This window comes from Mytilus galloprovincialis, chromosome 5 (genome assembly GCF_965363235.1).
Source record: "Mytilus galloprovincialis chromosome 5, xbMytGall1.hap1.1, whole genome shotgun sequence".
In the NCBI taxonomy this organism is placed as follows: Eukaryota; Metazoa; Mollusca; class Bivalvia; order Mytilida; family Mytilidae; genus Mytilus; species Mytilus galloprovincialis.
Genome location: NC_134842.1, coordinates 32223983 through 32368161, shown reverse-complemented (window position 1 = coordinate 32368161; position 144179 = coordinate 32223983). Strand labels below are relative to the sequence as shown.

General features: G+C 31.9%; 3 protein-coding genes and 1 long non-coding RNA gene across 4 annotated transcripts; 3 read left to right on the top strand and 1 right to left on the bottom strand.

The window, feature by feature from the left end:
• The first annotated feature begins 34958 nt into the window (after positions 1 to 34958).
• LOC143075624 (uncharacterized) lies at positions 34959 to 61139 on the top strand. Its single transcript, XM_076251112.1, has 12 exons — positions 34959 to 35118; positions 36749 to 36861; positions 41097 to 42199; positions 43304 to 43403; positions 43547 to 43665; positions 45872 to 46058; positions 47935 to 48071; positions 49562 to 49700; positions 50304 to 50468; positions 56448 to 56579; positions 58839 to 58894; positions 60922 to 61139. Exons 3-12 carry the CDS (start codon positions 41869 to 41871, stop codon positions 61044 to 61046), a joined length of 1491 nt encoding a protein of 496 aa, XP_076107227.1. The 5' UTR covers positions 34959 to 35118; positions 36749 to 36861; positions 41097 to 41868; the 3' UTR covers positions 61047 to 61139.
• On the top strand, positions 61105 to 74745 carry LOC143075625 (uncharacterized). The gene is made up of 9 exons (XM_076251113.1): positions 61105 to 61138; positions 62992 to 63114; positions 64193 to 64369; positions 65190 to 65317; positions 66576 to 66725; positions 68453 to 68632; positions 69416 to 69583; positions 71332 to 71408; positions 74433 to 74745. The coding sequence occupies exons 1-9, from the start codon at positions 61130 to 61132 to the stop codon at positions 74696 to 74698; spliced, it is 1278 nt and encodes a 425-aa protein (XP_076107228.1). The 5' UTR covers positions 61105 to 61129; the 3' UTR covers positions 74699 to 74745.
• Positions 74746 to 79240: 4495 nt separating this feature from the next.
• On the bottom strand, positions 79241 to 80071 carry LOC143077052 (toll-like receptor 4). The gene has a single exon (XM_076252938.1). The coding sequence runs from the start codon at positions 80069 to 80071 to the stop codon at positions 79241 to 79243; it is 831 nt and encodes a 276-aa protein (XP_076109053.1).
• Positions 80072 to 94333: 14262 nt separating this feature from the next.
• LOC143074444 (uncharacterized) lies at positions 94334 to 97007 on the top strand. The gene is made up of 2 exons (XR_012977862.1): positions 94334 to 94429; positions 96809 to 97007. It is a non-coding gene; the product is annotated as an uncharacterized LOC143074444 (long non-coding RNA).
• Positions 97008 to 144179: the final 47172 nt, after the last annotated feature.

Genomic DNA, 144179 nt, shown 5'->3' with positions numbered 1-144179 from the left:
CATTTTTAGAAATTCTGAGGCATCTGTAAGGGTATTCAAACCTAATCCAAGACTAGCATCTCGTGCAATGAGAGTAATCAATTTTGGAAATTGAGACAGAAGATGTTCACTTAAAACTTTGCAAATAAATCCTGAAATATCTAAATACTCTAGATTTTCAATGCCAAAAATCGTACCATCACAGTCCCTGAATGTAATGTTAGCCAACTTTAAAGTTTTTAAATTTGACCCGTTGATAATAGTTGTATGAGCTATTCCTTTCATAATGTGTTCTTTTACGTTAGAATGTAAGTCTAATTCTTCTAAAGTTTTTGGAAGGCAAAACGACTCATATACGTCATTTCCAGTCGATCGTTTAATATGTGTTTTTCTCACTACCGTAAGCGGAATTCTAGCTATTTTCAAATGCTTAAACATACATAATGCATACAAATAGTTACTCTTGCTGTTAAACATTAAATTATTGGATAAATCTAATTCTTCTAAGCAATTCTCCTTATATCCGTACACTTCCAAAGGCTTAAAGTGTATGCCAAGTATACTATCATCCACCAAATTTAACTTTTGTAGACATATGTCTTGATGTACTGCAAAATGATTATGGCCAAATACAAACCCGTTTCGATGTGGATTTTGAGTAATGCTTATTTCTGTCATATTTTTACCTTTGAAAACCTTGAAAGAATTAAAAATACTGCTTATGGCGTCGTATGCAGCTTCCCTATGCAAAATCATTATCCTTAGCGTTTTTAACGATGGAAAAGAAATGAACGTATCAGGTGCGAGAGAACTCACCACGTAAAGTGATAAAATTTCTATTTTCAGACACTTTAGGTTTTGGAATAAATTGTCTGAAAATATTTGTCCAAATGGTGCAAAAATTCCGAGGTCCTGTAACTTTAACAAATTACAAAGACTTTTGTCTATTTGGTGTCGTCTATCTAGATCAATTTGTAACTTGACCAATGATCTTACTTTTGATATTTCGGATTGGAAATATGGATAATTATCGTAGAAGTAATTCGTAGATGTATCTAGTTTCTGAAGAGAGACCAAACCTTGAAAAATATTTTCAGGAAGGGACTTTGAAGTTAACCTGTTAGATCCAAGATTGAGATCGGTAAGTTCGACAAGTCCCTCGAATGCTCCCATTTCAATCGCTGTCAGTAGATTTTCAGATAGATCTACGCGTTTTATTTTTCTAGTTTTTTGGAAAGACCACACAGGAACTACGCGTAAAAAGTTTCCTTGAAGATAGATATCTATTGTTGAATTTTGCAGGAAAATTGGCATTAATGTTAAATTTTTCCGTGAACAATCTATAAGCTTGACAATCTGGTCATTAAGTTTGCTGTGTGTGACCTTTATTGACCCTGTAGAAGTAAAAAAAGGAAATAGCATATAATTCATTTTATTATTTCCAGGCAAATATGTAGACAAAGTTGACCCTAGATAGGTATGGCTATTATTTTAGATCCTTTTTGTTCATAGCTCTTTATATGTTGCGGTTCTTAAAAATCTTTTGCTTTAAAATATTTTGCTTTGAGCCTTCCTGACTAAGAAAATATACGGGAAAGCGTTTCGGACGCATGTAGTTTATAAATTGTTGTTTTCATATTTTAAATAAGCAGATAATTTGTTTGATTCGGTATTTTCTAAAAGTTGAAGAAAATGATATTTGATATCGTGAATATAAAAAAGAAGATATAGTATGGTTGTCCATGAGACAACTCTCCACAAGAGACGAAATGACACAGAGATTAACAACTATAGGTCACCGTATGATCTTCAACAAGGAGCAAACGCCATATCTTATAGTCTGCAAAGTCTTTTCGTGAAATATGATTATGCATGATTCTGTTACTGCACATTGTAATGATGAATTAACTCATGTATTAACACCTCCGTTTGTCATTACATTTAGAGAGTGAGATTGAATATCCGTTTATCCTTTTTGGCTGTAAAAGCTAAGGAGATAACGGATTTTATACCGACAGTCATATCATACAGGATTTATGTTTTAACATCATCATTGTTACAAATATTCAATACATGTATATATATGTTACACAAAAGTTATTTTTAATTGATTTCTTCTAAGGGAAATAAATACCTCATGGACTTTTAATCAGCGCAGATTTCTTTTAAATGATATTGTCATGCTCTAAAGCGTAACATAAGGAAATGTAGATCTGATGGATGTTACCTATAGGTTATGACAAAGGCGAATCGATGGCAAATACGTATATTGGACATCTAAAGTTATCAATAAAGCCTGTCAACAGAGATGTTGTGAAATCGAACCTTGTTCGTTGCTGGTGCAATGGACTCCTTCTTAAATGACAATGACTGCTACTTAATCTGCGATTGATTATTTAAGGTCCCGAGACGTCATAATAGCTTACTAACCTTAACATTCAGTCTTTTATTGGTTTCTACAAATAAGTCATTATTTTGAATCTGTAAATACCAAATTTACAGTCGAAAAGTATCATTAAAATGTTTGTTTTCCTTCTAATGGTACCGGTCACTTTTTATGTTAACGTTTTTTTAAAATAACTCTAGCTGAAATATTATTAAAATTTGACGAGCTTAAACATACTTGAAATTATACCACTGTTCATAAATTGATAAGAATATAAAGAATGCTCACATGTTAGCAGTATACATTGACATATTGTCAGGAAGGCGTTATATACTGTCATCTCCTTTAAGATACTTTATAATCTTCAGTCAACTTTTTCACATCTTGTTATGAAATGAAAGCAGGTGAGCACTCATGCCTTGTACATCTCGTTATGACATGCATAACACAAGGGAGAACTAAAATAAGTACAACGTTTAATAGGATAATGAAAAAAAATAAATTATAATGCTATAACGTTTTGTAAAGGAATTAATATCTTAAATAAATATCGTGCAGTGTCATTCAGTTAAGTTTTATAAAGAGGAAGTTTTGTTCTATTACATTAATTTGCTGAATCATCACTTTCAATGTTTGAAAATACAACTATTTACAGATATATGAAGATGAAAAACAATGTTTCAAATACATACAATATTTCATTCAATCTGAACGATAGTTATAGATAATCGTTGGTCATCTCAACGAGATTGATTTTCTCGCTTTTTCTGGTACGGAGAAAATGAGAACAAAACAACAGAGTTGAGATGACTAATGAAACACTGTTAATTGCTATTTTTCCAATGACGACGTTTTCATTAACATTGACAACGGCTTGTCCGTTCTTAGTTTCTAGCGATAATTGTTCATGTCACTCTACTGTGCTTAAAAAGCAAGTTATTAGTTAGATAAATGGAATAATTTGTAAAATAGCGTTAGTACATTATATGAAATTATAATGTCACAAAAAACACACAATTCGTTTCACATGCACCATTATGGTGTCTAACTAGCTTATAACATAATGAAAGTATAATGCAACTACTATGTTGATGAATGTCTTAATAAGCTTTTGCTTTGACCTTTGTTGAAGGTCGCACGTCGACCCACAGTTGTTAATTTATGTTTCATTTGATCTCTTATCATGCTTATGGAGAGTTGTCTCATTGACAACCATATCACTTTTTTTTATACGTATTACTTTGAAGAAGCCGTCTGGTGTTTGGTAGGGTTCATCTTACTTTCTAACCTTTTTGTGGTTTGTTTATATGTTAAGTACTACTCAATAAATAATGTTCGATGAATGAGACGGTTTGGCTTGATAAAAGATAGACTGACAAGTATTTCTAGAGATGATATACATGCATTAAATGTCGCCTTTAATAAAAAAAAAATAAAAACTAAAAATGACCGTATACTTTATAAGAGGTTTAGTGGGAAACATCTGTCTCGATTTAGTTAAACAAAAACAGAACGTGTTACCCGAAATAAAAATAAAAGGATAACAATTGGAAAACTAATAATGTACATATGTATTTGGATTCAATCATGAGATAGGAAATAGACACAAGTAAAGAAGAAATAAATTGTACATGATATGCTTAATTCTTAATGTATGGGATTTATTATTTTTTTATTTAATTGTTTCCGGTATTGATGTAACCATAGTGATATGTATCGTTTTAACCCTTTCAAGAATCTGGAGGTTGTGGATGCTTTATCCTCTTTGCATGACACATATGTCGTTGTTCCAGCAGATAAAGCCTCCAATAATATTGTCTTTATATGTATAAAACATTATTTGCAATGTCTCACTACAGAGCTTGGAATTGATAAAACTACTGGTAATCCTACATATTCTTTAACATCATTTACCAAGGACGAAATTTTACAAAATCATAAATCTGTCCTTCTTTCTTTTGGTATCAACATCAAAGAAAACGAAGAAAACTTGACTGCATTATACTGGATACCTAAATTACACAAAACTCCATATAAAGAACGATACATAGCTGGGTCTTCAAAATGTTCGAGTAAACATCTTTCTAAAGTATTGACTACTATTCTTTCTACAGTTAAAGATGGGCTTCAAAAATACTGCGAGGAGATATATTCTACCAGTGGTGTTAACCAGATGTGGATTCTCAAAAATTCGAAAGATCTACTGCTTAACCTTCGATCACAATCTTTGCAATTTTGCAGCAACATAAAAACTTTTGATTTTTCTACGCTATATACTACTATTCCCCATGCTCAGTTGAAAGATCGACTTCACCATCTCATAAAACAGAGCTTTTTCTATAAAAATGAGAATCGTAGATACAAATTTCTTGTTTTCGGTTACAATAATTCATATTTTGTGAAGAATCACACTGAATCTTCCAGAAAATATACTGAAGATGATATTATCAAAATGCTGGACTTTTTGATCGACAATATATTTGTTGAGTTTTGAGGATTTATATTTCAACAGACAGTCGGTATTCCAATTGGTACTAATTGTGCACCCCTGCTGGCTGATTTGTTTTTGTACTCGTATGAAGCAGAATTCATTCAGAACCTTCTAAAAGACAAAAAGAAAAAGCACCTTGCGAAATTCTTTAATCTTACTTTCCGATATATTGATGATGTTCTATCATTGAATAACCCATATTTCAGCCAATACCTACATCTCATATATCCCAGTGAACTTGAAATTAAGGATACTACTGATACTAGAAGGACTGCTTCATACCTTGGTCTTTTCCTCAATATTGACGTAGATGGACGACTTCACACGAAAATCTATGATAAACGGGACGATTTCAACTTCCCAATTATCAATTTCCCATTTCTCAGCAGTAACATACCCTCTGCCCCTTCGTATGGTGTTTACATATCACAATTGATACGTTATTCTCGTGCTTGTTCACACTATACGGACTTCATATACAGGAGTGTGCTCCTAACGCAGAAACTGCTCCAACATAGTTATGAGGAGGACAGATTAAAATTGACGCTCCGTAAATTTTATGGACACCATCACGAATTGGTAGGGCCATACGATGTGTCTTTGACCAAACTAGCTAAGGACATTTTTACCACATGGTAGATTGTGGTTTGTCATTATTTCGTCTAATCTTTTAATTACCAAACGTGACTTATTCTCGATTGTGACTGTTTTGCTGAGTGTGAATTCGCATTACTATAAGATGGGCTCCTGACGATGGACATGGCCATGGTCAATTAGTTAATTCTAATTGGTCTAAATAGATGTTCGAAACACCTTATGATCTATGGAGTTGGGGTGCTGGGATAGGCTTTGACAACGATTTATTGAAATAATATAGTTCAAAATTTAGAAGTTCGGAAAGTGTCAAAAAAATTAAAGACCACCTTTATATAAAATTGTCTATATTTTCAGTAAGAGCTGGTGAAAGTTTCTATGGTTTCATTATATTTTTCCCTGAAGTAGTACACTACACTGTAACAATTATATTGAGAATTCCATTTATTGTCTAAAGGAAATAGTACGATGTTCAACACGGATTCTCTGTTCACACCAAACAGCAAGCTATAAAGGGCCCCACAACTGACCAGTGTAAAACCATTTAAACGGGAAAACCGTTTACAGTCTAGGTTCCTGACAAAGGACAGGTGCAATCAAATGTGCAAACAAAACATTTTAATAGGTGCCAGCCTTCAACTTTACCTGAAACAATAGTGAAACATATAACATATAGTTAGATGCATATAGTTTCCTAATTACATGTAACATAATTGACAAATATTCATCAGGTAATTTTATGAGTATTTGTACAATGTGCTCAATATGAAAAGGCTACTATAGTATATTTTTATAGTAATACATCTGAGATAACGTTTTTTCAATATAAGATATAGGAACACCCAATTGTAGTAGACAGATATGCATGACAGAGAACACCAATAAAATCGTCACATGTAGCGGTTAAATACCGAAATACGTCATTTTAAAAAAATAATGGTAAACTTATATTGTCCTTTTTAAAAATGAGAGTAAATGGGGACAATTTAGCTTAGAAATAGTTAACATAAAGATGAACATAAATATTGGACTGGAAAAAAATCCAATCATCCCATAATAGAAATAAGAAGTTATGGTATGAGTGCAAATGAGACGAATCTCCATCTAAGTCACAATGTGTAAAAAGCAAACAATTGTAAGTCAAAGTACGGTCTTTCATCGGAGCATTGGCTCACACCAAACAGCAAGCTATAAAGGACACAAAATGACTACTGCGAAAGAAATCAAACTACGGTATAATCTATACGAAAAAAAACGAGAAACTGATCAACCACATCAACAAACAACAACCACTGAACAACAGATTCCTAACTAAGTTTTTTATTTATTTGTGTGATATTTGTATGTTGATTTATTCTTTTTTGTATACAGGTTATTCAAAGACAACGCACATTAAGATGAATGATAAGGTTATCAACCTTATAGATTTTTCGTGCAAAAATTTAACAACAATGCCTGATGTTCTCCACAATTCTACAACAGATCTATATCTTCATGGAAATTATCTACATGTAATTCCCGCTTGGTCTTTCCGGAAATCACGAATATTAAAAAACATAGATTTGTCTGCTAATAGGATTCGGTTTATTGAAAAGGGAGCCTTTGATGGACTTGTTGAACTTTCCATTCTCAATCTTGGAAGTAACTTGTTAACTTCACATTCTCTTTATGAGAATATTTTTCAAGGGTTAACTTCTCTTCACGATCTAGTTATACATAATAACTATTTTTACGATAATTACACATTTTTTCAATCCGTAATATCTCGAGTAAAATCATTGGTCAAGTTACACATTGATCTGAGTAGACCATACCAAATAGAAAAATGTCTTTGTAATCTATCAAACCTACAGTTCATTGAAATTTTTGAATTGCATGGAGTGGCATATTCAGACAATGTATTTCAAAACCTAAAATGTCTTAATATAGAAACATTATGGATTGATGCTGTGCTTTCACTTGCACCAAACACGTTCATATCCTTTCCGAATTTGAAAACGCTACGGATAGCGATAAACACTGCTCGTACTACGTTCGACGTAATAAGCAGCACATTTAATTCTTTGAAGATTTTCAAGGGTAGAAATATGACAGAACTAAGCATCATCGGAAATCCTCATAGAAACGGATTTTTTTTGGGTCATTATCACTTTGCAGTTCTTGAAAAAATATGTCTACGAAAGTTGAATTTGGTCGGTGATAGTATACTTGGTCTAAAGTTCAATCCTTTTTTAAGATACGGACATCAGGAGAATTGTTTAGAAGAATTAAATATGTCCGATAATTTACTGTTCAATAGTGAAGATAGCTATGTATTTGCATTTTGTACGTTTAAGCATTTAAAAATAATCAGAATTCCACATGGGGTTGTTAAAGACAATAGAGTAAAACGATCCATCAAAAAAAATATGTCTTTCTCGTTTTGCCTTCCAAAAACATTAGAACAATTGGACCTCCATTCGAACGTTAAAACATATAATAAGAGGAGAATTTCAAATATAACTATTATCAACGGTTCAAATTTAAAAGTTTTGAATATGGCTAACGTTACATTCCGCGATTGTAATGGTATGATTAATGGGATTGAAAATTTGGAGTATTTTGATATGTCAGGATTCAACTGCAAAGTTTTGGGTGTTAATCTTCTGTCACATTTTCCTAAACTGATCACTCTCATTGCACAAGATGCCAATCTGGAAATCGGTTTGAATACCCTTCACAATGCTTCAGAATTTCTAAAGATGAATTTAGATCTACAACACCTTAACCTGAGGAAAAATAACTTTAAATCTCTACCAGATGACTTTTTTTGTCATCCTTTCAGACATAAGCTTTCTCTCATATTGGACAGAAACAACTTACAATCCCTTCCGAACTTTCCGTCGAAACCAAATACATTTAAACTTATCAGTCTGAAATACAACAGATTTTCGTGTTTAAGCGAAGACGATATGGCTAAACTTAACATTATTAAACCTTCCAGTGTATTTCTTCGTGGAAATCCGATTGAATGCTCTTGTAACACACTACGATTTCTTAAATGGGCGCAACATTCAGGTCTTATAAGTGATGTTGATGAAATAGAATGCGTCCTCCAAACTGGGACTCTTGCAACGTTGTCCCAATTCTTGCAAAATCTAAAGAAATTTGAAATCAGTTGCCAAACGAAATTATGGGTAACACTGGCAAGTTGCATTACTTCTGTCACCATTTTAGCTTTAGTGTTTGGAATAATATACTATCGTTACCGATTTGCATTTGAATATTTCTTTCTGAGAATTAAGATGAAACTTAGACATTACCAGCCTCTTTTGGAAGATTTTAACCATGACGCGTTTATCTCATACAGTCATAAAGACATATCATGGGTTAAAACTCTCTACGACAATTTACAGTCAAAAGGCATCAGTCTCTGTCTATATCACAAGGATTTCAAAGTTGGAATGCCTATTGCTGAGTGCATCATGGAGGCCATCAATTCAAGCAGAAAGGTCGTATTTGTTATAACTGAGGATTTTCTGGAAAGTAGCTGGGGAACGTATGAAATAGAAATGACAAGAATGCATGCCTTCAGAGAGGGTCGTGAATCAATGGTTGTTGTTATACTGAGGGATGACTTTGAAAAAGACAAACTTCCGCAAGCATTGAAGGAAATTTGGTTGAAGGTGGTCTGTATTGTGTGGCCATCTGATCCCGACGCTCCGTATAACTCTGAGGAAAAGTTCTACGAAAAACTATGTATAACATTGGCAGACGGTCGTAAGCGTATAAATGATGATAATAATTCCAATGAAATAGTTTAATAAACTAGTGAAAAATTAATGAGACAATACAGTAAAATCATAATACATACATTATAGACGTTTTATAGTATCGTGCTAAAACATGTGATCATTAAATGTTCTAACTATGATATATCTTTAGAGAAATCGACTTTTTTTTCGTGGTCACAATAAGTTATTTGATCACGAAGGAAAATAGAAATAATTGTATTACATTCATATAAAAATCAGAATAGGTAAGGGATTTGCATACTGATAAAGAGAGTTACTAAGGTAACTTTCAAATTTTTAAATCCGTAAGTGAAACAGGACTGACCACATAATGGCAAAAAAGCAAAGGGAACAAAAAGATGATCAATAAAACAAAACACTTCATAAAAGATTTTAGAACCTTTTAACAATAAAAACGTATTTCCTAAAATGTATTTGTGCAAGCATAGAACCAATGCTTTGACGATAGTTCTATCCGACTAGTCTTGAAATTGTGGTTAAATGAACTGTTAGTTAAACCAAAAGTCGTCTTTTTAATCACATGCAGTAGTATGAAACTGTCTCTATTCATTAAATGCTTTTAGACTACATATTTAAATGATTAGATTGAATGATTGACTTGCAAGTCATTAATTTATCAGCTGTGTTTGCAAGCTTATTTGGATACAATTGAGACAAACTGAAAGCTACAAACGAAAAATTATTTCATAAATTCGTTTTTGAAAACTTAAAAAAAATCTTTTATGAAGCTACAATGCGTTGCCTTTTTAATAGGGAAAGGTAATATGAAAGATAGTTCAATATCAATGAGATGTCAGAGATATCTTTGCATAAAACTTGGCATATTCGATTCTATAGTACTTGAAGCTTTCTGACATTATGATTTGGAGAATCAATAAACTTTTAGTTACATGTCACAACATTTTTTTTCTAAAACCAACGATCAAAAAGATCAAAATGACACACAGAGAAAAGATCTTTGGGTATTCGAATTTACTTAAGTATCATACAAATAAAATGCTTTTGATTATGAAAACGATGAAGTACTAACGATAGTAACAACCTATTAAGGGGATAACTTCCTGGTTCATAATTTCACTGAATGTAACAAACAAGTAATTGTAGTGTATATTTGTATACGGTTCTGTACAAAACTTAAAATGACTTAACACACTTACTCCCAACTTTATATAAAATTACGTCTCTAATGGCATTTGTACATTTAATTATGGTTACATATAATTACCAAACATGATCAGCGAAAATGAAAAAAAAAAAAACGAATAATAAAGAATTAAAGTTAAAACATATCCTATCTACAATGTATTTTTTCTGCAATTATAAATCGTCCGATTCTTCTGTTAAACCCCAAAACTCTCGATTTTCCAAATGTTGTCCGTGTATGTTTTTGCTTGTTTCACCTATTTATATTGTGTCAATGATTCAATATAAGTTACATGTATGCCACTATATATTTTTTTCTAACTTCCGCATACGTTCAGCCCTTGTATGCTATTCAGTAAAGGTGAAAAATAATACATGTATGTTATTTTTTAAATTGTTGTAAGTCTGTCTTTTACCGATAAATATGTATTATGATACAAAAAAAGATACAGTACAATGAACACCAACTAACATCCTGATCCCTTTGCGTTATACAAATATTCAAACAAAGACAAACAACTTAACATTAACGGAATAATTCCCAAGTGTAATCAGTAAGTAAGACAGCAACAGTGTACATAAGGAACAATAAATTGTTCGATAGTGGTTGTCTGTGATATTATTTACGAATACATGGACGTTTTTCTTTATATTATGCATTTTTGCTATTTATGTGTATAGTATGTGTTGTTTAATTATGCAATATACAATTCATTTCAAAGATTAGTGTCTTTTTTTATAGAAAATTTGCATTATTTACGAATCTGGATACGTAAACAGATCGATGTATACGTATCTGGCAGATTTGTATAAAATGATATGTTAGCCCCGACCTATATCATTGTATATTAAAACTAAAAAGTCTTAATCGTGACCAAGTAGACTTAGTTTATCATTTCCTCATATACATGTTATAAGATACGTCGTTACGGATACGCCAGTAAATATGTGAATAATGCAAATGCTTTCATAGACCATTTGCATCATTCATGTATCTTGATACGTGCACGGATCGAAGTATACGTATCGGACAGATTTGTGAAAGATACTGATTTAGTCCCGACCTCAATTAACACTAAGTTAAATTTAAACTAAATAAAAATACGAGTACGCTAGCAAATACGTGAAAATTGCAAATGCTCTAGTGATATATAGTTGCTATACTATTTTTTGTAGTTAGTTTGTAACATTGTGTGAATCATTTCTTATGTTAAAAAGTATAACAATAAGTCTCTTGTCTTAGCCTTCAGCCATATGATTTCATTTGTGTTCTTGACTGGGTTAGTTACTTTGTGTACTTTGTAGCATCGTCTTGTAGTTTTCCCCCTAAAATACAGTGTGTAGGTGCTATCTCTTGTCAGTGAAGCTCGAAGAAACAATAATTCATATGAAGTACGCAGAGCACTGTAAACAGAACATTGCAAAACGTTTTGCCAAAATAAAACTGTAAATGTAATCCATTGATCATGTTTGTAAGATTCCTCCGTTATAGTAAGAGGATTTATATGCAACACATTATCATTCCAATAAAGAGACAAGTTTTTAACTGGTTGTTCACGCCAATTTCAGCACAGTTGAATATTTAAGCTTTAATTTTAAAAAACACCTGTAATTGAATGTAAGCTTTGCACCATAGATAAATATGGTTTGTTTCCTCAGACAATACGTACCAATACTGAAAGGTTGTAGAAACAGAATATTCGATATCATTGCATTTGTCACATATCAACTCAATTTAGAATTTTTGAAACGACAAACTGTCTTTAAATTTTTATGAGTAATTTTTTGAAACCAAAGTCAAAACTATACTTTTGATAACCTCCGCTTATATATTTAACATTAAGCAGTCTAAGCGGTGTACTGCAAATGTTTGAAAGTATTCATTAATGAAAACTATACTTTTCTTATCCAGGAATAAGTCAGATTACCAGGAATATGTCTTGCTATAGTTACCATAGATTGGTAAAATCTAAAGCAGATAGAAAAAAAAACATCATACCGAAAACGTAGATACTATCTAATTTAATACAGCATGTATAATTTGTAAATTTATTGGGGAGAATAATTGATAATTTAAAGCAATAATGTCATCAATATAACATGTATAGAAGGTGTTATTTAACAGAAATATTATTTTCAAATTGTCAATGAAACTATCTCACCAATTAATTCATAGATGTTGTCATGGTAGCATAATGAACAGATTTTAACGCAGCTGTTTAATGTTTTTGTTTATTTGTTTGTTATTTCTTTTCTTTTATAGTCTTTTTGCCATGTTATTGGTAGTGCCATTGTCTCTTCGACTATATAAGTTTTACCCTTGGTGCCTTCCGTCTTCTTTTAATAATCGATCTGATATCAATTTCAATAAAAAGTAAACACAAAATCCTGCATTCCGAAGAAAATTCAAAACGTAACGTCAATAATCAAATGGCAAAATCAAAAGCTGAAACACATCAACCGAATGCATGGATATAAACTGTCATATTACTGGTACAGGTATTTTAAGATGGAAGAAATGGTAGATGGAAACATATAATCAGAAAATTCTGTTTTTCATTCCATCATGATATGAATACAATTCGAGTTAAGCTTGCCATCAGTAAAGATGTAAGTTTAGTACGGTGTCCATCTGTGAAGCGGTACTGAAACAGCATGGTTTACGTGCTTCATTTCAACCTAAAACTTGAACCGCAGCACACATGGCTAAACCCTCCATACCATCACTTTCAGAAAACAATTAGCGACAGGTAAATATTGTATTACATCCCGTGTATTATGAATGGCATGTCAGCAGAATTCTTGCACTACCTTGTATGTTCATGTAAGGATAAATCTTATTCATATTAAAACCTTACATGTACGGGGCGTTGCTCCTGTCATGGGGCTGCATTATGCAGACATTTCCTAACATGTTCCATGACAGACGAAGCAGAAGAAATGTCTAGTTGAATTCTGCTGTGTGGATCTTTTCGATTGGACAGATATTTGCTAGTTTATGGTTTTAATAAAAAGCATGCATGAGCTTTTACCAAATACGTGTTCATGATAGCAGGCTTCAAGTAAAAACATTATTTATTATGTATTACTGAGGTTGAATGTCACTAGGCAAAGTAACTATTGTAACTTAAACAGAATATGGATTGATCCTCTACGAAAGAAGTTATTTGTAAAATAAATCGACGATTTAATTTGTTTTTAAATTTTCGAAATAATTACTTGTTAATTGATCTGAAAATATGTCTGTCTCTGATATTCAAAATAAATTGCTGCATATATCATTACTAAATTTGGAAAATATAGAAGAAAAAAAAACCCACATGAAAATAGTATTTGATCTTTAACCTGACTTTATGCACAACTGATACCATATTTATTTTGGTGATATTGATATTTCAAAAGCTCATATTTTGAGGAATCCAATGATATATAATATATATAGCAATACAGTATGTTTGAGGGTCTAAAGAAATATTGTTACTGGTCATCACACTAATTGCTTCTTACACTTGTCTTAATAATTGAAAAACATAACTATAACCAAACACATAATATTACACACCATTAGGTTTATTATTTGTTTATTGAATATTTTACTCGTTTTTTAAGCAACATCCGTAATCAAACAGATATGTCAGAACAGGGTGTAAATGTGAAAATATTCATTTGAGCCTGATATTCTGTGTAATTATCGAATGTAACCATTGATTAGCATGTAATGCAAACCAATGTAAACAATAAATTATTTATAAGTCAGAAACATCGGTGCACACCTGGAACTCAATCTAAAAATGATATGAATAAGAACAAGAACAACTTTCATCTTACCTCCTATAGATTTATAGAGATATTATTGGTTAAAGGACTACGCGTGGTGACTATGTATATTTGATATAGGGTGTCAAAAAAATATTGGGCTAGTAACCATACATAGTTAGTTACCATATGGGGTTAGTAAGGAGTTACTTCCCTTTCAAAACAAAAAAAGGTGGAACATCCTTTTATAAAAACAACACGGTGTTGAGGAAAAATCTGAAAGAATTTGACAGACGAAGAAATTGATGATGAAGATGAAATAAATGCATAAAACATAATTTGAAAAGCTAACAAGTTGTTATGTTGGCATTTATTATAAGGAGTTACTTCCCTTTCAAAACAAAACAAGAACTCTGGAAGGTTTCAACCGACGAAGAAATTGATACATGTAGTTAACAAATTTACATAAATTCATAAAACAAATTTAAAGCTAAAAAGTTGTTATTGTGGGCAATTGTTTTCTTTATAGACAAATGGAAGTAGGATCTTAACAATAAGTTTTGAAGACTTAATCACTTTGATAGGCCACTAGTAAAAATACAACATGCGAAGATAGTCTGTAAGATAAATTCGTTACACGGTGTGCTAGTGACCTAATACGCTTCGCTCTCACACCATATTGAATTTACTAACCCATATATATCGTATTAGGTCACTAACATACCATGTACTTAATAATATAAGCATGCATTATATTAAGTAATTCGTGTATCTAAATACAACTGTAGAACTGGCTTTAGTGTTTTCTCGATTATTAGATAAAGGCTCCAAAATTATATTACGGTCTTATTAAGAAAAGAAAAGTAAATATAAATGAAGATAACAACTATTTTTATGTTTCCTTCACTTTGCTTATCCGAACTTAACACTTTTCTGGTTACCTCAAAATAAAACAACTGAAGACAAGTGTTGTAAATGTGTGTTTTGGTTATTTCCAAGTAAAGGAATATTGTTATTATTGTATTAAGAGAGTTTATATAAGTTGTCAGAAGTTATTTCTAGTATTTAGTATATTGAATGAGTAATTAACGTACGTTTTACTTTATGTTATTAGCTGTATCGATAACGTCATATATGGCGCAACTTTGTCATGTATTGTTCAGAACGTTACCGTTGGGTCAATATTTTAAGCGTGAACCCAAAAGTGTTCATTTATGAGTTCTTAACTGGAAGAATTTATATGTCTAGATTTGTTTATTTATAAGGTTGTATTATTATAAGCATTTTGAGTCGAGGACTCCTATATTTTATGTAAGCGTTTTACGTTGTTTTTCTTCCTGCTTAGAATATTTACTTCCGGTAATTTGAAATAAATACCAGTGCAATGTCACGTTCGTCAGTCTTTGCTGTGTTTACTTTTGGCTTGCAGCAAGGCTCATCCCGGGGGTTCCTAGAGGTAAGAAGCAGCGCATTAGCTGTATGCCTCGCATTTTATATTACAAGTAAGGGTTATAATTAAGAGGTAAGAAGCAGCGCAGATAGCTGTATGCCTTGCATATTTATTTATATTGTCAAGTTAATCCCGGTTGGTCCGTACGAAAATACAAGTAAAAGACTATTATTTTAGTATCTTCGCCCCGTATATGTTTATTATATATTATTGTTGGAATATTGTACTTGTATGGATATATATCGGCTGTTAAGGTTCATCATAACAAATGGACAAATATGGACGTATTTTCACCTCAAAAACTACTCTGTGTACACACTTACCGGTGCTGTTTGGAAAGTTTTAATGCCTAGCATCCACTAGATTTATAAAAGTTAAATGCATTTTGTGTTTAAAAAAGATAAAATCTTTCTTGTTTTTTGATGGGCATTTTTGTTCCTTTCTGCAGAAGGTGCAAAAATAAACAAACACCTGAATTACTTTGATACTGTCCACTCACAGCTGACTCAGATAAACTCTTTAACTCACCTATAGTTGTGAAGATACCTATTGTCCATGTCAATTAAGGACAATCAAAACAATACAAACCGGTTTTTTACCTGAGGGTGCATCTCATAGTTGTACCACAACTTAGTTAATTTTCACACCTTCTGCATGAAGGAAAAAAAATGCCCATCAAAATCCATAAGAGATTTTATCTTTCTGAAACTCAAAATGCATTTAACTTTATTATATCTAGTGGATGCCAGGCATTAAAACTTTTCCATGTGCACAGGTAAGTCTGTACTCAGAGTAATTTTTGGCATGTAAATACAGCCATATTTGTCCGTTTGTTATGATGAACCTTAATAAAAGTATCATTTTTACTATTGACTAGTTATTCACGCTACCAATGATGAGAGAGAACAGACAACAGATTTGACGACCGTATTTATTTATTACCCCGTGCATTCTACTAGTTTTATGAGATATTCGTATTTGCTGGCTTTATAACTATATCAAAACATAGCAAGAAGCAGAAATTACGACAATGGTGGCAGCGGTTTAGTTCTCACGTTTCAAGGAATTTGGCACGTCTATTTTTAGAAATATTACTGTGTATGGAACACAGTAAGTGACATATATTGTGTATGGAGTGCATTTAGCTCTATACATTATACTGTGATAAGTGGCTTATTTTGGAAAATACAGAAGTGCATTTAGCTTCTGATTTTTTTTTAAATATTTTTTAAGGAGGTGCAATTTAGCTTCCTATAAGGAAAAAAATATATGAAGGAGGTGCATTTAGCTTCCTAGAGAAAAAATATATAAAGGAGGTGCATTTAGCTTCCAAATAGTTATTTATTAGGGGAATAGAGGTGCAGTTAGCTTCTATTGGCATATTACTGTTTGTTTTAAACATGGATCTTAGGAATAGAAAAATCCCAGCTCCAAATTTTGGAAGGGGGGAAAGTATGGAGAATATGATTATTTCACAGAGCGGAACTGATCAGCCCTGTTATTTGATAGATTTGGGTATAGAAGATGATGTTAATTTATCTACCTACAGCCCCATAGTAAGCCCGATAAACTCATCTGTGCAGAATACTAGGACGATTGAGGAAAGTAAGACAAATTTGAATGATAACAATATTATTGCTATTCTAACGGACATTCAGAGACAATTAAAAAATCAAAATGATAGATTTTCTGAGCTCAAGACGAAAGTTTCTGAGATGAGCACGCAAGTATCAGAGATGAGCACGCAAGTTAAGCTAAATCAGGAAAATATAGCTCAATTAGCAAGGGGTAACCATGTGGCTGAAAACAACACCAATACGCAGAATTTCAGTCAAAATAGCATGACCAAAACTGAACAAAATAACCAGGTATCAGTGACCCAACAATTAGCAGCTGGTCCAAGTACTGACAACATTTATACACCACGTCCAGTTAGTAAAAATTATGTAAGAGAAAGTAGTAGTATTCAGCAACTACAAAGGGAAGAACCAAAACCTAGAAGTCCATTCTTTGATGGTAAAGGGGATTTCAAGGCCTTCTGGACACAGTTTAGTTTACTGAGTAATAGGTTTAGATGGTCCAATGACAGACAAATAGAGGAATTAATTCTAAATTGTCTGAGAGATGAAGCCCTAGTATATGTAAATGAGCTTCCTATGTCATTCCATAAAGATATCAAATGTATTCATAAGGCTATGTCACAGAGATTTGGGGACCATATATTACCAGAGACTTATAGGACCAATTTGCAATTTATCAAACAGGACCACAAAGAAAGCATACAAGAATATGCATCTCGTGTGGAGAGACAAGTAAGCAAGGCATACCCTGAAGTAAATGATTTAAGTTTGCTAGATCGTTTCAAAACGGAACACTTTATTAAAGGTCTACCAGACCAATCAGTAGCATATGAGGTCCTCATACAGAAGCCAGCAACATTGCAGGATGCAATAAATATAGTCACATGGCACGAGTGTTGTCGAAAAAATGTAAATAAAAACTTTAATGTCAGACAAGTAAATACCGATGCAAACTGTATAACACAAGAGAAAACAGAAGACTTAGAGGTATGGAGGACGGAGAATCCAACCCAATATGTCACTTATGCAGAATTTAAAATGGGCATAGACAATTTGAAAAAGGAGTTCAAAATGGATGTTGAAGACATAAAGCAGGATTTAAATGAGATAAAAGATCTATTTAAAACTGAGAAGCAAGAAAGAGAAAATGTTGGTCCGTTGAATAGACATAATGTTAGGAAGAAAGACCAATTTAATGCCAACAACAGTAACAGAGTAGATACATGTTACTCATGCCACCAAGAGGGACATTACAGCAGAGATTGTCCTTTCTCGAGAGGAAAAAGAGGGAAACCAGAAAATATGAATACTTTCGGAGGAAACCCGCAGTTTGGATTTACAAGTCAGGATTATCAGAAATAGTTAGGACTATATATCAGATAAGCCTACACTGGCCAAATATCAGAGTATTTTTGTGTAGATTGGGATTTTTTATAATGTAGTTATGAAACTTGTGTGATTTTTTTTGTTATTGATAAAATGTAAAAAGAGATTTATTGTTTTTTGAGAAGAGTATACAGTATTATAGATTTTTGAAAGTATATCGTGGTATTGAAATTGTTTTGAGATTTTTTGGAAACAGGTGATTTTTTATCAGAATCTGGAATTTGATGGTCCTATTGAATTGGCGTTGTTGTTTTTATGCAATAAAGATTGTTTAATACTATTTTGGTGGGAAGCTGCTTTCGGTGGGTGTATATTGGCAGTAGTCTAGATTGCAATATACATTTAGGTTACACCATGGGAATGCTGAGCTATAGTCTACACCATTTTAGATATTTCTCGGGGAATACTGATGACCATTTTTTTTTTATTTGTTGTACCTTGTACTAATTTTTATACTTTTGTTTGTATGGTGCATCAGTATCGAAGATAGTGTATATATTTATACGCGGGATACCCTTGTGGTATAGAACTTAATAGGACATCTGTCGGCTTATGGTTAGCCGGGTGTTTAAAAGAAGTTGAGCTTCATGATTTTTATAATTCCAGTGTATGATAGAATGGAGAATCTTGGATTGAATTTTAAATGAAGTATATTAGTGCTGTAACTGGATGAATAAAAATAGAACTTTGTTTTTTTCAAGATATTTTATTGTTATATTAGTATAAGAGAAGATATTTATACATTGAAGGATTTTTTTTAGTTTAAATGTATATTTTGCCTTTTAAGAATAAAAAGGCGCATTAGTTCGTTATCGCAGATATTGTTTTTGTTAGGACATTAACAGGCGCAGTAGTTTGTTGATGTATGTTTAAGTTTAAAGATAGCTTAAATATTTGTTTGTTTTTGACAAATTGGAGATGAGTAAAAATTGTTTTATTTGTATGATAGAGTAATATGTACATAGAAATATTGTGAAAAGAATTTTTAGACGTATTGTCAGAATTGCCAAGCCCATATTTCGAGGACGAAATGTATTCTGGGGGAGGGGCAGTGTTGTAAATGTGTGTTTTGGTTATTTCCAAGTAAAGGAATATTGTTATTATTGTATTAAGAGAGTTTATATAAGTTGTCAGAAGTTATTTCTAGTATTTAGTATATTGAATGAGTAATTAACGTACGTTTTACTTTATGTTATTAGCTGTATCGATAACGTCATATATGGCGCAACTTTGTCATGTATTGTTCAGAACGTTACCGTTGGGTCAATATTTTAAGCGTGAACCCAAAAGTGTTCATTTATGAGTTCTTAACTGGAAGAATTTATATGTCTAGATTTGTTTATTTATAAGGTTGTATTATTATAAGCATTTTGAGTCGAGGACTCCTATATTTTATGTAAGCGTTTTACGTTGTTTTTCTTCCTGCTTAGAATATTTACTTCCGGTAATTTGAAATAAATACCAGTGCAATGTCACGTTCGTCAGTCTTTGCTGTGTTTACTTTTGGCTTGCAGCAAGGCTCATCCCGGGGGTTCCTAGAGGTAAGAAGCAGCGCATTAGCTGTATGCCTCGCATTTTATATTACAAGTAAGGGTTATAATTTAGAGGTAAGAAGCAGCGCAGATAGCTGTATGCCTTGCATATTTATTTATATTGTCAAGTTAATCCCGGTTGGTCCGTACGAAAATACAAGTAAAAGACTATTATTTTAGTATCTTCGCCCCGTATATGTTTATTATATATTATTGTTGGAATATTGTACTTGTATGGATATATATCGGCTGTTAATAAAAGTATCATTTTTACTATTGACTAGTTATTCACGCTACCAATGATGAGAGAGAACAGACAACAGATTTGACGACCGTATTTATTTATTACCCCGTGCATTCTACTAGTTTTATGAGATATTCGTATTTGCTGGCTTTATAACTATATCAAAACATAGCAAGAAGCAGAAATTACGACAACAAGTATGAATTATGGACGCAGCGAAGCAGTTCGACAAAACAAAGGAAAAAAACATAAAGCTGTATTGTGACCATTTTCATCTCATTACTAACGACTATCAATTCAAATGTTTTGAAAGTGATGATCTTTGATCAATGTTTTCTTTTATGAATAGTTTTTAGTAAAAATTGTAGTTCAACGACCGTGCCATTTTAGTGATCTTTCCAGGGGGTGATTATGTGCAGACTCTAAAACCCCGCCGCTTCTTTAACTGTGACAATCAAATTGTTCTTTTTACAACCTAAACAACAGCACTGGGGCTCCTGTATATGACAACGGTTTGTTAGCTTTACACAAAACAAATGAATATTCCTTCATTTAAAAAAAAGAAATAGCTCTAAAGATGAACACATCAGAAGAAAGGAAAATGCTTGCTGTTTTCAAATATCTTTTAAACATTTCACTGAGCATAATTCAGAGTTTATTCTTGCCATCACAACGACATTTATTAGAAACTATGATAATTTCGACGTGAAACGGAGAACCATAAATTTGAAGCTTTCAAAACAGAAAGTTAACTGTACCTAAAAAAAAAATCCTGCTGAACTAAAAATAACTAAATAGCAGATTCTCAAGTCTGTTCGATTTATAGATGAACAAACCTATCTTTAATAGTTATCCCATAAGGACGCGGTGTGTCAGTGTAAGATCATCCCGATGGCCGGAGGCCAGAGGGTGATCTTACACTGACACACCAAGTCCGAATGGGATAACTATTTTACATCCCAGCTGTTTTAGATTAGACGAAAAACCATTTATAATTCATAAAATCTAGTTTAGAACGCCACACAACCATTATTATATACTTTATATATTTATATATTACTATATGATGTACACCCTTTATGACCCCCTAACATGATGAGTAGATATCAAACAATGTCAACTCGCCCCACTGGCCTATCGGCCCACATTATATCGCCACTTTATGAAAAAATCACCCCACTCTTGTAACCGACTCGCCCAACTTTAAAAAAGTGTAAAATCAAATTGAACAATCAGTCTGACAACTCATTTATTTAACGAAAAGGGTTTAAACCCTACTGAGTAAAGGTCTGCCAACTCGCCCCAGTTATGAAAATATCTTGCTTCCTTTAAGTATGTTAAATTTCTGATAGTTCGCATCCAGTCGTCCTGGTGAAGTGGTATGTGTCGTGGCTTCATATGCTAAAGGTCTTGAGTTCGAATCCCAACATATACACTGGATTTTTTCTATGTGAATTTTGATAGATAGTCTTCTCCGTATAATTAATTATAAGTTTTATACTGGATTTGACATTCCCGCCAAAATTTTACAGAACAAAGGAAAGCATGCATAACAAAGAAACTTAAACTGGGGTGATCTGGTAGGGGTGATCCGGCTCAGATCACCCCTGTTAGAACAAAGGAGCTGGGATGTAAATCACTATCATTATTATATCGTTAGGGATGATTTTTTTCTTGTTAACTTGTGTTACTCCACCTTCTAGAATTATTGACAAAAATTCACTTGAAAACAGATTACAATATAGGTTTCCAAGCCCAGTAGTCAGTACTTTGGTGTAGACATGAACATCAGTTATATAGTCATTTTTATAAATTTCATGTTTACAAAAGTATGAAGTATTCGAAATACTACGGATTTTCTTATGCCAGGGATAGATTTCCTTAGCCGTATTTTGGCACAATTTTTTGAACTGTTTGATCCTCAATGCTCTTCAACTTTGTATTCGTTTAGCTTTATAACTTTTTTATTGACATTGATGAGTTTTATGTAGACGAAACGCGCGTCTGGCATATTACATTATAAGCCTGCTACCTTTGATAACTAGTTACACCACGGGATGGATACCACTTCTGGTTGAAGTTTCGTCCCCGAGGGTAATACCAGCCCAATAGTGAGAAAGCAATGGAAAATCGGATGGGGATCAGGATCTCGAAACCATCCACCCAAAGGTCTATCTAATACAGCTACGGTAATCTTTTCGTGGCATGAAATGTCACCTATAAAACTTACACTATAACTTATAGCTTCCTTGTGATGTTTTTACTTGTGTATGTAGTACTTAATTTCTCAAGGAAGTTATCAGTGTAAAAAAGATAATTTATTTCGATTGTAACACAAGAATAGAAAAAGATGGTAAAAGATTTACAATATAATAGGTTTAAGTAATGTTTGAAGTTTGATTTTTAAATTTAAATATTTAGGACTTTTCATTTTTTAAATCATTTGTTAACGACAATGATCTGAAACCAAAAGGTAATGCATCATCACAATCCAGGAAGTGATTTAGATTGTAAAAAGTGCATTGACCTCTGTTCAGATTCATAACTTTTAAAGCTTTGTGCAAGGTGATATTCTTTCCCTTTAAATTATTTTGTGAAAAAGATATATATTATATTTGTACACGATTCATTTTTATAAAAGAAGAAAAAAAAAGTAAAATTTGTGATACATGAAATTAATTTTGAAAAGTTTACCACCAAGATACTATTCTTTCATTTTCACTGTAGAGCGATTCATTAGTATTGTATATGCGGCGCATTTTCACTGTATGATATATTTATTTTTTAATCTAATACAGCGTATTTTTTTAAGCATGTAAAGCAAGACTTTAGTTAGCGTGCTTGCTTTGTTTTTTTTTGTACACAGAGGCGGATTTAGGGGGGGCAGGGGGCCCGGGCCCCCATTTTTTGGGAAAAAATTTGGTTGCTTATATAGGGAATCACTGAAGCGTGACTGGAGCGGGCCCCCTCTTAGGTCAGTCAGTGGGCCCCCACTTATGAAAATTTCTGGATCCGCCACTGGTACAATCATTATGATAACACCCAATTTAATTCAACTATAATAATTATATAAATACAGGTTAAACTATGCCAATACATATTGTTTAAAGATGTCAATCTTATTTACAAAGTTTGTATAAACAATTATACAAACTAAGCAATCAAGTCAACCAAAGTTTTGCTTTACATGCATTAGGAAATTAGCTGTAAAGCCTTAATTTAGCCGACTTGCTCAAACAATAGATAAAGTAAGAGACGGATTTGATAAAATTTTAACTTACGGAGGAAAGTTTGGTTTTAAAACACTCTAAATAAATTCAATAGAAATAACATTTATTTCAAATGTATTCCATTTTTAAAATTTCTTATGAATCGTATAGGGATCTTTATCCTTGTTTTTTTTTTTATCCATTTCCATATCCTTGTTTTTTTATCCATTTCCATGAATCGTCACCACTAATTACGTACATCTTGATAAAGATTGAATCGTTGGTTTTCCCGTTTAAAAGGTTTTACACTGGGGCCCTTTATAACTTGATGTTCGGTGTGAGCCAAGACTCCATGTTGAAGACCGTATTTTGACGTATAAAGGTATACTTTTAAAATTGTGACTCGTTTTGAGAGTTGTATAGCCGGGTAAAATGGCTATTCGACTAAATGTAAATCAAGAAGGAAGATTCGGCCCCTGAAGACACGACCCAGGTCTTAATATTATATTCATCTGAAATTGTTTCGAAAGTTTCTTCTGTGATTGTGACGTCCTCGGTATCGATAGTTTTGATTTGAAGGATTATCTTCTCTTGCATTTTTTCGAAAATTGTCCAGTTCATCTTCTAGTGTTGTGATTCGATTCCACATACGTTCTTTGTCGCGCTGTAATTTATATTGCTGGTCGATTGCTTCACATATTTGATCGTAAATTCGAAGATTAGCCTCTTTAAGATCAGTAATGCTTTCCCGTAATTTTTCCATTTCTGTTTTATCATCTGCATCTTGTTTTTGAAATTTTTCGAGATTGCGAACCACATTGTTATGCTCTTGTTTCAGCTCTTTGAACTTCTTTTCATAATGCACACTTTTAATTTCAAATTTTACTCTCTCTGAATGCACTCGGTCGTGCCTGAGTCTAACGTTATCAATGAATTCTCTATCATAATTTAAGGTTGGAAAGAAGTCCATCAGTTCTATTGTATTCAGTTCCGCACATGGAAAAATTTACATAGCTTTATTTTCTTTGAATATCCTCATCCTTTCTGCGTCGCGACGTAATTTCGATTTCGATTTAACTTTGACTACTTTCACGTCCGGTTGTCTGTGAAAGTTACACATTCTGGCAAAATGTCCAAAATTTCTGCACTTATAGCAAAATGACGTTTTTGCTACACATTGTCTAAAATGAAATTGATTGTTCACAGTCTTTCCACAAAACTTACATAGGCAGTTGTCCATATGTTGAAAGTTTCTTGTCTGACAGGTAGTTCCATGATCAGGCATCTGGTATCTCCAGTCTCGACAAAAATTTCTGTTTCTCTGCGTATCCATTTTTCTGTTTGCTGGGGGTCCGCTTCACAGGTAGAACAAGGTATCCGATAGATGCGTTGCCCGTATGTCCTAACACCAGATATAGCCGGGTAAATGGCGTTCCAGCTAAATGTAAATCAAGAAGGAAGATTTCGCTCCTTAAACTTTTATTTCAGCAGTCCGGAAAGACCGAACAACAAACTCCAAACTAAATGTAAAGTAACATACAAACAATAACAATATATATATATAAGCACAAGCAATTAAAGGATTAAGAAGATTAACAGATGACAAATTAGAAATAACAATAGATTAAAAGAGTAATTAGTGTCCGACACGTATTTGTAAATTATAGTCCAAACTGCCACAGAGGATAAATAATGAAATAAATAGAGTAAATGCATTTAAGACCTTTGTCCAAGATTATGACATATAATCTGTGTAAAACACTTATGCCTAAATTTACGACAAAGTCTAGAATAATAAAATAAATGCAAAACCTAAATATACATTTAACAATTGAAATACTAAAATGTTGTTTAAAAACTAATTTCATTGCACTGTCCAAATTGTCCGGTCATAGTTGTCTCAGAGCCACATATGACATCTTATCTATCTGTGGCTCAACCCGAAACGAGACGGGATAAAAAGGGATAAAAAACACTTTTTTAATATATTTATAATGAGCTTAATATGAGTCAGAAAAGAGTAGAATAGTGGGTCGCGTTGGGGTATAAGCGTGACGCGGAATTGCCGATTTTTTTGTAAGCGTGACACGTGATAGTCAAATGATTGTGTCGTGAAAACGAGAAATAAAGTATAGCGGGACACGGAAAATTTAAAAAAATGAGAACTGCATAGTATAAGCGGGATACGGGAATCTTATAAAGCAGTAAGCGGGATCAGGGATCAGAAACCCCCCCCCCCCCCCCCCCCCAATGAGACCCCAGTATAAGATAATTTTTTTTTATCTTCATCCTATTGTTACAGTCATGCCTTCAATAACAAATGTATCCCATGCATGCATTTTTATAGACAAAAGACCTTATGGATATTTGGGGTTCTTTGACATGCTGAATCTAACCTTGTATCCAGTTTTGGGATTTTTACCAAGTTACCGAAATAGCCCACATAGAGGTCTAAAGGGTCTAAGATCATCAAACATGAATTGTAGCATGCATGTTGTGTACAATTACCCAAATGTGCATTGCTTGACCTCTGTGGTAGTATCCACTCGCGGATCTAGAAATTTTTAGAAGTAGGGGTCCAATGACTACCTAAGAGGGGGCCCGCTCCAGTGATTCCATATAAAAGTAACCAAATGTTTTCCCAAAAAGGGGGCAACCCCCTGTCCCCCTAAATCCTCCTCTGGTATCGAGCTGTTCATTACGGATATCCTTTTTTTGTATCAAGGGTGCTTTACTTCACGTACCAATGCAAACAAAAAAGTTCGCCCACACCTTACATTTCATGTTTTAATGACTGTTGATAATTTATGTCACATACCGTTTCACCTTATACAGTTAAAATCATACAAGCAACAATCGAGTCAAAAACATTTGTTCTACCAACACTATCTTTTTCAGAATATGGAAATTGAAGCAGTTGAGGGTACAACTAGGGAAAGTTAATCTTTTATAAGCTTTTCTGTCACCATTGCGTTTCAAGATGCATGTTTCTTTGTTCGCAAGTGTATTTATTGCGTGGAAGATAACGTCCTCAAATGTACTCGTCTCTATTTTACACAGACTGCACTTAAACTCCGCAATATCAATCTTTGACTTAAAAAGAAATACAGAAATATCTTTTAATTTTTTTTTAAATCAAGGAAAAACGTAATTTGAAGAATACAATATGACATTTTGAGAAGCGTTTTTGTTACAAGTTTGAAAAGCTATATATTTGATAAAGAATTAATGAGGAGTTTGTATTTCAATTTGAAAATACATTTATCATAAATTCTAAAGTCATCAACTATGTGTTTTCATTTGTTTCAAGTGCATTTATCACATAATTCTACAATAAAAATTCCTCGCATCTTCGAAAATTCCACATCAGAAATGACTGCACTAACAGTGATAATTCATTGCATCTATAGTTAAAATGGATCGCTTTCAAAAATCGATATGCTATATTATGTTGCTTTTATAACACTTATTTGAACTTTAATGCTAGGGTTGTACATAATAAAGACATATCACAATGAAAATATGTAAAAACTTTCCTTCAAATCAATTCATTTGGTATTTTCAAAATGTAAACAAATACAGTTTTCCCATGATCCTTTATTCTACAATAGACATACCCGCATATGACAGTGAAAATGAACTAGCTGGATTCGCACTTTATATACACTGCAGATATATGAAGATGAAACACAATGTTTCAAATACATAAAATATTTCATTCAATCTGAACCATTGTTATAGATAATCGTTGGTCATCTCAACGAGATTGATTTTCTCGCTTTTTCTGGTACGGAGAAAATGAGAACAAAACAACAGAGTTGAGATGACTTATGAAACTCTGTTAATTGCTATTTTTCCAATGACGACGTTTTCATTAAGTTAAAACATTGACAACGGCTTGTCCGTTCTTAGTTTCTATCGATAATTGTTCATGTCACTCTACTGTGCTTAAAAAGCAAGTTATTAGTTAGATAAATGGAATAATTTGTAAAATAGCGTTAGTACATTATATGAAATTATAATGTCACAAAAAACACCCAATTCGTTTCACATGCACCATTATGGTGTCTAACTTGCTTATAACATAATGAAAGTATAATGCAACTTCTATGTTGATGAATGTCTTAATAAGCTTTAAATTTTGCTTTGACCTTTGTTGAAGGTCGCACGTCGACCCACAGTTGTTAATTTATGTTTCATTTGATCTCTTGTGGAGAGTTACCTCATTGGCAACCATATCACTTTTTTTTATACGTATTACTTTGAAGAAGCCGTCTGGTGTTTGGTAGAGTTCATCTTACTTTCTAACCTTTTTGTAGTTTGTTTATATGTTAAGTACTACTCAATAAATAATTTTCGATGAATGAGACGGTTTGGATTGAGAAAAGATAGACTGATAAGTATTTCTAGAGATGATATACATGCATTAAATGTCGCTTTAAAAAAAAAAAAAAAACTAAAAATGACCGTATACATTATAAGAGGTTTAGCGGGAAACATCTGTCTCGATTCAGTTAAACAAAAACAAAACATGTAACCAGAAATAAAAATAAAAGGATAACAATTGGAAAACTAATTATGCATTTGGATTCAATCATGAGATAGGAAATAGACACAAGTACAGAAGAAATACATTGTACATGATATGTTTAATCCTTAATGTATGGAACTTTTTATTTTATTGTTTACGGTATTGATGTTACCATAATAATATGTATTATTATAACCCGGGAAGTACTAGTAATGCAATTTTAAATGACGCTAAGGTGTTGAAAAACATTTAAAATTTTAAACATGGCGATATTGAATTAAAACGATACTTACTCTTATGTTTACTTTCCGTTAAATTACGACTCGGGAAGTTCTCACAAAAAAACCACGATATGCCTAGCGTTTTCATCTAGTAACTTTCCTTTTTTAATCAATTACATAGTCTATTAATGAGCCTTGTAAATGTAAGTACTCAAAACTCGGAAATCGTGTATTAGTTTGTTCATTTTACAATTTGGTGTTATTGTTTACTACGCTTGTAAAATTGTTGTCAGGTGCATGTTATGTATAGTTTATAGTTATTCAAAATACTGTAAACCAACTAACTTTTGCGAGTAGAAAAATACTGCGAACATAAAACTTGTTTTTTTTTTATTATTTACCTGCAACAAGTAAATTACACAATCGCGCAATTAAATCGCCGAAAAATGGATAAGAAAGGGCTTAACGCAATATTAAGCTTAGGGAAAATAAGTTGGTGGACAGTACTGATTTAAGGCTTTACACATTGAAAAGCCTGTCATACATCTACGATCACAGCCCAAATCACACTTACAGGTAGCACCTGATTATTTGATGGTCTCAACATGCTCAATGTGAAGATATAAAACATAAAGATGCAAAAAAAAAAACAAGTCCTCAGACAGGTATCTTTTGTTGAACAAACAAAAAAATATTTATAAAAAATTTACCTCTGGCAGATTACGGTTTGTCAATCTCCAGCTTTTTTTATTCCTCCTCTGGATTTTACTGCTCTTACGTCTTGCGAAACATGGTTTCATTTCCTTGTTGTGTTGTGTTTATATATCAGACAAAGCATACTAACCAACACTTTAGATTATTTTGATCATTCAAATTGTAATTTAGTAGATACACAAAACAGATTACAATGGCAGCAAAACACGACGACTGTTTCGTGCGTTTATTCTATTGAAAAGTGCATTTGCCCACAATATTATACTATTTGTTCTCGGAAAAAACTATTGCCAAATCATTGCTTTCTTTCAGTTTCTATGCAAAGCACAAATAAATTTTGAGAAAAGATATATTAATTCTATATTTTAATTACAAAAACAAATTTTGGGAAAAGACATATTCATTCTATATGTATTGAAGTCCAGTATTTCTTTCTTTCTATGTTGTATTTTGAGAAATTGCATGTCTTTTCTTCGTTTTGTAAGTAATATACAATAACGTTGTCAGTTCTCTTCGACACACGAATTTTATATGTCCCAATGGTCTCCTTCGCAACGTTTTTGTTAATGTCTTTAACAGTCTAGTCATAATGTACGTATTCCTAAATTTTGAACACATTCACAGTTGTTTTATTCATGACATTTCACAACTTCAAATAACAAGATCCAGATTTCTCACAATTAAATCTATATTCTTATCTTCAAATGATTTTCAAGAAACTCTAAAAAAATAAAATTTGGGATTTTTTGGGTTACTAACTGTATACATCAAACTTGTAAATTGAAATGTTATCTATTTTAGCATGTTTAGTGGGATAAGAATTTTACTCGCGTCAATCAATAGTTTAAACCATATCAGTAAACAGTTAAAAAACTAAATGTAGTATTATAATCCCCGTTCCAAGTCCATAATAGAAATGATAAAGTTGGATATCCGGATTTATTTTTGTTTAATCGAATTATGGCTAATGAACCGCGGTAACCAATTGTTGTCTTTATTTACTGTCTTATGTCATTCATTAGAATTTTGCACAGGTTTGATGTTAAACTATGTCATTTGGATATTATCATCATTCATTCTAATGCGACTGTCAGATAATGCTATACATAGTTTTTCATAGAAGATTTCCTCAGAATTATACGGAGCGTCGGGATCAGATGGCCACACAATACAGACAACTTTATACCAAATTTCCTTCAATGCCTTTGGAAGTTTGTCCTTTTCTATGTCATCTTTCAGTATAACAACTACCATCGATTCACGACCCTCTCTGAAGGCATGCATTCTTGTCATTTCTATTTCATACGTTCCCCAGCTATTCTGCAGGAAATCCTCAGTGATAACAAATACGATCTTTCTGCTTGAATTTATTGCTTCTACGATGCAATCGGCAATAGGCTTCCCTACTTTAAAATCCTTGTGGTATAAACAGAGGCTGAAGCCTTTTGACTGTAAATTGTCGTAGAGAGTTTTAACCCATGATATGTCTTTGTGACTGTATGAAATAAACGCATCATGGATAAATTCTTCCGAAAGAGGATGGTAATGCCTAAGCTTCATCTTTATTCTTAAAAAGAAATACTCAAATGCAAATCGGTAGCGATAGTAAACTATTCCAAAAATTAAAGCCAAAATAATGAAGGCACTAATGCAACTTGCCAATGTTATCCATAGTTTCGATTGACAACTGATTTCATATGTTTTTAGGTTTTGCAAGAATTGAGACAAAATTACAAGAGTCCCATTTTGGCTGATGCATTCTATTTCATCGACATCACTTATAAGACCTGAATGTTGCACCCATGTAAGAAATGTTAATGTATTACAAGAGCATTCCATCGGATTTCCACGAAGAAATATACTTGAAGGTTTTATAATGTTAAGTTTAGCCATATCGTCTTCGCTTAGACAAGAAATTCTGTTGTATTTCAGACTGATAAGTTGAAATGTATTTGGTTTCGATGGAAAGTTTGGAAGTGATTGAAAGTTGTTTCTGTCTAAAATAATAGTAAGCTTTTGTCTAAAAGGATGATTGAACAAGCCATCTGGTAAAGATTTTATGCTATTTTTCATCAGGTCAATATGTTTTAGATCTGCATTGATCTTTAGAAATTCTGATGCATTTTTAAGGGTATTCAAACCGATTCCAAGAGTAGCATCTTGTGCAATAAGAGTAATCAATTTAGGAAAATGTGACAGGAGATGTTCACTCAAAACTCTGCAGTCAAATCCCGACATGTCCAAATACTCTAGATTTTCAATGCCATAAATTGTGCCATTGCAATCTCGGACTGTAACGTTAGCCATATTAAGAACTTTTAAATTTGACCCATTCAGAATAGTTAGATTAGCAATTCTCCTCGTACTATATGATTTAACGTTCGAGTGGTAGTCCAATTGTTCTAAAGTTTTTGGAAGGCAAAACGAGTAAGATACATCATTTTGTGTCGATCGTTCTAGTCTGTTGTCTTTAAATATTACATGTGGAATTCCCAATATTTTCAAGTGTTTAAACGCACAAAATGCAAAAACATAACTATCTGTGCTGTCAAACATTAAATTTATGTTTAATTCTTCTAAGCAATTGTCCGTATATCCATATTTAAAAAAAGGTCCAAACTGTATGCCAAGTATACTATCAGCCATCAAATTTAATTTTTGGAGACATATTTCTTGAAGAACTGCGAAATGCCTGTGGCCTAACACAAACCCGTTTCTAAGTGGATTACCATAGATACTTATTTCTGTCATATTTTTACCTTTGAAAACCTTAAAAGAATTAAATATACTGATTATAGTGTCGTACGTAGCAAATCTATACACAATATGTATCCTTAGTGTCTTTAACGTTGGAAAGTAGATGAACGTATCTGGTCCTAGAAAAACGACAGAATCAAGTGATAATGTTTCTATTTTAAGACACTTCAAGTTTTGAAATAAATTGTCTGAATATCTCCGCAATCCAACAAGTTCAAGATCCTGTAATTCAGATAATTTACAAAAGCATTTATTTATTTGGAGTTGTCCGCGAAGATCAATTCCTAGCCTTACCAATGACTTTAATTGCGATATTTCGGACTGCAAAAAAAGTGTATATTCATAAGAGAAAAAGTTTATATGTATGTTTAAATCCTGGAGCGAGATCAAATCTTGAAATATTCCCACATGGAGAGAATTTGACGTTAACCTATTATCTCTAAGGGAGAGATATATAAGTTCTGTTAGTCCCGCGAATGCTCCCCGTTCAATCAGGTCTAGTTTATTCATAGACAAATCTAAGCTTTTTAGTTTTTTCGATTGTTGGAAAGACAATGCGGGAACTACATGTAATAAATTTCCACGCAGATTTATATCAGTTGTAGAATTTTGCTGGAAAATAGGCATTACTGTCAAATTTTTCATGGAATAATCTATAACGTTGACGGTCTGTTCATTCATTTTACTGTATGTGGCCTTTATTAAACCTGTAGAAGCAAAAACAAATGAATATCAAAGAAAATAAGTAATCATTTACACAGACAGATATGTTATTAGAGGGATTAAGGTAAAAAAGGAATTCATTATAAAAAAAGTCTTCTCATTACCTATGTTAACTGTTAATCGCGTCTTTGGACTAACCCTGTTAATGAGTAATAACTGATAAAGACATAGGTTGATCGGAGGTCGTCTGCCATCTTGATGGTAAAATATCAGAAACAAAATCGTATAGATCAAGGATGGGCACGATTAATGACATACGCAATCGATTAATATTTTTTGGTGTATTCGATTACCGTTTTCATCTTTTCTTTATATAAAATCAGATAATTCAGATAATGTATAATGAATTGAAATAGTATGCTCAGAAGCAATAACACAAGCACATTGATCCCATTTTGATCATTTCTGAGCTCACACTATAAGAGAAGAGATATATTTCTATATCTTATCTTAAAACTCTATAGCTATCGTTTAATAACTCTGTATAAAAATAGATAAAGTAAACATTCAAATATTATTCAAATGAAAAAAACTTGTGGGGTCGTTGGATTCCTTTTATTTTAGTCCGATATTCATTTCACTCTACCTAAAGCTATTGCTTATCGAAAATTCTACCATTTACTATTGTTAAAAAAACCCGTAATAAAACATTCCTTTCACTTGTTTATCTATAGTGTTTGAAAATGACATTTTTAGATTTTAAACAGCTACATGGTTTCGATTATTTCTGTGTTCACTGTGATGCAGATCTACCTGTCGTAATTTGGTGCCCCTATATCTTATATTGAATACATGTAATTTTAGATATGTTTACATCAAAATAGACTTTTATTGTAGTAGCGTTTTTATATTAAGGACGTTGTACAAATTAGCATTTAATTTATGAATATTTGTCAATAATATTACTTAAAATGAGAGCATTCTATGCATTGACTGAACACATACCTATGAATAAATGATTTATATAGCAAGGCAACATTTACAAAACGATAGTCACTGATAGAGAAATCCGTCAAAAGAATGTCTCATGTACGGCAAATTGACACGGTTTATTTTACTCATGTTATTAAAATCTATATTTATAAAGTTGTTTTTAAATTGTCATAAACACAAGACTATATTCAAATGACGCGAATTGAATTTTAAAATTTTACCTTGCACTTATAGTCAATGTCAACATAACAGTTTAACGAGTTCAACATAACAAATTTGAAATTATTTATTATTTACACCCCAGTTTTCTCTTTTCTGTATTTTATTTGCTTCTTTTTCTGTAAGATTTCTTTAACTTCTGTTACTTACGACCCTTTTATAAGTATTATATGCTCACTAGTCTGTATCTCGTTAACCCCCATTCAGAGTTTTATCATAGTATGTAGTAACATATTGACAAGAAAACGTTATACATTAACATTGATATCGCATTTTTTATGTATAATTTCTAATAAAACAAAACTACTTACCTAATTGCAGGATAATACACCAGATTATTAGAAAAACTTTAGCCATCGCCTCTTTCATATATGACAAGGTTTAGAAAACCTTTTCGAACGTCGCAATAAAATGAACCGGTATGCACTAATGCTAAGAACATTTCAATTGTAAAAGCTCGGAATAACTTCCGGAATGATAATTATTTAAATAACAGAGGTGCGGGATATACAAAAATGATGCCTATCATATGGCTCACTGATTTATGGCGAAACTGTCAAAAAATCAAATGTGTATGTATAGATCTTAATATCATCTGTATACAGAATGTTCAACAGTGACAAGCTATGTTACAAAATAAAATCTTCAAAATAAATACAACACATTTAAATACTGTACTATATAACAACTTGATTACTAATATTTTTGTTAAAAAAATACCCTATATATATGACGTGCGTTTGTTTTGTTACTATTTAGTCATCGATAACCAAAAATCGTGCAATAAGCCTAAAGACTGACCACCAAACCGGTTAACGGCAATAGTTATACAACTTATGCAAAATCCCAATAATATAAAATTAATTTTAATCATATAATCAGAGAAAAAATGTGAATAATTTAGAAGGGTGTGAAGCATTATAGATGTACCAAGCCAAAATATTTACTAACAAGGTGTCAATTTAAGATTTTGTTTTGCCAGAAGTCAAATCAAAGTTGGGGTTTAGGGTTTAAACTAATTAATAAACCATATTATACTAGGATAGAGCCATTGGGAAAATGGAGAATATAGGAAAATAGTATAAACAGAAAAGATATCAAATAAGCAAAAAATTAAAAGGAGAAAATTAAAAATAATTGTTAATTGTAGTTGAGAATAACGGTAAAAGTGAAAAACAAAAACATGAAAAAGGAACGTATAAAAGTGGTTTCAATGACAAAAATTTAACCAACCCTCCGCTCAACAAGGAAGTTCTAATTTTAGAAACAGAATAACATATAAAAACTTCCTGTATCATGATGTCCTATCGTATTACAATTACTTTCAATATCGAAACAAATTAATTTGGTCATACACAAACCTCGAAGGGTTTAAATACAATTTAAAAGTGTAAACAACCTAGTCTGCTATTAATATCTGACTGACTTCTTCATCCGTGATGGTATATTGAAGTTACAGATGATTGGTCGATAACGGTAAGAAAATTTGAATATTCTCATTCATAAAGCATTAAATATTTAAACGTAAATCAGTAATATATTGTATAGAAGGTCAATCTCCTTTAATCATATTTTACTGCTTTCTTATGGGGAAACTCAATCATTTATGGTCTTTAGGGTTTTTCTGTATGTGCATAATGCACATTCGAACAAAACATAAATTTAACCATTTAAGAAACATGTCCTCGTCACTTTTGATATATGTCGACCCTAAAAAAATGCCAATCATCTTTTGTTTTCATATCAAAATGCTGTTTCTCACCCGTGTATTATCTTGGAAATTACTTCAATCCACCGTTTGAATAAATTACACCTTAATCAGAGGAAACACCCTTCGTATCTGAACACTAATTTATTCCTGTCATAAAATTTAGGCAAACTTTATTTTCCTTATTTTACATTAACTTCTATAAACTTAGACTTCTCCTTATGTACTCTTCAAAACTTTTGAAACACATTTCCTCCTGAATAAAAAAATAAAAAAGAATCATCTAGTACTATCAAAGATCTTCCTCTGTTACAAATTTTTATTTACCTGTTTGATTGTGATAAATTTATCTGGTAGATAATTTTGATATCATAGATCATACGAAAAGGGAAGAGGAAATGGTATACGCTAATCGTGTGTTTTCTGTAGGCTCCTGTTACAAGGTACTCCCTCTTGGTCCTGAATTATTTGTATACATATATATTGAATGCGGCATGCAGTAGTTTACGGATGTTTGAATCTCACGCATTAATGAAGAATATACAAATCAAGGTGAAAAAAACCCTGAGGGAATGGAATAAATTCCAAAAAGGAGCAAGACAACTGCGTTAACTTGTTCAGGGTCTCCTGTACACATGTACCACTCGCCATCAAACTGTCACAATTAGTAAACGTTTAAATCGAACGACTTTTCTGGTATCGTAAAACAAGCAACTTTAGACACAGACACATTGCATATCGGGATATTTATTTTTAACATGTATATGCCAACGCATATTATCATAAACACGTGTTAAATTTCTGCAGATAACAACAGACATATGCACTGGATATTAGCATCAGTAAATCTGTATGCGTTTAAGTATCTACCATGGTTGTCTATAGTTCCCTGGCAAAATTTACCCGTGTTTTCATAGCTAAATAGACACGAGGGGAAAGGGGTAGCCTTCGGGTATCCATTCCTTTATTCTAAAATTAAAAATGAGATAAACATGCACATTGAAATGAAGTAAGACAGGAATTTATGAATACTGCCTTTCGCGAAACCTTTGTATTTTGTCATTCTCTGTAGCTAGTAGGATTTGAAAACTCTGGAATAATATACAAAAACTGTAGTGTGCTGTTATTGGTTTAACAAAATTGCAAATACAGATTTTTATTCATCTGTATCACATGTATTTAATTTTATGATATCTCAGGTCAATGTATTGTTCTCATGAGAGGTATTTGTTTAATCAGTGATTACTGTATGTATATATAGCAAATGACTATCGTGGGCCTTAATACATACATGGTGATTCAAATATATCTAAAAATAAACCTTTTAACATTATTGACCTTGTGCTTCCGATGTTAATGTTTCACATTAATATTAGTACTTAGTTTTATTCTATACAGAACTTCCTTAATTATCTTCCGAAAGCAGAATAACTGTGAATTACTGCCGACAGTGATATTAAATTATTTTCTTTGCTTAATAATGCCGAAATGAACAGACGTATACCTAAGTGGTGAGTAGATTTATAGCTTATTCTTAAATGAAGTAATAACTTGAGTAATGATGAAACGGGTGTGATATTGAAAAAATCATATAAAATTGTTTATTCATCTTATCTATAGTCCGTTTAAGACTGTCGATTTCATAACAAAACGCATTTTTCTTACAAATTCCTTTTATATAGAAAAATATAAAAAACCAAAAACTCCAACCCGAATTGAAAACGGAGATTCCCTTATGAAATGGCAAATCACAATCTCAAATAATTGATAGCAGCTGTCATTTTCAGGACTTGGTACAGGCATTTTCTTACGTTAAAAATAGTGGATTAAAAATGATTCTGTAGCTAGCTAAACTTAATTGTATGACAATCACATCAAATTCCATTATATTGACAACAATGTGTGAACAAAACACAAAGACGTAAGTTAAAATGTCAAAATAGGGTACCGCAGTCAACACTGTCTTATAATTTAAATCACTACAAAAACAAGCAAATATGTCAAGAAAGAAAAAACAAAAAAGCATGTAGACAAAGGACATAAGCAAAAACGAAAGGCAAGAAAACAAAAATTTAACATAGCACAATAACACAATGACGGGATGTACAGGTTGCATTTCTGTAAATATTGACAATGCATTTTCCCATAGAAACTCCCTTTACGGTTGAAACTGTACCACTTTTACTATGAAGTTTTGAAAAAAATCATATCATAGTATGGAAAGTTCATATGCACTACTATTTTTTTCAAACGTCAAAAATAGGGCTGTGCGGCATATTTTCAACGTTTGCCCCGAACTTCTAAGAGTTTGAACTAACACTAAATTTCTTAACTATCCCTACCTCGACTGTAGGGTTACAACAGATTTCAATATAAACAATATTCACATGTATATTTTCTGGTAACATTCCCAAGTTATGTATCTATGAGATGCAACCTACAGATCAGAACTGGGAACCAGTATGTAAATAAAATTAATTATCTATAAATATTCTAAATCTCAACAAAAGAGGCGTGGTTTGAGAAACAGATTTATTTACAAAGTGCAACATACAGTACTGAGCCAGGCCAACTAGATTTCATAAAAACATAAACTAAACAGTAAAAGTATAAAACAACGTCAGTACCTAGAATCTTAACACGACCATAGTGTTTTATCTTTAAAGTTGTTGATAAGAAATATTTATCAACAAGCCTTGGTCTTGGTATCTTCCAATGATATGTTTTTAGAAAAAAAGACGAGACTTTCTTGGACATAGTACTCTTTCATCAATTTTCTGCTCAGACACTGGCAACGTTATACAAAGTATAAGTAGTACCTACAAGCTCTAGAGTACCGGATGAGTTGGAAAATGTATATCTGATTTTTAGGTGAAACTGGTAAATTGATTTTAAAGTGGGGGAACTGAATAATTTCAAAATAAAACTAGTCACGTCTATCGTAGATTCTGGTACTGAGATGACCGCTTATGTCAATACAAGGTATAAGTCTAAAACTGAGTTCTAGGAGGCACTGTCTGTTGTTTCTTTAATTTCACGAAACCCCGGAAAGATTAGTGTCGTCGACAAATTGTTTAAGGTCATCAAATATGTTATTTGTATGACTTAAATTAACCCTTCTAGTGTACCAAATTTGCCTCCTCCGCGAGCATATAATGGTTGTCTTTGCAGTATTTACTAGCCTTCTCGAATATTCATGACAGTCACTGTACTGTACATGAACAGTGAATATGATAATATGGAATTATAAAAGATACCCCCCCCCCTTTTCCTATAAAAAGGACATATTTGAACTAAGCAAACAACTATTTAAAGGAACCCTAACAGAAAATGTAATGGAAAGAACATCAACAATATATCTGAATGTGCAATTGCATGATCTAACCTCCTTCTTCTTCTTGTTCTTGAAAAGTTGCTGAATTCGCTCCGATTCATAAAAAAAAGAGGTCGACAAGGAGAGGCGCACAGTTTGGTCCCATATGAATGCCGAGAAATTGTTTAAAAAAGAGACGATTTGTGACCAAATTGTTTTAAATCAAACGAATACCCAAACCTCCCGAATGTTATTGTTTTGATTTCTTTTTGAATATATGTATCAATAGCTGAAACAGTAATAATGTAGATAAATTAATAAATTTAGTTTATTCTTCGTATTGAAAAAAAAAGGAAAATTGTTTGGTTCTGTAGTTTACAATGTCTTATTAAATACATATGATCTTGAATTTTCTTTAGAAATATTAAAATCTATTTCAATTAACGTTTTTATTTATTAATTTCCTGATATATATAAAACTTTGCAAATAACACATTATTGAAGTGACATTGAATTCGTGTCAACGGATATGTTTATTTTATAAGGAAAAAGAAATAATTGAAACCAAAAAAAAAAAAAAAAAAAACATTTAAAAAAACTTTGAAAGAATTAATTTCATATGAGGATCTACTCAACCTTTGTCATTTTGATTTCTGAAGGTTTATTTGCTTACGAAATTGAAATATTGTGGTAACATTTTTTTGTTGAAGATCATTAGGCTCAACTATATATAGATGCCTTATGATTTTTTTTAGTTAGAGGCATGTAACTGTAAACATATTTATTTATAGTGGCTTGGGAAACAAGTTATTGCAACTCATATTAACCCCTTTCCACTTTGCTGGTGCAAGTGCTATTGTGCCAATGAACCTAAACTTCCATATGTCTGTTAAGTATATATTTTAGTTATGAATTCATTCAGTTGTAACCTAACTGATTATTCAAAAAAAAAAGAAACTGTTTTAAATATATTTTCATTTGCTTTTACGCTTTATAATCAAAGAATACACGGATACATACGTACAGGAGATAAGAATATATATATATAAAAAAAAAAAACAAAACAAATCCCCGATATACAATTCAATTTGATTTGATACAAAAATTTACAAACTCTTTTGAAAAAAAATAGAACTTATCTGTCAGCTCTGTGTTTATTTAACAACTACATCTTTTCAAAAAGAGAGGCAAAAGATACCAAAAAGACAATCAAAATCATCAGTCGGAAATAGCTATTTCAAGCATTTATATAAATCGCTTCAATGATAATGTCCATTTGTAAGTGAGGATAGAAAAAGAGTTACTCAATTGATTCGGATCTGAATTGTTTTCCCCTAGTTATTTAATATAAGCATAGAGAATGAAGTGTTGTCAATATGATTATGACTGCCTTCAATTGCAAGTTTGAAACAGTCTTAAATTGTATGATCATTATCAGATAATAATCTATTTACTTTTGGCTATATCTATTACATTGCTGAGTATGTTACATTAATTTTTTGTTTTGTTTCAAGGTGTTTATATTCTTTCAACATCAACATTTTACCATATATTTTTTTTCTCTAAAAAATGACAATAGAGATTCGAATTTCAATAGAAATACCGTCATTGGACAAAAGTGAGTTCCCAGTCAAAAAAGGTCTTATTATTTCGCATAAAATCGATATTTTTCAAAAAATTATTACGAAGTAACTGTATGCGCGTTTTTCATAATATAGATACCAAAAGATGTAGAAATGTCTGAAGTTTTATTGTTTATTTTGGTTATAATATTATTCATGCTCATTTTAATTTTCTGACGAGATGAACACAAAGAAAAATGTTTCTTGAAAAGTTTGCTATTATTCTAACCAAATTAAAGTTGTAAACATTTGCGTTTGTGTTTCACTCATTAGACGATTAAAACGAAACTCCAGAAAATTATGACTAAAAAAACAATAAAACTTCAGACATTTTTACATCTTTTGGTATCTATTTTATAAAAATCGCTCGTACAGTTACTTGGTAATATTTTTTTTGAAAAACAGCCATTTTAGTTGAAATGATAGGACATTTTTTGAGTGAGATCTCACTTTTGTCCCATGACTGTATATTAGGAATATATTTAGGAGTATTACAAAGATAACATAGAAAAAATTGTTCACAATACGTTGTAATATCTGAAATCATATTATGTCCTTCCATCCATCCTTCAATATATTAACCCTAAGTTTTACACTTCAGTTATCATACCAACACACCTACTATTAATTCATTGGGTATAAAATCGTCTTTTAAAGAGTTATTAATGATGAGAATAAAACAAAACAAACGAAATATGTGAACAGTTTAGTGTGGTCAAAACTACGACATAGACATACAACAGTTAATGAGAAAGACAATTGATTTTGACATTGTTTGAAATAAAACACGTTGGCCTAAATCTATTTTTAGAATGACATTTTGTACAAGATGGATGAAGCAAGGTGTTTGGAGAGGCTGGTTGAACAGAGGTCTCACAGAATATCATATACAAGACTTTTGTCATGGGAAGAAGGCCCAGCAAAACCAACACGTCTTAGAAGGAAATGGAAAAATAGGAAACCGGAGACTTTACAGGTACAACAGGACTCGTCAGCTTGCATTGTTCAAAAAATAAGCCAAAGATCAGACAAGAGTCTTCAGCAAAGTATTGAAACTGAAAGTATGGAATATAATACAAGTGCAGAAAGTGAATCAGACGATTGGAGTGATGAAAGTGGGAAAAATGATACTGATATTGACGCAGATAGTGAAGAAAACATCAATAAATTTGATGAGATGAGTAATGAAAATGAAGAATTTCGTGCTAAGGACACTGATAGTAATTGCAGTAATTCTGATAAATTCAATTTAAAATGCAAAAGTACGCACTCATCACAGCAAACGAGAGCACCAAATAAAAAGCAAAAGAGAAAAAGACGTTTTAAGAGTAAAACGTACTAGAGTGATTGTTATCCGTTACCTTATATAGATGATAACTTAGAGCTTAGTGGAGTAAAGGAGGATATACACGAGAGCGATCTTAGTGTTAGAAAAAAGGTTCCAAGTCTTGCCGAACTTTGTCTTATGAGCTCTAAAGGATTGGTTTCAGAAAGAAATACATTGTGTAAGGCATTCAGAAAATTGTATCGTGACATGTTTACAGAAACAACTCTTCACAAAAACCAGTTAAAATGGTTATTTTATGTGTTTGTCTTGTTTAGAGCAAGAGGAAGAAAATCAAGTCAATGGCATCAAGTGTAAACCGATCACCAGATGGGTTCATCATATTGATAAAGATGGTATGAGTGATAAAAAAGTGTTTCTTCAATGTTGTAGAAACATTTGGAACACCGAATTATACATGAAAAGATATGCTAATCCTTTAGTACAACCGTTTTATTGCTGGGGTGACAACTATAACAGTTATTCACATGTAACATCGACTGTATGCCTTCCAAATTATTGTCTGTCTTCAGTTCTCACAAATCGTGATAATGATGCAAGTTACGTGAGCAGTTTACTTGGACTGTCAGGTAAAACTATTACTTTATGGATATCAAAATATGTTTCATATAATTGAAATCAAATTTGGATGCTTTACCTGCTTAAAGTTCAGTGTTTAAAAGAGATAAATATTGGTTTGTCAAAATTCAGAAATGAAGCACATATACAGAACTACAAACAATAATTCACATTGTATCAACAGCTTTCAGTGCTATATTCTCTTTAGTTGATGACCATATTTGCTTCAGTGTAAGATCGTACGTTGTGTACAACCTTATGACGAAAATCCCATCGAAAAAATTGTCACTCCCTGTAGATTTATACGATATAAAGGATAATTTATATAAAAAAAAACAAAAGATATGTGTGACTGTATATCTATTAAAACTTAGAAACAAGGAAATAGGTTAATAATATTGTTGGTATCAAGACTAGGATATATGGTTATGTGTTTGAAAATTTTGTTAGGATTTCGTAGCATAACTTATTTGAAATTCTTAATCTATGTTAAGTATATAAATTACTGCATTAAATTGAGAACAAAAATGATTCTATTCATCCTTGAATGATGTAAAAACTGTTACATTTTCATGATACTTTAATGTTTTCTGTTTAGTTTATGAGAATGACAAACATTGAATTGTTCCGAATGACTCCAATAACTTCATGTTATCTTCATTAATCATACTTTTTTCTTACAGTAAATTATGTTTTATTCTTATGCTGTTTTGTGTATCAATGTTCCTGATGGTATGACAGTCAGCGTATAATTGTCTATCTCTCTGTCAGAGAGTTAGGGAGGAAGACATTTTGAATTCCGGAATATATTGACATATAGTAATCTTCTTATTATCAAATGTATTACATGTTGTGGCCGATAAGAAGCCAGAAAAAGCCTTGTACTTACTTCACACCGAAACCAAGCATATGACGTCACGTGGTTTAGGTGCCAAAGAAGGCCATCATTCGCGGAATGTTTACACCGAAATAATGACTAAAATTGAATGTTTTTTTTCTCCCAATATAATAGAGATAACGCGTCGCCCGGAAAACTAAATTTGTTACAGTAAACTATAGCTACCGAAGCATGTCCGCATAGTTTCAATTTCATTACAGTAATCTCTTAATTTTAGTATTTGCCACATCCATTGATTCTATGATACCTCCATCGTATATTGAACCAAACAGATACAGTACCTTGAAAGGCAGAGTGAAGCATATCCTTCAGAAAAGGTATGTAGTAATAAAAATAATGACCTTGCTAATTTTTGCATAAGCAAACATAAATTATATCTTAACTTTTGAACAATAATCCCGCTTCATATGCTTTGGGGCTTAGTTTCTAAAATGCTCAATTAATAAATAATACCTTGCAGATTTCCAGTTGGAACCAAAGTCTGTTTTGATATAGCCATGCCGTATGTTTATTGGGCCAGAGGAGAATTAAAGCTTGCTACAGATCATTTCTTGGCTTTAGTGCATACAGAAAGGAGAGGTAAACTAGAGGCTGCTGATTCCAAAGAGAGAAACAATATTCGAATAGAGACCTATAAAAACAAGACAAAACACAGCAAAAAGAAAGACAAAAATTATAATAACAAAAATACTAAACTTCGAGGAAAATTCAAAACGGAAAGTCCCTTATCAAATGGCAATATCAAAAGCTCAAACACATCAAACGAATGGACACCAACTGTCATATTCCTGACTTGGTACAGACAATGTAGAAAATGGTGAATTAAACATGGTTTTAAAGCTATTTAAACCTCTCACGTGTATGGTCCGAGTACACAGTTATCGTCCTTTGATTTTCGTTGTCCACGAATATAGTCCTTAGTGTGGACAGTGTGTTACTTGCCAATTTTTGTTATACCCCTTCCAAATTTATTTCTCCATGTTTTATGCCTCATATAGCAAGTTGGGGGTTGAAATGACACTGTAAAAAAAATTGGGTCATAAATATTAATGTAAAGTAGTGATTAGGTCCAGCTGAAAAAGGTCAAAAATTAGCACTTCGGAAGTTGTCAAAAGATTTTAAGACCCCCTTAATTAACATAAAATTGTCCATATTTTGAGTTAGAGCTGATGAAGTTTTCTATAATTTTGATATAATTTGTCCCAAAAGTAGTACAACACACTGTAAAAATATTATTGAGAAAGCGCAGGTGGGATTTTTTAAATTTTCATTTATTGTCTAAAAGAAATGCACTACGAAATAACTGTGTACTCGGACCGTATGACAGTCGCATCAAATTCCAAAAAAGAAACAGGAACCCCACTAAAAACGGGTGGGATGTCAGGTGTTCCGGAAGGGTAAGAAGATCCTGCTCCACATGTCGTGTTGATTATGTTTTTACAAAGCCGGTAAATACATCTAGTGAAAAGGAAACGGGATTGTAGTTACGACATAAGGAATATATTCGATATATTCAATGCAACGGATATTCCATAACGGTCAACCAACTTGTGATGTCGGCAGTAAAATTTACGAAGTGATGGTTTCAACTTTACCATTTGGAACTTTAAATGGAAAGCTCACAATTGGAAGCTAAAATCATCTCTTTTGTCGTAAAGTTTTGTTTTCAACTCACCCTCAATTTCTAGAGGGCAGTCACACTCATAAATCGAAAATAAACTGACAACGTCATGGCTAAAAACGAATAGGACAAACAGACAAACAAAAATTTTATTTTTATCAGTTATAATTAAGCCACACAAAAGCGTAACATTATTGCCCCTAAAATAAATATGTTTTTTTTCTCTTAACATGGTATTACCTACTTAATTTAGTATGATATCTTATAAGGAAGTAATAGCCATTGCACTAGCTTTATTGACGGTAAATTATTCAAAATTATCAAACTTTTTCATTTACATTTGTTGCTGGAGTCACAAAAATGAATGTTATAGGTACAGTAAATTTAGTTTCAAACCGGAGGAAAGTACTAATCCGATAAACATGTATCCTTTCCCAGGGCAACGACATTTTATAAGAATGAAAGAAACACTTTCCCATTACAGAACCATAACAATCTTAGCCGTATATGGTGTTTCAAAGTTGAGGAAGGTTCTCATCTGCATTCATGACTCTGATCTAATGACACACATCAGTTTATGAGATTAATGTAAATTCCCTTAATTACAGAATCATTGACCAACTATTGTTCAAAGGGACATACATTCAGAAAATGCTCAATATGAAAATTTCCAGTTTTTCAATTGTTTCTACAGAAGAGGACTTCTAACCCTACAGTTTAATAGCTACGTACATTCTGCATGGACTATTGCACGGTATCAGACTTATCTGAGGGGAAGATTTTATAAATAAAGAAATATATATAATAACCTATTTTAGATCCACGTAAGTTCAAAAATTAGCGACCGTCATGTAGATGTAACGGGTTAATGTTCCTAAATATTTCTAGAAACAGTGGTATTCTTGTACCAGTGGGTAACACGTAAAATATTTTAAATCATGTAGCGACCAAATCTTTTCGAGTTCCATTTTTTTGTGGATGTCCCCACTGTTACAAAATACCAGTGTTTATAGAGATATTACGCAACATTTCATATATTCTTTCAATAACTTATTTGTTTGTTTAAAGAAAAACAAAACGGCTGTGTCCTTTAAATGTTATCTTTGTAGTCAATTGTTTTATGTGTTAATGGTATCTCTCTTATATCAGTTTTGATATTTGTAGGGAGAATTAAAGCATTGTATATAAATGAATTAGCCCGAATGCATGCTCAAGTGGGTGAGGGAGATCTAGCTGCTAGATTTTACAGAATGGCTAGTGATATGGCGCAGGAAAAATTCAGGGATTGTACAGCAGCAGACCAGATAAGTGGTCAGACACAGATGTTGTTGGCCAACCTGAATGACCAGGGGTAGGTAGTGACATGTCAGACATGCCAGTTGTTAATCTGATTGATAACGGGTGAATTTTCGGACTCAGTCACAGATATAGTTTCCAACCTTAGTGATTAGGTGTAGTCATCAGCCAAAGATGTAAACCAGTAATGAACATAGTGCAAAGTAGAAAATGGTCAGTCATCAACTGGCAAATCTGAATGATCATAAGCAGCTATAGGTAGTGGTCAGGAACAAATGTTATTCGCCAATTGTAAATAAACCTCATTAGGTAGGTCAAATATTTCATGGCTAATATGATTGATCAGCGGTGAATAGACAGTCACCCAATGTGAGAGTTAAATTTTTAATGAAATAGGTAATGATGTGGTTTATAAACATTAGTGGCTGGTCGTTTTATAAAATTGTTTTTTTTTTTTAAAGAAAAATGAAAATAAAAATCATTTACACTGTTATTCTGACAAGTTTTCATATTTCATTAAAATATTCCTAATGTCAATCAACTTTATTATGATATAAACAAACCATTACATAAATTAAATTTTATTTTCAAAATAAGGGATTTTTTATATAGGCAAAAGTTCAATAATTTTAATCTCCGTTATTTTCCAAGAAATATGGTTCATGTTTATTCTTGATAGCATACGATTTCATGGTAATTCTGTGTGTGATAGGTTTTTTAAGGAAATTTATCTGTTCCAAATAAGTGTGGCATGCTCGTTATTTTTGAATGATAACAAAAAAAGTTAAAATCAAGAATATATGATACATACGAAAGACAAACATGATGCCTCTGTATTCTATAGGAACCATGCATAGTCGCATTTGTTATTCTTGCTTATGATTATTCAGTTCGGGTTATTTTAAGAGAAAAACGAAAATAAAGGCGTCCGGGTATTGTTTCCGTCACCGGACAGACTTTTAGACAATTCTTCCGTTTAGGAGCATTTTGAATTGCACATAAAAGTATTTGGGAACAGGACAATTATTTCGCGTTTTTCGGTATACTATGTATACATGTATTCAGGTTTATGCTCTTATAATATACTAGATTATGGAGTGTGTGTCCGAGCGAGAACTGCTCTAATTCATTACTTTAGGAATATTTATCAAAATGGTATGATACTAAACCCCTAACGGGAAGGATTGTGCCTGATGTTCATATGATGAAATCATAATCTTTCAGTCAGTTTAATTGAAGTCTGGAGCTGGCATGTCAGTTAACTGCTAGTAGTCTGTTGTTATTTATGTATTATTGCCATTTTGTTTATTTTCTTTGGTTACATCTTTTGACATCAGACTCGGATTTCTGTTGAACTAAATTTTAATGTGCGTATTGTTATGCGTTTACTTTACTACATTGGTTAGAGGTATAGGGGGAGGGTTGAGATCTCACAAACATGTTTAACCCCGCCGCATTTTTGCGCCTGTCCCAAGTCAGGAGCCTCTGGCCTTTGTTAGTCTTGTATTATTTTAATTTTAGTTTCTTGTGTACAATTTGGAAATAAGTATGGCGTTCATTATCACTGGACTAGTATATATTTGTTTAGGGGCCAGCTGAAGGACGCCTCCGGGTGCGGGAATTTCTCGCTACATTGAAGACCTGTTGGTGACAGAATACCAAAAATAACGGAATTTGGATAAAGGGGAGGGCTGAATAAATATGTCCAGTCCCAAAGTACCTATAACTTTTGATAACTTTCATGAAATTCTTCAGTCATTAAACATTTTACAAAACATCATCCTATAACAGTTAACATATTTCAACCACGCACTAAATGCCCGCGATATCACGTGTGTTCTAATTTATTTTAAATAACTGAATGTTGTTTGGTAACTGTGTAATTTTTTTGTGTTTAATGTTTTTTTTTTATTTCGAATTTTGTTTTAAAGGATTTTGAACGAAGAGAAAGCAAGAAAGTCCAAAAGTCACTGGAATAGTATCATATCATCCCTCTATTTCCACAAAGAGGGAAGTGAACGTGCCTTTATCGAAGCGATGTTGTGTTTCCATGGTTACTGGTGGACAGGTAACATTAATCTTTTTAAATCTTTAAACTGCTAGGAAAGAATCCCGCTCGATCCAGTGTTAGAGGCCGAATTGGGGTTATAGTAAGGTGCTTGTGTTTCCTCTGCGCTTGAAATATCACTGTGAACCTGATTTGAAGAATTGTAATAACAGTTTTCAGCATTCTCATGTTAGAACATGAAGTAATTTTAATGTTCTGAATCTATATATCATATCAATGTATTACTATGCCCAATATATTTTAAATTATATAACATAAGAACTAGATTCATTTATCTATTTGCATTGTACCAACTATACAAATAATGAGTCTTTAGAGAATCTTGGTAAGAAATATGTATGTATCTTAAATCAAATCAAACACCTTTATACATTGAAATTGATGGTTGAAGGATTAAAAAAAACTTTGATACAATACAAGTTCAAAAGTCTGTTACGATATATTGGTGTGGTTAGTCTACTTTCGATTAATCAATTTGACTGTCCCTCTGGTATCTTTCGCCCCTCTTACCCTTCCGGAGCACCTGAGATCACCTCTAGCTTTTTGGTGGGGTTCGTGTTGTTTATTCTTTAGTTTTCTATGTTGTGTCGTGTGTGCTGTTGTTTGTTTGTCTTTTTCATTTTTAGCCATGGCGTTGTCAGTTTGTTTTAGATTTATGAGGTTGACTGTCCCTTTGGTATCTTTCGTCCCTCTTTTATACACAATCACATAGTAACTGACAATGCGGTGTGGGTTTTGATGATTTTACGGCCGTACGGTGTTATAGTGTTGTAAACTTCTATGTCATTTGGTCTTCATTGGACAGTTGTCATATTGGGAATCATACCAAATTTTCTTATTTTCTTATTGTGAACCTATTTTCCGAAAAACGTTTTTCACTTTAAAAAAATCTCATTTTACTCATGTTTTAGGATTCAATTATTTTAATAACCGACAATTTACAAATTTGGTTATGTCTGATTGCTAAATATGAGTTTATTTTCAAACCAATATTCCGGGATGCCAAATCACTGAATTTTCGTATCAACATACATAATAGGAGTAACACGATGAATCAACTCCAGTTGTTGTTGGGGTTAGTGTTGCACAGTATTAAGTTTTCTATGTTGTGTTTTGGGTACTATTGTTTGTCCATTGGTCTTTTTTTCTTTTTTAGCCATGGCGTTGTCTGTTTATTATCGGCATATGAATTTGAATGTCCCTGTGGTATCTTTCGCCCCTCCTTTATGTCACAAGTGTTGCAGACTCTAGTAACCCTTCCAAAGGACCTTCAAGTTTTTGTCATGACGTCATCAATATCTCTTTGACTGAAGAGTATTGTTATCTTAGTAAATTACATCTCTTATGTAGCAATTGCCGTTATGGAAAATGATAAAGCAAATTATTAATGGTATAATATTCAGAAAAAGCTGGACTTTTATAATTTGATGTAGGTTTCCTTGTAGAATTTTTGGTGGCTATGTTATAGTTTAAATTTTTTTTCTTTACAGGTGAACATTTGTCATGGCTTCAAGTTGCTGCTGATTGTTTGAAAGAACTGGTAGAGTCTTATCCTGACCTACACTACCATTTGGCTTGTGTTTATAGCTTTATGGGAAGTTTTATTGAAGCAGAAGCTTGCATTAAGAAGTTAGTCATAACTTGTTATAAAATAATGTATAAATCGTTGGTAATAATACAGAATGAAAAGAGAATATTTTATACATAGCTGAATATTTATTTTTTAACAACAAATATATATTCTTCTTCTTCAGATTGCTTGTTTTTTCAAGCTTCAATAAAGTATCCCTGTGAAACACTTATGAAAATACACATAACATAATAAAATATAAACATTTGTTTCCATTAATTATATCAATCTTTTTAACTTTATGAAAAATACATTTTGAGATACTCTTTTGTTCTCATTCATAAAAACTACGGATTGATTGATTTATGTTAAAATCAATAACATAATAAAGATATGTCTGATAACAACCACTATTTACCACTAATTATAGGCTTCTGTCATGAAATATGAACGAATAGAATGTTATGAAATTTAACATTTTTGTTAGCACTCGACTCATTCTTTAAACAGGAGGTGCAACAGCATAACATAAGAACAAACTGTTTGAAACATTTTGGTACGGCTTGCCTCATCGGATTAAGGTGATCGTTCATGAGTATTCCAAATGAATAATTTGAATGTTTAAACTGCGGTTTGTTATTTCATCTTTTACTTATTTGCAGGAGTGACTATCAATTGCCATCTTGTAATACGATTCCAAATGATATAACAATTTCCGCTGCAATGAGAAACTGGGGATGTTTAACCTCATTCAACACACGAGCAATTCCTCACTTGAATATCATGTGGAGGACACAGTTATGCCATCCGTCATATGTCAGTGAAAGGTAACGCATGCTTGTAACTATTCCAAATAATTATGACGTCTTGGAAGGCTATTTTAAGTTTTATGTCTTTCTGCGACGTCATAATGCTGAAGCCACCATTTTTGGTTTGACTTTGAGAACATATTTTGCTCTAAACTTTGAGACCCAATTTAGCCATAAAATGTTCATTGAAGGCTCATTTGTTTTGCATATATAAAAATTCTTACCTTTCATGAGTTTGTTTGTGCAAAATATTTCCAATTCATCCCTACAGTAATAATAAAATAAGTTACAAACCTGCTCGTGCATTTTTCATTGTTATGCAACGCAAATTTATTTTCTAAGATACCTGGGACGATCTTATTTCACAAAGGATTTCTATTGTCTACTTATTGTACCTCGGACTTATTTACCCTAAGTAGGTCTTTAAGTTGAACTTCAATTCAATAAAAGTTAATCGGGCATGACTAATTAGATACGCCCTCTAAAAATCAGGGGGCCCGAAATAGGATTGGGAAAAACACCCAGCAAAATACCTTAATTTACCATTTCAAGAATTTGTTTGATTCAAAGTGCTTTTGGTTGCTTAAATATCTTCGATCAATAATCAGGCGGTATTTTGTTGAAATAAATAACCTATCCCAAACCGGGAGATGTTGGCTGCAATAGGAATTAATTTATAAAAAAGTCCATATCTCATTTGCTTATAGTGGCCGTTATTGTTTGTAAATTCATGACGTTTTGTATATGACATTCGTCTATCGTGGAGAAACAAAAAGGAAGGGGGCTGTATAACTTACGAGTTCGATCATTAGTGTTCAAATCTATTCTATTACGGCATACGTTTTACCTCTTGCGAACGCTCTGCCTTATTGTAAAAAGTGCCACTCTAAATTTGTGAACATTTGCTTCAAATTGATCCACTTTGAATCTAGTCGTGAATATGCATGACATATTTGCCACTGGACACAAAGGAGCAATAAATTAATCAGCTTCATTAAGTGATTTATAATAATTTGTCCTCAGTTGATTATAGTCTCAAACAGTTTTCCAATTTTTATATATTTCATTTTTATTTACATTTGAATTTTTATGCGTAAATCTTAGCATTTCTTCCATCATTTTTCTCTTTGCATTTAATCTTTTTTTTTGATATTAAAAAAACGTTGTCGTAGTACACATCAGGGGTTACATTGTATAATTTCCAGCAAAACTAACAGGGGAGGGACTACATCAGAAAAACAATCTTCATTGAGTGGCAATAACTCATATATTGAAGCATACAATGACGGCTCCCTCGTCTAGGTGACAACATTTGCTGTTTGAAGTTTATTTATATCTCAGACTGGTATAATAGTTGTCATAAAAGGGGGGAAATGATAAAAAAGGTTGACAATAATTTATAAAAAAGATTCAACTTATTTTGAGCGTTTCATTTTTTTTAATATTGTCTTGCTAATCGGTTTTGTTATATATTTTTTTCATCTACTATTGTTCTAGCAAAAGTCACAAAAATGTTGTTAAAATCAGCCATGCGACTTATAATTATTTAAAAAGATTAAGCTGACTTTTCTTGTTGTTTACACATTCCAATCATTCAACTCGTGTGTAAATCATCTTTTCCTCTAATGTTTTTTTAAGGTTAAGATAGCTTGGAATTCTCACTGCACCAGGCATCTGATATGTAAACTACACGGAAACATGGATGATCGACTTCAGGGTAGATTTTATGAATCAAATTAAAAACTCTTGCACCTATTTTAAGACCTACCTATTATATTTAAAATTTATGTGTTATATTTATTAACAGGCATGAAAAATTTGCTACTGGACTTAAAGCAAACAACAATCAATCAATTTGATTAATATCTCTGTTACAGTACTAGTACTTGGCACACAAAGACAAGATCTTGTAAAATGTTATAATTTACAATTTTCATTTAAATTTTCATGTTGTTTTCTTTTTTTTTTGGGGGGGGGGGGAGGGGGTCTCTTCAGTTTATCACATAACTGACTGCTTATTCAAAAGTTTTAGATATTTTTTTACTATTAATCTTATCTAATGTTTAAATACGATTTATAACATATGATTTTTTTTAAGGATAAAACTAAGAAAGATAAAAGTTTTTTTCAGGTGTTTTTGCTTCATTTAGACACGAAAAGGGAATAACGGACGACTAAATTAAAGTGTTTGTTTTCATATAATATATTGAACTTGCGATTATATCTCACCCAACACGTTTTGATCGGGACAGTGAAACCTAGTTCAATACGGTTTTATTCATTGAAGTTTGCATGCATAGTTCTTATTAAAAAAAAAAAAACACAAATAAAGCAAGATCTATTAATTGATTGGACTGAATAGACAACACTAATTATTTTGCATTCGCATGTATTTTAATGTAGAAAAATTATCAATTCAGAAACAAAAGGAACATTTGCCGGATGAATATTGTGAAGGACCTTATGCATCTAGGACTGTCCGATTAAAAGTTCTTAAACAAGCTGTTTAAAAAGCTAATTGTTGGAAGAGTTTACTTACTGATTTCTAAGGTCTGATCTTTACGATTCTATTTCATGATTACTGACAGATCAAAAACATCAAGTATATATAGCATGAAGTTGTTGGGCATAATATTCATTGGTCAGTTATAAATGAGGTCTGTACGGGGGTTTTGATTGCTAATTTATTAAATAAGAAATCGTTATTTTGAAAAGTTGGCTAAAAAATATAAATTTACCCCCTAATTTTGTAAAACTATCATTTGGTGTTATTTAGATGCTAATTTTTTTTTATCATAAATAAATAATGTCATTAAATTGGTCCGTTTTCATTTCAATTTGGTAACTGTTAATTGTATATACCAGTCTGAGTACTGTTTGACTATCATTTAATTTAAACATATTTAGACTCGTCCAGTTCAGGGGAATTAGGTTTCTGCAAGTGCTTTTTATGTACTTTTCATATATTTTTGACGGTTTGTAAGTCAGTAAAAGTTCAATGATTAAGTTAATATTTACATTAAAAGACCTCCTCACAAAAAGGGCTGTTCAAATCCCCTCGCCCTTCGGGCTCTGGGATCTGAACACCCCTTTTTGTTCGGAGGCCTTTTAATATCAATATTAACTTATCATTGAACTTTTACTATTACTTACAGTTCCATCCGAGGCAGGAACTTGTCGACTGCTTTTTTCAAAACGTTTATCCGATGTCTTTTTAGGAGATTACAAAACGATTTTTGCACCAAACTCGGTAAAGTTTTTGAGACCCGAATTTCCGGAACCTTTGTTTTATAATATCAGGAAATTCAGGTCAGTCAAATTTTACCGAGTTTGGTTCAAAAATATATTTTATACTCCCAAAATGAAGCATCTTTGGGATAAATCAGCTAAACGATTCAATAAAGCAGTAAATTCTCTCTGAAAGTCCAACTGAAAATATGAGTTCGGCGTTATGACGTCGATGAATGGCGTCAAAGAAAATTGATATAATAGCCTTTCAAGATGTCATAATTATTTGGACTAGCTTGTAACATATTTTTGACACAAACATACTATATATGTGCTGAATTTCATTGATTTAAAACTCTATATTATCAAGGAGTATGCATGGTTTGAACAAATTTTCGATGCAAGCCTATAAAAAGGATCTATTGTACAACACATTAAATGACGATTCACCTATGTCCTCGAAATTTACAAAAGTAGTATCTTACAGATAATACGGAATCAACATAGGTATATTTCTCTGAAATTATACAGAAACTTGTATTACTTAGGTAGCGTAGTTTGCTCTTAATGCATAGTTTGTGTGTGCTAAATCATACACGTGTAAAACCATTAGTTCCAGTTTGAATTAATAATCCGAAAATACAAAGCTGTGTAAAATGATTGAATTTTTCATCTGTTTACGCATAGTGTCTCGTTTTGGGAGGGATAAATCATTCGTTGAAAATAGAAATAGAAAATCAACGCCATTGCATTGTTGGCTCGTATCTTTACTCGTATAAAGTGGATTATGTCATGTTCATTATGAAGCTTCTTTTGAAGAATTTAAACAAAACTAGCATAATCTTCTAAAATCACGTATCGTTATCATGGTTATGTAGATAATTTTATTTCAATAAAAATTCGAAGTTGTGTGACTATGTTGAACGGGTTTATCATATCGGACTTTTAATATGGATACGATAGATATACATCATATTCCGCCCCCATCTTGACTTACGTCTAAACAGTGATGATGAGGGTCGGTTTAGAATAAAACTTTATTACAGAAGATAAGATTTCAGCTTCCTTATCATTTTACACCCTTTTTACCAGGTTAGAGCAGTCTGTTTGGCATTGTTCTGCACTGTTTTTACCAGGGATGTTAACTCAGTGAAAATTTACTAATCGATAACTCGGTGAATTTACCGAGCGATACTCGAGTACTCTCTCGGTAAAACATTTACAAAATGGAAACACAAAATTGTACCGATATTATTTATTGTGGGTATTGTCTTATAATTGTACAACCCTCAAAATAATTGTATAAGCTAGATAATATTCATATAATTTTTTTAACAAAATAAATAGCTCATTTACTTTATGTACTAATTATGTAAACTGATAGTAATTTAATCAAATAATTAATAATTATCTATAGAAAACAGTATCTTGGAACAGTTAAACAATACACATTTAATCAACAAAGGAGCGGTGATTATATTTAACTAATGCCATTAATCATTTTCTGAGGGCCGAAAAAGAGTTTAACGAATTTATTATTTTTAAAAAATATTGGTTTGTAAAAATTTTCTTGGACGTAGCAATTTCTCAAATTTGTTAGGTAATTAACAGTCCTGCTGATGAAAATATATGCTTTGACGAAACAGAAGTGGGGAAAGTGACTAAGATTAGCCAAAAGTGTAAGCCTTGGAAAATGCTCTTGTTCCTCCTTTGGAAAAAATTTAAATGACAGTTAACCACAAACATTCACATAGTTTATTATTTTTTTTTAATCATTTTGATTCATACATGTATATAATTTCCCAGTAGGCGCTCTCAATAAAAACATTTCTTGTTGAAAAACGAGAAAGCAACAACATTCTTAATAGAAACCGATTAGTCGACTATCATTGAAGCTTTCTTGTAATCGATACTCGGTACTTCTGACGATACTCGAGTACTCGTTGACATTTGTAATTTTTACTAATATTGTATATAATTGTGCCAAACATCAAACTTTTTCGTCCAGTGTATGTTTACTTGCTTTTGTTAACTATATTTGGTGTGTAGAATGCTTGAAAGGCGTACAATTAAAAAAAATACGCAAAATTGTTATTATAAGGACGTGAACATGATGAACATTCGTTCGGTATAACGTAAAATAAAAACTGCTTTTTACGTGACTTATATCCTACGTAAAACTTTTTTTCATGTCGTGCACTTCCGTTTACCTGGCTCCGCTACGCGTCGCTTAATAAACCTAAATCTCATCTGTACAATCTTTGGTATAACGTTAAATAAAAACTGAAGTTCAGGTTTTGAATTTTGATTATCTAGATATTTACGATAGGAACATTGGTATCCATACTTTTCTACATAAGAAAATACCGATACCAGTTAAGGAATATGACAGTTGTTTACATTCGTTTAATGTGTTTGACCTTTTGATTTTGTCATTTTACTACAGACTTTCCGTTTTTTTTGTTATCTAACCTTTTGTATAATGAAAAAGAAGTTTTTGGTCAAATTAACCAAATTGGATTTCATCTACATGTATAATATATACTTTTGTTCAGAACTGACCCAAATGAAAATTGTAAAATTAGCAAAAGAATGAATGATTTGCAGTATTAATAAAACATTATAGTCATTCTCTTCAAACTGAATTTTCAACATACACGTTTTCTTTAACCTACTGTTAGCAATGAAGATAATGTGATATGAAAATATTGAAGCATTAAAATTACAAGCATAATATGTGGTTCCATTTTATTTTTCTTCACGTTTCAGCAAGAATGAAATGGAGGTAGATATTTGTCCTCGTAACTTACATTTTCGTCTTAATCAAGAAGGCTGTATCACAGGAGATATGCAAATGTGTTTACCACCAATAAGAGCCGTGTGTTTAAATTCATATACTGGGTATGTAGTGTTTCTAAATTTGATTTACTCTGACTTGCAATGAATGTTGTAGAATTAAAATATATATCTGCTCATGGCGACGGCATGCAATGAGTTTATATACTACATATAAGAAGTTTACTATTTTAGTTGAACTAACACTCAGACAATTGATGGTTGATTTAAAGATTTCACAAGGTTAGCTATTGCTTTCTTTCACCTCATTTCCATGGTTTGATATTTCAATGAGGTCTAAGTTAAGTTCAATAGTCAGATTATCATAGTGTCTTAGTAATTAAGAAATAATTCATGGGGGCTTGAATATATCGTGATTTTACCACGGATTGGCCCTTTATGACAAATATTTTACCCCTGAGCGATAGCGAGGGGTAAAATATCGGCATAAAGGGACAACTCGTGGTAAAATCTAGATATATTCAAGCCCCATGAATTATTTCGATTCTGATAGGACACATACGGCAATTCTTTTGGATCGAAGCGCTCTAGGTGTAGGCAAATATTTGCCGTTCCCATAAATAAACGCACTAATAAACTAGCGTAAAAGAACGGAGCAAACTGCATTAGTGACATGCTTAAACTATTTAAAATAATGTATTTAGACAGTTTTGGATGAATTTGAATGATAATTTATTTATATGTCTTATATGATGTACAATAAAGGGCTTTTGCCACATTTTAGCATCATTTGTGTATGTTTCCTTGTGATGATTTTCGGATTCACAATCGTGTATTTTCCCGTAAAATGCTTACATTCTAACGTCATTGTTTTATGACGTCGGGTATCTCATTCATAAAAAAGCATATGACGTGGGAGTACAATCGGAACAACACTGGCAATATATTCATATTTTACCACGGGTGTGTACTCAAAGCGTTTGAAGGACGTCATGTTAGAATATGTCATATATACATGGTTCATGGATTTATTAAAATACATCTATAAGTTGTTATCAAAGGTACCAGGATTATAATTTAATACGCAAAACGCGCATTTCGTCTACACGAGACTCATCGGTGACGCTCAGATCAAAATACTAGTAGTTATTTAGCCAAACAAGAACAAGAGCATTAAGATCCAGAATTCCAAAAAGTTGGGCCACATAGGGTTAAGGTTATATATGCCTCGTATAAGAAAATCCTTTGTATTTCGAAAATTTATACTTTTGTAAACAGGAAATTTATTAAATGACCACATAATTGATATTCAAATCAACATCGAAGTTCTGACTACTGGGCTGGTGATGCTCTCGGGGAATATAAAAATATAAGAATTGATTCAATAAACCTACTGACGACTTAGCTCCTGATGATATCATCGGCTTAGTAAACAGAGCTTCAAGACTGACATGCATGATAAACAAATGTTTTTAAATTCAACGTCAATATATTTTACTTCAGAATTAAGGTTCCAAACTACTGGTTGAAACAATAATAAATTACTCTGTGCATATCATTGTATGCGGACATGTAGCTCTAAATGTATTTTTACATTTCTTGCCTTCAAATGATTAGGTTTGAATGTTCTTGTTAAAGGTGAATTACGAACGCGCTTCGGACGCACTAAGATTATTAATTTTTATTGTATATTGTAAGTAAAGGGAAAACTAATTACGTGTACACCAAGATTCATTAGAACTTGAATTTATATTCGTTTTTCATTTATAATGTTGAATGAAGTAAACCTAAAGTATGACCTTAATCTAATAAAAATTCAATTCATATACCAATCATGGTCAGTAAAGGAGGCAAGCCATTTTAATACATATGTCCTCTTTGAATATAACATATAAAGCAATAACAGCCAGAGATAGCTGATAAAAGCAAAATGGATGAACGACCGAATTGATAGCTAAAAATGTTGGTCATTAATTTTGTGCTTATTCATTTGGAATGGGTCACTTGATTTGTGAGAGTGTGTTTAGATAACTTTAAAAACACAAGTTTTAGAACAATGTTATTAATAAAATATAAATATTGTAGAAGAGTGACGTAAATTCTTTATAAAAGTAATAATGTGGCATATATCACTAGGTTTTTATCGTAAGCTGAACTAAAAAAAAGTCATGTCAAAATGTAAGTGAAACATTTAGGAATAATTTCTTACTCCTTGCTGATCAAACATCATAAACATTGTGTGTATTGTCAAGATATATTGTAACTTTTTATCTTATAAAATCGAACTGAATTTGATTTCACCATATATTACTCTTCATTTATTTGCAGCTGACATGACATTTGCAATATTTTTATACATTTTAGGTGCTTAACGTTCAATAGCATTCCAGGAAAAATTGAGAGTTGGATATGTGATGAAGGTACATCTTCAATAAATTCGTAAATGTCCTGTAATGATCAAGTCAATATTTAAGCAAATATTACAAATAATAAATCTAAATTGTATTGAAAACAGTAATAGAGCAGACATTAGCTTTAACGTTCTAAAATGCATAAAATTAAAATAAAAATGCCGACGATTTTCCATGTCGTGCACTTCCGTTTACCTGGCTCCGCTACGCGTCGCTTAATAAACCTAAATCTCATCTGTACAATCTTTGGTATAACGTAAAATAAAAACTGAAGTTCAGGTTTTGAATTTTGATTATCTAGATATTTGCGATAGGAACATTTGTATCCATACTTTTCTACATAAGAAAATACCGATACCAGTTAAGGAATATGACAGTTGTTTACATTCGTTTAATGTGTTTGACCTTTTGATTTTGTCATTTTACTACAGACTTTCCGTTTTTTTTGTTATCTAACCTTTTGTATAATGAAAAAGAAGTTTTTGGTCAAATTAACCAAATTGGATTTCATCTACATTTATAATATATACTTTTGTTTAGAACTGACCCAAATGAAAATTGTAAAATCAGCAAAAGAATGAATGATTTGCAGTATTAATAAAACATTATAGTCATTCTCTTCAAACTGAATTTTCAACATACACATTTTCTGTAACCTACTGTTAGCAATAAAAATAATATGATACGCCTAATTAATGAATAAAATGTAATAATTTGCCTATTTTACTTTTGAATGGAATGAACTGCTTTTTACATAACTTATATCCTACGTAAAACTTTTTTTCATGTCGTGCACTTCCGTTTACCTGGCTCCGCTACGCGTCGCTTAAAAAACCTAAATCTCATCTGTACAATCGTTGTTCTACGTAGGAAAAGTGTAGATTAGATACAATTGTACTTAAAATTTCCACTCTAACAATTAACTTAATCAAATATGCGGTAAAAAACAGGCAACAATAAGTTTTAAAGTCACACATGAAATACCTGACTAATCAAATCTTCAACACATTTCTAGAGTAAGGGTGATCAATTGCCACTGCTGTTTGACGTTTCATTTACACGAATAGCATACACCATTAGTCAGCACTTTTGTACTTACATCACATATTATTGAAATGGTCAATTTATCAAAAATGTACTTCTTAAAGATGTTGATAGTTATCAAAGGTACCAGGATTATAATTTAATACGCCAGACGCGCGTTTCGTCTACATAAGACTCATCAGTGACGCTCAGATCAAAACAGTTAAAAAGCCAAACAAATACAAAGTTGAAGAGCATTGAGGACCCAAAATTCTCAAAAGTTGTGCAAAATACGGCTAAGGTAATCTACTCCTGGGCGTAAGAAAATCCTTAGTTTTTCGAAAAATTCAAAGTTTGGTAAACAGAAAATTTATAAAAATGACCATACAATTGATATTCATGTCAACACCGAAGTGCTGACTACTGGGCTGGTGATACCCTCGGGGACGAAACGTCCACCAGCAGTGGCATCGACCCAGTGGTGTAAATAGTTATCAAAGGTACCAGGATTATAATTTAATACACCAGACGCGCGTTTCGTCTACATAAGACTCATCAGTGACGCTCAGATCAAAACAGTTAAAAAGCCAAACAAATACAAAGTTGAAGAGCATTGAGGACCCAAAATTCCCAAAAGTTGTGCCAAATACGGCTAAGGTAATCTACTCCTGGGCGTAAGAAAATCCTTAGTTTTTCGAAAAATTCAAAGTTTGGTAAACAGAAAATTTATAAAAATGACCATATAATTGATATTCATGTCAACACCGAAGTGCTGACTACTGGGCTGGTGATACCCTTGAATTATTCAAAACACAATGGGATTTCTAACCAAAAAATGAAGATCACCTAGGACGTATTTGAATAATATTTGGTTGTTAATTCTCTTCAAATTTTTATTTGATTTGACGTTCAAACTTTTGAGTGAGTGACATTAATAAGACTTATGTGACAAAACGTATGTCTTACGAGGAAATATTAACATAATATCTTTGATGAGGTTATACTTCTTTCAGGAAACTTTTATATTCCTACTCTGTGCGAACTATACAGAGATGAAGATGGAATTACTGTACATGTGAAACAACAAAGTTTTTCATGTTTTGAGAGTTACTACCGCAAGAATACAACAAATTTATAACTGGACATTCTATGGTTTTTAATTGGAAGAATGGGGAAGGGCTTACAGAGAAATTCAACTTGTTTTCGAAGATTCAAGATGTTATGTACAAGGTTTGCTACATATATACATTGTAAAATTAATTACTTTAAGAAATATTGCGATATGTTTTATCTGACGACTTCTCACATGACTAATATAGATTTACTTTTGTTTGAATAAACAAAAATGTGGATTACCAATTGACCGTTATCCAACAACTACAGAAAACAGAAATAAAGAAACAGCAAGAAGTTTTGAACAAATGTCAAATATATGTAGAAATTGCATTGTCCTTTAAGCTATAACTGAAGACAAACATCACAAGAGTCGAGATTTAGTTTTTGTAAAATGTTCCTGTCAGTAATACATAGATCTGCAATATGAATAGAGTTTCTATTAATGATTATTTCCAATTAATAAGAAGTTCAAGATAAGTTTATAGTAGTTTATTGGCAAATACATGTAAACCTGCATGCATTTTCACCAAAAAGTGCATTTTGTCTTCCATCTTTTGACATAAACCTATAGCTGTGAACGTAAATGCATCAATTTTGAACTATACAGATCCATAAATAAAATCCATTCAGCACAGTGTTTGTGGAACGACTTACGTTTTGATTTTTCACCCTTTCTGTGCATTTAAAGCAATCTGAATTTAAAATTGAATGTAATAGAATGATCTTTTAAATTAAAAATTCAAGTGTTTTTTCAAGTCTTATTTGTTTGCAGAACAGCTTCGTATTTTACAGTATAAATACTCATGCAATGGTTACCATATATCATCAAAAGCAATTTTTTATGTTATATCTTGTGTGCACTATTATTGGTCTGTTTGTTTTTTTCTTTTAAGCCATGGCGTTGTCAGGTTATTTTCAATCTATGAGTTTGACTGTCCCTAAACTTTCGCCTCTTTTACACTAAATTACAATTGTTAATCACTCAAACTGACCTAGGAGAAGTTAAAAAGCAATACATTACAATGATTATAGTCTAATTTGCATTTCGACAAAGATCTTGAATCTGATTGGTCTATTAGGTGTTTTTCTCCTTGGTCAACACTGCAATCGACCTTGTTGTCGAAACTCTATTTGAAGCCTACCGATTTCAATGAGACGTATCACTTTATGATACATATGCAAGATCTTGAATTAAGAAATTTGAAGTTGAACTAAAAATTACAAGTATTTGGTATGAAATTAAAAGGATTGAACGCATCTTTTCTAGAAATAACTGCTATGATAACTTGTTCCATTGGTCGATATGAATTACCGTGATGTTTCGGTGAAATAAAAACCGATAATTTCATATGTTAAATAAACTCATGTATTCCACTCCACTGCAGTCATACAACACTAGTTGTTGTCAATCGTCGTCGATGACGTTGCACCAAAACAAATTATGCACGCATCAAAAAGATATACTTCCTTACATTTTCTACTATAATTCCGCCAATGTCATAAAATAATAATAAATCAAAGAATTCAAATATCGAAAAATATTTAACGTGTGACTGAACAACACTGATAATCAAGTCATGCAATACGCGCATTCGGGAATTAAAATATTGTTGTGTCTCTCGTTGAATATTTTTATATATTTGTGTTCTACGATTTTTTATTCATTAATTAGCCGCTTGTATATGATTAAAAAAACAAATTCCAAACAGGTCATTTATTCAGTTTGTGAAATATTTAACATCCCTAGTGTACTCATTTATTACCGTTTAGGAGGAAAAACGTGTGTTTAGTTCTCTTACGTAATTATAACAATAAGAAATTCTGTTTTACAAAGGAAGTATAGAACGAATAAATTGCTGACGCTAGCTGGTTTTTTTTCTGAAAACTTCATAACAGAAAACTGAAAGCTTTTATTTTTAAACTTTTCTTTTGAAATTAAGTATTTATCTATTTTTTTTAATTTTCAGGAAACAAAAATAGAAATTTTGCAGAAAGTTTTTCCAGACAAAGATAATCCACAACAGTATAAACAAGATGCTCTAAAATACCTTGATTTTGCCTATAAACATGGCCGATCTCTTACGATCAATGTATGTTAATGTATACTTAATAAATCTCCGTAGATACACGATTAAAAGAACTCTACATATACGCCTAGACAGAATTCGATTTGACTAACATTTAAATTTTAGCCATGGAATCTGAATTTTCAAGACCCAAAAGCATAAGAATAATAAAACGTCTTCACAGAAAGCAAAACGCTCATTTCTCTATTCAGCGTCTCATTTTGGCGACGTTATATTTTAAGTGAAGATCATCGAATATGCGGAATTGGAAGTATTCTTTTTTGTTTTTTACCCAGTTCCAGGTTGTCTATATCATTTCTCTAAGATCAAGTTCAATCAGAGTTTTGCTCCATATATAACGGATTATCATGTCTAATTGAGCAAAAAAAAAATGCTTTTACTATATGCTTAGAGAATTTGAGAAGAGCATAAATGATACAAAGGAGCACTTACAAAATGAATCAAGTCATGTCACATGTGTTAGCATTTGCAATGGAACTTTTTAAGCTTGTTTAAAAATTCAAAAATAAAATTTAAGGTAACTGATTTTCTATTTCTATTTCACCTAGCCTATTAACAATGTGACCTTCTGTAAGTACTTGGCGTCTATAATTGGTGTCTATCGCGCTGAGCTCATTCATAGACGAACTATTTTCAAAAATGTTGTTTGCTTTGAAACATCAGGTTTAATTTGAAACAAACTTTGGCTGAACGATGGCGACTCCAAGAATATCTTATAACCATTATATATTTCTGCACACAAAACAACTTGGAAGACATTTTATAAAATGAACATAACTAATATTGAAAGTTTAATAATAGACTCCTCACAGAATCTCTAACTTTTTTTGGCTTTTTGTTAGAGAAAAAAAGATATCATATGTCTGAAAAAAAGAAACTACAAAATACAACACCGAACAAGAATATATGGCTTAAATGGCGGACTAAATTTAAAGCCGTGTGACAACAGTGATTTTACCCGATGATTAAATATTCCTTTTAAACAATACTTGTTTTACAGGAGTGTTCCGCCTGTTACATTTGAATAAAAAAATAAAAAAATAAAATATAAGATAATATAAAATCGTTTACACATTTTCAGGAGTGTATGCAACATGTCGCAATTCTCAGAGGTGAAAGCACTCAGGAATATGATCAAATGACATCGGGTTTCAAACCAAAACATCAAATATGTATACATAGCGGACCGGTTATTTATGGAAAATGTCTACTTTTTCTTATTCAGTATGGGACGGATCGTAATGACACAATAAGAGTGGTAGGTGTTATTTTCTATTCTTACAATCCATTAGATAAATCACTAGTCTTTAAAATGCTTTTTATTTCTTTGTATTTGATACTTCCATTATTTTTTTTATTTTTAAATGGCAAGCAGTGTTAGCTGTTTTTTCGATTGATAGTTGGATCTCTTTTGACATTCGGATTTTCCCCCATAGTTAGGAAGACTTGAAAAAAATGATTTTTGAGCCCAGGAATAAATTGTCTAAGCGATATTTGGCAAGACCATTCGGAATGTTGTTCCTTAATGCTAAGTAACTTCGTACTTATTTGGCCTTTATAACTTTTTTTAAAATTTATTTTAATGAATCTTTTGTAGACGGAAAGTGCGTCTAGCGTACAAGATTTTACTCTGGTTTTTATGATGAGTTTATCACTACCTAATTGATATTGTTTTTCTTTATGACTTATACTGCACCTAGCTGTGGTTTTTTTCTCAAAAATATAGTAACATAGCTATACATTTGTATTTTGTATAATGTCAATTTCATCATGGTACACTTTCTCCACAATAATGGGTCAATTAAGGGATACAAATAAGTTTTACATTTGTGTTACGATTTAAAAAGCTATCAATGTAATAATTTAAGTTGCAGTATAAAAACAATATTAGGTCAATGTCATAAAAATATAAACTTTTTGTACTCGGCGCAAAACTGGAGAAGGGCTCAGTAGAGCCTTGCCCTTCCTTAATTTCTCAGCCTCATACACAAAATTTTATATTGACCTAATATTGTATATGTTCCTGTAAATATACCTCTACTGGAATAAATACATGTTTTATTCGTGAATTCTTGCAGATTATAAGATGTGTTGACAGACAAAGCTTTAAAAGTCCAATTATACATAAACTACATCTAGGAAGATATATCATCGAGGGATCACACAAAACTCTTGGAACAAAATTAGCTTGGTGTGCAGAATCTGGGTAATATAAAAATGGAAGATAAAAGTTGATACAAATGTTTTAAAGAGGTATTTTAAAGTTGTTAACGTTCTTGTCTTGGTAAGAGATTTTTAAAAAATAATATGACAAACAAAACCTCAACTTCCGCAAAACATAAATTCTCGTGGTAAGCATTACTTTCAACTTTTTTTCTTCTAAAATAGTATTGAACCTTTTATAAAGCTTTGGTTTGAGAAGATATGTTTTCAAATAAATAAACGTATATCCATATCTTTTCTGGTAATGAGCTGCAAATTAACAAAGTAGAACTAAACAAACAAAATCATAACTATACATAAAAATGTTAAAAAATGGACTACGATCTTCAGTATAATTTCATATAGCTTAAGCTGTCGTTTGATATGACGTGTTCTCCGTCTGTAAACATTTCCTATTTTTTTTTAAGACAGTTAAAAAAAAAGTCAAACCCTTTCACTAATTTTTCCTTACATGGAAGCCTTCGCATATATTCTTATATCTACAGAACTCCAAAACAAATCAAACGAGAAAACAAACGGCCTGATATATGTTCCTAAATATTATATGCAGCAACAAACGACAACCACTAAGTCAAAGGCTTCTGAATTGGAACAGGCCCATATAGAAAGTGTCTGGATAAACTACTTTTTGGTGTCAAACTCCCCCTTCCCCCTGTGATGTAACAGTACAAAATACAGAACAAACTGTAAACATCAGCTAAAATTGGCTTTTCTCATCAAATCGATACAAAACAGAAACAACACCTAAAAAAACACATACCTGACGGGGTAGGGTATTTATACATCCCCACAACAACAAAAAAGGCAGAAAGTACAAATTTGAGAGTACTCGCAGTTACAAACACAGCTAGTTCAAAGCCAATTCTAACTAATAAAATAAATGTCAATATTCAAACATCGAATGGATTTAATGAAAGACGTCATTAACAGTCAGAGATAAACACGATCTGACGCAATGCCAAGATACAGGTACATACCGATAGTAGAGCCATTAATGTGCATACGGATATAAGAATAATACATAGTTTGATTTTCTTTACTGATAACATTATTAATATTCGTAATTAAGAAAATGATATTCAAAGATTAAAAAAAAAAAGCAAAACAGTGTTACTGCGAGTACTCTCAGAGTTATGTCTTTTTGTTGATGGATGTACAAGTACCCGGCCACGTTCACTCTGTGTTTTTGTTGGATGTTTGGTGACGAACCTAATTTACTTGAGGTCTTATTCCTATTACAGACAGTCAGGTCAAATAATTTTGTTTAACCAGTATGGGGAGATTCATGAACAAATTCCCTATAGAAGCATTATAGCAAAGAAACAATCTGGGAAGGAAGACAGTTTTTGTATCATGGGAGAAAACTTTGTTTATATCGACAAGAATGACAGGTAAATTTGTTGGTTACAAATCATGTAATTTAGCTATACAGCTGAAATATGTATATTGTTTTTAAATTTAAAACTTTTACTTGTACTTTGTCTGTTAATATATCTTTAAAATGTGTGTCCATTCTCTTCGTCGTTATGTGTTTTCTGTAAGTTTAACGTAACCGATGTTGATCTCTGATTTGGACTCCGATTAAACTTAACTGTTCATGTGGAATATATGTTGAGGATAACTAATTTGATTGGATCGCGAATCGATAGCAGATAAACGATGTCAATCAAAGTGATTCTTATTTATAATCTATATTAATAAAACAATGCTGGTATACATGGATATTTAATGTCAACAAATTCCAAGCTACAGATGTCAGAGTTGATGCTATCCATTAATAATTCTAATGCAACAACGTTATTAACGTTCATTTTGATTGGATAACTTCACTAATTTTCATGGCATCAATTGATAATTGATGATATGGAACGTACGCGCAAGCACAGACGGTATATGACAGATTATCACTACATGTTTTAACGTTGTTTTCTGTCAGTTTCATTAGAATGGAGATACCAATATTGTATTTTAAGCTCCACGGCATCAATTGGTGATTTGATAGTCGCAAATACCTGTTACTGTCTCTGCTAACGCGTTGCCAGTAAACTAAATTTGCGACCATCAAAACTACCAATTGATGCCGTTGGAGCTTCAAATACAATACTGTTATCTCCTAAATGTGTTTTCCCAAAAAACTGAAACTTTATGTTGTACTCCGAATGTTGTACTGACTGCCAAAAAAGATGACTGAGGAATACAATTATGGTCACTTTGGTCTTCTTCTGACCGCTAGTTAAACCCATGCCAAAGTGGGGCGACCGTTTGTTTGTGCAGGTTCTACAAGTACATGTACGCAGTCACATCCAGTCATTCATTATGGGGTCAATAACTTAGATGTCCCATGTAGTGACAGTACCACGATCTTTGCACGTTATGATCCATAACAGCAACAATTTAAAGGGTTCGAAGGAGGCTTGTTGCATGATCGCAGGGACAAAAAAAGAATACAATTGTTGAATATTTTGAATGGATTGCACTCAAACTCACATCATTGCAGCAAGATATGTTACGATTTTGAAGAAACAAGCAGATAATTTTAGTAACAAATCACACAAACAGACGAAAACATGACTTGTTATACATATCATAATTGTAAAACACTTAAAAATCAACAATTACATTAAATAAAAGGTAACAGTAGTTTATCGCTGTTCGAAATTCATAAATCGATAAGAAAAAAAAAAAAAAAAACAACACTAAAATGTAACACACACAGAAACGAACTATAATATAACAATGACCATTAACCTGACTTGGTAACACTATAACTAATACCGCATTAGATTTGCTATTCCACAACTAGTGTATCTCTGGTTGTTCCCGAGGTTGCAATATTTTAAAATCCAGAAACCACAAACATGTTTATTTCTCAATTTTTTAATTCAATTTGTTAATAATCAAATGATGTTTTAAGAATGTGTACATAAACTTTGCAAACTTTTTTGGGTGTTGATCTTATCATTCAAGTAAGTATTATTTTCATTTTGAAGTTAAATTTGTCGTGTGTTTTCACTTTGTATCACAGACAGGAACATCACAACAGAATAATTGCAAATTTTTCTTATGTTTAACAGGTCTTTTATTTTTTATCAATGCTGATATTTGCATTTTTTTGCAGAATGTGTATAAGACAGGAACATGAGAACACAATCGTTGACAATTTAACTAATGTGAAAGAAATCTTTGTTGTTAATGCTGATATTTGTATCGTCCAAGATTCTATAGGAGTCTGTGCATTGAACATAAGGAAAACCACATGTTTGAAACTGAATTTAAAGATAAAAGAAAGCATTGAAAGGTACAAAATAGTTTAGGTAGAAGAAATGACAAAATTCAAGTTCAATAGCCTTGTAATCTACTGAAATCATTGAGATTATTATATAATTAATATAGCTTAAAATGTCTCACTTCATTCCAGAACAACAACCTCAGTGTTAAAGCGGTATGGGTCTCGATTCGTTAATGGTGGCATGATTTATGACGGGTTCAAATCAAACGCTATGTATATTTAGTAGTTCGACCTCTCTGCTTTCCACCCGGCGTAAATGATGAGGGCTAGTCCGCTCGGAGTCCGAATTAATGTTTGGATCCGGACGTTTCCCTGTTGAATCATTATTATTCTGGTATACCAATAAAATATAATTTTTTAAAAGGATTCAATACAATTTGTGGAAATCAATTATTAAATCAATAATAACGAAAATAAAGGTTATTCCAAATCAAAAAATATTGGTGCATACAGTAGAAAATGCAATATCAATTTTTGTTTTGTCCTTTCAAACAAAATAATTAAAATTAAAAAAACTTTATAAAATTGAAAACAATTACCATATGAATTTCGAACAGCGGTATACTACTGCCTTTATTTACCACCATCCATATTATATTACAGTCACGTGAATACATGTTTACTTTTTATGTATTGATTTTATAAAAGTTTGATATATGGGTTACTAGTAACACCTATCATGTAAGTTCTACCCCAATCACAACTGTAGATCTTTTCATATCAGTGAAGTTAATATTTAAGATTGTCTAGATTTTTAAATATATGTAGCTGTCATATTATTATTGTTTATAGGGATATTTTAGAAAGAGATGAATATATTATTCATTTGGCACACAACATTAATATTCACCTATTGGAGACAAAGATAACGAAAACTGATGAAAGCATTATTTATAGAATTGTACTGCATGCCGAAACCTTACTTTTGGTCATTGAGATATCAGAACAACAAAGTAATCAGTAAGTCAATACAACATAACAATAACTTTATGATGAGAAATTTTCGCAAGCTTTACTTTTTTTTTGTGTATATATTTCATCAATGTATATGAAAAGGTATATTGGCAGGTACAAGTATTTCTTTGAACACACCATGTTTTCTCCTGATGGAACATCTTTTATTCCTAATAATAGTTGATTTATACTTTCAAGTAGAATTTTTAGTCAGGGTTGGGTTAAGTGCAAAGGTATTCTTATTACTGAATATTGAAAGACCCATTTTTATTTTTTGGTTTGCTCTCGAATATGCAGGATCCGTTTCATAGTGATGCTGGACCACGGTCTTCATTTGGCTACGACTGTGTACTGTCCCATTTTTTCAATACTAATAAACGTCGACACTCTGATTTGATATTCTATATCTTTCCACAGCAATGTCCAAACCGGAGTGTTTAACATGCACATTAAAAGGTGTTTGGAATACGTCAAATTCAATTCCTTAATCTCGATTACTTTTGTTAATAACATACATTGTTGGACGGTTATCAAAACACGAAGAACTTTGTAAAAAGCTTACGAAAAGAATGTAAAAGAGAATTTTTTAAGTACTAGTATATAATTTCGTTAGACGGTTTAAATAAATTTCTTAATTTAATTCCAAGAAAAATAACTGCTTCTGGACTCCCCTCACTACAATTCTTTCAAATTCTCAAAAAGAAATTTTCCAATTTGATTAAATGGTCCTTTAACATTTTCATACATGAAAATAGATTTATTTCAAGCTTAAAATATAAACCACACGTGATGATTTCAAATTCCCGAACGTCAACTTTTCATTTCTCAGCAAAAACATACCCTCTTTTCCGCTATATGACGTTTACATATCAAACGTCGTGCGTTACGCTCATGTATGTTATCACTAGACATACTTTATCAACAGGGTATCCTCCTTACACAAAAAGGCCCCATCAGAGTTATTTAAATCGAGTCTGAAATCGACACTATCAAAATTTGCCGACAACCTTCACAATTTGGCAGACCGATACAATGTGTCGGTGTCTCAAGTAACTAGTGCCATTTTTTCTCGGTTTAGTGATCTTCAGATACTAGTTACTGTGGCTAATTGTTTTCGTGGATTGCTAAAACTTGCATATTCTTGGATATTTGAATTCGTGGTTTTGCCAATCTCTGTATTCAAAGGCTATTGAAATATGTTATTCGTTAAACATTTGAATTCTTGGTTCACCTGTACCCACAAAACCCACAAAAATTGGTATCCAACGAATAATAATGAACCTACAGTAAGTCGTTTGATCTGTAATTTTACCGATTGTGTCCCATTTCCGATTGTTTCAATTTGACTTTATGTGTGTGAATTCTCATTATGGGTGATGTATCGATAGCAGGAGACGCTTAAGGAAAATGGTAAATATGATATTTAAACTTAATGGGATGATTGAAAGATGACGGAAGGTACTTAAGAGGAAATTCAAAACTCAGATATTACCAGTTTAATGCTGCATTTATAATTTGTAAATGTTTAGAGAATGTTTCTGAAACTGACAATAACAACCTCATGCCAACGAAAACTATAACAAACACTAGTCCTAAAATAACTACACATCTCTATTAAAACAGTAAATTATTTATTAATTATTCAGGAACTTTCTCTAAACATTTACAAATTTAAATGCAGTATTAAACTCGTTATATCTGAGTTTCAGTATACATGGTTAAATGCTTTTTTTTTTATTTCTATCGGCTTTTAGATTTTATGAAGCTTCTATAACTACAGCAATACATCTGCCTGGTTATCCAACAGATTTCTGTTTTGTCAGCAGAAATGGTGAGTTTTTATTGACGTTGAAACAAATGCATTTCGAATACATTTAAGGTAGCACAATACAAAGATTTTATAACTCCAACTCCCAAGTTTTAAAATGCTGTAACTTTCTTAATAATGCTTGAACATTTATAAAAGTGGTAGTTTTGGATAGCTAACAGTTTACTCTTTTAAATAAATGCAATGTTAGTATTATGCAACAATTATGTAACCAATTATAATGTTAATTGTGTCTAAAATATTTTTCACCAAATTTCCACTTTTAAATGAAATTAGCTTCTGCATAGGTATCCCTAGAGGGTTGAATTTATTATATGTTGTTCCTATGGCCATTATCTACAAAAAGGTGTCTCAGATTTCAGATAGAATGTATAGAACAAATTGTACACCTAATTAAACATTATCTTCTTTTATGTGGTTAGGATGTTTACACTAATTAGAGATTTATGAGAGAATAGAATACAATAGAGACAATCTGAGACACCCTTTTGAAGCCCATGATGAGTTGATTAAGATTTCGTTAAAATTTTCTGTATAGTTAAAGAGATAATAGAGCTAAATTCATTCAAGTGAACCTACCCAGATTTTGCCACTAATTACATAATAATTGATTACATAATGATTGCATTATAAAAATATTGCATTCATTTAAAAGATTAATCTTTTATCTGTCTATATATACCTCTTTTGTTATTTTCTATGCATTCAAAAGAAAATTACAACATTTCAAAGGTTAGTGATTGGAAGTAAAAAAATCTTTGTATTGTGCTACCTTAAGCGGAGGTAATGTAAAGGATACTGTTGTCTCTGTTTTTGTTTGTTATTTTCGAAGTTCAAATTCAGTTCGCATGTAAAAAAAATTCTCTAGTATGTCGTATATCTGTTTCTACAACCTTTCAATATTTATGAATATCATTTGAGGAAACAAACCATCTCTATTTATGACGCAAATCTTGTTTTGTTTTAAATAAGTGTTGAACATGACAAAAATAAAAAAATATCTTAAAGCTTTTTTTTCCTAGAATATATAATATGATTTATGAAATCAATAACGTTTTAGACTATCAATAAAGTTTATCATTGTTATTTTTTTTAACATATCGATAAGGGTGACTGGAGATTTGAAAGAAACCGAGGCACTCTTGGTCTTCTTCCGACCGGATGTAAAATCCTTTGCTGTACAGTATATAGCCTAGCTCTCAGAATGTCGACAATAAATCCGATGTTTCTTATAGAGAGACAAGGCTACGACCTCTAAATGTTAAGCCCATTTGCAACAACGGTTCGAGATGTTTTTCATGTTAACTGCAAGCCTTAGATAATTTACTGTACTCATCCCTATTACTCTCATTTTCCAGTGGCAATTTAAATTAATTTATATTCTATTATTGTACATATCTTTTGTTTGTATTATTAATTTGTTCTTGTAAACAACTACAGTTCACCATATCACCAATCTAAAAAAAAAATATATATATAAAAACCATACTGTATAATAAGTTAAAAGAGGTACCGGATTTCAATAAGAAAGAGGTACGAAAGATACCAGAGGGATAACCAAACTTATAGATTGAAACCAAACTGAGAACGCCATGGATAAAAATTGAAAAAAAAACCAGACAATTAATAGTACAGAAAACAAAACATAAAAAACTAAGGACTAAACAACACGAAGACTTACCAAAACCTGGGGGAGATCTCAGATGCTCTGGAAGGGTAATCAGGTCCTGCTCCACATGTGACACTATAAAACTATAAAAAGGCAACACCAACAGTCTGAACTTTTAAATCCTGGCTTCAAGCAGTCACACGAGGAATTTTGCAAGGTAATTATACAACAAACGGAGATAGTGTATAAACACCAATAATACAACTACTTATTTTAATTGAAATAACATGGCTGAAAGCAACTATACGTCACCTTACGGCCTTCAACCATTCTATGTTAAGTCCTGACATGGACCACGTAAATAAAAGCATGACAGATACCAACCGAAGACAACCATTTATGTACGGACTCCTGATTGGGGACAGGAATATACATGTCATAAACTGGGTTTAACATTTGTGTGATTCTACATCACCACCATTAATCGTTACTTTTGTGTACTTAAAACCATTTCTATTAAGACTGGTTATTCTTGTAAGTGTATATTTATTTAGAAATAATTAACAAAAAATACATTTTATATCGAGTCAACTGTGTATATTTCATTTTGAAAACATGTCAATATTCCGACTACCAAGGCATTTACATGTAGATTGTGATTTAGATTAGAGTGTAGCCAAAAAAAAATATGTTTTAATGTTTCCGTCTTATGATTCAAATAAATCAGGACTCTCTTAGTTTAATTATTATTGTTTAAAAATAACACCAATCAAAGTGTGTTTCACATGTTTTTTGTAAAACTAAGCTGTTCTACCTCAGGAATAAATTACCTTAGCTGTATTTGGCAAAAATTTTAGGAATTTTTGGTCCTCAATGCTCTTCAACTTCGTACTCTATTTGGCTTTTAAAAACAATTTTGATTCGAGCGTCACTGATGAGTCTTTTGTAGACGAAACGCGCGTCTGGCGTAAATATAAAATATTAATCCTGGTATATATGATGAGTTGATTATTCATTACACCGTAGAGACTTTGGTGCCTGAATGCTGTACGTGTGTCACTTGCCAATTAACACTGATGGTGTGAACTCGAACCCCACACGTAGCAGACGTGCTCGACTCCGAAACTAATTGGCTATGATTGTCAGTTTTCCTGTCGGAGGTCGGTTGTTATAATCGCGCACTCCGGCTTACTCCACCAATGCAACAAATGGAAGTATTTAACGACCTTGACTGGCTATACAGCCCTCGCAAGGTCGGTACACCAATACAACTGACCGCCGAACGCGTTAAATATCCTATCGTAATGACAGTGGCGTTAAACACCAATTAATAAAATGACTAACACCTTCTTGATTGCATTTGAAATGTAATTATGTCACTTTATATATCGCAATGACTTGTTGTTTTTACTTTTCAGCTGGCTTTTTAGTTTCTTGGAGACACGAAACAGAAATAGTTCATAAGTATTCAAGACAGCATTTGTTTCATTTTTCCACTGAAGGTCAGCTATTAGGGACAATTCCATTTCTTGGGGATAGTCCGTTCTCATTTTTCCCAGTTTTTCTTGATGGAGATCCTAACATTCAGGAAAAGTATCCGGGCTATGGAACACCAGGGTGGTATGTTTACATGCGGGATGGACACGGAGGAATATTGTGTATAAAATTACTGGATTTTCATTAACGGCTTTGTAACAATTCTAGTTTGCATTAAACAAAAAAGAAAAGGAATATGAAAATTGCAAAACCATGTCTTATATATATTATGTTGTTGTTCCTATAATAATTTTGTCTTTGTATGTAAATCGTTTTACTACGAATGTACTGTAAAAGAACTGGGTATAAATGAGTACTCAGGTAATCCCACATACAAAGACATATAATTTGACAAGGATGATATTTAAGCAAATGATAAGTCCTTCATGGCTTCAATAAACATTACATTGCACACCAAATCGGATGACTTACATTTTTACCTTGTTTGTATTGGATACCAAAGTTTAATAAAATTACGTACAAACATCGGTATATTGCTGGCTCATCTTTATGTTCCCCTAAAGAATTGTCCATTAGATTGACTAACATTCTGTCCGCCGTGAAAGAGGGTCTTCATAAATACTCTAAAAGTGTTTACTCGCATAGTGGTATTAACCATATGTGGATTCTTAAAAATTCTAAAGAACTTCTAGACAATTTTACATCTCGGTCTGTTTCAAAAGCTGATACTTTGCATTAATTTTGGCTTTTTGTATTAGCTAGTTTTAAATTATGCTGTGCTTAATATCAATTTGAGGCGTAAAAACGTTGTCAAGTACTTAAATTTTATAGTTAAAATTACAGTAAGCTTATTAAATGGTCAATAAACTTCTTGATATTGAACCATGATTAAGACCATTTGACAAGAATGAGCCATACGTATGCGCCTGTCCCAAGTCAGGAACCTGTCATTCAATGGTTGTGGTTTGTTTATGTGTTATATATTTGTTTTTCGTTCATTTTTTTTACATAAATAAGGCCGTTAGTTTTCTCGTTTGAATCGTTTTACATTGTCATTTCCGGGACTTTTATAGCTGACTATGCGGTATGGGCTTTACTCATTGTTGAAGGCCGTACCGTGATCTATAGTTGTTAATTTCTGTGTCATTTTGGTCTCTTGTGAACAGTTGTCTCATTTGCAATCCTACTACATCTTCTTTTTCAAATCTTTGTTGAAATGATTATCAGACATTTATGTGACATTCGATATTTTAAGAATAAAATACATGTAACAACAATGACTGGGATCTATGTTGTATGAACCTTGTTTATCAATTAGTCCTTTCGTCTAATACTAATGCTGTAAAGTACTCATCACATATACTACTTCATATTTTGTCAAAAGATCTCTTTGCAGACAATTTCAACATTTCAATATGTGAAATAAAGTGTATATCTTGACACACATTTCTGATGTACTGCTGAACAAAATGGCTTTATATTTGGTCAGCAGGTTGATGTAATGTCCAAAAACATATTATTTGTCTTAGAATAATGATCTACAATAATCGAGACAAAAAAAACAACAAAAAACCAGACACACAACTACAAAACAAAACATATAAAGGCAAAAATTCAGCAATGCAACAAAACTGGGTTGGTCTTAGCCATTCTAGAAAGATTAGAGTTCAATTCCATTGTTGATATTTTAAATCATTATTTCTTGAACTAGAATTGCATAGTTTTATTTATGTCAGCGATTTGGAAGCTTATGTAAGACGATTTGATCATGAAGTGCAACATCATTTTGTTTACAGACATCTTCCTCTTTTTATACTTGGATTTTTCTAACTGGATTGAATGTGATTTGATATTTGTCTAGTCGAATCGATTTAAAATTCATATCTAAAATGTTAGCCTTGCTGAACTTTTTAAACATTTGTTAGTGTAACTGTCTATAGTTGATATATATCGTATTGCTCGAGATTTAGATGTGGAATTATTTCTCGAATGATATTTTGACGAAATATCGACAAACTGAATCTTTCTATTTCAATAGCTTGCAAAATATGTGTTCTTGTATTTCTGACATCATCAGGCATGAACAACGAACGTTAGTTTATTTTTAGCTGTATGTCTATTTTTCGCAGAGTATTCGGGGTTGTAATTGGTAGGGAGAACTGTGCTGTCAGATATTTGTTGTGTTAACCTATTGAAAAATGCATGTTATATAAAGTCATTTCTTGAAAAAAACAGAAAAATTTGCCCTGGTGATAGAGAAAATTACGTTTGATTCAAGAAATGGAGTGCAGATTCAGATTCAGTATTTTCAACAAGAACATGAAGAACATGTAAGTTATGCGACTTGTCCTCTGTCCGTCTAATAAGTCGACATCTAAAGTATTACATTTACATATGATAATATAACTGAACGTAAACTGCAGTGCAAAGGGTTAACATGGTTAATGCAGGATTTGTTTTCTTATATATATCCTTTAAAAAATGTGGAATCAGACAAAACACGCAAAGAAGGTGGAAAACTGATAAGTTATTATTATTTTATCACATGATAAGAAATCGACTTTACTGCGGAAGAATTACAACATACAAAGGATATTTTTAAAACTCAATCTTTTATACTCTATTTTCATTTTTCTTCACTATTACATGTAACCGCAATGATATGAAATTACTGATTAAAAAATTAGGAAGTATTTTAAAGTGTGAAGTTTAGGTGAAAGAATTGAAACCTTTGTGGAAGCGATATATTAAGTTGTTTCACTATTAAGCAATAAATGTTACCTTTAGTGACAATACGATTCAGGAAGTCATCACGTTTTAAATGGTTAGTACTTCCTTATTTTTTTTTTTTTGAATAATCAATAAAAACATAACATTGAAGTTTCAAACGATTTTGCCAAAGTTCTCAATAAAATGCGCGTCTGACGTAAATACAAATTTTGATCCTGGTATCTATGATGAGTTTTATATGCATCATCTATGATGATGTATCTCTGTGTCACGAAACACCAAACTCCTGTATGATATTACTAATCGATGAGATATTCTACAATATAATTTCTAATGAAAATAATATTCGGCTATATTACAATATTTGATCCTGATGGAACAAAGGGTAGAGGCAGTCCAAGCAGATAAAGCATTTTAAAAACATTTTTTGGTTGAACCTCTTTTTCGAGAAACAAATAGAAGTCGACAATGCGCATAATCACTAAGACAACGTTCAACAAATACTAAGAAAACCAACCGAAAGGCTCGTTTTTCTCGTAATTTCACGATAATTATAGTATAGACATGTTATTAAAGGAATATTATTATTATTTTCATAGGGGTGTCAAAGCGTTCAACATGCGCACAGGTTAAGTATGAAGCGCGGTATCAATTTGATTCTGTGAACGCTACTACATCACAACAAAGTTACACACAGAAGCAATGGATTCTTTAACAAACATCCTATGAAATATTGTCTGTAGATAAATTAGGCCGTTAGTTTTCTCTTTCAAATTGTTTCACATTTGTCATTTCAGGTCTTTTCATAGCTGACTATGTGGTATTGGCTCTTCTCATTATTGAAGTTCGTACGGTGACCTATAGGTGTAAATTTCTGTGTCATGTTGGTTTCTTGTGAAGAGTTGTCTCTTTGGCAATCATACCACATCTTCTTTTTTATATCTATCTGTGAATCTATGGTAAAAGCGAGTATTTATTTTATTATATTGTTCTTAGTACTAATCTGAGGAGTAAAGTTATTGCCATATAACTTTGATTTTTTAGTTTGTTCAAATATTAATCACGTAAAGTTACAAGACTATATAAATTTAAATGGCTGCTGAGCTTTTAAACATTGTTATCTTTTTCTCTATTTTATGTGCCCATCCCAGGATTAAATGGTCCGGCGGATGTCGTTGACTGCACGCTGGTTATTATTATATTTGTTCGTTTATTTTAACTTAGTTTTAATTAAAATATTACTTTTGGTTTTCTTTTTATCTATTTCGCATTGTGTAAATCTGAGCTATTGATACCTACCGAAAAGGTAAGGGAATTGTTCATTTTCGAAAACCGTTCGGTGACCTATTGTGTGATAATGTTTTGTGGTCATATCGATCAACAATTTCGGTTCTTCTATATTTGTTGCTTTCAAATATGATCGTGTGAGCATTCCTGTTGAATCAAGAAAAGCTCTTTTGACATGAAATTTATTAAGTGTTTAATCGGTTATAAGCAACGGATGAGCATATATATTATTCTGACTGTTTAGAGTATAGAATGCTATTTATTTGGACTTACACAGTGGATTTAGGCTGGCTACGAACCAACAAAGCGTAATAAAATGAAAGTATAATTTAAATGTATTCTTTTGTTTCTATTGATAAAAATTTACATTACTCGTGTTGCTTAAAAATGTGAAACCTGATATATTCTAAAATTCATTGTAATATTTTACAGTTCTCACAGACAATTAAGCAGTACCACGTGTCTGCCATAAGTTTATAATTATTAATGCAAGTCCAGAATTTTTCAAAAGTTGTTTAAACAAACAATTAACAAGTTGGAATGATGAACTGATATATTTGTTATACAAATAAAGATGTCATCAAAGTTCATCAAATAAATCAAATATTTGTTATCTGTTGCTTCCGTCCGTAATGCGTGTATTGACTTTCTTCATTGATATGAACAGTGTATAACTGCAGTGCTGAGCTTTTGAATTGAAGTGTTATCATCACTAATTCTCACACATTTGTGTACGACCGTCTGTTAATGCTATAGATAGTTTCTCGTAGAAAATTTCCTCTGAATTATACGGAGCCTCGGTATCAGATGGCCATACAATACAGACGACCTTGTACCAGATTTCTTTCAAGGCTTTGGGAAGTTTGTCTTTTTTAATGTCATACATCAGTATAACAATAACCATCGATTCACGACCCTCTCTGAATGCATGCATTCTAGTCATTTCTACTTCGTACGTGCCCCAGCTACTCTTTAGGAAATCCTCAGTGATTACGAATATAACCTTTCTGCTTGAATTGATAGCTTTGACGACACACTCAGCAATATCCACTCCAACTAAGAAATCCTTATCATCTAGACAGAAACTGAATCCTTTCGTCTGCAACCTATCGTGCAGACTTTTAACCCAAATTTTGTCGTAATGGCTGTATGAAATAAATGCATCATAATTGAATTCTTCCAGAAGAGGCTGGTAATGCCTAAGTTTCATCTTAATTCGCAGAAAGAAATATTCAAATGCAAATCGGTAGCGATAGTATACTATTCCAAAGATTAATGCCAAAATTGTAAAAGAAGTAATACTACTTGCCAAAGTTATCCATAATTCCGTTTGGCAACTAATTTCATATGTTTTTAAATTTCGCAAAAAATGAGACAAAATTGCAAGGGTCCCATTTTGGAGGACGCATTCAATTTCATTAACATCACTTATAAATCCTGAGCGGTTCACCCATTTAAGAAAACGTAACGTATTACATGAACATTCAATCGGATTTCCAAGAAGAAATACACGTGAAGGTTTTATTATGTTTAGTAGGGCCATATTGTCATCACTAAGACACGAAAATCTATTGTATTTTAGACTGATTTGTTGAATAGTATTCGGTTTCGGCGGAAAGTTTGGTAGCGATTGAAGGTTGTTTTTGTCCAATATGATAGAAAGTTTTTGTCTGAAAGGATGATGAAATAAGTCATTAGGAAGAGAATTTATACAATTTTTCGTCAGGTCAATCCTTTGAAGATCTAAATTCATCTTTAGAAATTCGGAGGCATTTTTAAGGGAATTCAACCCGATTCCAAGATAAGAATCTTGTGCAATGAGATTAATCAGTTTAGGAAAATGTTCCAGCAGATTAACACTCAAAACTTTGCAAATGAATCCTGACATATCCAAATGCTCTAAATTTTCCATTCCATAAATCGTACCATCGCAATCTCGGAGTGTTATGTTAGCCATATTCACAATTTTTAAATTTGATCCGTTGATAATAGTTAGATTCGCAATTCTCCTACTATTATATAATCTAACGTGCGAATGGAAATCCAATTGTTCTAATGTTTTTGGTAGGCAAAATGAGTAAGAAACGTCATTTTCACTCGATCGTTTTACTCTTTTGTCCCTTGCTATCACATGTGGAGTTCTGATTATTTTCAAATGTTTAAATGCACAAAATGCAAAAACATAACTATCTCTGCTGTCGAACAGTAAATCAATATTTAATTCTTCTAAACAATTCTCTTTATATCCATATCTTAAAAAAGGTCCCAACTTTATGCCAAGTATACTATCACCAATCAAATTTAACTTTTGTAGACATATTTCTTGAAGAACTGCGAAATGTCTATGGCCTAACACAAACCCGTTTATATGTGGATTATTAGTGATGCTTATTTCTGTCATATTTTTACCTTTGAAAACCTTAAAAGATTTGAATATACTGCCAATAGTGTCATAGTCAGCTAACCTTGACATAATCTTTATTTTTAGTGTCTTTAACGTTGAAAAGGAAATGAACGTATCTGGTGCTAAGGAAACCACCTGATCAAGTGACAATGCTTCTATTTTTAGACACTTTAATTCGTTAAATGAATTGTCTGAGTATGCTTCCCTGTGCATTCCAAAAATTTTAAGATTCTTTAACTTTGATAAATCACAAAGACATTTATTTATTTGATGTCGTTCTCGAAGATCAATTCCTAGCGTATTCAATGACCTTACTCGAGATATTTCAACCTGCAAAAATGTATATTCGTCGTTGAAAAGGTTATCATCTATTGCTAAATCCTGGAGCGAGATTAAATCTTGAAATATTTTCTCATGAAGAGAATTTGATGCTAATTTATTAGTTCTTAGGTTGAGGTATGTGAGTTCGGCTAGTCCAGCAAATGCACCCCGTTCAATTATTCTCAGTAAATTATTTGACAGATCTAAGCGTTTTAGGTGTTTCGATTTCTGGAAAGACCATGCAGGAACTACTTGTAAATAATTTCCACGAAGAATAAGTTGGGTTGTAGAAATGTGCAGGAAATCAGGCATTGATGTTAAATTTTTCAAAGAACAATCTATGAGGTTGACATCCTGATTGTTTATTGTACTGCATCTGGCCTTTATTAAACCTGCAGAAGTAGAAACAAAACCAATATCATATAATATGTTTATCATTAGAATAAACAAATATATATGTTGTTCGATTGAGTATTTCTTTAACATGTTTAAAGTTCAATAAAAAAACTGATGATTAAAACAGGTAATTTCTTCTTACAACATAATCAAATGAAAAAATCCTATATCGACTTTTTTTTAACGTCTTTGTACTAATGTGTCAAATTTGCACTAAATTATATAAAGACTTTAGATAGATCAGAGGTCTTCCGCCATCTTGATTGTTACATATAAAAAAAAACCTGTAGAAATCTTAAATTAAAGGTTAAATTTTCAAAGAAACATGTTATCAATAAGTACTTCTTTTTGATTTTGATGCAGAAAATATGTGTTTTATCATATTTTTTCAACTGAATATTTTTGGTAGAATTCAAGTATTTCCATATAAGGAAAGGCAACTTAAATAATGTTACTTTATAAGAAATGTGTGATGAGTTTATTTATTATGTTTTGTAGCAAGGAACCCTTTTTTTAATTCATGATAGCTCATTTTAAGGATGATAAGAGCTCACCGTGCGATGAATCGGCTCTGATTGACACGGGGTGGCGATATTGAAGCGGAGAAAAACGATGACGACAACTTCAAGTATCAAAATGTATTTTTTCAGAATTGTTTGTACCACATAATATATTGCACGGAAGAAACCGAACCATAATCTTTTTCCTGCAAGCAGAAGTAGACGTTTTTAGTGATCTGTTTTTTAAAACACCTTTCCCTTATTTTCCGTGTTACATATTTCGAGGCTTCATATGCAAGTTTTAGGATAAAACACTACTTTCGACGAAATTTCCTATATAATTTATATTGAAGTCAATTCCTATTATATATTGTAGTTAATTCCTATTATGCAATGTAACCAATCCCAACTTCTCAGTAAACAATTATTCGTTTATAAACTACGTTTTCATCGAAATATAATATGCATTATTTCGACCTCTATCTGATTCCTTGTAATTCAAATACACCTATTCTGTTCTGATAACAAATAACAAACTTAAGGTATTTCATTTGACACATATTTTAGTCTTTTAAAGTGCTTTTTTTTAAATTCTAAAAATGAAGACAAGACCTCAAAGTAAACAAATAATATAATATGAAGAGCTGTTACATGGTATTTGTCTTCGTTGTATACGTATAAAGCACACAACTGTTGAATAGCACAAATATGAATACAAACGGGTGTACCCGATTCATTATGTACAAACGTTTATTTCTAAATAAAGTTGCACAGGAAAGAAACTTAATGCTATAAACAGATCAATCTTTTTTATTATCTTTGTTTCAATGTCGTAAACGGAAAAAAGTAAATATATTCTTTTTTTTTAAAGCCTCTACCCCTTGGGACTCAATATCTGACACCCAGAACGACACATTATATTTTGATGAAAAAGTAGTTTTTAAACCAATAATTGTTTACTAAGAAGTTGTTTCGCATCAAACTGTCTGATTGTTACGAATCAAAAGGTATGTTTGTCCCACATACGTTTACTTGTTAACTGTTCTTTGATAAACAGTGTAGTTGGTGTTCGTTTCGCAATATCAAATGAAAATAATAATTGAACCTCAATTCAATATTCTAATTAAGTATCATCACTCAATAATTTCATGAGCATTTGTTTATATCAATTTGATAAATGTAAATATGAATTTTTGTACAAGCCTTTCATTTAAATGTTTACATTATTCTTAGTTTTAAAATTATTTACAAAATTTCCTTGCATTTATAGATTCGCTTTCAAACATTTCTAAATGATTTTACCTCTAGCAGTATTAATGATTCGTAATTTATTTCGACATTTAATAGGAGCAACTTAATTATTTCTAATTCGAAATACCACCATTTACTCTCATTTTAAAAAGAACTATACAAATATTTATCAAATATGATGTTTTTGAAAATGATATTTGAAAGCTTCAAAGGGTAACATGACGGAACTATGATGTGGTATGATGTCAACACAGACATTGTAGAATCAAATCCTACTCGTGGCCGGTGTGTTCGACTCGAAACGTAGGTGACTAGGAGTGACTTTTCTGTTTCCTGATTCAGGTCGGAGTTTTTTTCATGTACTCTCTCATCTTCCACCAATAACAATGTTACGCAACGATAAGTCATGATAAGTCAAGAATGCTAAAAGTAGCATTAAACACCACCAATCAACAATTGATCACGAATGGATCAAATTAAATAACAACAGAGGAGTGAACAATTACAATCAAATGAATAGTCATAAAAATTTAACAACCAAAAAATAACAATAAAATTGGCTCGGAGAGTATTTATATTACTCCTTTCAACATTCAAATTATAGAAGCTTTGTACAACTTCGTTCTAGCATTTTTGTCTGGTTTGGCCTATGAATAAAATTGGTGCACCGGAAAGTGATCATTCATTTTTTCTCCTTTGATAATATCGAAATCTTTGTCAACTTTAAGCAAAGTTATAAAAAGGTCAAATTTAGTAGGTGAAAACACAATTACGGGAATCAAATTAGTCAGGAATATAAACATCTTATCTTCATAGACATTTTGTAAATAACAGCCCTATTCCCCAATTTTTAATAAAAGAAAGAGAACTCACCTACTAGCAGTATACATCGACACATTGCCATTAAAACTGCAGACATTTTCATCGTCTGTATGATATTTGTTACAAGCTGTAGTAAACCTCTTTACATTGTTATTTAATAAAACAGGTAAGAACTAAGACGAAAAACAAATTACCTAAAATATGGTCGATTAACGTCCGGGAACACGATATATCCGAATAAAACAGATGTGGTATATACTTCAATGAGTACGATTCCGTCGCCCACAAGGTTCTAAAAAACCTGAAATTGCATTTAAATGTGTTGTATAGATCTTGTTTGATATTGATAAGAAAAAAGAAAGAGAAAGAGAGAGAGAGAAAGTTAACAATATTTTCCGATTATTGTCAAAAAAGTGCTTACACATGACATACAGGATACAACTTACAAGTGTCTTTCATTTATCCTTTGAAAAAAATCATAATAAAGACAGTCGTTTGGAAACCGATAATTTGTTTAAATGTTATCACAAGAATAGATGAAGATATGATGGCGGAAGATTTACAATATTATATGTATAATTTATGTTTGAAATTTGATGTTTATGGGTTTAGGACTTTTCATTTTTCATTCATTTGTAAACGACAATGATCTGTAACCCAAATGTATTTCATCAAAACAATCTGTTAAGTAATTGGGTTTTAAAATAGTGTATTGATCTGGTCATATTTCTAAATTGCGGTTAACGATCTTTACAAATTTAAAAAGCTTTGTTCAAGGGGATATTTTGTTCCTTTATATGTTTTGTGAAATTCAATGCAGAAAGTTATCACGGTGGTTCCTAGCGGTAATACTTCCTTATTTTGACTTTTATCAAGTATTTCATTACATAGACGTCTACTTTATTTGGTCAGGAGGAGAGTTGTATTGTTGCCAATCATACCACATCTTCTTACTTTTATATCGACACTCCACACCATTCCGCAATACAATTTGGGCGAGTCATTCCAAAAGGTTTAGTTTATTTCCGAATGTTATTGAATAGATGTTCCTATATATTCTTAGTATCAAATGGAAGAAAATTAAAGATTATCATTTCGAATTGAACAGTGCAGCTTAATATATTGAACCAGTATGTCTACTAAACATTTGAAATTGAGCATTCTGAAATACATATACCCGTCCGCATTCTTTTGTGCTGATCACATCGCTCAACGGTATTTGCCATAATTCTTTTTCGTTTATTATTTTTGGAACATTATAATCGGTATCCACTATAGCCATCAAGGTATGGTAACATTTAGACTGATATAGTGATACTAGAACGAAAAGTTCGTGGTATGAAAAAAAGGTTTTGCGTGAAACATTTTTCTTGATTTCGGTCATTGAAACAGTTATAAAATGTCCATACAGATACCAATCAAGTTATATTTCTCAGTCATACAAAGCATTGATTACTTGCTCTTCATTCGCCATACCTTGTCCACGTTGTTCTAATGCATTTTGTGTTCTCGGGTATTTGACCTTGGACATCAATGAGAAAAAACATAAATTGCAGAAATGCGAAAAACAAATTGTACATATCAATCTCGTTTTAAAAAGATTAAATTATATATTGAATCAAAATGTATATAAGTTCGATGTGGGATATGCTTCAATGGGTACGCTTCCGTCTATCATATAGTTTAAGATTAAATAAATAACAGTATATACAAATTTCAATATATAGAAATTGATCAGTATTGATTGCATGTTATGATCATGATGATAATCAAAGAGAGGGCTATAATATTCAGGAATAGAAAAAATCGAACAATATCAATTTATAATATATTGATCTGATAAAGAGGTAGGCGTGTTAACTTAGTATTTATTTTCTTGCTTTGCTATAAAATCACGTTGAATTTATGAACGTAAATACAAACTATAAATACATATAGATTGCAAACGCTTTCAAGCTTAAGGTGATAAGGCTAATTTAATATCTTTGGGTAGTCAACTATATGTTTTACTTATATGTGATACTTTGGAAAAAACAAATCATTATTATCATGCTTTTACCTTTTAAAATGGACAAATGATCTAAAAAATCCTTTTTTTCTTCTTTTCCTTTCACACAAATCCAAATTGCTTTATTTCTAGTCAATACAATTAAGAAAGGAAATTGGGAATGTGTCAACGTGACAACAGCCCGACCATAGAGCACACAACAGCCGAAGACCACCAATAGGTCTACAATGTATATAGAAACTCCTGCAACCGTAGATGTCCTTCACCTGGTCCCTTAAAAAGTATGAATATTAGTACAGTGATAATGGACGTCATACTAAACTCGGAATTATACACAAGAAACTAAAATTAAAAAGCATACAAGACAAACAAAGGCCAGAGGCTCCTGACTTGGGACAGGCGCAAAATTGCGGCAGGGTTAAACATGTTTATGAGATCTCAACCCTCCCCCTATACCTCTAGCCAATGTAGAAAATAACACATTCATTTTGTGTATGATGATTACATGCAACCGTTAAAATGTGAAAATCAGTATGATGCAGACTCATCCTAATACAGAATAAAATGTTAGTATGAATACAATTGGCATGTCGGTTATGTATAATTACGCTAGATGAATATTTATTAATATTAATTATTTACTTTTACTGAACAATGTTCTTGAGTGGTAGTAGAAAGCATGAGATGCCAAGGAAGAGAGCTATCATTTCTGGAAAATTGCAGATAAGGAATACATTCCTATACAATAATCAGAACAAATTAAGAAACCGTATAGGAATGAACATCGTGAATGGTTCCAGATAATGGTTTGGTCAAATACAGCTAATCCATTTGCAGTATGATAAAAGTAAAATATCAAAAATACCAAACTCTATTATAAATGTCACCTATACAACTCACACTATAACTGACTGTGCAATATTAAAAGTTAAAATTGACGTAGCTGGATACAATTTTCCGCAATGTATTCATTGAAAACTATCACACCTAAGAAGAACAAATTATAAGGAAGCCAGTAGTGTGGAAACCGATAATTTGTTAAAATTTTATCACAAGAATAAGAATAGATAATATAGCGAAAGAATAACAATTTAATAGGTTTAAGTTATTTTTGAAATTTGATTCTTTATATTTTTTCATGACAACAAATTAACCAAAACGTAATGCATCATTACAAACCGGGAAGTAATTCAGTTTTAAGTAGTGTAATACATGTAACCTGTTCATATTTCTAAATTATTGTTAAATAGTTATCAAAGGTACTAGGCTTACAATTTGATATGCAAGACGCGCGGTTTTGTCTACATAAGACTTATCAGTGAGGCTAATAACAAAATAGTTAGAAAGCCAAACAAGTATAACGTTGAAGAGCATCAAGACCCCAAAATTCCAAATACGGGTAAGGTAATATATGCCTGGATAAGAAAATCTTTAGTTTTGCGAATAGCTAATACTTTTGCAAACAGTTAATTAGAAAAAATCTATATAATTGATATTCATGTCAACACCGAAGTGATGGCTACTGGGCTGGTTAAAGATCTTTAAAATTTTTAATTTTGTGCAAGACGATATTTTTGTCCCTATAATGATTTTTGTAGCTGTGATACTTAATATTTTTCTCTACTATAATCAAGTATAAAATGAAATAAATCTCCACGTCATTTGATCTAATCAAGAGTTACCTTATAATGTTTATATCGACGGGTCCAGACCAAAAATACAATATAGTGAATACAAAGCATAACTATGATAAAACTAAAATAAAGTATTTCGATTCTGATAATAATGGTAATTTATATATCCGATGTGTATGAGTGTAGAGCGTTTGTATAGGCTCATCCATGAACATCCCTTTACATTTATTTGTTTGTTAACAAGAAGACAACATGCAAGCGTTTTTTTCTGAGAGGGTTTTGAACATGCAATATAAACGTTTCCGTATCTAGGTCAAATACATCAATTGCGAATTTTGACACATTGCAGTCATTGTATATCTATTAGTAACAACACGTGCATCATTTGAGCGTTAGAAATTGTTTTAAGATAATGAAAAATATAAAACGCATGCAAATTTCATTGTCTGCAGTAGTCAATATACGCATTTGCAAACAAGTTTTATCGGGTTTATTTACAGAGCGAAAGATGCACGTCATATTAGAATTTCATATGACTGTGTCATTGAATAGGAGTTCCTTCATTTTATTAGTTTCCATTGCATGAAAATTGACCTGTATTGTCACTTAGCGTAGCAGTTCCTTTAACCATGTTTACAGTTTTAAGTATACCTTTAATTCTATATTTTTTTTTTTAATATTAATGTTATAAAAATACAAGATTGTCCGTCGTTTAGTTTAAAATCGGTATTCATGACCATTAAGTCTTGTCGATCACTTCTGCTATTTAAATTTTGTATTATAGTTTTTAAGATAATGGACAAAATTTAAAAGTTGATAAAATAGTTAATTTAAAGCAAAAACTTGAATCAAAAGTCGACAAACCTTGTCCGGACTATTCACTTGTCTGTAGATCTTGGCTTGTACATATTCCCTAGTTTTAATTTCTCTCTATCTGCTTTAGTTTTCAAAAAGTATAATCAAAGAATTGTCCTTTAAGGTTAGTTACTCCTTTAAAGAGTCAGCTGACAATTCAAGCCATTCAACTAATGTCAGTGTTGATTGATTGATTAGTGTTTAACCAAAACAAACTGTATCTGCTATTTTGCGGCGTTTATGTTTAATTGATGTAGGGAGACGGGATGCCCGGAGAGAATCATTGAGCCTGGGTTTGAAAACTCATAATGCTAGGAGTCGAGGACCCTGAATCATTTTGTAGATTTTGTTTCCAGATATTTTATGCTTGAAAGGTTTCTATCCCTATCTTATATATGATGAAAAAATGCAGACAAAATTTTCATTCAAGGGCAAAAGCTACAATAAGTAGTAAAATAAAGATTGCTGCCAACTTCTTTTTTTTGATGATTTTGTTTTCCTTTTTTGCTGTTCGCAGTACCTACATGTTCATCATACATTTCAAGATGAAATGCAAAAGCAAAAAAGGAGAAAAAACCACTGGTATAATTTAACTTTTACTTTTAAGGCTGTCACTCTTACAAGAAGCGTTCTAAGAGTTTCTACGTATTAACAAGCAGTTACATCTCATTATTCTTAACTTTTTTGCCGTTACATCTCATTACTCTCAACTTTTTTGCCACATCATCGTTTCTTTATCTATAGCCAATTTTAACATGATAAACACAATTTTCATTTTAGCAGTATTTAAACCCTGTCGGAAATATTGGTTGTAATGAAGATCGGAATCATCATACACAGTTTGAAACTTGATAACAAAATGATTATTCTGACAAAGTTTTGTTCAATTAAGCCAAGTAGTTTCAGAGACGATTTTCAAAATGGAACACATACGATGGACGCCAAGTGATCCCATTAGATCAGTTCAATCTTTCGGTCAGGTCAGCTGAAAATGATGAATTGCGGGAGTTATAAGAAAAAAAAACCAGGAATAAGTAATAGCTGGCTGAAAGAAGGAATGCGTAAGAGATGTTCATACTGAAAATTTGTTCTTGACTATGAGTTAAAAAAAAACTAAATACATTTTGTTAACAAATATGTAATAAATTAAAGATCATAAATCTTTGCAAAACACTAATTCGTGTGTCAAACCTATACATTTGTTGTATTATATACTATTTCATTTTGTTGTATTAAAAGTTGATATAAAAGCGTTCTTTTAACACTTAGTTACATATATATAATTTGGCTTTCGAAAACATACTTTTCATATCAAATTAAGCACATGCAGATGTCATGAACTACAACACTTACATAACAGTTTTAAAAACTTCAATGTTCTAACAAAAGTTATTGTAGTCATTAAGGAACATATTACAATCACAAACGTTAATCAGATATTGTTTTATTACAAGCACTGCTGTTGTTTATTTTTAGAAAGGCTCATTCATTTCCCTAACTATCTGTACGTTTTTATCTCTACTTTTTAATTTTTGGGGTGATATAGGCTCATCAACGTTTGAATGATTTTTGAATGTTCAAATAATTCTTTTATAAATTACACTGAAAAAACATTCATTGTCAAAATGTGTATCAGTTGCAGTTAAATTGGTACCGGTGTGTGCTACCATTGAGTAGAACCTCTACTGATGGACTGTCCATGCAATTATCATAATCGTTCTTATAATCACAACCAGAATATTTCTTAATCGGTGATATATTAATGGTTCTGATGGGTACATAACGTTGATCTTATCAGAAAAATTATTTGAAAAAAATTTCTAAAATTTTACGATGGGTCCCAAATGTGTAGCAAAGTCTGGCTACCATTGACATTTTTCTTATTGGGTTTGTGTTGCACAGTGTAATGATTTCTATGTTGTGTTTGTTTAATATTATTGATCTTTCGTTTTTTATGGTTTTTTGTTTTGCTTTGGATTGGCAGTTTTATTTTCGACTAATGAGTTTGAATGTCCCTTTAGTGTTGTTAACTATAATATAGTATAAATAGAACAACCGTATGTTTTCTTAAACATATATTTTATTTTGACTTGATAAGAACCAGAATGAAAGTTCTCGACAAAGCATTGTATTCTATATGAATGTAAGCATCGTACACATTTATGCTTTTAGACAAAATATAGTAATTATTTATTGACCTTATTGTAAATAATGCTTCATGCTTTGATAAACATGATAAATGTTTCAAAGTTTTTGTCATTTTAAAATTTGATTCACTAGACAAATGTCTCACAGACGGTCAACAGGATCAAGATTCCACACATATGTTTTTCAATTAGAATCGTTCAATGCATTATAGGTTGCATTTCTGTAAATATTGACAATGCAATTTCCCATAGGAACTCCTTTTAAGGCTAAAACTGTACCACTTTTACTATGAAGTTTTGAAAAATCTTAACCTAGAATTGAAAGATGATATGCACTACAAATTCTTTCAAAGGTCAAAATATAGGGATGTGCGGCATATTTTCAACGTTTATATGCCCTGAACTTCTCAGATTTTAAACAAACACTAATTTTCTTAACTTAACTTCCCCTACATCGAATGAAGGGTTACCACAGATTTCAATATAAACAATATGCACATGTTCTGGTAACATTCCCAAGTTCTGTCTCTATGAGGTGCAACAAACAGATCAGAACTGGGAACCAGTTTGTAAACAAAATTAATTTTCTATAAATATTCTAGATCTCCCCAAAAGAGACGTGGTTTGAGAAACAGCTGTATTTACAAAATGCAACCTTTAATTATTCTACATCAACTATTTCTTTTTTGTTAATTTTAATAAAACACTGACAAAAAATGTAAAGTTTGTTTTAACATAAAATATATTTAAAAATTTTTTATCAAATAAATCGCATACAATTATGTTAACATGTATTCGTAACGGATTTGATATAATATATATATTATTTGTGTATCGTCTTTACTTTTCAAGAGTTGGATATTTGACTTTTACATTGAAATGTTTTCAACACTTAATCTCATACCACCATCTAATAATGCTATACATAGTTTCTTGTAAAACATTTCTCAGAGTTATACGGAGTTTCTGGAAGTGCCATGCATCGGATGTGGATACTAGAAATTCTCAAAGATCGTTTAGAGTACATATAATTTAAGATTATTTTCATCTTGCAAAACTATTAAAACATTTGACTTTTCTTCCACTCTTGAGAAAACCTCCACAAGAGACCAAAATGAAGTTGAATCATTCCTTTGTAAATTTTACGAACGCCATCACGAGTTGGTAGACTCTTATGCAATAACCGCGTTTAACAGATGGTATTGGATTTGTTCCTTGTGTACACTCTCCTTCCCTTTTCACGAATGTGATCTACCGAATATGACTTTTTACAAGATTTGTAATAAAGTAAACAAAACATGTGGAGCAGTATCCACCTGCCCTTCCAGAGCACCTTCGATTACTCTCAGTTTTTTGCGGGGTTCGTGTTGCTTAGTTTGTAGTTTTCTATTTTGCATCTTGTGTACTATTATTTGTCGGTTTGTCTTTTTCGTTTATACCCATGGCGTTGTCAGTTTATCTTCGGACTTAAAGTTTAACTGTCCCTCTGGTATCTTTCGCTCATCTTTTAAAAAGGCCTTAGTTGAAATACATTCCCAATGAATAACACAACATGATAAGTGCTAATAAAATTTTCAAGCAGTAAAGTTGACGTAGGAAAGTAGTTATTACAAAGCTACGTATTGACACATCAAAAAGCATTGAAGTTTTATATCTTTTTAAACTTACTTTTGAAAAACGTTAAAGCTATAGAAAGGCGGCTAAAAGTTGTCAGTGAATTATAGACAACAATGATTAGTGCTTAAAGGCATAAAGAATTACTCTCTGAATGTCCAATGTTAATTTAGCTATCTGCAGACATGTGTATCTGCTGATATATGATATGCATTGACACATATTCGCACTTTTACATATTAAATTAACAGCCTGTGGTAAAATGTGTTTGTGTCGTAACTCACTAGCAAATGTTTTGAGATACAAAATATTTGTTCTATTTGTACGTTTTTCGATTGTGACATTTTGATTGTAGGTGGTGCATGTGTAACGGAGACTCTTAACTATGTTGACGCAATGGTCTCGCTATTCTTTATTTCTTTATTCGTATATAACTAGCGGATGAACGAGACTTGAACATTAGTAAATTACTGCACGTTGCTCGTAATATGTATACCTATACGTATTCAAAGATCAAAAGAGAGTAGCTTTTATCAGGGGCCTATAAATAACACCATTAGCTTATACCTTTTGTCGATTTTCAGATGAACTAGAATGAATAACCAAGCATATCAAAATTGTCTATCAGATAATATTATCGCATTTGAACAGGTTTAAACAGATTTGATCTAGTTCTAGATATGTACTTTCTGGTTATAAGAATTGTTTAATTTAGGAAGAAACGGTTGTAAAAGATTTAAAGAGTAAAAATGTTTATTTATAATGAAAGAAATAGATACGTTTTTCTTGTTTACTGCAATAATGTGTCTGAAAAAGATGTATGTTTCAACGTTTCAATGTTTTTGGAGCAGTTCATTCAAACGCTTGATCGAACCGAATATTCAAGATAAAACTGTAGATGAGAAACAGAATTTTGATTTGAAAAAGGATTGATTGACAGTTGTTTCAAGAGATTCTAAATGAAGTGTCATCGGTACATTTTGGAATTATGTTTAAGACTAGGGTCGATATTAATTAAAAATAACGTGGACATATTTCTTTGATAATGAAATTGGTGCGTTGCTTGTTTATGTATGTACATTATATGCATACAGATAAATCCAACCCAGATTTGGCAATAGATAAACTTTTTAAAGTTTAAGTTTTAAAGTTTTCTAGAAAGAAAAAAAATATTGATTGAGTTATATTTTAATTTCCTCTTCATCTCCTACGACAATAATTTGATAAAGAAAAGTACCCTCACGATAAAGGAAGTCAGTCAACTTTTATAAGAGGAAGAGATTGTCATCAAAATTAAATTTCGTTTGTACAATTAAACCCTTGTGTTTGATCACCTTATTTTTTCCGATATCAAAAGTTATTGTAATACGATGCGACATTACGATACAGGAAGTATTTGAATTGAAAACTGCTTCTATACGTAGAATTTCCTTCTCATGTTTTGGAGGGATGGGGTCCTTCGTTAAAGTCACTTTTCTCTATTAATTTTTTACATTTCTGTTGATTTTGTTTTCTTATATTCCTAATTTTCCTCATTGCTCTATTTATAGATAAACAGTCTAGTACAATATCGTTTATCAAATAGTTAAATTAATCATCTCCTTGGTGATACACGTTTAAACATTATCAACATAATTTTAATTTTATTTGTATTTTGTGGACCCTTTATAGCTTTCTATTCGGTGTTAGCCAAATCTCACAGTTTTCGTCGGAAATCAGTGATCTATATAATAGACGGCAATTAAGTATATCAGGCACCTCTGTTGATTTAAAGTTATCATTCCGGAAGTTATTCCAATCTTTTATAATTGATTGGTTGTTTTTCTTTACCTTAGTTCATAGCTATTTGTTATATTACGACTTTCTAAAGGTGTTTTCAACATTGTCACTTATAAAAGAGGCGATGGCTGTAGTTTTTCTAGCAATCTGGACTGTTATCCTGCAAGCAGGTAAGTGATTTGTTTTATTAGAAATTATAGATAAAAAGTGCGATATTGATATTTATAACGTTTTCCTGTCAATAAGTTAAAGCATAATAGTTTGGATGCGGTTTTCAAAATAAAAGATATAAAAAAGGGCCTAAGTAAAAAAAGACTACAGAAAAAGACGAAAAAATATAAATGATAGATACATGTCTATAAATATAGTCCCTAGTATAGACAGTGTGTTCTTTTTATACACTTTCCATACTGATTTCTTCAATTTGTATGCGTCATATAGCATAATGGATGATGAAACTACACCTTAAATAAAACGGTGCATGATTTTAGGTCTAGCTTAAGTAGTTTAAAAATTAATATTCCGGAAAATGTAAAAAAAAATATTAAAGACCCCATTTATTTAAAATTGTCTATATTTTTAGTAAGAGCTGATGACTTTTTCTATAGTTTTATAATATTTGTCCCAAATGTAGTACACCACACTGTAACAACTCTATTGATAATTTTCATTTATTCTCTAATGCAAATGTCAAAGTACGGTCTTCAACACACCAAACAGCAAGCTATAAAGGGCCCAAAAACTGACAGAGTAAAACAATCAAACAGGAAAACCATTAACATTCTAATGTTTATAAAAACGAGAAACGAGACACATTTATAAACAACATCAACAAACGACACCACTTAACATCAGATTGCTGACTAAGGACAGATGCAATTGAATGTACCAGCCTTCAACTTTACCTGAAACAATAGTATATTATTATATATCACAACATAGAATATAAAAATCGAAAAACGAGAAACATTTATAAACAACACCAACAAACAACACCACTAAACATCAGGTTGCTGAGTAAGGACAGATGCAATAAAATGTACCAACCTTCAACATTACACGAAACAATGGAGGTACATCACAACATAGAAAGACACATGATACACAATATCAAATGAAATAACTTTTTTCGATCAAAAAACATATGAAAAAAAACCAAGCAAATAAACACTGAACGAATACACTCGATCTATGACACCATGTTAATACAAAATCAATACAACAGGGGGTGAGATAATAAACATTTTCAGAAAGTCAGCCAAGTCCTTGAACAAATTGCCCCTGTATATATCATATAACTATATAAACCTTGAACAAAATGCCGGCAAATAATACTGTACACAGGTAAATGAAAATAATATTGAAGAGTAATGGCGAACGGAAATATTTTTTTACAAAATTTAAGAAGTGAACATATATATAGTGATACCAATCATTATCAAAGCTGGAATAATTAAATCACAAAAAGAGAGACGAAATATAACTTTAAGAAAGTTAACAATACGTGAAAAAAAGTATTACAAAAGAGGGACGAAAGATACCAAAGGGACAGTCAAACTCATAAATCTTAAACAAACTGACAACGCCATGGCTAAAAATGAAAAAGACAAACAAACAACAGCACACATGACACAACATAAAAAACTAAAGAATAAACAACTTGAACCCCACCAAAAAAACGGAATTGAATCAACGGATCAAATCAATACGAACGTACGATTTTGAGAGTATTCGCAATTACTGAAACCTAGTGTAAGGCCAAAAACAATTAACAATAAAAAAAAGCATGCATAATTTCTATATAATTTTACAAAGTCTACATTGGTATACAAACACAAATTCCTAGTTTCTTGTGAAGTTCACTACATATAGTTATCTAATTGTTTGTAACATAATTGACAAATATTCATCAGGTAAATGCGTATGTGTACAATGTGCTCAATATGAAAAGGCTACTATAGTATATTTTATATAAAAACATCTAAGACTACGTTCTATTTTCATTGCGACAGATAAATTTGCATGACAGTAAACACAGAAAAAATCGTCACACGTAGCGGTTAAACACGAGACACGTCAGTTTTAAAAGTTTTAAGTAAGCTATTACCGTCCTTTATAAAACTGAGAGTAAATTGGGGTAATTTAGATTAGAAATAGTTAAGATGATCATAAATATCGGACAAGTAAAAAATCCAAAAACCCATAGAAAATAAGAAGTTGTGGTATGAATGCTAATGATACAAATATCCATCTAAGTCACAATGTGTAACACGCAAACAGTTGTGGGTCAAAGTACGGTCTTTCACACAGAGCATTGGCTCACAACGAACAGTAAGATACAGAGGACCCAAAATGACTAGTGTAAAAGAAATCATATAGGAAAAATACGGTATAATCTATGTAATAAAACACGAGAAACTAGAAACACTTATCAACCCCATCAACAAACACCAACCACTGAACAACAGGTTCCAAGATAAGAACAATTGCAATATTTTTTTTATACATTCGTGTGATATTGTATCTGATTAATCTTTTTATATATACAGGTTTTTCAAAGACAATGCACATTAAAATGAATGATCAGGTTATCAGCCTTATAGATTTTTCCAGGAAAAATTTAACAACAATGCCTGATGTTCTGCACAATTCTACAACAGATTTATATCTTCAAGAAAATCATTTACACGTAGTTCCCGCATGGTCTTTCCGGAAATTAAGAATATTAAAAAAAATGGATTTATCTTATAATAGAATTAGGTTTATTGAACATGGCGCCTTTGATGGACTAGTTGAACTTACCATTCTCAACCTTAGAAGTAACTTGTTAACTTCAAATTCTCTTGATGATAATATTTTTCAAGGTTTAATTTCCCTTCATGATCTATTCATACATCAAAATTATTTTTACGATAATTATACATTTTTCCAAACCGTTATATCTCGAGTAAAATCATTGGTTAAATTAAAAATCGATCTTAGCAGACAAAACCAAATAGATAAATGCCTTTGTAATTTATCAAACCTACAGGACCTGGAAATATTTGAAGCGCATGGACTGACATTGTCAGACAATTTATTTCAAAACTTAAATTGTCTTAAGATAGAAACACTATGGATTACTTTTGTGCTTTCACTAGCACCAAACACGTTCATATCTTTTCCGAATTTAAAAACGCTAAGGATACAAATACACACAGGTCTTGCTATGTACGACGTTATAAGCAACATATTTAATGCTTTGAAGATTTTCAAGGGCAGAAACATGACGGAACTAAGTATTACTGGAAATCCCCATAGAAACGGATTTGTGTTGGGTCATCGTCACTTTGCAATACTTGAAAAAATATGTCTACTGAAGTTAAACTTGGTCGGTGATAGTATACTTGGTGTAAAGTTCAATCCTTTTTGGAGATATGGACTTAAAGAGAATTGTTTAGAAGAATTAAATTTGTCCTATAATTTACTGTTGGGTATCAAAGATAGCTATATATTTGCATTTTGTGCGTTTAAGCATTTGAAAATTATCTCAATTCCATATGAGGTTGTAAGAGACAATAGAGTTAAACGATCTGATCAAAATGACGTATCTTGCTCGTTTTGTATTCCAAAAACATTAGAACAATTTGACCTCCGTTCGCATGTTAAACTATACACTCCAAGGAGAATTTCAAATATGACTATTATCAACGGCTCAAATTTAAAAGTTTTGAATATGGCTAATATTACATTCCGGGATTGTAATGGTACAATTAATGGCGCTGAAAATTTGGAGTATTTTGATATGTCAGGATTCAACTGCAAAGTTTTGGGTGTTAATCTTCTTTCAAATTTTCCTAAACTGATCACTCTCATTGCAAAAGATGCCAATCTTGGAATCGGTTTGAATGCCCTTCAAAATACCTCAGAATTCCTAGAGATGAATTTAGATCTACAACACATGGACCTAATGAATAATAACTTAAAAACTCTACCGGATGACTTATTTTGTCATCCTTTCAGAAATAAGCTTTCTATCATATTGGATAGAAACTACTTGCAGTCACTACCAAACTTTCTGACGAAACCAAATACAATTGAACGTATCAGTCTGAAGTACAATAGATTTTCGTGTTTAAGCGAAAACGATATGGCTATGCTCAACATAATCAAGCCTTCAAGTGTATTTCTTGGTAGAAATCCGATTGAATGTTCTTGTAATACACTACGATTTCTTAAATGGGTGCAACATTCAGGCCTTATAAGTGATGTAGATGAAATAGAATGCGTCCTCCAAACCGGGACTTTTGCAACGTTGTCCAAATTCATGCAAAATCTAAAAATATTTGAAATCAGTTGCCAAACGAAATTGTGGGTAACAATGGCAAGTTGCATTACTGCTGTCACCATTTTAGCTTTGCTCTTTGGAATAATATACTATCGGTACCGATTTGCATTTGAGTATTTCTTTCTGAAAATTAAAATGAAACTTAGGCATTACCAGCCTCTTTTGGAAGATTTTAGCCATGACGCGTTTATCTCATACAGTCATAAAGACATATAATGGGTTAAAACGACAATTTGCAGTCAAAAGGCATCAGTCTCTGTCTATATCACAAGGATTTCAAAGTTGGAATGCCTATTGCCGAGTGCATCATGGAAGCCATCAATTCAAGCAGAAAGGTCGTATTTGTTATTACAGAAGATTTTCTTGAAAGTAGCTGGGGAACGTATGAAATAGAAATGACAATAATGCATGCCTTCAGAGAGGGTCGCGAATCAATGGTTATCGTTATACTGAAGGATGACATAAAAAAAGACAAACTTCCAAAGCCATTGAGGGAAATTTGGTATAAGGTTGTTTGTATTGTGTGGCCCACCAATCCTGACGCTCCGTATAACTCTGAGGAAAAGTTCTACGAAAAACTATGTATAGCGTTATCTGACGGTCGTACGCGTTTAAATGATGATAATAATAAAGTAGTTTTTTTAATCACATGCTATTAGTACATGTAGTATGAAATCGTGCTTATTCCTTAAATGCTTTTGACTACATATTTAACTAATAAGATGGAATGATTGACTTGTAAATCATTAACATATCAATTGTGTTTGCAAGCTTATTTGGATAAAATTGAGGCAAACAGAACGTTACAAACGAAAGATATTTCAAAAATTCGATTTTAAAAACTTTAATAAAAAAATAAAATACATTTTTTTTTATTTGAAATCTTTTATGAAGCTACAATGCATTGCCTCTATAATAGGAAAAGGTAAATATGAATGATAAGTTTAATATCATTGAGATATCAGATACCACTTTGCATAAAACTTTGCATACATTATTTCAAGCTTTCTGACATTATGGCTTGGAGAAACAATAAACTTTAAGTAACACGTAGCACGTGCGTAGGGTAGTTAGTAATCACAGCATTTTCCCCAAACCAACTATTAAAAAGGTCATAAAGATACACAGAGTAAATATCTTTGAGTATTAGTATTAACTTAAGTATCACATATAAATCATAATATTGATTATGAAAAGATAACGATAAAGTACTAACGATAGTAACAACCTTTTTAGGGGAAAACTTCCTGATTCGTAATTTCACTGAAGGTAACATACAAGTAATAGACAACTTTCGAGCTCGATGCATTTCCGTCAAAAACTCTGGTTTTAGTGAACGTCATTTGTGCGTTTAGGGGCGTCGTTACTTCCATTCCTATGTTGAACGAGTGGTTGGAAAACTATAAATCTATATTGTACGAATTATGCCAAATTGAATTCTCAAAATTGACAATCAGCACTGCTGTCATTAGGGAATTGTCATTAAGTACCTACAGAAACATCCATTATTTCTAGTTTATCCTGCAAAATGACAATCACTTGGACGCTTGCTGAAATTAAAAAGTGCAGGGATATAGGCTAGTCCCTCTATCTGGCAAATGACGTCATAAAGGCGCGCATAATTGAAGGGGTTTTTTCCGATGACGGATGAACTCGAAAGTGGTCTATTGTAGTTACATTTGTATACTGTTCTGAATTAAGTTTTAAATGACTTAACACACTTACGCCCAACTTTATATAGAACTACGTCCCTAATGGCATTTGTACATTTAATTCTGGTTACATATAATTACCGTAAAAGATCAGCCAAAATAAAAAATCCAATAAATAAAGAATTGAAGAAAAACATATCATATCTACAATATAATTATTCTGCCATTATCAATCTTCCGATTCTTCTGATAAAATCCAAAATGATCAAAATGTTGTCCATGTAACTGTATTTTTTTTTTCTTGATTCACCTGTTTTTATTTTGTCAATGAATCCATAAAAGTTACATGTATGTCACTATACTTTTTTCAACTACTACGTACGTTCAGCTCTTGTATTCTGTCCATTAAAGGGACAACTAATACATCTATGTCATTTTTTAAATTGATGTAAGTTTGTCTTTTACTAACAAATATGTATTATGATACAAAAAAATCACATTTCTTCATCGGGACCAACTTGACTAAATTTATCCTTCCCTCGAAGACGTGTTATACGATACGTCAATACGGATACTTAGATATAGGAAGATGTGGTGTGAGTGCCAATGAGACAACTCTCCATCCAAATAACAATTTATAAAAGTAAACAATCAGCAAATACGTGAAAGATACAAATGCTCTAGTGTTATGTTGTTGCTATACAATATTTTGTAGTTAATTTGTAAAATTGTGAATCATTTCTTGTGTCAAAAAGGATAACAATAAGTCTCTTGTCGTAGCCTTTAGACATATTATTTTATATGTGTTCTTGATTGGGTTAGTTACTATTGTGTATTTTGGAGCATCGTCTTGTAGTTTTCCCCCTAAAAAGAGAGTAAGTGTTATCGCTTGTCATTGGACATCGAAGAAACAATAATTCATATGAAGTACGAAGAGCACTGTAAACAAAACAGTGCGAAACGTTTTGCCACAGATTCGTAAAATCTTAAGCAGATAAAAATTAATAAAATTCAAGTAATAATGTCATCAAAGTAACATTTACAGAAGATGTTATTTGATTTAATTCAAATTAAGGATGTCAAAAGATCTGAAACGTAATACTCGGATACTCGGTCATGATACTCGATTACTTGCGAGTACTCGGATGAATCTTAAACGTCTATTGAAAAGTTAAGGTTTTAAGTGGGATGCAGTGTTTTTGCTACTACCTTTTATAAACATTTTAACGAAAGACAAACGTAATACAAACATAACTTGATCCTCTTGATTTTCTGTGTCAATTAAACAATGAATTACCGACCGCCGTTTCTACATATAACCTATCATGATAGCAATTATTGTTTGTGAACGTGTTCATGAACCAAATTCTTATAAATTAAAAATATCTACATTTGAAGTCCGACAAAGTAGACAATATATGCATCATCTATTTCTGAGGAGTTGGTACTTTTTATAATACGACTTTTCCATCAATTTGTCAACAACAATGATGGACTTGAAACTACTTGTGACTTTTCGTAATGTCCAGTGATACCCTTTCTGTGTCTTGTTTTTTGCACTATCGTTTGTCTGATTTTCTTTTAGCCATGGCGTTGGCAGTTTATTTTCGTCTCTTGGGTTTAAATGTCTCTCTCGTACTTTCGCCTACCTTTAAATTTTAATTAAACAATTAAAGATAAGTTTCAAATACAGAGTACATGTAATTAAATTAATTTAAAAGTACACCTCATACCAATCACGTTTACATAATGTTGTACTGATGAGCATCATTTGTTCAAAGACATAAAGAATTGAAATTACATATCTAGAAGTCTTGATTATCAAACAAAGGTAAGTTTTTACGGCTTGTGATGAGTTAATTATTAATCCATAAAAGTGTTGATCCGTGCACAAACACCGTTAAAATGTCTTTAATCAGTTGCGTAGGGTTCACCGCAGGTCACTTTGGTTTTGCTTTTGTTTAGAAATATGATCTGTGACACCAATCTAGACGAAAGACTATTTGACTTTTTATTATTTGTAACAAGTTGTGCACATGCATAAACTCATCATAGATACGAGGACTAAATTTTGTATATACTCCAGACTAGCGTTTCGTCTACAAAAGACTCATCAGTGACGCTCGACATTTAATCCATTGGATGTTGGATGTGTACGGATTGATAGATAAGTCTTGGATGCATGATTTTTTATAATTTGTTATTCGCTTTGAACTAGCTTTCAGATAACTGCGAGTACTCTCAGATCTGTTCCTAGTGTCTATTGTTGTCGGGATGTACAAGTACCCGGCTACGTCCACTTGTATTTTTTTCCATCTGATGAGTTGAGCCTTTTTCAACTGATTTTTACAGTTCGTTCTTATGTTCTACTGTTATACCACTGTCCCAGGTTAGGGGAGGGTTCGGATCCCGCTAACATGTTTAACCCCACCACATTATTTATGTATGTGCCTATCCCAAGTCAGGAGCCTGTAATTCAGTGGTTGTCGTTTGTTTATGTGTTACATATTTGTATTTCGTTCATTTTTTTATACAAATAAGGCCGTTAGTTTTCCCGTTTGAATTGTTTGACATTGTCATATCGGGGCCTTTTATAGCTGACTATGCGGTATGGGCTTTGCTCATTGTTAAAGGCCATAGGGTACCCTATAGTGGTTAATGTATGTGTCATTTTGGTATCTTGTGGATAGTTGTCTCATTGGCAATCATACCACATCTTGTTTTTTAGATGTACCTCTGATACGGATGTGATTGCTCTGTGTGTACACTACGACAAACATATACATCATGTACAAGCGATTTGTAGTTGCAAATTGGGATCATTAGCAATATGAATGATAGGTGAAGATCTTTAACCGTTCTCTAACTATGTGTCTGCCTTTCTCCAAAACATTACAAACTGCTGCCTGCTGTACATGATCGTACAAGATGTGACACAACTTCGTCCCTGTTTAGAGTAAATAAAAAATTAGTGAGCAATACTTTGAACGACACGCACGACGATTTTAGTTATTTGAAGAGCTATGAGAATAATGACAAATATGAAGCCCTTGTAGGTGCAAGAAAGTTAGTTTAAAAGTTTATAATCAGGAAATTCTCTGTTCGAGTTAAGCTTGCCAACAGTAAAGATGCAAGTTAAGTACGGTTTCTATCTGTAAATTGAAACAGCATGGTTTGTGTGCTTCTTTTAAACCTAAAACATAGACCGCAGCACACATGGCTACAATCACTTTCAGAAAACGATTGGCGAGAGACAAATATTGTTTTATATCCCGTGTATTTTGAATGACATATCAGCAGAATTCTGGCATGAACCTTCATGTTCATGTAAAGGTAAATCTTTATGTAAAAAGTCAAGTGTCTGTTCATATTAATAACTACCATGACAGGGCTTTGCTCCTGTCATGGGTCAGAATTGTGCAGACATTTTTAATCATGTCCCGTGACTAAACAGGCTAAGCAGAAGAAATGTCTGGTTGAATTCTGTTGTGTGGAGAACTTTTCGATTGTATCGAGTATTTGGTAGTTTTTTGTATTAATGAATAGCATGCATGAGCTTTTGCCAAATACGCGTTCAGGATAATAGGCTTCAAGTAAAAACATTATTTAATATGTATTGCTGAGGTTGAATGTTACCATACAAGATAACTATTGTCACTTAAATGGAATATAGATTGATCGTATATAATAGAACAAATATTTGAAAACACGTCAATTTGCAGAACATATCGACGATTTAATTTCGTTTTACATTTTCGGGATAATTGATAGTTAATTGATTTGAAAATATGTCTTTATCTGATATTCAAAATATATTGCTGTATATATCTTTACTGAATTTTGAAAATATAGAAGAAATCATGAAAATAGTATTTGATCTTTGACCTTTCTTTATGCACAACTGTTACCACATTTTTCTTTTGGTGATATCGATATTTCAATGGTTCATATTTTGATAATATAGCAATACAGTATGTTTAAAAAAAAATATTGTGTCTAGTCACCATACTCATTGCTTCTCATACATATCTAAGAACGAGAACAACTTATAGAAACATTCATTATCATGTTAGTAATAAAATTTAGAAAGGAAATGGGGAATGTGTCAAAGCGACAACAACCCGACCATAAAACAGACAACAGCCAAAGACATGTATCTGAAAATAACTGTAGACAAAGCGTTGGTGTTTTGTCGATTATTAGAAAAAAAAAGCTGCAGAAAGTATTTAAAAGTCTTCTTATTAAGAAATGAAAAGTAAATATAAATAAAGATAACAACTAGTTTTATGTTTTCCTTCGCTTTCATCATCCGAACATAACACTTTTTCTAGTAACGTCAAAATAAAACCACTGAACACTAGTATGAATTATGGACGCACCGAAGCAGTTCGACAAAACAAAGGGAAAAAACATAAAGCAGTAGTGTGACCATTTTCATCTCATTACAAACGACTATCAATTCAAATGTTTTGAAAGTGAAATCTTGGATATTTTTTTTTCTTTTGTGAACCGTATTTAATAAAAATTGTAGTTCAGCGACCGATTTTAGTAATCTTTCCATGGGGTAATTATGTGAAGACTCTGAAACCCCGCCGCTTCTTAAATTGTAAAATTCAAATTGTTCTTTTTTACAACCTATTTCTGACAATGCGCTTAACAATAGCACTGGGGTTCCTGTCTTTGACAACGGTTTGTTATCTTTACACAAAACAAATGAATATTCATTTAAAAAAAAGGAATAGCTCTGAAGATAAACTCATCTGAAGAAAGGGAAATGCTTGCTGCTTTAAATTTGAACTTTTCAAAAACGACACTTAACAAAAATCCCGATGAACAAAAAAAATTTCCTGTTTACAAAAGTATGAAGTATTCGAAATACGACGGATTTTCTTATACCAGGCATATATAACCTTAGCCGTATTTTGGCACAATTTTTTGGAATGTTTGGTCGTAAATGCTCTTCAACTTTTTACTTGTTTAGCTTTATAACGTTTTTGATCTGAGCGACATTGATGAATCTTATGTAGACGAAACGCGAGTCTGGCATATTAAATTATAGACTGGTACCTTTGATAACTAGTTACACAACACGGGTGGATACCACTGCTGGTGGACGTTTCGTCCCCGAGGGTAATACCAGCCTAATAGTGAGAAAGAAATGGAAACCGGACGGGGATCAGGATCTCGAAACCATCCAACCAAAGGTCTGCCTAATAAAGCTACGGTAATCTATCCGTGGCATAAAATGTCACATATAAAATTTACACTTTAACTTATAGCTTCCTTGTGACGTTTTTTACTTGTGCATGTAGTACTTAATTTTTCAAGGAAGTTATTAGTGTAAAAAAGATAATCTATTTCGATTGTAACACAAGAATGGAAATAGATGGTAAAAGATTTACAATATAATAGGTTCAAGTAATGTTTGAAGTTTGATTTTTAAATCTAAATATTTAGGACTTTTCATTTTTAAAATCATTTGTTAACGACACTGATCTGAAACCAAAATGTAATGCATGATCACAATCTAGGAAGTGATTTAGATTGTAAAAAGTGTATTGACCTCTGTTCAGATTCATAACTTTTAAAAAGCTTTGTGCAAGGTGATAAGGTGATATTTTTCCCTTTTAATTTTTTGGTGAAAAAGATATATATTATATTTGTAAACGATTCATTTTTATATATATAAAAAAAAAGTGAAATTTGTGATACATGAAATTAATTTTGAAAAGTTTATCACATAAATCGCATACAATAATGTAAACATAAATTCATAACGGTTTTAATATAATATTTATATCATTTGCATATTCGTCTTTACTTTTTAATGTTTAATGTTTTATGTTTGTCTTTTACATTGAAGGGTTATCATCACTTATTCTCATACGACCATCGGATAATGCTTTACTTAGGTTCTCGTAGAACATTTCCTCAGAGTTATACGGAGCCTCGGAATCAGATGGCCACACAATACATACGACTTTATACCAGATTTCTCTCAAGGCTTTGGGAAGTTTGTCCTTTTTTTATGTCATCCTTCAGTATAACAACTACCATTGATTCACGACCCTCTCTGAAAGCATGCATTTTTGTCATTTCTATTTCATACGTTCCCCAACTACTCTCCAGGAAATCGTCAGTAATAACAAATACGACCTTTCTGCTTGAATTGATGGCTTCAACGATGCACTCGGCAATAGGCATTCCACCTTGGAAATCCTTGTGATATAAACAGAGGCTAAAACCTTTCGAGTCCAATTTGTCGTGGAGTGTTTTTACCCATGGTATGTCTTTGTGACTGTATGAAATAAACGCATCATAATTGAAATCATCCGAAAGAGGCTGGTAATGCCTTAGTTTAATCTTAACTCTCAGAAAGAAATACTCAAATGCAAATCGGTAGCGATAGTATACTGTTCCAAAGATTAATGCCACAATAGTGAAAGAAGTAATGCAACTTGCCACTGTTATCCATAACTTCGTTTGACAACTGATTTCATATGATTTTAGAGTGTGCAAGAAGTGCGACAACGTTACAAGAGTTCCATTTTGGCTTATGCATTCAATGTCACTAATATCATTTATAAAGCCTGAATGGTTCATCCATTTAAGAAAACTTAGAGTATTACAAGAACATTCAATCGGATTTCCACCGAAAAAAACACTTGAAGGTTTGATAATGTTTAGCATAGCCATATCGTTTTCGCTTAAACACGACAATCTATTATATTTCAGACTGACACTTTTAATTGTATTTGGTCTTGAAGGAAAGTTTGGTAGTGATTGCAAGTTGTTTCTGTCCAATATGATAGAAAGTTTTTGTCTAAATGGATGATGAAATAAACCATCTGGTAAGGAATTTATGTGATTTTGCATCAAATCAATGTGTTGTAGATCTAAATTCATTTTTAGAAATTCTGAGGCATCTGTATGGGTATTCAAACCTAATCCAAGACTAGCATCTCGTGCAATGAGAGTAATCAATTTTGGAAATTGAGACAGAAGATGTTCACTTAAAACTTTGCAAATAAATCCTGAAATATCTAAATACTCTAGATTTTCAATGCCAAAAATCGTACCATCACAGTCCCTGAATGTAATGTTAGCCAACTTTAAAGTTTTTAAATTTGACCCGTTGATAATAGTTGTATGAGCTATTCCTTTCATAATGTGTTCTTTTACGTTAGAATGTAAGTCTAATTCTTCTAAAGTTTTTGGAAGGCAAAACGACTCACATACGTCATTTCCAGTCGATCGTTTAATATGTGTTTTTCTCACTACCGTAAGCGGAAGTCTAGCTATTTTCAAATGCTTAAACATAATGCATACAAATAGTTACTCTTGCTGTTAAACATTAAATTATTGGATAAATCTAATTCTTCTAAGCAATTCTCCTTATATCCGTACACTTCCAAAGGCTTAAAGTGTATGCCAAGTATACTATCATCCACCAAATTTAACTTTTGTAGACATATGTCTTGAAGTACTGCAAAATGATTATGGCCAAATACAAACCCGTTTCGATGTGGATTTTGAGTAATGCTTATTTCTGTCATATTTTTACCTTTGAAAACCTTGAAAGAATTAAAAATACTGCTTATGGCGTCGTATGCAGCTTCCCTATGCGAAATCATTATCCTTAGCGTTTTTAATGATGGAAAAGAAATGAACGTATCAGGTGCGAGAGAACTCACCACGTAAAGTGATAAAATTTCTATTTTCAGACACTTTAGGTTTTGGAATAAATTGTCTGAAAATATTTGTCCAAATGGTGCAAAAATTCCGAGGTCCTGTAACTTTAACAAATTACAAAGACTTTTGTCTATTTGGTGTCGTCTATCTAGATCAATTTGTAACTTGACCAATGATCTTACTTTTGATATTTCGGATTGGAAATATGGATAATTATCGTAGAAGTAATTCGTAGATGTATCTAGTTTCTGAAGAGAGACCAAACCTTGAAAAATATTTTCAGGAAGGGACTTTGAAGTTAACCTGTTAGATCCAAGATTGAGATCGGTACATTGTAAGTTCGACAAGTCCCTCGAATGCTCCCATTTCAATCGCTGTCAGTAGATTTTCAGATAGATCTACGCGTTTTATTTTTCTAGTTTTTTGGAAAGACCACACAGGAACTACGCGTAAAAAGTTTCCTTGAAGATAGATATCTATTGTTGAATTTTGCAGGAAAATTGGCATTAATGTTAAATTTTTCCGTGAACAATCTATAAGCTTGACAATCTTGTCATTAAGTTTGCTGTGTGTGACCTTTATTGACCCTGTTGAAGTAAAAAAAGGAAATAGCATATAATTCATTTTATTATTTCCAGGCAAATATGTAGACAAAGTTGACCCTAGATAGGTATGGCTATTATTTTAGATCCTTTTTGTTCATAGCTCTTTATATGTTGCGGTTCTTAAAAATCTTTTGCTTTAAAATATTTTGCTTTGAGCCTTCCTGACTAAGAAAAAATACAGGAAAGCGTTTCGGACGCATGTAGTTTATAAATTGTTGTTTTCATATTTTAAATGAGCAGATAATTTGTTTGATTCGGTATTTTCTAAAAGTTGAAGAAAATGATATTTGATATCGTGAATATAAAAAAGAAGATATAGTATGGTTGTCCATGAGACAACTCTCCACAAGAGACGAAATGACACAGAGATTAACAACTATAGGTCACCGTATGATCTTCAACAAGGAGCAAACGCCATATCTTATAGTCTGCAAAGTCTTTTCGTGAAATATGATTATGCATGATTCTGTTACTGCACATTGTAATGATGAATTAACTCATGTATTAACACCTCCGTTTGTCATTACATTTAGAGAGTGAGATTGAATATCCGTTTATCCTTTTTGGCTGTAAAAGCTAAGGAGATAACGGTTTTTATACCGACAAGCATATCATACAGGATTTGTGTTTTAACATCATCATTGTTACAAATATTCAATACATGTATATATATGTTACACAAAAGTTATTTTTAATTGATTTCTTCTAAGGGAAATAAATACCTCATGGACTTTTAATCAGCGCAGATTTCTTTTAAATGATATTGTCATGCTCTAAAGCGTAACATAAGGAAATGTAGATCTGATGGATGTTACCTATAGGTTATGACAAAGGCGAATCGATGGCAAATACGTATATTGGACATCTAAAGTTATCAATAAAGCCTGTCAACAGAGATGTTGTGAAATCGAACCTTGTTCGTTGCTGGTGCAATGGACTCCTTCTTAAATGACAATGACTGCTATTTAATCTGCGATTGATTATTTAAGGTCCCGAGACTTCATAATAGCTTACTTACCTTAACATTCAGTCTTTTATTGGTTTCTACAAATAAGTCATTATTTTGAATCTGTAAATACAAAATTTACAGTGGAAAAGTATCATTAAAATGTTTGTTTTCCTTCTAATGGTACCGGTCACTTTTTATGCTAACGTTTTTTTAAAATAACTCTAGCTGAAATATTATTAAAATTTGACCAGCTTAAACATACTTGAAATTATACCACTGTTCATAAATTGATAAGAATATAAAGAATGCTCACATGCTAGCAGTATACATTGACATATTGTCAGGAAGGCGTTAGATACTGTCATCTCCTTTAAGATACTTTATAATCTTCAGTCAACTTTTTCACATCTTGTTATGAAATGAAAGCAGGTGAGTACTCATGCCTTGTACATCTCGTTATGACATGCGTAACACAAGGGAGAACTAAAATAAGTACAACGTTTAATAGGATAATGAAAAAAATAAATTATAATGCTATAACGTTTTGTAAAGGAATTAATATCTTAAATAAATATCGTGCAGTGTCATTCAGTTAAGTTTTATAAAGAGGAAGTTTTGTTCTATTACATTAATTTGCTGAATCATCACTTTCAATGTTTGAAAATACAATTATTTACAGATACAGTGTATTTAAAGTGCGGATCCTAAAATATCATTTTTACTGTATATGCCAGAAATTTTTGATGTAGAATGATAAATAAACAGACGACTTTTTTTTTATTTTTGAAGAAAATGAAGAAAATTAGTTAAAAAGTATATGTTAAGAAACACATAATACTAATAAAACAAAGTAAGAGATGCGAACGGGGTTTTTTCGCGCCTAAATCCAAATAGCTGTGAAATATATACCAAAATAGGTGAATATTTAGGACATTTCACGAACAGATCGCGCAGGTGTTTTATAACTAACAGGTAAGATGTTGTTGCAGAAAAAATTATTCATTTCAACACAATTATTAAAGTTGTATAACGTAGAATAGGTTTTGTCATTCTGTTTCTTCATATTGAACTGAATTCCACTATGATGCTTTCTTTATGCGAGTCATGTTTACTGTCGAATAATGATACTATTCTTTCATTTTCACTGTAGAGCGATTCATTAGTATTGTATATGCGGCGCATTTTCACTGTATGATATATTTATTTTTTAATCTATTACAGCGTATTTTTTTAAGCATGTAAAGCAAGACTTTAGTTAGCGTGCTTGCTTTGTTTTTTTTTGTACACAGAGGCGGATTTAGGGGGGGGGGGCAGGGGACCCGGGCCCCCATTTTTTGGGAAAAAATATGGTTGCTTATATAGGGAATCACTGAAGCGTGACTGGAGCGGGCCCCCTCTTAGGTCAGTCAGTGGGCCCCCACTTATGAAAATTTCTGAATCCGTCACTGGTACAATCATTATGATAACACCCAATTTAATTCAACTATAATAATTATATAAATACAGGTTAAACTATGCCGATACATATTGTTTAAAGATGTCAATCTTATTTACAAAGTTTGTATAAACAATTATACAAACTAAGCAATCAAGTCAACCAAAGTTTTGCTTTACATGCATTAGGAAATTAGCTGTAAAGCCTTAATTTAGCCGACTTGCTCAAACAATAGATAAAGTAAGAGACGGATTTGATAAAATTTAACTTACGGAGGAAAGTTTGGTTTTAAAACACTCTAAATAAATTCAATAGAAATAACATTTATTTCAAATGTATTCCATTTTTAAAATTTCTTATGAATCGTATAGGGATCTTTATCCTTGTTTTTTTTTTTTATCCATTTCCATACCCTTGTTTTTTTTTATCCATTTCCATGACTCTTCACCACTAATTACGTACATCTTGATAAAGATTGAATCGTTGGTTTTCCCGTTTAAAAGGTTTTACACTGGGGCCCTTTATAACTTGCTGTTCGGTGTGAGCCAAGACTCCATGTTGAAGACCGTATTTTGACGTATAAAGGTATACTTTTAAAATTGTGACTCGTTTTGAGAGTTGTCTCAGAGCCACATATGACATCTTATCTATCTGTGGCTCAACCCGAAACGAAACGGGATAAAAAGGGATAGAAAACACTTTTTTAATATATTTATAATGGGCTTAATATGAGTCAGAAAAGAGTAGAATAGTGGGTCGCGTTGGGGTATAAGCGTGACGCGGAATTGCCGATTTTTTTGTAAGCGTGACACGTGATAGTCAAATGATTGTGTCGTGAAAACGAGAAATAAAGTATAGCGGGATACGGGAATCTTATAAAGCAGTAAGCGGGGTCAGGGATCAGAACCCCCCCCCCCCCTATGAGACCCCAGTATAAGATATTTTTTTTATCTTCATCCTATTGTTACAGTCATGCCTTCAATAACAAATGTATCCCATGCATGCATTTTTATAGACAAAAGACCTTATGGATATTTGGGGTTCTTTGACATGCTGAATCTAACCTTGTATCCAGTTTTGGGATTTTTACCAAGTTACCGAAATAGCCCACATAGAGGTCTAAAGGGTCTAAGATCATCAAACATGAATTGTAGCATGCATGTTGTGTACAATTACCCAAATGTGCATTGTTTGACCTCTGTGGTAGTATCCACTCGCGGATCTAGAAATTTTTATAAGTAGGGGTCCAATGACTACCTAAGAGGGGGCCCGCTCCAGTGATTCCATATAAAAGTAACCAAATGTTTTCCCAAAAAGGGGGCAACCCCCTGTCCCCCTAAATCCTCCTCTGGTATCGAGCTGTTCATTACGGATATTTTTTTTTTGTATCAAGGGTGCTTTACCAATGCAAACAAAAAAGTTCGCCCACACCTTACATTTCATGTTTTAATGACTGTTGATAATTCATGTCACATACCGTTTCACCTTATACAGTTAAAATCATACAAGCAACAATCGAGTCAAAAACATTTGTTCTACCAACACTATCTTTTTTCAGAATATGGAAATTGAAGCAGTTGAGGGTACAACTGGGGAAAGTTAATCTTTTATAAGCTTTTCTGTCACCATTGCGTTTCAAGATGCATATTTCTCTGTTCGCAAGTGTATTTATTGCGTGGAAGATAACGTCCTCAAATGTACTCGTCTCTATTTTACACAGACTGCACTTAAACTCCGCAATATCAATCTTTGACTTAAAAAAAATACAGAAATATCTTTTAATTTTTTTTTAAATCAAGGAAAAACGTAATTTGAAGAATACAATATGACATTTTGAGAAGCGTTTTTGTTACAAGTTTGAAAAGCTATATATTTGATAAAGAATTAATGAGGAGTTTGTATTTCAATTTGAAAATACATTTATCATAAATTCTAAAGTCATCAACTATGTTTTTTCATTTGTTTCAAGTGCATTTATCACATAATTCTACAATAAAAATTCCTCGCATCTTCGAAAATTCCACATCAGAAATGACTGCACTAACAGTGATAATTCATCGCATCTATAGTTAAAATGGATCGCTTTCAAAAATCGATATGCTATATTATGTTGCTTTTATAACACTTATTTGAACTTTAATGCTATGTTTGTACATAATAAAGACATATCACAATGAAAATATGTAAAAACTTTCCTTCAAATCAATTCATTTGGTATTTTCAAAATGTAATCAAATACAGTTTTCCCATGATCCTTTATTCTACAATAGACATACCCGCATATGACAGTGAAAAATGAACTAGCTGGATTCGCACTTTATATACACTGCAGATATATGAAGATGAAACACAATGTTTCAAATACATAAAATATTTCATTCAATCTGAACCATAGTTATAGATAATCGTTGGTCATCTCAACGAGATTGATTTTTTCGCTTTTTCTGGTACGGAGAAAATGAGAACAAAACAACAGAGTTGAGATGACTTATGAAACTCTGTTAATTGCTATTTTTCCAATGACGACGTTTTCATTAACATTGACAACGGCTTGTCCGTTCTTAGTTTCTAGCGATAATTGTTCATGTCACTCTACTGTGCTTAAAAAGCAAGTTATTAGTTAGATAAATGGAATAATTTGTAAAATAGCGTTAGTACATTATATGAAATTATAATGTCACAAAAAACACACAATTCGTTTCACATGCACCATTATGGTGTCTAACTTGCTTATAACATAATGAAAGTATAATGCAACTACTATGTTGATGAATGTCTTAATAAGCTTTTGCTTTGACCTTTGTTGAAGGCCGCACGTCGACCCACAGTTGTTAATTTATGTTTCATTTGATCTCTTAAAGAGAGTTGTCTCATTGGCAACCATATCACTTTTTTTTATACGTATTACTTTGAAGAAGCCGTCTGGTGTTTGGTAGGGTTCATCTTACTTTCTAACCTTTTTGTAGTTTGTTTATATGTTTCGTACTACTCAATAAATAATGTTCGATGAATGAGACGGTTTGGGTTGATAAAAGATAGACTGATAAGTATTTCTAGAGATGATATACATGCATTTAATGTCGCCTTTAATAAAAAAAAAAAAAAAATAGAAATGACCGTATAGTTATTATTACGTAATAAGAGGTTAGCGGGAAACATCTGTCTCGATTTAGTTAAACAAAAACAGAACGTGTTACCAGAAATAAAAATAAAAGGATAACAATTGGAAAACTAATAATGTACATACTGTATGTATTTGGATTCAATCATGAGATAGGAAATAGACACAAGTAAAGAAGAAATAAATTGTACATGATATGCTTAATTCTTAATGTATGGGATTTATTATTTTTTTATTTAATTGTTTCCGGTATTGATGTAACCATAGTGATATGTATCGTTTTAACCCTTTCAAGAATCCGGAGGTTGTGGATGCTTTATCCTCTTTGCATGACAAATATGTCGTTGTTCCAGCAGATGAAGCCTCCAATAATATTGTCTTCATATGTATAAAACATTATTTGCAATGTCTCACTACAGAGCTTGGAATTGATAAAACTACTGGTAATCCTACATATTCTTTAACATCATTTACCAAGGACGAAATTTTACAAAATCATAAATCTGTCCTTCTTTCTTTTGGTATCAACATCAAAGAAAACAAAGAAAACTTGCCTGCATTATACTGGATACTTAAATTACACAAAACTCCATATATAAAGAACGATACATAGCTGGGTCTTCAAAATGTTCGACTAAACATCTTTCTAAAGTATTGACTCCTATTCTTTCTACAGTTAAAGATGGGCTTCAAAAATACTGTGAGGAGATATATTCTACCAGTGGTGTTAACCAGATGTGGATTCTCAAAAATTCGAAAGATCTACTGCTTAACCTTCGATCACAATCTTTGCAATTTTGCAGCAACATAAAAACTTTTGATTTTTCTACGCTATATACTACTATTCCCCATGCTCAGTTGAAAGATCGACTTCACCATCTCATAAAACAGAGCTTTTTCTATAAAAATGAGAATCGTAGATACAAAGGAGTAGGGGCAATAAGGCCCTTATTTGGCCCAAAAATTACTGCAAATTTAAAAGTTATCATGCATATTCTTAAATAGATGAAAACTTGACTAAAGTATAAGGTACTAAGAAAAACAAAACAAATTTAATATTGAACAAGTTACCATGGCAACAAATCATGACTCAATTTGCATATTTTGTTAAATTTTGTGATTTTCCTTGTTTTTTCATCAAATTTTAAGTATATTCTAGATTGAAAAGTATGTGCGCATCCAAGAAACAACTTTATATTTGGTGTGAGTATGCCAATAGTTATAATAAAGCTTCTGTTAAATTATTTTGTTGTTTCTTGGCTGCGCAGGATGTTTCCACAACGGAAATAAAGATAGAAAACTGCATAAATTCTGTAATTTTCATTGTTTTTGTGAAAAAAGTACATATTATGACGTAATTGTGACGTCATCAGATAAAAACTCTTTATGTTTTTCATTTATATTTCTTGACCCTATGCATTTCTAAACATTATGTGCCAATTTGAAATGGTTATCAAACATTTTATTTTCTTGGGCTAAAACTAGGCCTTAATGCCCCTACTCCTTTCTTGTTTTCGGTTACAATAATTCATATTTTGTGAAGAATCACACTGAATCTTCCAGAAAATATACTGAAGATGATATTATCAAAATGCTGGACTTTTTGATCGACAATATATTTGTTGAGTTTTGAGGATTTATATTTCAACAGACAGTCGGTATTCCAATTGGTACTAATTGTGCACCCCTGCTGGCTGATTTGTTTTTGTACTCGTATGAAGCAGAATTCATTCAGAACCTTCTAAAAGACAAAAAGAAAAAGCAATTTTCGAAATCTTTAATTTTACCTTCCGATATATTGATGATGTTCTGTCATTGAATAACCCATATTTCAGCCAATACCTACATCTCATATATCCCAGTGAACTTGAAATTAAGAATACTACTGATACTAGAAGGACTGCTTCATACCTTGGTCTTTTCCTCAATATTGACGTAGATGGACGACTTCACACGAAAATCTATGATAAACGGGACGATTTCAACTTCCCAATTATCAATTTCCCATTTCTCAGCAGTAACATACCCTCTGCCCCTTCGTATGGTGTTTACATATCACAATTGATACGTTATTCTCGTGCTTGTTCACACTATACGGACTTCATATACAGGAGTGTGCTCCTAACGCAAAAACTGCTCCAACATAGTTATGAGGAGGACAGATTAAAATTGACACTCCGTAAATTTTATGGACACCATCACGATATGGTAGAGCCATACGATGTGTCTTTGACCAAACTAGCTAAGGACATTTTTACCACATGGTATATTGTGGTTTGTCATTATTTCGTCTAATCTTTTAATTACCAAACGTGACTTATTCCCGATTGTGACTGTTTTGCTGAGTGTGAATTCGCATTACTATAAGATGTGTTACGGTACTTGTCTATCCCAAATTCATGTATTTAGTTTAAATGTTTAATGTTATATTTGTAATTCTTATCAGATTTTGTCAAATGTGTTGACGTCTTTTCTATTATATTGATGTCAAAGGGTAAATTGTTTTGTAAACGGAGATGCAATCAGTGATTTCTATCGACAAATTTCTACTGGTCCGCCGGACCACCAGCTGACAAAATCTACTGGTCCGACGCAAATTGTACTAGTCCCGGACCACCGGACTAGCGCTAATTTCGACCCCTGTTTACGTGTTATGGTAAAGAAAATTAATCACCGCATTCATTTATTAGATTTGATTTTATTCAACGTAATCAGTACGATATTTTACGTTTGAAGTTAGATTCAAAACAAACCGGACATAACTTTATAATATAGTTAATTGCTACCTTAGTTTGCTATAACTAAGTATTGAAATGTGCATTGTTATTAAATGCAATATCAGTATTTAGTTCAAATATAATCTTAAATCAATCCTAATTCTATCTTATTCATTCAAATGTGACGTCATTTTTCATTTTTTGATGATCTGTTTTACAAATTCAAATGATGTCATTTTTTTGTCATTTTTTACAATTTCAAATATGACGTCACTTGGCGTTGAGGTTAAAACTTATTCGGATGTGTCTACATTTTGTGTTGCAAATGTCTAGTTATGTAATGTATTTCAGTTGTTTCCTGTAATTAGTTAATACTTCAGTTTTATCATGTACATCTTTTGTATAGTAATTTTATAAATTTACTGTTTGCAAAAGTATAAATTATTCTAAATAATAGGGATGTTCTGGTAACTAACAGAAAACCCTGGCCGTTTTTGGCACAACTTTTTTGATCTTTTGGTCCTCGATGCTGTTCGACTTTGTGCTTGTTTCGGCTTTCAAACTTTTGTATCTGGGCGTCACTATTAGATCTTGTGTAGACAAAATGCACTTCTGGCGTATTAAAAATTTTGAACTTGTTGCCTTTTGTTGGCTGTTGTTCGTGTGTTTCTTTGTCAATTGTGTTCTCCAATTTATTTATATTGTAGTCCTGTGGTGTTGAGTTGTCATTGTAATGTTATATTTCACATGGCTATAAAAGAGGGAGGTTTGGCATGCCACAAAACCAGGTTCAACCAACCATTTTTTCCTTTAAAAATGTCCTGTACCAAGTCAGGAATATGGCCATTGTTATATTATAGTTCGTTTCTGTGTATGTTACATTTAACGTTGCGTCGTTTGTTTTCTCTTATTTTTGAGTGTAAATTCACATTGCGATAAGACGTGTCACGGTACTTGTCTATCCCAATTTCATGTATTTGGTTTTGATGTTATATTTGTTATTCTCGTGGGATTTTGTCTGATGCTTTGTCCGTTTCTGTGTGTGTTACATTATAGTGTTGTGTCGTTGTTCTCCTCTTATATTTAGCATGTTTAATGCGTTTCCCTCAGTTTTAGTTTGTCACCCCGATTTTGTTTTTTGTCCATGGATTTATGAGTTTGAACAGCGGTATACTACTGTTGCCTTTATTTAGCTCGGATGTACTAGTAATTCAATATTAAATATGGCTAAGGTGTTGCAATACATCTAAAGTTTTAAACATGGCGATATTGAATTGTAACGATACTTACTCTTATGTTTACTTTCCGTTAAAATTACGAATCGGGAAGTTCTCACAAAAAACGTTATGCCTAGAGTTATCATCTTTCTTTTATCAATTTATTACATAGTCTATCAATGAGCCTTGTAAATGCAAGTACTCAAAACTCGGTATTTGTGTATTAGTTTGTTCTTTTTATAATTTGGTGTTATTGTTTGCTACGCTTGTAGAATCGTTGTCAGGTGCATATCGTAAATTGGGAAATAGTGGCGTCGGGATATTTCGGCGGTTATCACTCAAAAGGCATGTGTTTCATTTTGGTATGTTTCATTTTGGTGCTTCGTCCAATTGATGTGTTTAATTTTGGAACAATAGAAGTATGAAAGCTCATTCATATTTGCCCTTATTTACCCGTTTATGTTTATTGAAAAAATATCAATGACATCCACAACAAACTAGAAACACCACAAAGTTAACTAAATTACGGAATCGGATACGAATGCAATTGCATATGATTCCGTATCTTGGGGTTGAACGCTTAAAGAACGTGTTTTTTAAAACATTATTTATTTTTTACAAAAATCATTTGAAATAATTTTTAACAATTATCTCTATTGCAACAACATGTTAATGATTATCGATCAAGGATTTAAATTTTAATCCTTATATTATTATGCGTCTGGCAGTATATGTTAATTAATAGAGGATAAAGGATTGCAATGAGTTTTGTATTCTAATTACCAACAACGGTGTCTAATCAGGATCAATCAGCAGTAGCCTGGTATATATATGTCAATACAAATTCATATTGTGTTTTCTTAAGAATTTCATAAAATTGACAATTACATAAAAATTATGTAGTGTCGGTATTTATTTTCAGATTTAGTTTTGTATAGAACTATAGGAAATATACGGAAGATATAATAACATAAGATATTTCCCCAACTATTACATAACGATATCGTCGTACCGGTAATCGAATTTGTCGATTCAGTATTTAGTGTTTGCTTTATTTTCGTGTGTTTAATTTTGGCACTTTCATTGGAGGCACCAAATAAACCAAAATAAAACTATAACCAAAATAACCCAATTAACGGTATTAGGTATAGCTTATAGTTATTCAAAATACTGTAAACCAACTAATTTTCGCGTGTAGAAAAATAATACAAACATAAATCGTGGTGATTGTGTAAAATTGGATTTTTTTTATTATCTATCTGCAACAGGTAAATTTTACAATCGCGAAATTAAATCGTCGAGAAATTGGTAAAAAAGGACTATATAAAGCATCCCCGAAAATACGTTGTTTTCGCATACCGAAAACTCTGTGATTCCTTTTGCTGACACAGTCATGACTTCTGGCAAGTTTTTGCAGGCAACCGATATTCCTTTTTATGGTGTAATTTTTGAAACGTTTCTTAAAATTGTAGCTGATGTTAATGGATTATTCAGGCAAAATCATAAGCTTTACCGCGAGACACACAATACTTCTTTTTATGCCACACCTAAGGGCATTATGTTTCAGGCTGTGTGTCCGTTAGTTATTGATGAGGTTGAAGTCCAATCAATTTTCACACATGTGTCCTGTAATATGATCTTTCTAATTTAAATGTTAAGTAAGACTTTAATTTCACAGTCCACTGATCATAGAATAATAGTGCGAATGGGGCATCCGTGTACTATGGACGCATTCTTGTTTTTGGTTTCCACCATACGTGTCTTACATACTTTCTGAAATAGTTGATGTACGTGTTTCCACTATCAAAGATAAAATACATGCATGTATATCTATTTCAAGAACCGTATAATCAATCGTCCTATTTATTTGTCTTGTTTGAGTGATTAGGAAAACTTACAAAGTGAATAACAAAACCTTACGTTTGCAGTACGGGCAGTCGAAGAAATTCAACTGAAATCTATTGATCGCAAACAGAAGAACAAGAAAAGATTGATTTAGGAAACATACACTATTATTCACACTCAAGTTTCTATATCGAACGCAGACAGGGTATTTTATGGTAAGTACGACAAAATACATCAGAAAATAGGCATCCAGTATTAACATATCATACAAGACAAACCCTAGAATATGCTGAGGAATTGTAGCAAATAGAGAAACACACTTGAGGATAAAACAAATACAAAGTTATAGGGACGTTGTGTCGATTAAAATCTGTGACCATATACGATGCATTTGTGTCTCGTGACAAAGATTTATTTACAACTAATCCTTTTATTTTATTTTTGACTTGATCATGTATTTCAATTGTGTGGGTTTTTTTATATAGATATTTTGAGATGACTTCTCGCTTCTCGCAAATCAAATTGTATTCCAAAGTATAGACCAAGTTTCAATAAACGAAAATATGCCCACTTATTGTATGATATTTCACTGATCTTACACTGATTCTGCATGTTTACTTTTTTTCTATTAAAAGGGCATTTGCTACTGTTAAGAAAGAAGACGAAATATGTTAAAAATAAATTCTCAAATATATATAAAAGCGAATAAATGAATTTTTATTTCGTTATGGACACATAGACATTTGTTTCACTCATGACATTTCACAACTTCTTATCTTCAAAAGATTTTCAAGAAACTCTAAAAAATAAAGGTAGTGATTTTTTGTTCATAACTTTATATATCAAACTTGTAAATTGAAATACAATCTATTTTAAATTAGTGGGATAATAATTTTACTCGCGTCAATCAGCTGTTTTAAACGTCTTAAAAAACTAAATGTAGTTTTATAATCCCCGTTCCCAATATAATTTCGAATTGAAACGAGCTATTTACATTATTAAGTTTCACTTTCCGCTAGACAGAATTTGAAATCAAACAATTCATTTTTACCCCAAAAAAATCAATCAATTAAAGCCTAATGATATGTGGCTGATCATTTTCATAATTAGAACATAAGATAATATCTTCGCACGATTCTCGTTAACGTCTATGCATAACGGTTTTATAAAGTTGTTCTGTCGCTCCGTTGTTTTCTTTATAAAGTGTTTACCTCGGTTTAATATAAAAATAGAAGATGTGGTATGATTGTTAATGAGACAACTCTCCACAAGAGAGACCAAATGACTAAAGTTCGCCGTACGACCTTCAACAATGAGCCAAGTCCATAATAGAAATGATAAAGTTTGTTATCTGGATTTGTTTTTGTTTAATCGAATTATAGCTATTGAACAGCGGTATACAATGGTTGCCTTTATTTACTGTCTTATGTCATTCATTTGAATTTTGCACACGTTTGATGTTAAACTATCTCATTTGAATATTATTATCATTTATTCTACTGCAACTGTCAGATAATGCTATACATAGTTTTTCATAGAAGATTTCCTCAGAGTTATACGGGACCTCCGGATCAGTTGGCCACACAATACAGACTATTTTATACCAGATTTCTTTCAAGGCCTTTGGAAGTTTGTATTTTTTAATGTCATCTTTCAGTATAACAACTACCATCGATTCACGACCCTCTCTAAAAGCATGCATTCTTGTCATTTCTATTTCATACGTTCCCCAGCTACTCTGCAGGAAATCCTCAGTGATAACAAATACGATCTTTCTGCTTGAATTTATTGCTTCTACGATGCAATCGGCAATAGGCTTCCCTACTTTAAAATCCTTGTGATATAAACAGAGGCTGAAACCTTTTGAGTGCAATTTGTCGTAGAGAATTTTGACCCATGTCATGTCTTTATGACTGTATGAAATAAACGCATCATGGATAAACTCTTCCGACAGTGGCTGGTAATGCCTAAGCTTCATCTTCATTCTTAAAAAGAAATACTCAAATGCAAATCTGTAGCGATAGTAAACTATTCCAAAGATTAAAGCCAAAATGGTGAAGGCACTAATGCAACTAGCCAATGTTATCCATAGCTTCGATTGGCAACTGATTTCAAATGTTTTAAGATTTCCCAAGAATTGAGACAATATTACAAGAGTCCCATTTTGGCTGACGCATTCAATTTCATCAATATCACTTATAAAACCTGAATGGTGTACCCATTTCAGAAAACGGAGTGTATTGCAAGAGCATTCAATCGGATTTCCACGAAGAAATATACTTGAAGGATTTATAATGTTAAGTGTAGCCATTTCGTCTTCGCTTAAACACGAAAATCTGTTGTATTTCAGACTGATAAGTTTTATAAAGTTGGGTTCCGATGGAAAGTTCGGTAGCGATTGGAAGTTATTTCTATCTAATATGATAGATAGCTGATGTCTAAAAGGATGAAGAAAAAATCCATCTGGTAGATATTTTAAGTTATTTTTCACCAGGTCAATGTGTTGCAGATCTAAATTCATCATTAGAAATTTTGAGGCATTTTGAAGGCAATTCAAACCAATTCCAAGATAAGCATCTTGTGCAATGAGAGTAATCAGTTTAGGAAAATGCGAAAGAAGATTAACACCCAAAACATTGCAGTTAAATCCTGACATATCAAAATACTCCAAATTTTCAGCGCCGTTAATCGTACCATCGCAATCTCGGAATGTAACGTTAGCTAAATTTACAACTTTTAAATTTGACCCATTCAAAATAGTTAAATTTGCAATTCTCCTCCTGTTATATGATTTAACGTTCGTATGGAAGTCCAGTTGTTCTAAAGTTTCTGGAAGACAAAACGTGTACGATACGTCATTTTCAGTTGAGCGTTTGCCTCTAACTCTTGAGTCTCTAACTATCACATGTGGAATTCTGATTATTTTCAAATGTTCAAACGCACAAAATGCAAAAACATAACTATCTCTGTTGTCGAACATTAAATTAATGTTTAATTCCTCCAAACAATTTTCCTCGTGTCCATATCTTAAAAAAGGTTTAAACTGTATGCCAAGTATACTATCGCCCATCAAATTTAACTTCCGTAGACATATTTTTTGAAGTACTGTAAAATGCTTATGACCCAACAGAAACCCGTTTCTATGTGGATTATTAGTGATACTTATTTCTGTCATATTTTTACCTTTGAAAACCTTAAACGCGCTAAATATACTGCTAATGATGTCGTACGTAGCTAACCTTTTCATAATCTTTATCCTAATTGTCTTTAACATTGTCAAAGAAATAAACGTATCTGGTGCTAGAGAAATTACCGAATCAAGTGACAATGTTTCTATTTCAAGACACTTTAGGTTGTGAAATGTATTATCTGAATACGTTTGTCCTGTCATTCCCCAAATTTGAAGTTCTTGTAATTTTGATAAATTACAAAAGCATTTATCTATTTGGTCTCGTCCGCGAAAATCAATTCCAAGTGTATCCAATGATCTTACTCTAAATATTTCTGCCTGCAAAAATGTATATCCGTCGTGGAAAAGGTTATTATCTATTGCTAAATATTGAAGCGAGATCAAATCTTGAAAGATGTTCGTATGCAGAGAATTTGAAGTTAATTTGTTAGTTTTAAGGTTGAGATAAGTAAGATCGACTAGTCCACCGAATGCTCCCCGTTCAATCACCCTAAGTAAATTATTAGACAGGTCTAACCCAGAAGTAGATATGTGGTAGAATTTGGAACGAAATCAGACATTGATGTCAATTTTTTGCTGGCAGAATTTATTAAGTTGGCATTCTGATCATTTATTGTACTGTATGTAGCCTTCATCAAACCTGCAGAAGTAATGAAAAATTAATATGATCATAAAGTATAGTTGGATCTTTACAAAAGCAGATATTGTGTTCGATGGAGTATTTCTTTAACGTTCTAAAAATAAATTAGTTTTTCAAACCATCATTACATAATTAAAATGTTTATCGACTTTTTATCTCATATTTGCATTTTATCTGTTTAAAAAAGACGAGCAAAAGATACAAGAGGGACAGTCAAACCCATAGTTCGAAAATAAACTAATAACGCCGTGGCTAAAAAATTAAAAAAACACAAATTGACAAATAATAGTACATAAGACACAACTAAGAAAACCAAAGACTAAGAAACACGAACCCAACCAAAACTGGGGGTGATCGCATGTGCTCCGGAAGAGTTAGCAGATCCTGCTCCACATGTGGCACTAACAAATAAAGACATTATGCAGATTTTAGCTCTCCAACCATTTTGATTGTAGTATTTCAGAAAAATGATCGTTAAATGTGAAGTGAAATATGCTAATTTTGAGAAAATGTTATTTTCAAATACAGAATATATTTTGTTTAAGGATGTTCGCTTGTCATGTTTTGGAATTTTTGTCAGATTTTCGGAATACTCTGGTTTTATCCAATTCAATGCCTTAAGAAAATTTGCCAATTGACTCCCATTTTTCTTTTTATATGTCTTTTGCCTATAAAATTATAAGCCATTTGTAAAAGTCTAAAAAAAAATTATTTGTATTTTAACAGTGTTTGAGAACTTTAACTTGTAAATGATAAAGCTATGAAAAATCAAGAGAGACGTTTTCCCGCCAAAACTTCAATGGCTAATATCTCGAAAACATGCACCTTGACCTCCATATATTCGTTTGCTTTTTTGATTCCTTAAATAATCTCCTATCAATATATACTAGTTTTATGAAAAGCTATTCATTTTGAAACTCAGCAAAGAACTTCCTTAATTCAGGATAATATTTGCTATGTAAGAGAAGATCACTGTAACTTTTATATTCAAATGTGTAATGAGTTCAAATAATTTGTTTTGAAGCAAGAACACTTTTTACTACTTAGAGCACAATTCAAACATAAAAGATCTATCTTCCCGTATTTTATTTTATATTTTATCGATAATTTGTCTTTCTTTCACTCTTAATTTGGCTTACTTTTCAATTAGTAATGCATTTGTGTCTCAGTAAATTACGAATAATTAATCAATTTAACTTATAAATATTTGAAATAAAACATTTTTCAATTTGTTTTATGATTTTGTTTTGGATTTTTTTTTATTACAGTTCAAATTAAGAACCATACAATATTAAATATATTTTGACTTCCCAGAAGATAAAATAAACTCCAATAACAGGAATTGATAATTAAACAATTTTAATTTTTATTATTAATTTTGAAAATTAAAAAGTATCTAGGTTAATATTTAAATATACAATATGAATAGACAAAAGAGCATATCAACTAATGTTTTATTCGACAATTCTTATCTAAATTGATAGAATAATTCTCAACAAATGCTCATGGCATTGTTGCAAAATAAGACTTGAATTTCAATAATTATTTTTCATTTGATATTACAAAACAAACCTCAATTACACTATTTTAAGAACATTTAACATAACACACGTATGTTTGACAATTAAAATCTTTTCATGTGGGGAGTCGTTAATCTAAATTTTTAAAGTGGTACAAACTGAAATGATTCACACAGCAAAAATAAATAAAGTAAACCCCTATTTTTAATATCACATTATTTGAACGAAAACCTAATTAATATCTTCTCAAAGCAAGGAATTTTATAACAATACAAAAACAGATTTTTGTGTTGGAGTCTTGAAAATGGCAAAAGATAGAAAAAAACAATTCTGACAATTTTAAAAACTCATTCGTTTTCCGAATTCCTCCACTAATACATATAAGACGCCACGATTACATTCGTCCTAACTCGGCCGATTCCACAACCGTATCTAACAAGGAGAGTAGCGGATTCTACCGAAAACTGCCAAAATGGCCACGATATGGCAGACAGTCCACAAAGTTAAACACCATCAATCAACAAATTAATAATGAATGGAACACATCACGACAGAATGCACAAGAAAAAAATCAGTCAATTTTCCCTATCTGATGGTTTCAAACGCTTTTTTGGTTCAAGCAAAGGTATAAAAGGTCAATTAAGCAGGTGAAATTTAAATTAAACAAATTAAAGGGAATCAAAATATTCAACATCAAATCAAAATCTGACCCGCACAGACATGTTAAAAATAATAGCACTATTTCCTGAAAGTCATATCAAAATCTGATCCGCACAGACATGTTAGCAATAATAGGACTATTTCCTGATTGATGATATTAAATAAGAATACTCACATACTAGCAGTATACATTGATAAAGTGTCGGAAAAACTTGAGACTAAGGATATTTTACAGTCTATAGTCAACCTTTTAACATCTGGTTATAGTTTTAAACATATAATAACTGAGAGGAGGAAATTTAATGTTAAAGCACGAAATAACTTCCTGAATTATAATGTATTTGAACTAGAGATTCATACTTGTAAGAGTCACCAGTCGCTTACCTGAATCTTCGACGATATCCACTTAATTTGAAAAAAAAAATCGTCATCAAAGGGGAACAACTCTATTAAGTGTCAAACAATACTATCTATCTATTGTTGTTTTCAAGATAATAGAGAAAAATGCAACCTATTGGGAACGATCGTATTTAAGGGGAAATAACTTCAACTGAAGATTTCTGACTTGCTAATTAATTTCGTGTACATCTTGTATTGCTTAACACTTTTACTGTTGACAGAATTAATATATCTATCATAGTTTTTAACATAATTTAAGAGAGAGAAAAAACCAAGCTAAAATCGTCATTAAAGGACAATAACTTCAACAAGGTGTCGACTAGGATTCTTATTTATAGATCTTGTTCTGCTGATCATTTTCGCTATTCTTTTAATATCTACCTAAAATCAGTTTCAAGATAATTGACGAAAATGATAAAATTGGTAGATTTTAACATATAAGGGCAATAACTGGTATAAGAGAGACTCGTCCTGAACATGCATGAAATATTTGACACTGGACATTAAGCAACCAACAACCAATCAATCGTATAAGAAGTCGTCTGATATTTTTGATGAAAATGAACTGTAGATTTCAATATTATGACCAATCTTCCACTGCCGATTTTTCTCTTTTTTAAAGCAGTTTTCACGTTTACAGACAAAACACTTATAATATATTCTATCTTTAGCCATGTCTGTCATGCTGGGTGGCTTGTAAGGTCTTCAAACACATTTTGAAACAAGCTACCACATCTTCTTTTTTTATATATACCCCAATGTGGCAAAGTTTGGTTAAATTTGTCCCAGCTGTTTCAAAGATAAGATTTTTGTTAAGGTTAACGAACGACGACGGACGATGGAAGCCAAGGCCGAGAAAAGTTCAGTTGTCCCTTTGGACCAGGTGAGCTTCGAAGACAGATCATGATACAGTTTTCTATCATCTATTCATTTAAAACTGTATAAAATGTGCAAACAAAAAAAAAAAGAGAAATTCCAGTAGTTGAAAATTCGATAAGGTTTTGTGATTTCATAAGAATGGATAATAAACCTGATTTGGAAGAGTTACAAAGAAAGTTATGTTTAAACTTTAGTTCCTTATATATGGGACTTTTTTTTCTTTTCGTTCATTATTTACGGCAATGATCTATAACCAAAATTCAATGCAGTATATATTCGATCCAGGAAGTAATTTAGTATTTGACAGAGGTGTAACCAGCTGTATACATAGATAAATTGTGTTTACAGATCTTTAAAAGGACAAGCCGATATTTTTTGTCGGTTTACTGTAAATTAAAAATGCTATCTTTGTTGAAAATACGATTCAGGAAGTTTGTCACGATTGCTCCATAATCAATAATTACATTTTGTGCGATTCCGTAATTTCGATTAGATGAGTCATTGCAATAGTTTTATTTTATTTCTCAATAAAATGCAACATCTATACATATAAAAAGATGTCGTTTGCAACGTTTTTCTTTGGCGTCTTAATACTACAGTCGAGTCATAATGTATTCATAAATTTTTGATATATTAAAGTTTGTTACACACATGACATTTCACACCTGCAAATAAACAGGTCCTACTAAAAAGCGCACGGGAGCGCCCGGATGAAGAAAAAGCACCGGGAAGAAAAACAAACGCCCGGGTATAAGAAAAAGCGCCCTGGAAGTGAAAAAAAAAGCGCCCGGGAAAAAAAGGGACCCGGGAGAATAAAATAAGAATATTTTTATAAAAATGAATGTTTTCCTTAATAAAAAAAGTAAGCATTGCTTGTTTTGTTCTTAATATAGATTGGGATATGCACGGTGCTACATCTAAAGTGTGTAGATATTGTTGTTGCACTTTTACATTTTAGCTTTAAAAGTAAGTAAGTAAATATAAACAAGAGTATATAGAAGAATCATATTGTCCTCGATCAAAACATACGTATATTTAGTTTTAAAAAAAATTAGTGCCTGACGTCTAATATTCGCAACTGCATGGTGAACACTTTTCAAAGTTTTGTATTTTATTGAACACACTTGAATTGACAGTGGAAGATCATGGAAGGGTTTCAACAATCCTGCCACTAAGAACAGAAAAGTTAAAGCTACATATATCTGCTGTTGAAACGATACAATATTAACGAGAATGGTTAGAGATTCTTGGTCCTACAAAGAAAATACCAGAAGTCTATAGTTATAATAACATGCGCTTGTCACTTTTATAGTTCTTAAATAATGTGTAACTCTTTTAATTTTATAAAATTATTATTTATCTGTAAAATTTAAGTTGTTTTTGCATTTTTCATTTTGATTTCGTTTTTGAAAAACATGTCTTTTGGAGTGGGTTTCTTTCTAACCTAAATTTTGTAAACGTTGTATGCATATATTATTGTTAAAATTGAAACATTCATACTTGTTTTTGTCCTTTATGACAAATGTCTATTATCTGAGTTTGCAAAATACTTGTTTAAAATTTCTAAACATATGCCGGCACAACTTATTTCATCGAAACAAAGTTGTCTCATGCCAATACAATATCTATGTATTTTCCACGGGCACTTTTTTCCTTCTCCATGTTCTCCGGGCGCTTTTCTTTTCCCGGGCACTTTTTCAATTTCCCGGGTGCTTTTTCTTTTCCCGGGGATTTTTTCTTCACCCGGGAGTTTTTTAGTAGGACCCAAATAAACAGTTCAAAATTCATCACATTTAAATCAATATTTAATCGTCCAAGGCGTTTCAGGAATATCTTAAAAAAACTAAAACTGATAATCATACAACTAATTTTGACCCTGAATATCCAATCAACTAAAGTCGAATGGTATGTGGCTGAACATATTTTATGATTAGAACATCTTATTTGTGTCATACTATAGAATTTTTCACAGGTTTGATGTTAAACTATGTCATTTGGATATTATCATCATTCATTCTAATGCGACTGTCAGATAATGCTATACATAGTTTTTCATAGAAGATTTCCTCAGAATTATAAGGAGCGTCGGGATCAGATGGCCACACAATACAGACAACTTTATACCAAATTTCCTTCAATGACTTTGGAAGTTTGTCTTTTTTAATGTCATCCTTCAGTATTACAACAACCATTGATTCACGACCCTTTCTGAAGGCATGCATTCTTGTCATTTCTATTTCATACGTTCCCCAGCTACTCTGCAGGAAATCCTCAGTGATAACAAATACGATCTTTCTGCTTGAATTTATTGCTTCTACGATGCAATCGGCAATAGGCTTCCCTAATTTAAAATCCTTGTGATATAAACAGAGGCTGAAACCTTTTGAGTGCAATTTGTCGTAGAGAATTTTGACCCATGTCATGTCTTTATGACTGTATGAAATAAACGCATCATGGATAAACTCTTCCGAAAGAGGCTGGTAATGCCTAAGTTTCATCTTTATTCTCAGAAAGAAATATTCAAATGCAAATCTGTAGCGATAGTATATTATTCCAAAGATTAAAGCCAATATGGCGAATGCACTAATGCAACTTGCCAATGTTATCCATAGTTTCGATTGACAACTGATTTCATATGTTTTTAGGTTTTGCAAGAATTGAGACAAAATTACAAGAGTCCCATTTTGGCTGATGCATTCTATTTCATCGACATCACTTATAAGACCTGAATGTTGCACCCATGTAAGAAATGTTAATGTATTACAAGAGCATTCCATCGGATTTCCATGAAGAAATATTCTTGAAGGTTTTATAATGTTAAGTTTAGCCATATCGTCTTCGCTTAAACAAGAAATTCTGTTGTATTTCAGACTGATAAGTTGAAATGTATTTGGTTTCGATGGAAAGTTTGGAAGTGATTGAAAGTTGTTTCTGTCTAAAATAATAGTAAGCTTTTGTCTAAAAGGATGATTGAACAAGCCATCTGGTAAAGATTTTATGCTATTTTTCATCAGGTCAATATGTTTTAGATCTGCATTGATCTTTAGAAATTCTGATGCATTGTTAAGGGTATTCAAACCGATTCCAAGAGTAGCATCTTGTGCAATAAGAGTAATCAATTTAGGAAAATGTGACAGGAGATGTTCACTCAAAACTCTGCAGTCAAATCCCGACATGTCCAAATACTCTAGATTTTCAATGCCATAAATTGTGCCATTGCAATCTCGGACTGTAACGTTAGCCATATTAACAACTTTTAAATTTGACCCATTCAGAATAGTTAGATTAGCAATTCTCCTCGTACAATATGATTTAATGTTCGAGTGGTAGTCCAATTGTTCTAAAGTTTTTGGAAGGCAAAACGAGTAAGATACATCATTTGGTGTCGATCGTTCTAGTCTGTTGTCTTTAGATACTACATGTGGAATTCCCAATATTTTCAAGTGTTTAAACGCACAAAATGCAAAAACATAACTATTGGTGCTGTCAAACATTAAATTTATGTTTAATTCTTCTAAGCAATTATCCGTATATCCATATTTTAAAAAAGGTCCAAACTGTATGCCAAGTATACTATCATCCATCAAATTTAATTTTTGGAGACATATTTCTTGAAGAACTGCGAAATGCCTGTGGCCTAACACAAACCCGTTTCTATGTGGATTATTATAGATACTTATTTCTGTCATATTTTTACCTTTGAAAACCTTAAAAGAATTAAATATACTGCTTATAGTGTCGTACGTAGCAAATCTATACACAATACGTATCCTTAGTGTTTTTAACGTTGGAAAGCAGATGAACGTATCTGGTGCTAGAAAAACCACAGAATCAAGTGATAATATTTCTATTTTAAGACACTTCAAGTTTTGAAATAAATTGTCTGAATATCTCCGCAATCCAACAAGTTCAAGATCCTGTAATTCAGATAATTTACAAAAGCATTTATTTATTTGGAGTTGTCCGCGAAGATCAATTCCTAGCCTTACCAATGACTTTAAATGCGATATTTCGGACTGCAAAACAAGTGTATATTCATAAGAGAAAAAGTTTAAATGAATGTTTAAATCCTGGAGCGAGATCAAATCTTGAAATATTCCCACATGGATCGAATTTGACGTTAACTTATTATCTCTAAGGGAGAGATATATAAGTTCTGTTAGTCCCGCGAATGCTCCCCGTTCAATCAGGTTTAGTTTATTCATAGACAAATCTAAGCTTTTTAGTTTTTTCGATTGTTGAAAAGACAATGCAGGAACTACCTGTAATAAATTTCCACGCAGATTTATATCTGTTGTAGAATTTTGCTGGAAAATAGGCATTGATGTCAAATTTTTCATGGAATAATCTATTACGTTGACGGTCTGTTCATTCATTTTACTGTATGTGGCCTTTGTTAAACCTGTAGAAGCAAAAACAAATGCATATCAAAGAAAATGTGTTATCATTTACACAGACAGATATGTTATTAGAGGGATTAAGGTAAAAAAGGAATTCATTATAAAAAAGTCTTCTCATAACCTATGTTAACTGTTAATCGCGTCTTTGGACTAAAACTGTTAATGCCATCTTGCTGGTAAAATATCAGAAACAAAATCGTATAGATCAAGGATGGGCACGATTACTGACACATGCAATAGATTTATATTTTTTGGTGTATTCGATTACCGTTTTCATCTTTTCTTTATATAATATCAGATAATTCAGATAATGTATAATGAATTGAAATAGTATGCTCAAAGGCAAGAAAACAAACACATTGGTCCCATTTTGATTATTTTTGAGCGCACACATTAAGAGAAGAGATATATTCCTATATCTTATCTCAAAACTCTATAGCTATCGTTTATTTTTTTTTCCTTCTATCAAAATTAGAGTGTCCATGTATAATATGTGCAAAATCTGTGTGACTTTTTATTTTATCATAATAAGTTTATAGTATATACTATAATTTTGCAAATTATAAACAAGTTATCAATTTCAATTCAACTACCCATGTACATTAAACAATAAAAACTTCAATTATTCAAAATGTACGATAAGACAATTACAAAGTTTGTATTATAATTGTTGCATCCGGACCATTGGTCCTACAGAATAAGTCATTTTTTTATACAGTTTCTTGCACTAAATGTTAATATGATATTTCTCAATTAATTCAAAATTATAAAATATAAATAACTTTAATGCTAAGGATAATACAGCAACTGGTGTCTTATATGAAATGCACGAACTATATACTTTGCTCAATTTCTAGCTTTTGTAGAAAGTACTCACAAATTTGATAAAAATTTGAGAAATTGTCTTTAAATTGTTAAAAATCACCAAAAAGTTTAATTCGACAATGAATTTAAAAAAAAGGCAGTCAAAGGTAAAAATGGTACTCAGTTTCGGTCGTTTTGCAATTGCTACAAAATATGCATAGTCTTTCTCCCAGAGATTCGTTTGAATAAATTCCAGTTTACTTATTTTATTATTCAGATTACGGTATAGGTTTATGCATCTTAAATCTGAAAATATCCTTTAAAGGAAATGATACAAATGAGCCTCGTCATTGGTTGGTGATTATGTGATTACTTGGCAGTTTTTATAGTCATTATATGATTAACAGACAAAATATACCATGATTATTTGATTATTTGATAATCTAGGACTGTATTATAGCTCTTTGATTATCTTGTTAAAAAATATTAATGTTTATGTGATTTCTTGGCCGACCCCATGAGGGCCTCACACATGATAGAGATCCCCATTTTCTCCCTCTGATAGTATCAATAGCTTTTTCGGTTCAGGACAAAATAATTTAAAAATGTGAAACTAGCAGGTGAAAATATCACCAAGGTAAATTATGTCAAATCCGACTCATCCACGTTTTTTCTTATTTTCTAAAATATCAACAATATACCCTTATTGATTATATTAAAAAGAATACTCACCTACTAGCAGTATACATTTACATAGAGCCAGTAAAACTTTAGACATTGCCATTTTCTGATTGATATATTACAGTCTATATTGAAAACGTTTTCACATTTGTTATGAATTAACACGAGTAATAACTGACACAAAGAAATTTTTTTAAAAGACGAAAGACTTCCTGAATAAAAATATATTTGAACTAGAGGCCCATTAGAGTCACTAGGCGCTCACCTAAATCTCAAACAATGACCACTTATTTTGTTAAAATCATCATCTAAGGGGAATAACTATATTAAGAGTTAACTGATTTTATTAATCTATGGAAGTTTTCAAGATAATATGAAAAATGCATCAAATTGGGAACAATCCTAATTAAAGGATAATACCTTCATTATGCTGTCGATATAATAACATAAACAGTACCAATTTTTCCTCACCAGATACGCGTTCCGAAATCATTGTCTCTTCAGTGATGCTCGAGGCCAACATATTGTCGACTTACGATTTCTGTCTTTTTAACTTATGTGTGGATCTTGTCTTGCTTATCTTGTTTGCTATTGAGAGAATCTATCTATCTATCATAGTTTTCAAGATCATAATTTAAAAGCAATAAAATAGGAAAATCATTATAAAAGGACAATACGTACAATCTCTCATGAACAATAAAGTATCGACCGACGATTTCTGTCTGGTTGACAAATTTTAAATCCTGTACATGTATTGCCGACCATTTTTGCTATCTGTGTATTCTATTTACCTATTATGATTTCAAAGATAATGGACAAACATGAAATATTTTTTTAGAAATTTAACAGCTAAAGGCAATATCTCTTATGAGAAGTCGTTTGGTAGTTTGGATGAAATGGACAGAAGATTTCAATATTCTGACCGATTCTGCAACAGTTACTGTCGATTTTGTTTTGTAGCGGTTCTAAAGTTTATAGACAAAACACTGATAACAATGATCTATTTTTAGCCATGTCGGCTATGTTGTTAGGCCGGAAAGGTCATGGAACACATTTTGAAACAAGTAACCCTAATGATGATTGTGTCAAAAATTTACCCAGTAGTTTCAGAAAAGAATTTTGTGACGTCTTATGTCGACGGACGACGGACAACGAACGAATGAAGCCAAGTGATGAGAAATGTTCACTTGTCCCTTTAATCAGGTGAACTTCAAAGGTATAGCGTGATACCAGTGGCATTGTATTTTAATGAAAGAGGGCAATACCTTTTTATGTTAACCTGTTTTGGCCTTTTTCAAGGTGTTGTGAACTGTTATCCGAGATCAATTTAAACTGTTATCTGTTTTCAACCCACTTTGTCAACTGTTATCAGCATTTTTGCATTTTTTGTTAACTGTTTTTGCCAAAATCGCGGAGTTGTTAACATGTTAACAGACCCCCTATTGCCCCTCCTCTTTAATCTATACATTTAAAAATCTACAATTAACTTGCGCACATAGAAAAAAAAACTACAAATGCAAAAAGTATTTGTAAAAACGATAATGTTTTAGATTTCACAATTATAAAAAAGATATGATTTTGGAGGAATTACAAAGAAATTCGTGTTTAAACTTTTTTTCTTTATGTATGATAATTCGTTCAGTATTTACGACAATGATCTGTCAACAAAATTCAATGCAGTATTGTTTACCATCCGGAAAGTTATTTGACAGAGATGTAACCTGTAAACGTATACATTATGTTAAAAGATCTCTAAAAGATTAAGCCGATAGTCTGTTTTTTTTTTTTGCTTACTAAGAGGTAAAAGAGGGTTTGGATGGGGTTAAATGAATAAAGAATAATGCCCTTAAAAAATGAAGATTAGAGAAGAATGGGCAAAAAAAAATGAAGATTAGAGAAATGCGTGGTCTAATTTTTTGAAGATAAGAGAAAAAAGGGGTTAATTTTTTGAAGATTAGAGAAAAAAGGGGTGAAAAATAAATGTTTATAGACTTACAGACCCCCCCCCCCCCCCCCCCAATCAAGACCCTCGTAAAAGAATGTTACCGTTGTTGCAAACACGATATCAGGAAGTTGTCACGATTGATCGCCGTTAGTACTTATTTTTCTTCTTCTCATAATCCTGTATATATGCACGGTACTCAACAGTTTGAACTGACTAGTATTAAGTTTGATACGGCTTTGGTCTATTGTTTGTATATCTTGAGGTTACTTTTTAGAAAACCAAGAATGTTTAAAATTCAGTTTCGATAACAGTCGTTTGTGTGGAACTTTACAAAATGCCTTGGAGAAATCTGTGATAGTTATGTCATGTTGGATTGTCATGGCTATATATCAAAAAGAAGATGTCGTATGATTGCCAATGAGACAACTCTCTACAATAGTCCACATAACACAGAAAATAACAACTGTAGGTCACCGTACATCCTTCAACAAAGCCCATACCGCATAGTCAGCTATAATAAAAGACCCCGAAATGACAAATATAGAATACTTCAATTGAGAAATGTAATACGCGTTCATGAGATAGTTAAGGAAGCTGGCTTGTCATGTTTTGGATTTTTTGTCAGATTTTCGGAATCCTCTGGTTTTATCCATTTGAATGCCTTGAAAAAATCTTCTTGGTGACCCCCATTTTTCTTTTTGAAATTCTTTAACATGTATAATGATAAGCCATCTGTAAAAGTCTTATAAAATTTAAATTACTTTCTAACAGTTTTTGAGAGTTTTAACTTGTCAATGATAAAGCTATGAAAAGTCAAGAGAGAATATTTTCCCGCTAAAATTTCAATGGCTCATATCTCGAAAACAAGCACGGTGACCTATATAATTTTTTTGCTCTTTGGATTCCTTTATTAATTCCTTATCAATATAAACTAGTGTTTTGAAAAGTTAATTACTTTGAAACTGAGAAGCGAACTCCCTTAAGTAACTTCGGGTGTCACAGATTTTCCGAACTCTTAATAAATCCTATTGGCTATCAATGAGTCTGGTGTTCTTTTGTAAATGTTTCAGTCTGCTGCTTGTTATGATATGTTCTTGTGAGTTGCAGCAATACATGTCAATGAAACTGGGCCGTTGTTACTGGCATTGAATCGGTGGTCGCCTCTTTTAAATATAGCTGTTACATAACTTACATTTACATACTTTTGGAACTTAGTTGGAGTTTTACGGCCTTCTTCTTAACTTCTTGTTCCTTTTCGTCTTTTCTCACTGCTTCTCTGCTTCTTTTAGTTTAAATTTATATGAGAAACATGACCGGTGCCACTTGTGGCCGGAGCAGGATCTGCTTAACTTTACGGAGAACCTGAGATTGCTCCTTGTTTTTGCTGGGATTCGTGTTGTTAATTCTTTAGTTTGTATTTTATTTGTTGGGTGTGTCCTGTTTTTTGTCTTTTTGTCTTTTTTTTGTTGTTGCCATGGAGTATTTTTCGACTTATGAGTTTGAATGTACCTTTCTCGTATCTTTTGCCTTTCTTCGATGTCACCTACTCGTATTATAAAAGGATATATCGTTATGACAACTTTTCTAAAATTGATTGTTTCGAAGAGGGAAGTACTTAATCATCTCGTTTTAGCGACGCAATGTTTTCAGTCAAGTTTATTTAAAGTCTCAACTTTTATCTTAAACGATGGTCAGAAAGGAACACTGATTTAGTTTGACGAAATGACACGGTCCAAAAGTAAGAAAACCCTTGTCCTTTAATGAGCTAGGCTGAACGTACCTAATAATTATAACTGATTTATGAACTAAACTGGTTAGAGATAAATTGAAAATAAACTCTACATGATCTTAAAAGTAAATGTTTTCTTTGACAATATCATTGAAAAAGTACTTATACAAAAGTTAAACATGTAAAAGCAAGGTATATTTTTTTGTGATCATGAATTACAAATGGTATGTTATAAACTATATACATGTGAAGATTCTAATTACAACAAATGAGAAAACAATACTGTGAACTGGTTTTTTTTTTGGCTCAAAAGACGGGAAAAAAACGTAAAACAAATATCTGTTAATCACAGTTGGCGACAAAAAATTGAACTTGAAGCAGAAACAAGGTTATAGGTATTTTTTTTTTTTTTTTTTTTTTTTTTTTTTTATTTGGTCGGGTTGTTGTCTCTTTGACACATTCCCCATTTCCATTCTCAATTTTATACTGTTAAACAAAGTCAAGTCTTTTTCAACCAAATAATTTCTGCAAAAATGATATATATTATAGTTTTACAATATAATATAGATGGACAAACTACCGATGACTAAACTGTATCAAGAATTGATTTTCTCTCTTGAATAAAGTACACAATAATATATAATTATAAGATTATCCTCTGATGACATTAACCTTATTAATTTTGAATTATTTGGGAGGCTTTTAAAGTTTTTATTAACCTTTTTTAAGTAATTTTGTATATTCAGATCTTTTATTTTCTAAAACAGGACACTGAAGAAGAAAAATGAATTTCATCCTCAACCTCAGTGTTACATAATTTACATATTATATCCTCCACTCGAAGCCCCATATATCTGCCTCTTTTGATTTCTTATTTATGTGCACTGACTCCGAACTTAGTGAGCAGTCGCCTTTCATCCTCCTTTAAATTTAACAAGTATTTTTCAATATAAATATTTTCTTTCAATAATCTGTAAGTTCTTAGTTTATTTCCATGCTGTTTATTTTGTCTATCATTGTAAAGTTCAGATTCCCAAATATCAACATTTATCAAAAGGGTCAACAGATTGTTCAAAGATATTGTTAAAATGATTATAAAGCACTCAGGAGAGACTGTCATTTAAAGACAACATGTTTTTGTTAAATTAAGTCTAGTAGTGTAAATAAACAGACAAACAAACAAACAAACGAAATAAATAAACTTTCAATAAACTTGCTACAGCATTTGGTAAAATATAACAGCGTTTGCTGTGTGAAATGTCATAACATATTCTGATAACAGAATAAATTGTTAACAGATTCCATGACATTTTCATTTAAATCCAGTCTATGGCCATAGAAGACATTCGGCTGTTATCTGCTCTTTGGTCGGGTTGTTGTCTTTTCGACATATTCCCCATTTCCATTCTCAATTGTATTGTCAATATTAGATTCTTATCCCCTCTGGATGATATCATCATTTCCATGTTTTGTTATCGATAACTGTAAAAAAAAATCTATTAAAAAAGGGGATGTCCAAAAGCAGTATAGAAGAGAATTGAAAAAGAGGGGTTAAAGATACCAAAGGGACATCTGAACTCACAAGTTGAAAAATAAACTGACACTGACATGACTAGTAAAGAAAAAGACGAACTGTACACAAAACACAACAGAAAACTAAAGACTGAGCAAGACTAACCCCACCAAAAAGTAAGGGTGATTTTGCCAGTTAAAATTACCTTTTAAGTGCCTATATTTTATTTCCAAATACCCTGTAAGTACAAATCAATCATGACATAAATTGATAGATATATTGTCAGTACTATTTGGGTTGTCTTTGTATACATTTACTACACAATGTCGTCAATGTTGTCCTGAATACTGGTATTCTGAGCAATATCAGAACGGGATTAATTAATGATACAAAATATCTACACATAGCACAAACAAATCTGATACTTCTACTACTGGTATAACAAGACAGTAATTGTCCGTTAGATAAAAATACAAATGATGGCATACCACTCAATAAATGGAATCCTACATGCATGAGAACTGTCAAATAGGCCTTAAAGTTTTTTGACTTCAGAAAATTGTAGGTCAGTGTTCCTATTAGTCGCTGCTTGGTCGTTGTTTTACGTTTTTGATCGTGATCCTTTATTATTCTCCTCTTTTCACTAATTTGACTTTCCAACTCACTTATTATATATACTCGTGACTTTGATATTTTTCTTTTTGGCAACGACATATTTTCTGTGTTGTTAGTGTTAAATATTTTTTGACTAGTTCCAGGTTCATCAAGAGTACTGGAGATATCCATTTTTGTTGTTAGACCTCCACTGGTACCCGGCTCTAAAACAGACATGTAAGATATACTATCTAGTTTTCCATCCATAACTCGGTTGATGTGTGGTTTGCTTTCCAGAATTGCAATGTTACCTGGTTCATCAACTAAAATTGAGAAATCCAGTACATTTTTGAAAACTCTACTGGTACCAGATTCAGCAACATTACCCCAAGTGTCCAGTTTACTCTCCAAATATTTGTTGTGACCAGGTTCATCAATGGAAGTTCTAGTTTCCACTTTCTTTCCAAGAACTTCTTTAATACAAGGTTCACCAACTGAAAATCCAGCAACTGAAGAACAAGTGTTCATTTTACTTCCTAGAACTCCTTTTATACCAGGTTCACCAACTGATGATCCAGCAACTGAAGGACAAGTGTTATTATTACTTCCTAGAACTCCTTCAATATCTGGTTCACCAACTGAAGATCCAGCAACTGAAGGACAAGTGTCATTTTTACTTTCTAGAACTTCTTTAATACCAGGTTCACCAACTGAAGATCCAGCAACTGAAGAACAAGTCTTCATTTTACTTTCTAGAACTCCTTTGATATCAGGTTTATAAGTGGAAGTGTTTAGTTTATCTTTCAAAGCTCCAACCCTTCTGTTTCTTTTTATCATGGTCATAACAATCTTTGAGTTCAATATTATTAGAGAAAAAATAAAAATTCCCCTGGCTGATTTTCTTAAAGTTATGAAATCTTCAGTTTTGTCTCCATACACACTGTACAGATCACATTCTTGTCCTGATGTATAGACTTGGTTTTGTACCCAGACCAGTGATGGAATTATTACAAGTCCAGAAGTAAAAATCCACACTCCAACAGATAGACCAATGGCCATTTCACGTGTGACATATTTCAGACATTTCAGAGGAGTGATGATGGAAAAAAATTTCACAAATGTCAGTAATAAAATTAAACTTCCAGTTATGAACAACTGGGTTTGGGCCAATAAGGCAATTGAGAAACAAATCTTGTAGTTATAAAAAAGATAAAAATCTTTATAAAAGTAGGTGAATGAAGTCACCAGTAACAGGGAACCATTCAATAGGTCCGATACTCCAAGAAATGTATAAAATATATGTAGTTGATTTCTGACTTCCTTCTTAATCTTGCATGAAACAACAAGAAGGACTGTATTTAAAATAATTATTCCTAATCCTTCGATAACAGATATAACAAAGACAGGATCTCTGTTGTCGAGAAAGTTATTAGTACTGTTTCTCATTATGTGCACCGGATTTTGTTTATGCAAGGATTTATATTTCTAAACTTATCTATAAGTTCCTTACTTTACAGAACTAGATTCCTTCCTGTCCTCTCAAAATAAACTGAATTCCAGTATTTTTTGTAGTACGTATTTATATTGTTATTTCGAACCAAAATATCAGCTAATTAAATACCACAGGCAAACTGCTATAAAAACATAACTGTGAATCAGATATTCATATATATTGCTACAATAATCATTACTTGATGATCAGCATTTTAAGGTGCTAATGATAATGATAATAATTCTTTATTCAAATCAGTACAGCTTATAGAATATACATTTTTACAATAAATCTTTCATTACATCAGTGACAATAAACTATTCTTTTGTTTGTAAAGAATAACTAATAATTTACAGTAATATATATACTAACAGTTTTCATGGTTAGGTTATTACCTATTTTAGATGACATTAATTTAACAATTAAAAAAACTTGTCACACTTTCTATAGCTCCATAGATTATGTATCGCATCATGTATTATTATCGTTATTCATATATATATATATTTATTACACTTTTATTATTATAGAAACGTAATATAAAGACATGTGTTTAATTATGATTATTGTAAAATACTAAGAATTTTAAAAATGCTTAAATTTTTTTTTAATATATATATTTTTTCTTAAGCATATCAACCTAAGATGATTTCAAGAGACAATTGTGATATTTACAATAGACATATGATTGATTATTAATTATGATATACAATATTTTGTGAAATACTAAAAACTGCTTGCAAGGTATTTTGAAATATATTTTTTTTCTTAAGCATTTATCAATTTATCAACTTACAAATATATATCTTAGATGATTTAGAGCATAGTATAAAAAGACATGTGATATATACCATAAACATGTATGTTTAATTATTAATTATAATATATTATGAAATACTAAAAAGTGCTTGCACGGTGTTTTTGAAATATACACATTTTTCTTAATATAGATAATAAGATATGGACATGATGGATATAAGAAATGTGGTATAAATGCCAATGAGACAACTCTCAATCCAAGTCACAATGTTTAAAAAGTAAAAAAAATATAGGTAAAAGTATTGTACGGCGTACAACACAGGGCCTTGGCTCACACCAAACCAGCAAGGTATAAAGGGCCCCAAAATTACAATATTTTTTTCAATTTAAAACTAATTTTCTTAACAATATCTACCTTAGATGATTTAGAGCATAAATGTCTCTTGAGTTTCGTTTTGAAGGCTGCCCATCTAACTCTATATCAACACTTTAGGTGTTATAAATGATGTGACAGATATCTGCAATGATAACTGAATTTAAAGTAACTCTTTGAGGGGTCCATATAGAATTATAAGTAGCCTGCAACATAATACTAATTATACGACCGCAAAAACAAATTTTTGTGGTCCGTATATTGGTATCACGTCGTCGTCGTCGTCGTCCGAAGACAGTTAGTTACCGCACATTAACTTTATTATTAGTAGATAGAAATCTATGAAATTTAAACCCAAGGATTATGACCACAAAAAGAAGTTTGGGATTAATTTTGGGAGTTTCGGTCCAAACAGTTTAGGAACTAGGGGCCAAAATGGGGCCTAACTAAGCATTTTTCTTGGTTTTCGCACAATAACTTTAATATAAGTAAATAGAAATTTATAAAATTTAAACACAAGGTTTATGACCACAAAAGGAAGGTTGGGATTGATTTAGGGAGTTTTGGTTTACACAGTTTAGGAATTAGGGGCCAAAAGGCTCCAAAATTAAATTTTGTTTGATTTCATCAAAAATTGAATTCTTGGGGTTCTTTGATATTCCAAATCTAACCGTGTATTTAGATTCTTAATTTTTGGTCCCGTTTTAAAATTGGTCTACATTAAGGTCCAAAGGGTCCAAAATAAAACTTAGTTTGATTTTAACAAAAATTGAATTCTTGGGGTTCTTTGATATGCTGAATTTAAACATGTACTCAAATTTTTGATTATGGACCCAGTTTTCAAGTTGGTCTAAATCGGGGTACAAAATTTAACTTTGTTTGATTGCAACACACATTGAATATATGGGTTTCTTTGATATGCTAAATCTAACAATGTATTTAGATTTTGGATATTGGACCATAATAGGTAAATGTCTTATTTAAAATTTTTAAGTTCTTAGACCACATTCATTCTGTGTCAACTATTTAATCACAATCCAAATTCAGAGCTGTATCAAGCTTGAATGTTGTGTCCATACTTGCCCCAACTGTTCAGGGGTCGACCTCTGTGGTCGTATTAAGCTGCGCCCTGCGGAGCATCTGGTTTTTCATTTGCTTTCCAAAATGTTCTGTCCTACATCCCATCAGACCCGCTTTGCATAGACTATATACCTCTCAGGTTTACTGTTAATCAACTGGATGTTATGTTGAGTTTAATTTATTTACTTTTTTATATTTTTAATAAAATATATTTGTATTAAAGTATATCATCATCCAACACATTACTTACGAACAAAACAAAATAATTCAAACTTAAGTTAAAAGAAAGGTTTATTTATTACCAGTTCAAATAAAGGTTAAGAATAAAACACACATACATTTGTCTTCATGTTGTATCTTGTTGCTAAATTAGTTAGACCCGCAATAATAGGCCAGGCAACCATTATAAAACCAATGATACAAATTAAAATGATTGTAAAACTTTTTATCGTGGCTATAAATTATATAAGTCTTTCAAACTATTGACTGACAAATAGTTTGTGAAATGATTATAGGTTAACATGTATAGCGCTAATTTTTCATTCAGAAAAATAAAAAAAAAACACATACTGAGGACCTGTCTGAGGTTTTACATTAAAGGTTGAATCCTAAATACATGGAAACCCATATCAGGGGATTCCAGAACAACCCACTTGAAAAAATTACATTATTTAATAATTTAAATCAAACTGAAATTTTACTATAATGGTCAAATTGTCATGACCCCAAATAATCCCCCAATAAGAGACATTTTGGCTATGAGCAATAAATAGACAATTGTATGATATAATTTTCTCAAGTAAAAAATTAGGAAACTCTGCAGCAGCTGATTTAAAGCATTACTTAAAATATCAGTTACATGTGACTTATCAGCTATAAAAGTATTCAGTTGTATGTGACTAAGTCTGTCTCTCCATCCGTCAGTCCAGCAAATCAGTTTTCCACACTTTTTGCATCATGCTTGAAGATATTCATTTGATATTTGGTGTATTGTTTTATCATGACAAGTTACATGTACAGATCAAGTACGAATTTTGTTCCAGTCTGATGATTCTGTGCAGCGTTATGGTCCTTTGACTTAAAAAAATTCACTCAAATAATCAGGTTTCCACACTTTTTTCGTCATGCTTGAAGATATTGATTTGAAAATTGGTATGTAGTTTTATCATGACAAGTTACAGATCAAGTTTAAATTGTTTTTCTGTCTGATGATTGTGTGCAGAGTAATGATCCTTGGACTTAGAAAATTCATTTAAATTATCAGTTTTCAACACTTTTTTCGTCATTCTTAAAGAAAAATAATTGATATTTGTTATATTAAATGGTTCTGCTCCTACTCCTGAATACAGCAGGCTGTGCAGAGAAAAAGCATTAATAGTAATACCAATTTTCAAGTCTAAATTAGTTTAACCTGGCAGCTGGGGATCAAACTCAGGACCTCCATCAATACACAAGCATGTCGAAACACCTAGATGTGGTTGGGTTGGTCAACCTTAAAATTCAATAGACAGGGACTATCAATAAGCACTGGTACATTTACATAAAAAGTTAAAATGCAGATTTTAGTTGTAATCAGAGATAAGAAATTGTCTTTTTATTTATTTAAAATAAATACATGTTACCAGAGTTTAAATAAGCAACAAATTAACATGGCCCCTCTTGTGCACCTCAACCTTCCACTTCATTTTTTTATTTAAAACCT

Excerpts from the sequence above, each read along its gene's own strand:
- LOC143075624 (XM_076251112.1), top strand. The coding sequence starts at position 41,869 with ATGTGTTTGTCTTGTTTAGAGCAAGAGGAAGAAAATCAAGTCAATGGC. Across the intron at positions 46,059-47,934 it reads GCCAACCTGAATGACCAGGG|GATTTTGAACGAAGAGAAAG; the intron begins GTAGGTAGTGAC and ends TTTGTTTTAAAG. Across the intron at positions 48,072-49,561 it reads CCATGGTTACTGGTGGACAG|GTGAACATTTGTCATGGCTT; the intron begins GTAACATTAATC and ends TTTTCTTTACAG.
- LOC143075625 (XM_076251113.1), top strand. Across the intron at positions 63,115-64,192 it reads GCCGATCTCTTACGATCAAT|GAGTGTATGCAACATGTCGC; the intron begins GTATGTTAATGT and ends ACACATTTTCAG. Across the intron at positions 71,409-74,432 it reads CTGTTTTGTCAGCAGAAATG|CTGGCTTTTTAGTTTCTTGG; the intron begins GTGAGTTTTTAT and ends TTTACTTTTCAG.
- LOC143077052 (XM_076252938.1), bottom strand. The coding sequence starts at position 80,071 with ATGGCCCTACTAAACATAATAAAACCTTCACGTGTATTTCTTCTTGGA.